General features: G+C 37.3%; 1 protein-coding gene across 15 annotated transcripts; it reads right to left on the reverse strand.

Annotated features, from left to right (window-relative positions):
• Positions 1 to 729: 729 nt before the first annotated feature.
• On the reverse strand, positions 730 to 88095 carry acaca (acetyl-CoA carboxylase alpha). 15 transcript variants are annotated; one of them, XM_048189958.1, is made up of 55 exons: positions 87901 to 88095; positions 85100 to 85355; positions 73144 to 73188; positions 72016 to 72148; positions 69210 to 69348; positions 68803 to 68912; positions 67688 to 67769; positions 67491 to 67589; positions 64102 to 64208; positions 63908 to 64018; positions 61549 to 61758; positions 61253 to 61423; positions 60158 to 60319; positions 57501 to 57664; positions 57125 to 57275; positions 56787 to 56890; positions 53062 to 53289; positions 51478 to 51628; positions 50809 to 50943; positions 50534 to 50680; positions 48437 to 48625; positions 48254 to 48354; positions 46982 to 47070; positions 46346 to 46470; positions 45939 to 46166; positions 43824 to 43913; positions 43607 to 43725; positions 41475 to 41498; positions 40691 to 40792; positions 37567 to 37710; positions 33068 to 33170; positions 32834 to 32941; positions 32667 to 32723; positions 32431 to 32475; positions 31411 to 31452; positions 28180 to 28395; positions 26023 to 26178; positions 25740 to 25943; positions 24032 to 24187; positions 23024 to 23170; positions 22516 to 22785; positions 22313 to 22410; positions 21616 to 21736; positions 20600 to 20710; positions 14152 to 14295; positions 13959 to 14079; positions 13240 to 13336; positions 11746 to 11842; positions 10620 to 10755; positions 10358 to 10535; positions 9895 to 10007; positions 7446 to 7600; positions 7088 to 7258; positions 3833 to 3969; positions 730 to 2058 (listed from the first exon to the last, which is right to left on the reverse strand). In XM_048189958.1, the coding sequence occupies exons 2-55, from the start codon at positions 85324 to 85326 to the stop codon at positions 1932 to 1934; spliced, it is 7197 nt and encodes a 2398-aa protein (XP_048045915.1). In that variant the 5' UTR covers positions 85327 to 85355; positions 87901 to 88095; the 3' UTR covers positions 730 to 1931. The 15 variants fall into 15 exon arrangements, with proteins under 15 accessions (XP_048045915.1, XP_048045914.1, XP_048045916.1 ...); XM_048189957.1 differs by having other exon boundaries at positions 25719 to 25943; XM_048189959.1 differs by lacking the exon at positions 73144 to 73188 and having other exon boundaries at positions 25719 to 25943.
• Positions 88096 to 144179: the final 56084 nt, after the last annotated feature.

Genomic DNA, 144179 nt, shown 5'->3' on the forward strand with positions numbered 1-144179 from the left:
GTATGAGAACAGACTGTGGAACCCACACAGAGGGGACCAGATGAGAGAATGATTGCTGAATTGATAAATCAATGGAAGTGTGTTCCTGGATCCTTCTGTCTGTCATTTGATTTCTCTCAAGACCAAAGAATAGCATGAAGACGAGCGCTGTATTTGTTAAAAACAGTCACCGATCCTTCAGGATTTCATCTGAGGCCACGCTCATTTGCATACTTTTAATGTGTAACTTTCACCCCCTCTGATCCTTAGTATTTAACATCTACACAACTCATTAATAGCTAACATTTTGTTTGTAAAATGAGCAACAATGCCTATTTCCCACATTACATTGTGACAAGTTGGCAAAATAATTTGATTTAAAATGTAACAAACTGGGGAACCCAAACTTTCAGAGTGTTTCAGCGATGAGGGATTCCCAACTCGCATCAAGAAACCACTGGCGTAGTTCAGGGTTCGATGCTTGGCCCTTTTGTTTTCACACACATCACAGACTTGTCGTTCAAGCACATGGACTTCCCTGCTAAGCAAGTGACAAACAGCTCTATTTACCATGCCAGTACAGCTCTCAGCTTGTCTAGTAGGCATCTTGGACTGGATAAAAGCTCCACTTCAACCAGAAACAGTAAATATGTTTGGAAATTACATATTAGTATGTACAATATAACTGAAAATCCTGTTTTCCATGATATGACACTGTGCAATCAATCAAGAAAGAGCCTGTACAGAACGTAAGATAATTTGATTTTATTCAGTTATTTAGAGGCATCACAGTTTGCCATAGTAAACAGTAAATCCTCCATTTTGAACATGGAGACAGCTTCTGATCGCTTCAGTAACATGTTTAACAACACTACAGACACAAGACAATTCACCACCCGTTTGGGTCACAGCATGTCAAACATGACATGTTTTCACCTTTCATTGAGTCGAGCAGTTTGGGCAGCTTGAGGTTTTCCGGTAGCGGCTACAACCATCATGTCAACAATACCCTGAGGATACAACGGAGCATCTTGAGCTCTTGTATAATACTCCATTCACCTCTCTCAAGTATCATTTGCCCCCTCCATTGCTTGCTTTTAGTATATATATCTCTACACTACACGCCTGGTAAGTAATTCCAGAATATGCAAAATCAAATTCAACTAATTTAAACAATTGCTGAATGTTCTAGTTACGCACTTGCCATATAACGTACCAAGTTTTTTGTGTCGTTTAATAAGTTATTAATATATTCTCATGACATTTTATCATCTATACTAAAAAATAAACAGCATAAGTACAATACCAGTGGATTGACATTTTTAAAAAATTATTTTTTGGTTAAACCACAAAGGAATGAAATAAGCACAGTCAAAATGATGCGGTCATATGGCTCAATGGACCATCCTGCATGTGAAGAATAATAATACTGCCCCTACACTGCAATTGATGCGACACAACAGCTACATCACACCCATTATAACTAGCGAAGCAGGAGCGATCTAGTTCACTAATTCTTAGTGTGGACAGGTATTATAACCTGAATCTTGTAGAAGAAAGTATAAAGTTGATTATGAAGTTGCAAACATTCTCTCATACAGTAATTACTGCCTTTTAAACAAAAGGTTCAAGAGAAAAAAATAAAACATCCTCTAACAACAGCTTTGGGAAACTCGTTTCTACAGTTGGTCTCTGTTCATCTAGTCTTAAAGTGCACTTGACTAGACTGCAAAGCTATAAATGACAACACTAGTACAATTTTTTTTTTTTTTTTTTTACTTTAGTGTTTCTAAAGGTGCGCATTTGTGCATTCATAAGCACTGACACAGAATATCTTTGTTGTAACTCCTATTTTCAGACTCATAGCCAACATTGTGAAATCAGTCACAGCACTGCCATGTTGGCTCCTCTTGTTCAAGTATCATCAGGCCTCCGAGATGATTGACAGGGCTCTACGAGGACGCAGGGGCGTCCATGGTGGACAGAATGCGGACCACCTCGGCACGCTGCGTGGGGGAAATGTGCTGGGTCATGTGAACAATTGAGTCCATGGCCACTTCAGGGTTAGCTTGAACCAGGCTAAGAAACATGAAGTTAACAAAAAATGTTAATTTAAAAATACATATATATATATATATATATATATATATATATATATATATATATATATATATATATATATATATATATATATATATATATATATATATATATATATATATATATACACACACACACACAGTTTCTCACAAAAGTGAGTACACCCCTCACATAATTTCAGCAACCATTTTAGTATCTTCAAGGGACATTACTATAGAAATGAACTTAGATTGCGTGCAGTCTGCTGCCTTAAATCACGCTAAATTACTGCCGTTCTCGACAATGTACCTTTGTAAAAGTGGGGATTTAGCACTTGCATGAAGAACAAATACAGACACAGATAGTGGATTTATATCAATTTAACACTCAAACTTTCTTCGATACAAAAACATACCTTGTGTGAGTTCTTGTATTTAATGTTGATAACGAGGAAGAATGCAACTGTACCCAAATATCCACATGACTGCAAACGTGCATTATTATACAACAGGTCAAAAAACAAAACGTACATTTTAAACACAGTACTGTCAGTATTTTCTCTATTTTGTAATGAAAAATATTTCTAACGAAAACCAGAGCAGAACTACAACACACGTCTGTTTCGCGAACAATTCTGCGGCTTTGAACGAATCGTGAGAGTCAATGATTCAATGATTCATTCACAGCCACTTGCTTCGTTACTGAATGAATGACTCGATGACTCACTCATAAAAACAGTGACTTGCTGCCACCTACTGGCAGTTTTAGTTTAATATTTAAAAGTATCACTTCGTTTTACCATCATTGCATATTTCTCTATAAAACATTTTTTATTTAAAACATTATTTATTTTATGATTTGATTATTTTAAGTTATTCATAAACGTAAACATATGCACTGGAAAATCAATTTAGGGGGCAAATATTGTCCCTTAATGGAAAAGGTGTGACTGCAGTCTAAGTGGAAGAGAGGGGGTACGCAGAAGGATGGGAATCCCTTCAGGGGGTACTCCACGCTTAAAAGTTTGAGAACCACTGATTTAGACCAGTGGTTCTCAAACCTGTCCTGGGGACCCCCCACCACTGCACATTTTGCATGTCTCCCTCATCTAACACACCCAATTCAACTCTTGCAGTCTCTACTAATTAGCTGATGACTTGAAACAGGTGTGTTAGATGAGGGTGACATGCAAAATGTGCAGTGGTGGGGGGTCCCCAGGATAGGTTTGAGAACCACTGATTTAGACAATAAATGGCTGTATGTTGAGTTATTTTCAGAGGACAGTAAATCTATACTGCTATACAAGCTGCACATTGTCTAATCTAAAGTATATCCAATTATCATTTCTATAGTATTGTCCCTTGAGAAAATAATAAAATATATATGTATGTATGTATATGTGTATATATGACTTAAAATGATTTAAAATAAGATATAAAACAAGCTTTAAAATTAAAGTATAGTTAGTTAGTATATTTCAAATTTTTATTCACCCCTTGAACAACCAGGATTCCCACAGTCATTTTTTTTTTTATAAATAAAAACACATTTTACTAGTTATGCCAAGCTCTAAAATATTTTGAGTAGAAATTGTGAGTAAAAAAAAAAAAAAAAAAAAAAAATCAAAATTCTTATCCTCCCAATAAACCATTAACAACTGGAAGTCATGTGAATTCATTGGTTAAAAAGAGTGGGAAATCTAAAGAACATTCAGCTTTTAAAACTTCTGGAATCTTGAAATTTACGCTTTTTAAGGCTGGTGTCTGGATGTTACCTGCGGATCTGTTTGAGGATGTGATCTCTGCGGATATATTTGATATTCTCATCGATCACAGATCTGGCTCCCTCTTCCTCTGCCAGCTGCCTCTCCAACCATTCCACAACATCCTCATTACTGTCCCACAGATATGCCTGAGAGAGACAAAAAATAATACAGAATAAAAATAATGAAACAAAAGAAGTTCAAAACACCTTGAGCTTGCCTGAAACATGCCAAACAAACTTTCTGACAATGTTTCTATTTGAAAACCAAATCACAATCCTAATCAACGGCTCTTCATTTAGGCTTAGACCGATAACATCAGGCTGATCTGAAACAAAGCCGGACTTGTGCTTGTGAAGATTTGTCGAGGCGTTAATGGGCTTCCGTGCTTCTAAAAACCGCAAGCACTTGTAGTCGGCAAGAACATTTAATGCCCCATATTAATCATTTTTAATCCGTTTGCTTTTAATTAAGAAACAGCGTGTTGCTCTGCTATCTGCGCGTGGCAGGGTGGAGATTAATTGTAGCTTAAGATAGCTCGCTCAGATTGGGCTAATGTATTAGTGGTCCAGACACCGTCTTCTGCAGATACTTTAACCTGCCCCGGGGGCTTGGCTCTGCTCCAGGACCTGGTGTGGCGACTCTTCCGAGGCATTGTGGAGAGCTCATCCATTCTGATCATTTCTAATAGTCATATATTCCCTAGTCCACACTCCACTTCAGTAAAAGAAAGACCTCCTATAGTTTTTTTTTTTTTTTTTTTTTAAACAATTGCTAGGAGACATTTCTCAATACTTTGGTGACTTTTTCAAAACTCTTCACACAGTTCTTCTTACAAATTTTCAGCTTGGCAGAGCAGTGAATTTCACACCCTAAATGCACTAAAGCTACTAAAACACTTTATACATGTCTCAAACTAACTCTTCGTCCTTAACACTGGCAAAGGTAACTGGACAAACACACTTTGTCACTCATAATAACGCTAACAACAGGTAACATTATACAATGGTTTCTTTTGTAAAAATCTCTTTACAAAACAAGAATAACAGCTCTCTACTGGGTAGAATTCTCTGCAGTATGTGTTACATGGACCATGTTTACATTACAGAACAGTTCAAAATTAAGTTGTCCCCTTTTGGATAGAAGGTAATGAAATAGAAATAAAACTGGTGTTTTTTTAGATTTGGAATATATTTTAAAATGGTATTACTGTAGAAATGTAGCAAATTTTAGTCTTGGTCAGTTTTTTATTATGATTAACAATTCTAACAGTTTTGAAAGAAAAAAAAATGTAGTCACTGGATGCAGTTTGTGGCAAGGCAATAGAAAAATCTATAGTTAAGTCCACAGACTGCTGATGTGCTCACTGTGAGAATAGTTTTGAAAGGGAGACCCACATATTGAGAAATGGGTCCTTACAACTGACTCGTTTGGTCAAATTTTAAGACAAAATCCAATTTAAAGACTTTTTTTTATTTTTTACTCACGTTCAAACAACTACGTAAGAGGATTAGAGCCAAGCAATAATAAAAAAATAAAACCATCTCGAGATTAAACTCGTTAAATTAAATCGTTAAAAAACAAGTCGTTAGATTATGAGAACAAATTCGTTAAATTATGACAAAAAAAGTCGTTACATTTCGAGAAAAAAAGTCGAGATAAAATGTTGAGAATAAAGTCATTAAATTACGAGAAAAAAGTCGTTAGATTATGAGAATAAATTTGTTAAATTACAAAAAAACTTCGTTAAATTTCGAGAAAAAGGTCGAGATAAAATGTTGAGAATAAACTCGTTAAATTACGAGAAAAAAACTCGTTAAATTTCGAGAAAAAAGTCGAGATAAAATGTTGAGAATAAACACATTAAATTACGAGAAAAAAGTCGAGATAAAATGTTGAGAATAAAGTCATTAAATTACAAGAAAAAAGTTGTTAGATTTTGAGAACAAATTCGTTAAATTATGAGAAAAAAAGTCCTTACATTTCGAGAAAAAAAGTAGATATAAAATGTTGAGAATAAAGTCATTAAATTTCGAGAAAAAAGTCGAGATAAAATGTTGAGAATAAAGTCATTAAATTACGAGAAAAAAGTTGTTAGATTATGAGAATAAATTTGTTAAATTACGAGAAAAACCTCGTTAAATTTCGAGAAAAAGGTTGAGATAAAATGTTGAGAATAAACTCATTAAATTATGGGAAAAAACTCGTTAAATTTCAAGAAAAAAGTTGAGATAAAATGTTGAGAATAAACTCGTTAAATTACGAGAAAAAAACTCGTTAAATTTCGAGAAAAAAGTCGAGGTAAAATGTTGAGAATAAAGTCATTAAATTACAAGAATAAATTCGTTAAATTATGAGAAAAAAAGTCGTTAAATTTCGAGAAAAAAAGTCGAGATAAAATGTTGAGAATAAACATTAAATTACGATAAAAAAGTCGTTAAATTTTGAGATCAAATTCGTAATGAATTCGTAATTTAACGACTTTTTTCTCGTAATTTAATGACTTTATTCTCAACATTTTATCTCGACTTTTTTCTGGTAATTTAACGAGTTTTTTTCTCGTAATTTAACGAGTTTATTCTCAACATTTTATTTAGACTTTTTTCTCGAAATTTAACAACTTTAATCTCGAGACGGTTTTATTTTTTATTATTGCTTGGCCCTAATCCTCTTCCATAAACAATAGTACCTGTCAAAAGTTTGGAAACATCACAATTTTTTTGTGTTTGAAAGAAGTCTGTTTTGCCCAAGTCTGCATTTATTTCATCTGTAAAAACAATACTACTGTGAAAAATTATTACAAATTAAGAGAACTTTTTCTATTTTGAATATATTTTAAAATATAATTTCTCCCTGTGATGACCAAGCTGAATTTTCAGCATCATTACTCATCAGTTCTCAGTGTCACATGATCCTTCTAATATGCTGATTTGGTGATCAATAAACATTTCTTATTATCACAAATATTGTAAACATTTGTGCTGCTTTATGTTTTTGAGCATTCTTTGATCAATAGAAAGTTACAGCATTTACTTGCAACTATTAAATATTTATTAATGCATTTATTAAATATAAATCTTTTGTAACATTATAAATGTCTTCACTGTCACTTTTGATTTATTACTGCAGTAAGCGATTTCTGAGAAACGCTGGGGGTGGAGCAATGAAGGGAGGGGTGTGTTTGTTTGGGTGTCAATTTCAAATATCAACAGTGTTTCTCAGAAATTGCTTACTCCACCTTTAATGCAATAGTTTTTTGTAACATACTTTCACAGCTCCCTCTGCCTCCACGAACCAGCGGCGGAGCATTGCCTGAACCTGCCCGTCCGTCAGCTCGCTGTTAGCACACTGGATCTTCCTCTTAACCGTGTCTTCCAGCAATAACCGCCGCAAGCGCCAGTAGAAGAACAGTCGAGATGTCTGCCACTCTAGGATGTCCTAAACACACAATAAAAACACTGTTTCAGAACAGGTCCAGATTCATTTAATTGATTTAGGTCTTATTTTATTTGAGCTTCTGATTCTTCAACTATGGAGAATTATGAATTCAAATCCAAAGGTTTCAACAGAAAATGACAAAAGCGAGAAAATGCAGAGCAGACTAGTATAGAAGTTGAGTACTGACAGTGATGACTCCTTTCTCCTGCATGCGGCCTGGTGTGTCATGAAGGTCGGCGAACTGCACAGCTACTTGATGATATATGGGCAGCAGAAACTCCTCTCTCTCTTTCAGTTTAGCCTCCAGCTCTTTACGCTCAGACAAATTCAACTCCGGGGTGCCTGAAACCACACACAGAATGGACAAATGCAAATTTATGTAGAATGTATAAAACAAATAAGTACCTTAAAAATGGGGACAAAGCAATATATCAGTCAGGCAAATTAATGAGCCGATATTTAGCTGTTTCAGAAGGCAACTGCCCAGATGAAACATTTCTGCTAACCACTTTTGAGGCAACTTTTTTTTTTGGATGTGAGGATATAAGTTCAAAATATCAATTTTATTAGGTTAAGTGCCATTAAAGGTGCAATATGTAATATTTTCTGTCCGCTAGAGGTCGCACGAGGCCTATTCAAAACAAAGGCGCAGCTTGATGACGGCAAGTTTGAGCGCAGAATCTTGGGACATGTGGTCTTCATCTCAACGGCCGGTGGAAAAGAATTGGGATAGGACTCAGGAAGAAATCATGTTCATGGATGTGATTATTAACGTTACTGTAGTGTGAAGCAGAGCAGGACCGAGTGTTGTGGGAGCTGATCGAGGCCGCTGGAGCGATTGCGCAACACACGACTCACGAGCAGCAGAGCTTTTATTATGACACAGTCGCTGGCGCTGCTTCCGCTATTCCGGTCATGAATGTGAGGTAACACAGCTCTGTTTATCATATTAGATACATTTAAGTGTGTTGAAAATGATGTTATAACGTTACTCTGTGCGTTTGCTCGGCGGCTGCTGTGAAACACTTGTTACACACTGCAGTAAGCTAGATCGATTTTAGAATATCATATTAAATGCTGGATGGCTTGTGTTGATAAAGGGCATGCAATTAATTTTGAAAATGCTGTATTACTTTTACTAAAAAATAAAGCTGCTTTATTATGCTATGTTAGCTACTTCACAAAATAGTGTTTTTCTTTAAGACATGGTGAAGCATGGTACTCACAAAAAAAGAAAAGAAAAAAAAGAAAAGAAAATTAGATTTAAACAATAAGACTAAACATGTTGAGCTATATAACAATAATTCGTTTTCTGTCCATAAATATATCAAAACAGTTGTTCCCTTGCCTATTAAAACATGTAAATATTAAAGCGTCTTTGGTGTTTCCATGGTTTCTACAAAATAAAACTGGAAACCAGGGCAGACCGAAGGTTAATGCGGGTATGACGCAATTGACAGGCGACTCCTCACACGTCCCGAAGCCTTGATTAAAATTGCAATTTACTAATAGTTGCAAACATTTGGGATATTTTAAGTACTCAAGTGAACAAATTATATAACACTACATATTGCACCTTTAAAATCACTTTTTATTTAACAATTATTTTTTTTGTGTTATTATTATTATTACTATTATTACATAAACAATTATAATGGATTTATTTTTGACTAGATTTAATTAGATTACCTAAAACAACTAAATTGCTATTTTTTTTTTTTTTGCCTATGTGGCATCAAGAAAAGTTATTTCAGAGGTGGAGTAGAGTTGTTATTGTTAACTAAAACTATTAGTAAAAAACTAAACTAAAATAAAATAAAAATAAAAATATTAGTTGAAAAATTTAAACTTAACAAAAGCTTTCAAATGTTGAAATACTAAAATTCCTAAAACTGAAATAAAAATGAAGCTTAAAAATATATTTAAAATGTATACAGGTACAATCAAAAACTAATAAAATTGACAAAGGCACACAACTAAATACTAAAACGTAAAATAAAAATAAAACTGAAAATATAAAAATAAAAGCCAATTCAAAATACAATCTATAATATTATATAAATAATATTAAAATAACGCTGGGAGTACATTTTGACAAAATTTTTAATTTAGAGTAATATGCACTGATGAATCGTAAAAAAAGAAACATATATTCAGAAAATAAAGAGAGTCTATTTTGATTTTCTGTTGGCTTGAGCGCATGGACACAATTCTGCTGTTTTGGCATCTAAGTGTTGACCCCTTGTTCTATACATGAGAATCAGCAAGAATAATCACAAAGCCGCCCAACCGAAGAACTCTCCAGGATCTCCCATCACCCTGTGGCTCTTTGAGAGAGAATGATCGCGTCAGAGGCAATCATTCAGCGTGGCTGCATGTGACACCGCAGGCTACTCTGGTGGCATGGTCCTCTTTAGTGACTGCTGAGGGGGTAATCGATCGAAAGAGGTACAGAACAGGAGCGGGGCCTGATTGATCTGAGACCCCTGTGATTGACACGTCTCCTCAGGGAGGAGAGAGAGGGTCGACGCAATCAGCAGATTGCAACGATACTGTGCTTTAATACAACACTCATACAAGCCCAATAAAACAAATAAAACTAAATTTCTGAGAAGAGAGAGCACTGAACAACTTACCCAGTCTTTCTGCAAGCCCCATGTACACAGGGTCCACTCGTCTCATGGTCTTCACCAGGTCTTTTTTACGGAACTTTATCTCCACCGTGCCTTCAGGTTCCAGCACACCACCACTGCAGAACACACACATGGATGAATCAGCTCAATCAGGCCATGACAATGTATCTGTTTGAAGTCCTGCTTCCGACAGATTGGCCAAACTGAAAAACGTATCGGCCGATTTTAAAAAATATATATATTGGCCGATATATTGGTGAACCACTAATCATCATTCAGAATGGCGGGCTAGTAAGGTCTATTTCACTTATTATTATTTTTTATTTATTCATTTTTTTTGTGTATTTGTTTTGTTTTTTAATGTTGTGCTTATTGTTATGTTTACATAAAATAAAAAAAAAAAAAGAAAGAATAAGAAAAAGAAAAAGAAAAAAAAAGCCTTTTATTTCCACATCCTAATTCTTACCGGCTGTCCTTGTCCGCATACATCTCCATATGGCGAGGGTTGATGGTGGGGTCTATGACGACCCATGATCCTCCCCGGAGCTCCGCCTGTGGTGGGATGTACACCAGCACTGGCTGTCTGTACTCTCTCAGCCCGTCCACTATATACGCTCCAAACTTTAGCACCTGGTCGTACATGTCTAAAGACAGGAGAGCATGAGGTGTTAGCAGAGACCATCTCAGATCACTAAAGCACATACCAGTTCTCCTCCCATATCACTGACCTTTCATCCCTCCAGAGAAGCCTCTCCAGTTGGCAAACACTATGAGTGGAAGCCCCTCTCTGTTGAAGTCTTTAATGGCCTGTGCAGTCTTAAAAGCAGAGTCAGGGAACCACACTTGCCCTGCTTGCTGGATGATCTATAGGAAACAGCACAAAACACTAGTCATCTTTCTGACAGAAATCATGTGACTGAGGCTATGTTGACACTGCCAATTTGTGTATCCAGTTGGAATCTGAACTAAACTGTCCACACTGTGTATCACAACTATGCAGATCTGATACATGTCCCTTGGCCCTCTTTCGTTTTCTGCAATATCTGCATTGGTTTCTATGGCAATGACATTGCATTGGTACACAGTAAAATCCCCAGAGTTAAATCAACTCTGCTCAGAGCACATATCGTCCCTCTCTAAATAGTGTTAAAGTAACACTGAAGCAGAGTTAAAGTTAATCAGATAACTAAGAAATTACTTAAGTGATGATTGAACATTAATGATGAACACCTGCTCTTAACAAGCAGAATCACTGAAGAAAAGAGAATTGCTTAATTATCTCATTAACTTTAACTCTGCTTCAGTGTTATTTTAACACTATTTAGTACTCTGTACTCTGAACAGAGTTGATTTTACTCTGGGGATTTTGCTGAGTAGGCATACACCAAAAACAACAACCGGAACATTGTCTACTTTACACCATGACAATGTGTAGTTGCCGCACTGAACTACTAAGTCTTCTAAGGAAGTTGGTACGCGTGGGCTTTATTCTGTGCTGTCGTCTCCACCGGTCTCAAAACATATCTATATTTAAAGGCCATTGTAATTTTCAGCTCGACCGGCACTTTGCATCAACACAAGCTTGTTTCTGCAGCTACTTTCAGCATGTTTTCTATAATAATGTCTTACATGTTTACGTTTTATGTGGCGTGAAATCTGATTAGAGCGGTCAGACTAAAACAGATTTCCTGAAATGCGATTTGAATATGATTTCAAACCACATATGAATGTAGCATTTAATGAGATTTTTTTGCCATTCACACTTGCTAAATCCGATGGGATTCCAATCGGATATGCACAAAAAACGTATTTGACTGACAGTCTGACCAAGCTTGAGAGTCTGGAAGTGGTCACCTTGGCTTCGGAGTCCAGATTAGCTGGGTCTGCTGGGATTGACAGCTCCACTGATCGGGTTTCCACTGCAACTACTCCAGTCGGAATCCCGCCCAACCTACAATTAACAAGAGGCTGTGAGGGACAGATAAAAACAAGCACTCACCAATAACAAAAATAAATATTTCATTTTTTCTGAAAATGTTTTTAAAAAGTGTCATCTTGCAGTGTTTATGATGCATATACAGCTGGATCTGGGTAAAGGATAAGAGAAATTAAATCACAATAGTCTTAAAACAAGTTTAGTTCAATTAAAGGTCTAAGTGATGTCACGCGTTTTTAGGCCAAAACATTTTTTGTCACATACAGCAAACATCTCCTCACTATCCGCTAGCTGCCTGTCCCCTGAACACAATGTAAAAAAACGCGGTCTCTTTAGTCGCCACAAGCTCCAAAAACGGCAACAAAAACAAACTGGTGCAGCCTGGACCACGAATCATAATAAACATGCTCCAGCCAATAACCGACAAGAATGATTTTAAATGCGCGTTCATGACTGTTTCAGGAAGCACGGATGGGAGGGGAGGAGGAGGCGGAGGGAGGGTCTAGCTAGCCTCTGTTTTGTTTGATAACACTTCGAACGTCAACAGGAAGTTACTCCGCTCAGGATCGCTTAGAGAACCTTTAATAAATAATAAATTAATAAATATTTATTTAAAATTTAATTTGTCTTACACACAAATGAAAATTTAAACAACTAAAATAAGGCTTTATTCAAAGTATTCAAGCATTTAAAGATTTTTGTTTTATCTGTACATGTAAATTAGAAATGAAGAAAAGATATATGTTTTACTTTTTTTTTTTTGAAATTGACTATAATTTGACATTACATTTCTTCATTTATTTGTAATTACTTCAAATAACATTAAAACTATCAACAATGTATACAATACTGTATAACATTTACATTTAAAATATTGAAATACTTTAAAATAACATTGTAAAAAAACAATAGAGCAAAGGTTATTTTATATATATAAAATCAGGTTTTCTTTCACACAGACAAATACTATAAAAGTAAAAAACAACAACATGTTTGATGTCAATCTGTATTGTGGCAGACAACTAAAGATGAATGGAGTAGAAAACCAATGTAAAACTAATGTTCCCCACAGGAGCTTTCAAAGTGCATTTATCAGAGCAGGACCTTTCAAACTGACAAATGCTGCCCTTTAAGCATTGGGGTCAGAGGTCAACACAAGTTCACTGAGGAATGGAAAGGCTCAGATTGTATGGTTAATCATTAGAAAAATCAGTATTTGCAAATGTATTTCATTGCATGTGGCATTTATTTTTAAGAAAAGTGTGCTTATGATAGTTCTGAGAGCTCTACAGCAGCATCATTTGTTTGCTTCAGATAACAAAATATCAAACCAAGAAGCAATTTTACAAATTTAAGAACTGCATAAGAGTTCAAATACTTTTGGGGCCGTTGTATTGATTATTTGTGCTTACCTAGCCCGTCCAACGATTACACTCTGTGCCCACGGCTGCATGATCTCCAGAAAAGAGCCATGGTCGAAGAACCCGCTCACCCACGCACCCTTAGTGTCTGTATGGAGGAAAAGAGACAGTCAGAGCTGCATTAGCGCCCCATCTTCATCAGAGATATGTTGAGTTTAACTGAGGGGAAGCTGCTGCAGGAAGAGGTTACCATTCAATTACACTGAGACCCGTCTCAGCACTGAGACAAAGATTCTTCTCCCTGCCACCCGCTCTCGATATCTCCCCACCTCACTGTGGTAATTACAGTGATGTGTAATCTGTCTCGCCAATAAAAAACACTCCATATATCCCAGAGTGTCTTATCTCTGAGAGGAGAGACCTAGTGCTGTGCCTCAAACATAAAACCTCAGACCACAGTCATCCATTACTGGATACTTCCCCAAACTAACAACACATCCCTCAACAGAATTAATACACAAAACTCAAGATATCGTAACAGGAAGCATCAAAAAATCCTATGTCATTGGCACAGAAACTGAATGACTTTTCTATGATATAATTTGCTGTTTATTCTGCATATTGGTTGAATCACCTGACTTTCAAAGTAGTTCATCCACATCATTTATGTTGGTAATGTATAACTACACTTGTGGTAACTGGCATCATGGCACAGATGTTGTCAATATAGCTGAACTTGAATTGAACTATGGCTCTAGCATCCAACTCACTCAGACTGGGACGTCCCGCTAGCATCCAGCGTGGGTCATAAGGTGCCTTGGTAGGAACAAACTCCACTAGCCGATCGATGGGATCTTTAGCAGTGAGCATTGGCACATGACTGGACGTATTCTGAAGGAGAACAGCACTGTTAGACTCAAAATTACATTCTCTTGTTTACATGTCACGATGTGTTCTACATACCTTCGGCATGTAGGACAGCCAGTGAAGTAATGTAAACACTCCCTCAAAATCATCACACACAGTGGTGTGTGTGACTCCATTATTGTGCATGATCTGTACTCCACCTAGCTGGTTATTTGAGGTATACACCTCACGACCCAGAACCTGTAGAGAAAGAGCAAATAGGTGAATGAGTTAAAGGTGTCCTAGAATCAAAAATTGAATTTATCTTGGCATAGTTGAATAACAAGAGTTCAGTACATGGAAATGGCATACAGTGAGTCTCAAACACCATTGTTTCCTCCTCCTTATGTAAATCTCATTTGTTTAAAAGACCTCTGAAGAACAGGCGAATCTCAACATAACACCGAGTGTTACGTAACAGTCGGGATCATTAATATGTATGACCCCAATATTTGCATATGCCAGCCCATGTTCAAGGCATTAGACAAGGGCAGGCAGTATTAACGTCTGGATCTGTGCACAGCTGAATCATCAGACTAGGTAAGCAAGCAAGAACAATAGCGAAAAATGGCAGATGGAGTGATAATAACTGACATGATCCATGATTACATGATATTTTTAGTGATATTTGTAAATTGTCTTTCTAAATGTTTCGTTAGCATGTTGCTAATGTACTGTTAAATGTGGTTAAAGTTACCATCGTTTCTTACTGTATTCACGGAGACAAGAGCCGTCGCTATTTTCATTTTTCAACACTTGCAGTCTGTATAATGCATAAACAACTTCATTCTTTATAAATCTCTCCAACAGTGTGTAATGTTAGCTTTAGCCACGGAGCACAGCCTCAAACTCATTCAGAATCAAATGTAAACATCCAAATAAATACTATATTCACATGATCCGACGCATGCATGCAGTATGCATGACGAACATCTTGTAAAGATCCATTTGAGGGTTATATTAGCTGTGTGAACTTTGTAAATGCACTGTATTATAGTCCAGAGCTCGGGGGGCAGGGAGCACGCGATTTAAAGGGGCCGCAGCCTGAATCGGTGCATAGTTAATGATGCCCCAAAATAGGCAGTTAAAAAAATTAATTAAAAAAAAATCTATGGGGTATTTTGAGCTGAAACTTCACAGACACATTCAGGGGACACCTTAGACTTATATTACATCTTGTAAAAACTGGTTCTAGAGCACCTTTAATGGTTGGCTGCCATGCAAATTACAGGAGTCAGGCTACCCAAGTTTAGCAGTCCACTTGGAAAAGTCATCAAATGACTTCTTCTGAAGAGAAACTAGCTGCTGGATTGTGAAAAGCAGGGGTTCTCACTATCCAAATGTTACCCTGCGATTAATGACTCATTCATGGAAACGATTCATGCCGAATGAGAGGTACGTGAGCAGTTTCAGTTTCACTTTAAATAGGCCTAAGTTTGTAATAGACTTGGCATTTAAAATTAATGTTTGTAATGAATTGAAATATAATTTATTTTTTATTACATACATATATTGTTCTTTTTTTCTCTGTGCTGATTAGGCCTACCATTAAATGTATAGAATGTAGTGTGAGGGGAAATCAAATACATGTTTACAGTTTTAGAGTTTGTTAATGTTTTGTTTTATTAACCAGTATTTTGACGTTATTATTATGTTACGGTATATTATTTCTGTATCTAATAATAAAATGCGACTTATACAGCAATGCAGCTTAACTGTGTTTTTTTCTTTCAACAATGCAAGTTTGACCTTGTTTCGACTTACAGGTGCGTCTTATTTTTATTTTTATTTATTTTTTGAAAAAATACTGCAAATAGGCCTAATAAAATCGAGCTGTAGCCTATTTACAATGGTACATTTACAATGGGGACCGTTTGCACAAATGAAACAAGCATATTATTGTTCAATACTCTCGCCCACATTAACTTTGGGTTAACTGTTATAATTATGAGGGGGTCCTTCTACCCTATAAAGGCACCAATGTATTCACGGCAAAGTTCTTTTTCGGTTTTGATTTGGGGTAAAACGAAGTTCGAAATACTAGAGCAGCCATATACTGTTATCGAACATCTGACACCGCCCACACTGCCAAGAGCGCCGTTTAGATGAATATGTAAATATATGTTGTGCGCTTTCCTCTAAATAACAAAATAAGCACACAACAAAACTGTGAAAACAGCTAGCATTTTTTTTTTAAATAAAGCATAAGAAAAGCATCTGATCATTGCAATGTGGATATGTTTGCACGAGCTCTGCAATTCGGCACTCTTGTAAATTCACATCACGTTTATATAAGTCCACGTGAAAGAAGGTGGAGCCTCCGTGCACACCTACCTATTAAGTAATCTTTTCTGGAAAGTTCACTTTGGCAAGCAGTTTCAAACTCCCAAATCAAACTCCAAATGAAGTTCGTTTTTTTGTTCTAAATGACGTCACATCAGTTTGTTCTTTGATTTCGCTTGAAGTATATTGGGGCCTTAAGGGGTTCCTGACTCCAAAAAGTTTGAAAACCCCTTGTGTAAAGTAAAGGTGCGGTCACATTAGCAAAACGTAGGTGAAATTTGTGGGCAAAAAAGTAGCAATAGTGGTTAATAGTGTAGCGATATATGAAACACAGCTAAACAAAAGTCACTTTCAAACCAGATACTCGATAGTTTTCAGGCTGTTAGTGCAAAGATATCGCCAAGATATCCTCAAGAACCTCATATTATGCTTTAGTTGCAGAGTTTTGTCTGTGAAAGTCAGTACATGAGTTAAGGCCCCAATATACTATTGACAAAGTTCTTCTACATTTATTTACTCAGGGATAAAGAGAAATTCGAAGTAGCTGTGCATGTTTGTCCTGTTTGTGGACATTTCACCACCAGCAATGTTGCAGGGAATCTGGAATGAGTGAATAGATGAACCTGAAACGATTTCGGTCAAAGAAAATCCTAGAGCACACAATCATCATGAGCCTATTAAACACATATTACAGTCATCATGGACCAATGGCAGTTTGAAGATGATTAACAGTCGGCGTAAACTTTTCCAGAAAGTCTGCACTGATGAGCTGTTTCAAACCACTGAAAAGTACACCTTTGTTTTGGTTAGATTTTGTTTAAAATTACATTACAACCATGCTTTATTCATTTTGTTTGAGTCAGTGTTGTCTGTAGAACTCATAGAGACTGATATGCCATTATGTGAATTATCAATCACTTTGGTTGCACACCAGTCTAATATTGTGGAAATATCGATTTCATTTTAACCTCTGCCCTTAAATATCACATTAAAAAAATATGAATTGTGGAACTGTCTCTATGGATTTAAGAGTCAAACTATCTCTACCCCAGTGTCAAATTGCCCTCAAGTCAAGCATTGCAATGATGCTCAATTCTAAGTCCAAATAACTTCAACTTTGACCCTTTCTGGCCTTTCAAACAATTCCTGACATGGTATAATGGATGGTGACACCTTGAAAATAGACTGTTGTGAGACTGTTTGGGTGATTCTTGACCAGAATAAACTACAATACTTTATGTTGATAATCAAAAAAGTGATGTCACCAATTCTTCTTACATGAGGAAGTAACATCATAGAACTAGGAAGCAAGACGTGTGTATCGTGTGTTATGGCAGTGTCAGTACTAGCGGAGGTCTTGGGGCTGCGGATCAATACCATCACACAGGCAGTCAGTCCAGTGCTGCAGGCTGAGGAGAGACTGCTTTCCACTCAATGCTGTCAGTGACTTAGGAAGAATGACGGTGTCACTGAATGGTCAGCGGAGTAGAGTAAGGGGTTATTTATGCCTCTAGGACTGCATCAATACTCAGATTTCTTCTTCCTTTCACCATTCACACAATGCTTTCTGTAGCGGTAATGCAATTTTTTGTGGTGTCATATGTAGTGTAAACACTGTGAAGCATTTCTATTCGTTTTGAGCTCTTTGACAACTTCTGGTTCAACAAATGGCATAAGTTTGACTACCTGTTGGGCTGAGCAATGGCATGTGGCAGGGGTGTCCAATCCTGCTCCTGGGGGGGCCACTGCCCTGCTGAGTTTAGCTCCAATTCAACACTCCAGAACCAGCTAATCAATATATTCAGGATTACTAGAAACTTCCAGGTAAGCGTGTTGGGGCAAGTTGGAGCTAAACTCTGCAGGATGTTGACACTCCAAGTGCAAGATTGGACATCCCTAGAATATAGGGAAAAAGTGTCGGAAAACTTTTTCCAAAAAGGTCATTATTTGCAATTGTGTGTTAGGTGCCGCTAGTGGTGCAGAAACTCACTACTCGGCTTGCCTCGCAAGAAAACTGAACACAATACTTCAAAGGTAAATTATTTGATTTTCAATAAAGCAAATTCCCAACCGGATATTTTCTGACCCCTTCCAAAGCCAATGTCAACATAACACTCAAATTCACATTTTGTGCCTATAATCCATACCAGATTCCTGATCTTGAAGTCTTGGTCTTGGGACCTCTTAAGACCACATAGATGGTCTTGGGTCACGCTCTGGATCTCATCACTCTTGGGTGGCTTTCACACTGGCCACGTTTGCTGGGGTCTGAATCCCAAAGCAATTGTTCCCAGTGCCCCTCGCAGTGTTGGTCTGGTTTCAGACTCACTTGATTCTATCGATCTCCCAGTGCATTACCGTTTATCTTGATCACAAACATGCACTGCAAGCATGATATTTTTATTTAAATTAATATTTTTATTTAAAATATTCGGTAACCTCAGTGCACTCCCCAGTCTGTTGGGCTGAACAATGGCATGTGGCAGGGGTTTCACAAGTTTTGAACTCAACTGCCTGTGTGAAAGACCCCTTGGTCTGCATCAATATCTCCACTTACGGTTTACAGTGTGTTTCTAACATACTGTACCACAAGTGATAATTACCTCGACCATTGCTGTCACTGTCATAATTTCTGAAAATTTACAAGAACTTCATGAATCTGAAAGGCTACATAGCCATTAAAATGGACAGCCTGGTCCTTGGAACAAATTCTTCAACTTTACTTCTTTGTTAGGGTCAGTCTTGGTTTGGATCTTGATTCAATGAGGTATATTTATGTCTAGATCCAGATCTTTTTGTCTGGGTCTTGACTTTAACTCCAGATAGCATTTATGTGTTTTATGTTGTATTATGCTTCCCTTTTGTTTCATTGGTTTCACAGTGATAGAATCACTGAGGTTGGACCATCCACACAAAAACAACTCTGAGACTGAAGTCTTCATAACAATCAGAATCATTTACAGACCTGACATACCCAAGACCTGTGATGCTCATTGACAGTATTTGTAAACGAGCAGATCATGGTTCTGATCTAATTAACACAGTAATAGGATTGTAAAGGACATTCTCAGATGGGGATAGATGGGGTGTTCCTGCGGTTCCAGAGAGTACAACCGGACACTGGATTTGATAAGTCAAGGCATTTCTGTCCAAACTAGTGGAAGGATACAGACATTCACAAACTGCTAATGGAAATTATTCTGAATAAAAGTGGTTTCTTAGTTCCAAACCCTAATCTGGACGGCTGCAGAGAGTGATGGAGAAAGGCAGAGCGAGACGGGGATATCCGCAGCAGTAGAAGTGCTCAATTCTGTTCTCAGAGGAATGATATGGGTGTGCCTCCCCAGTCTCAGCCCCAGGCATCAGCCTATTTCTATGCAAATAACAACTTCACGCTTCTCTTTCTATTATTCCTGCAGGAGCTGCAGCATCATGACGGGAGGCAGAGAGAGAGAGACATGCGGGGGGATGGCAATCACTGAGGGGTGAATTATACACCTAGAGAAACGCACATATACACGTTTGTTTTTCTATCATGGCAGGTGGCTTTCTATTGTCTTCATACTGAGATATCAGTTTTTATACTGTCCCTCAGTTCTTGATTTAATTTCTGTTCCCAATAAATCACGTGATGCTTTTGCTTCCTTTTTTAAAATTGAAATGACCAGTACACACTTTGTACATATAAATTTTCTCCTTTTGTGTTTTATGGAACAAAGTTGTGGGTTTTGAATGACATGAGGGGTGAATAAAAGATGAAAGAATTTTCATTTTTGGGTGAACTGTTTCTTTAACAAACGCTTGAATGCACAGCCAACCACAACCAATCCCTGTCACCAGTAAAATAAGAAACTGGCTGATTCATAAAAGTCATATTGTAATGCAGTCGTGGTAATTGCACGAATTAGGGATTCATTTATTTGGGTCATAGTTGAGCGCACACAAGGCTTTTAGAGTTTACGCTAACCTGTCACAATTCCTGCCTTGGCCCAATCAAATTACTTCACACAATTAAAAGAGAGGCCAATTAATGTGCCCTTACCAGCAGAGTGAATAGATAATTTATGCGCAAATGCCATCTTTCATAGCAGCAACTAAACAGAGAAGACCTTTGAGAATATACAAAGTAGACTAGGCAAAAAAAACTGCTTTGAGGAGGCACAAGTTGGCATGTGGTGGATGGATTCTATTTCTAAACCAGAAAACAAGTGCAGCTGCTGACCTTATTAAGAGCTCCAGCTCCAGTCAGGATGATGTGAGAGTTCTCCACCTGTATGGTTCTTTGGCCCAGTCTCACCAGGTACGCTCCGATCCCAATGGCCCTGCATGTCACCTGAGGACCACCGAAGACACAGAGGCTCAGAAACACTATATCATATACAGTACCGTTCAAAGGTTTGGGGTTGGTAAGTTTTTGAAATAAGTCTCTTATGCTCATCAAGCCTGCAGTTATTTGATCAAAAAACAATTATTTAAATATTATTTAAAAATATCTATTTTTATTTTAACATATGCCAGTGAGGGCAAAACTAAATTTTCACCAGCCATTACTCCAGTCTTTAGTGTTACATGATCTTTCAGAAATGTTGAAAACAGCTGTGCTGCTTAATATTTTTGTGGAAACAGTGTTACATATTGTGGCGAGCAGGGCGGGTGAGAGCCGTGAGGGAACGGCGCGAGGCCGGTGACGCGAGAGTTAACGAGCTCCACCTGTGAGGCGCACCGGTCTTTAGTCTCTAACGGAGGAGCTCCGGGAGCATAAAAGGAGGAGCGATGACAGTGAAGGACGAGAGAGGACCAGGCCTGGATATTATTTTATGTTTTATTATGTTTGTGTGGACGTCTGCCGGCATTACTTTCGTTTTGTATATGTTTATTTTGGAATTAAAGTTGTGTTGAACGTTCGCCGGTTCCCGCCTTCTTCTTCCTTATCTATGAACTTTGTTACACATATTTTTCAAGATACTTAGATAAATAGAGAGTTCAAAAGAAATCTTTTGTAACATTGTAAATGTCTTTACTGTAACTTTTGATCAATTTAATTCAACCTTGCAGGATAAAATTATTTCAATTTATTTTAAAAAAAATCTTACTGACCCCAAACTTTTGAACAGTATTGCTTTACTAAACATATTGCTTATAAGCTTTTATGAAAATTCAAAAGGTTGAACTTTTCCCAAATGTTTTGCCAAATATTTGCCATGGTTTGTAACAAGTGTGTGTGTTCTGTCAGCATACCAGGTTCATGGTGATAATATCCTCATACGCCAGCGATGATTCACCTGCGATCATGCCAGAACCTCTCAAGTTCTCCACACCCAAACCCTCCTCTTTACCAATGATATCAGTGATCTTATACCTGCAAAGACACACAGATTCCATTAGAGGAGATAGATATAATCATAATCAATGACAGAAAAAAAAAATCTCTTAAAAATTAATGTTCTATGTGCAAATGTAAACATCCTGTTACTTTCAGAACTCAAAACTTCCTCCCAGTCCAACCATTTATTGAAACTAAACTGCAAAAACAGCATGTTCTTATATCAGATATAAAAGCATTAAAAATTCCTATCCTGTGTTCAGCAGCTGAGCTTGCCAGTAATGATGAAATAATGGTGAAGAAGTAAGACAGAAACTTATTTCTAAACAATGGAAAGAATATTTTTACAATTTATCTATAACTACTATACAATCCTTCCAAAGGATGAGACACAGGGTGTAAACTGGTAATGTGAAACCATTTTTTGGTGCAAAACACCTTTTTGTGCAGAAGAAATTACAATTTATTATTATTTATTTATTTATTTTTCAAAAATAGAAACCTAAAATGCTAAAAATAAATAAATAAATAAATAAATAAATAAATGTCACCCCCTTACAGCGTCCTAATTTTGAAGCTAAAGATCTGTGTATGGGACAATAAGTAACTCACCTGGATTCTCCCTCGTCTTCCACATGTTCACAGTGGACTGAGTTCAGAGCAGACACCTTCTTATAGTCCTGAGGTGTGAGGTACAGGTACTTAAAGCCCTATAAATCAACAGAACAACACACCAGTGATTATGACACACATCCAGAAGAAGATAATCACTACATTAATGATTACTGATCCCTTCCCCTGGAGCCACTCCAAACCTTGTATGGGTCCGCCGGATCCTGCCAGGCCACATGGAACATGTGTCTGATCTCCTCTGCCAGGCCGATCCGGGCTCCGCTGTTGGCAGCAATATATATTCGCGGAATGCCGCTTTCCCGTGCCATTTCTGAAGCCTGCAGAAACAGAACATCCTCCTGCGGCCCAAAGGAGCCAATCTTATGTGTGATGTCATTGCTGATCACGATAATCTCACGGCCGGCTGGGTACTCGGGGGTTCGGAGAGTCATCCGCCATGCTACCATGCCAATCTAGTGAACCACGGACAATTGAAGAATCATTAGTGTTAAGAATTTTTTTTTTTTTATCCACAATAAAGGTGTGATAAAATAAATAATTTTAAATAAATGCTTGTAGAGCCTCACAAACCAATATTTAAGAAGCAAAGGGGCCCCCTACAGTGTGCAAAGTGTATAGCATGTGATGGTTTGTTGAAAATGAGCAAAGCCAACCTAAGCTAGCAGTGTCATTAACATGGTGCAATCTAACCTCATTTCCTCCAGGTAGGCGGTTCATCTGCACCAGCTGACCCTGAGAATCCAGAACCAGCTCAGTGAAAGTGAGCAGTTCTGATGGAAGAGGACACTTGGGTAAGCTGGCGTGTGCATCCATGGACTGCCATAACTTCCTTAGAGACTAGAGAAAAATGGATGGCATAAACTAATCACTAAGAAATATTTATAGTAAGACATTATGAAATTGCAAGAAATATTTATATTTATATATTTCCAGCACTCGTTTTAAAATAATATTAAATAATTAAACTTCAAATTAATAATACTTAATACTAAAAAAAAATTACAGGTGCAAATGTAATTTGCAAATTTTGGAATTTATTCATAAACAATTCATAATCATTATTAACTTTGTTTATTCAAATATACACTACCATTCAAAAGTTTGGTGTAAGTAAGATTTTCTCTTTTGCTGCATTTATCATTCAATTATTTTTTTTTTTACATTAAATTTTAATACAGTTTAAAATGTAATTTATTCGTGTGATATTGTGTGAATTTTCAGCAGCCATTACTCCAGCCTTCATTGTCACATGATCTTACCGAAACCATTCTAATATGCTGATTTTATGCTTAAGAAACATTTCTTATTTTTATCAATGTTGAAAACAGTTGTGCTGTTTAATATTTTTGTGCAAACATAATTGTTTCAGGATTCTTAGATAAACAGAAAGTTGTTAGAACAACATTTATTTGAAATAGAAATCTTTTCTAACAACAATAAATGCCTTTACCGTCACATCTGAACTGAATATATAACAAACTTTAGTTTCAAATCCGCTAAATATATACATATATGGGATTTAGCAGATTTGAAACTAAAGTTTTTGTGTGTGTATATTATATATAAACTATATACAAACTGAGATGCATCAAGTATTTAGTAATTGCATTGTGATGCCCTGAATTAAATTCAAATCAAATCTTGAGCTGCTTAAATATTTGCCATCAATGGACTACTGTTTCAGATTGTGGATGATACCTGACGGAACATCTCTGGGAAGTCGTAGACGTAGGTGGTGCCGAGGCTCTGGGCCTGGAAGCGTTTGGACTGCAGGAGGTCTTTAGTGACGTAGGGTGTGTTGATGAGCATGCCGTGAAGAGGACCCTGCTTGTCTCCATAAGCCTGGAACATGATCTGAGGAGACAGATAGAGGGCAAGAGAGAGTCAGCCAGTCAGGCAGAGTTAAATACAAAAAAACATAAAAATAATTTAAATATATCCCCGCATATAGACAAACAGATAACAGCTGCCCAATGATACAAACAAATAAGACTGACATTCGATGTAACAATGACAAAAGGTGATCTGCAAACATTTTAAAAACTATCAATTCTATTTAATTCCATAAAAAAGCATTTTTATATTCAGACTGAAAAGTCAGCACATCACTGACCAATGAAACTAAACGGTGAACTAGCACAATGACAAATCACTGTACATCAATATTTTAATTATATTAGTGTATATTATATTAGTTTTAACAGATATTAGTATGCCTATTGCAAACTGCTGCCTCACTACAACAGCAGACTGAACAGTGTCAGTCAAATGTTTGAACACACGTGAATTTTTCTCATAAATAAAATAATAAATATACATAACATAAATATCAAAATATTATTGCAAAATATAATTATTTTTAATATTATAAAAAATATACAATACTGTTCGAAAGTTTGGGGTCAGTGTGTTTTTTTTGATAAATTAATACTTTTATTCAGTAACGATGGATTAAATTGATTAAAAGTGACAGACCTTTATAACATTACAAATGGTTTATATTTCAAATAAATGCTGTTCTTTTTAACTTTCTATTAAATCAAAGAATCATGAAAAAATAAATGTATCATGTTTCCACAAAAATATCAAGCAGCACAACTGTTTTCAACATGAATAATAATTAGAAATGTTTCTTGAGCACCAAATCAGCATATCAGATTGATTTAAAGACAGATGTACTGGCTGCTGAAGATTTTTGCTATCAAAGTATTCAATTATGTATTAAAAAAAGAAAACAGTTATTGTAATAATATTTCAAAATACTACTCTTTTTACTGTATTAATGATCAAATAAATGAGGCTTCTTTTGATAAAATCTTAACGCATAGAAACTTTTGAATAGTAGTGTAATTTTTATTATATTTATCATAAATGATAAATATAATGAAACGTTTTTATCTATTCTTAAATGCTTAAAATTAGCTTTGCAGACAAATATTATATATATATATATATATATATATATATATATATATATATATATATATATATATATATATATATATATATATATATATATATATATATATATAACACAATACATATATATGTGTATTGTGTCTACATATGAATAATGAACTGTGTCGAATCTGAAGAAAAGGTAAAACATATCAAACATTTTTCAACATTCACTACAAAATTCCCATTTTTGTAATATTTCATAGCTTTGATTTTACTATTATTCTATAATGTAAAAAACAAAAAACCCCAAAAAACAGTCATAATAAAGAATGATTAGGTGTGTCCAAACTTTTGACTGATATTGTAGTGTATTTACCATCGACAGAAAATTACCAGTGACTAACAAACAATGAAGGATGGCATAAAAGTGTAGTTCAGTTTGAGATGTCTGTGTTTGTGTTAATGAGAGACACGTGAGCCCCACCTGTCGATCTTTGTGCCCCACCTGTCCTGTACGGGAGTCTGTGACCTCCTTGTACAGGCTGATGTCCAGGTAGTAGCCACTCTCATTGGTCAGGAAGAGGCGGATGGGGATCTGCTTGCCAGTGGGCGTCAGTCGGATGTTGATCTTCAGCTCGGCTTGGAGCACACGGAGTTTCCACAGACGGCTGCCGTAGCGCATGACCATAGAGCGTACGGATTCCTCAATCTGATGAGAACACAAAGGCTCAAAACACATGCAAATATGTACTTTCCTAAAACAAAATTCCATTGATACTTATTAAAACCTTAGAAGGGTCCATGATGACGGTTGGGACAAAGTTGAGGAAGATGTGGTTGCAGTCTGTGCGCACTGTGGTGTTGTTGAAGGCCACCTCCAGCTCATCCATGGCCTCCAGCAGCAAACGTTCTGCCTCGTTGTGCAGGTACTCAAACGATGCTTCCTACACAGCAGAGAACCACATAGGAGGGCTTTTCACACTTGAAAAAGTGAACCCTGGGTCATTCTAAACCCCAGGTAAATGGAATCCTGGGTTATCTTGCGTCACGTTTCACACTGTTCATAATTTACCTGGGGTTAACAACTAATCCTTGGTATTCATAAAGCCCTATTCGGACGGGATTAGTTTTACATGGGGAGGTGGGGGTAAAGTAATTATTACCAGAGCTTCTCTGTGATTTTAGTCCCGTCCGAATGTGCCATCTCGGTAATCATCACGGACAACGTCAGTAAAGATTACGGCGACTTTTCCCTTCTGTAAAAATGTCCAGAAAAATTACCTCAGGTAATACTAATCCCGTCCGAATAGACCCGCTGTAAATATGTGTGGTAAAATTCCATAATTTCCTGTTTAAAAGTAGTTTTCTGCGCATTTTTCAAGCATGGAAGCACTTGAAGAAACATTCATTTGTGTTCTAGGTGGTGGGACAAGTCTGTTGCAAACCTCAAGTATTTTCCACATACCATTCAGAGCAAAACGAAGATCGAAGCAATTGTCAGAGGGACAAAACTAATTTTATCTTTAGCTAAGTGCCTATTACCATCATAATCCAATCAGAATTTAATTAATAAGTCATTTGACCGGACCTAACTGTTATATATAGTTTATATATTTAGATTATATGTGTTTGCGCACATGGTATGAGAAAGCAACGTATACCCACATGACGACAGGTAGGTGACGGCAGTGCATAAATCGAGTTACCCCTCCCACTTCTGCTAGTTTTACTGAGATGTCTTGTACCGTGCGAATTGGCCAATTAATATTACAGACGTCCTGAGGTAAAATTGCATTACTCCACATCCCCATGTAAAACTAATCCCGTCCGAATAGGGCTTAAGATGGCGTTTCACACCTTTACCCTCGGTTTCGCAGACAAGGCTTAAGCCTAGTCTCAGACTAAAATGTATGTTTGAGCTGTTTTAACTGAAAGCAACGTCCACTGACATATCTTAAAATATGTCAGTGCCATGTTTACTGTTTTTTCTAAGGCACGTTTATTAAAACAGACTTAAATGTCCTAATTGAACTAAGGCCTAATCCAGGCTTAATTTAAGATCTGTCTGTGAAACCGGGCCTTAGATTCCTAAACCCTGGGCTAACGTTTTTGTAAAATTTAGCATATTTGCCATGTTAGTGTCATTGATTGGATGACTGCAGCTCTAGCATTGCACATCCTTAATTATATATTGCTGACTGTACTATCAAGTTTATACTGAATGGACTTGGACTGTAGCCATGCTTCCACTGTAGGAACTTTCCCCAGGAATAGGGGCTCTGATACTCAGTGTGTTTTGACCGCATGAACCAGGGTCTAAATGAAGTTTCAGGTAAAAATTTCCCCCTCAAAAAGTCCCTAATTGCGAGGTAGTACTTTTTAAAAATTAAGGAACTTTCAGGGTTGGGATTTGGGACCTGAACATGAACATGCAGCATTTTATTTCAACCACCATTTTTAAAAGTCTGTTGCAGTGCATGCAGTAAGAGTAGCAACAGGAAGGGGAAAAGTTTCTGGGACAAATTATTCTGGATAATTTCTATAATAATCACCATTTGACATTTTTCTGAAACAGCCTACTGTTTATACAATGTGTGTCCGTGACTGTCCAAAGCATGTGAATATGAGGCACATGATTGGCTAAGCATCTAGCCATAACATTCTTGCACTGCTGAGTTTCACAATGTACATGTTTGGCACTGCAATGCATGGTTAAAATCGCAAAAGTTGTGCTAACCCTGCTCCGGAGGAGGGTTTCATAACCCCGGGTTAAACTAGTTGCTAACCCCGCTTCGAAATTACAAGTGAGATATGTTCCTTTACCCGGGGTTAAAAGCAGGGTTTAGAATGACAATAACCTAGGTTTAAAACAGTGTGAAAAGCCAAAGTGTCACACACCTAACCAGATTTCTTAACACAATCATTGACCACAGTGATGCTCCTACCTTGGTGACCAAGTCCGAGTGGCGGATGATGGCCCGTACAAAGAAGCGGTAATCAGTGACTTCGGTGCCCACCTCCACGCGGGCGGCTCCCAAGTACAGGTGCATCTTATGGTTGGCGCAGGGAATGGCCGTCAGTGCAAAGTTACGCATGCGGTTGAGCTCCAGCTGGAAAGCCAATGCAGGCTCCAAGTGCCTGTAGATACGGTCCTCCTCAAACTGAAAAAAGGGATTGACAAAATTGGTAAAAACTTTGGTTTCAGACAATCAATCAATCAATCAATCAATCAATCAATCAATCAATCAATAAATAAATAAATAAATAAATAAATAAATAAATAAATAATAATAATTTTTAATATATACAGTGCCCTCCACAATTATTGGCACCCTTAGTAAATATCAGCAAAGGTGGATGTGAAAATAAATCTGCATTGTTTATCCTTTTGATCTTTCATTCAAAAAATTCACAAAATTCTGACCTTTCACTGAAGGAAAACAGTTGAAAGTGGGGGGAAACTCACATTATGAAATAAATGTTTTTCTCCAATACATGTTGGCCACAATTATTGGCACCCCTAGAAATTCTTATGAGTAAAATATCTCTGAAATATATTCCCATTCATATTTAAATTTTTTTAGCACACCAGGGTAACTAGGAGCATGAAATTGTCCAGCCATGACTTCCTGTTCCACAGGAATATAAACATGAGGAAACACAAATGCTAAATTCCCGTAATCATTTATCACAATGAGTAAAACCAAAGAATATAGTTCTGATCTGCAGCAAAAGATTGGTGGGCTTCAAAAATAGAAAGTGGCTGTAAGAAAATACCTAAAACATTGAAAATCCCCATTTCCACTATCAGGAAAATTAAGAAGTTCCAATCAACTAAACATGTTACAAATCTGCCTGGAAGAGGACGTGTGTCTAAATCGTCCTAATGTGAAGTGAGGAGGAAAGTTTGAGTGGACAAAGACTCTCCAAGGATCACAGCTGGAGAACTACAGAGATTAGTTGAGTCTTGAGTCTCAGAAAGCCTAAAACGAATTATCAAACAGCACCTACATCCCCACAAGATGTTTGGGAGGGTTTCAAGAAAAATCCTCTGCTCTCATCCAGAAACAATCTCCAGCATATTCAGTTGTCAGACAAGACTGGAACTTCAAACGGGACTGGCTTCTATGGTCAGATGAAACTTAAAAAAAAAAAAGAGCTTTTTGGCAGCAAACCCACCAGATGGGTTTGGTGCACACATGGATAAAAAGTACCCCATGCCCACGGTTAAATATACTGCTGGATCTTTAACATTGTGGGCCTATTTTTCTGCTGGAGGTCCTGGACATCTTGTTCAGATACATGGCATCATGGATTCTATCAAATACCAACAGATAAAAAAAATCAAAACCTGACCGCTTCTGCTAGAAATCCAATAATGGGCAGTGGTTGGATCTTCCATCAGGACAATGATCCAAAACAAACATCAAATCCAACATAAAAATGGGTCACTGAGCTCAAAATGAAGCTTCTGCCATGGCCATCTCAGTCCTCTGACCTGAACCCTAAAGAAAATGAGTGGAGTGAACTGAAGAGAAGAAGCACCATCATGGAGCTGGGAATCTGAAGGATCTGGAGAGATTGTGCATGAAGGAATGGTCTCTGATCTCTTGTCAGGTGTTCTCCAAACTCATCAGGCATTATAGGTGAAGACTCAGAGCTGTTATCTTGGCAAAAGGAGATTGCAAAAAGTTTTGAATAAAAGGGTGCCAATAATTGTGGCCAACGTGTTTTGGAGAAAAACATTTATTTCATAATGTAAGTTTCCCCCCACTTTCAATTATTTTCCTTAAATGAAAGGTTATAATTTTGTGAATTTTTTTTAATGAAAGATCAAAAGGATAAACAATGCAGATTTATTTTCACAGCTGCTTTTGCTCATAATTACTAAGGGTTTTAATTAAGGGTGCCAATAATTGTGGAGGGCACTGTATGTGTATATATATACACACATATAAACAGACTCAAATTTCCAAACCTCTGTAGATTTTTCAGGCCATATTTAACATAAATGGTTCATACAGCATTATTTTCAGCATTGAATATGGCATACAGTACTGTAAATATTCTTATTTTCTCTGTTTTTATTTTGTTTTTATACTATATTGATGGTTTGATGTTGCATGATCACCAAACAAGAAAGTTCAATCTGAATTTGGTGATCGTTTTCTCCTTTATCTGCTGCTGGTTTGAGTGGCACACGCATATGCATAATGAAAATGTGCGCCTTGAACTTATTCAGTTGTGTTCGACAGTCACTAAAGGATCACTAAACTTTTGCCATGAAAACACTCTGCTTGTATGATACATTTATTTTTTAGAAAACTGACTAGGGGCAAAGTCTGGAAACACAAATATTTTTCCATTTTTCTTTTTTCCATACTTATCCAGACATGTAAATTCCTCAAATGAAATTCTATATTTTTCCAAACTGCGCAAGGAACACTGTGAGAGTGACAAAAGGCTGTAAAGGAACTTTTACTTTTATTTTTATATCATGAAAATAATAGAAGTTCCCCTGTGAATATTAACACAAATAATCCACAAAAATTATTAGTGAATGAGACCTATTATCTCACAATTCCATATGTAGCTGCTAGTATAGTGAAAATTAAAAGCAAAAACATTAAACAAAGTGAACTAAACAATGTTCCATCAAATGAAAGTCAAATGCAAGTGTGATGTGAGATATATATAATGAGATTTAATAAAATTGAAAAAAAAAAAAAAAAAAAAAAAAAAAAATGAATGGAATGAAATTGCTTGTTTTAAATTTAGACAAAGTGAGTCTACAGGAGCAGAAAGTGCCCATGAGCTATAATTGCAAGCTAGATTTAGTAAATGTAGGTAATCACAGCCGCTAATGGATGTCATCCCTCTCAAATGAGACAAATAATTAAAAAGTTCATTAATGTAATGAGCTTTGCTGGAACCATTTTAGCAAACTATCAGGGCTGAAGGAAGCCAGAGAAACGCCATTGATCATGATTGAGTTACTTGCACAGCAAAGACAAGAAACAGGAATATAACAGCCTTTTCTTTTCCTTCTCCTCATTTCCCCTTTGTATTTTCCCTCCTAAACATAAAGCCGCTGATGAATTTAATGAACGCTTGCATTTAAAAGTGTTACAGTCTTTTGTGCCTGTCATTGATAAGTCTTGTGTAAAACAACTCACCTTGTCTCGTGCCCGGAAAGTGAAAAATTTGGGGAATTCTCTCTGTGAAATAAAACATTAAACACTTACAGTGAGATAACACTGGTTTAACATGTCACCACCACACTAGAAGATCAGACCAATATTAATGATTATAACACAAGTGTATTCACTATAGGCCATTTACAGAACAAAAACTGCCACAATTTGCACATTTCAAAGACTTAACAGTGTAAGCAACTTAATTAAGAGACCATTTATAATGGCTCTGTTCCAAAACCTATTGTAAGTGTCAAAATGTTAATTATTAAAATAATCATTATTTCTAATAACATTGCTTATAAAATTTAATTCATAAAAAAGTTCATTTATGTTCAAATAATAGTGACTTAAAAAGCCACTTTTTGCCATTTTGATTCAATGATTCACTCCAAATAATGTCTTCATCACCATATCCAATCCAATGCCCGTTAGGGGCTCAAACATTGATATGAGATTATTTGTGATTAATTTGATTTATTAATCAGTATCATGCAATTAACTAATCTTTGAATCATCATTTAAATCAAATGACAGCCCAAATTTTTATACTTAACTGTATTGGGTCATTAGCTTAGCAACATGCTAACATCCAAGACAGTGAACATAACCAAGAAATGTTGATCAAAATACTGTACATCTCATTCAATACTAAGAAATACTGATAGTCTAATTAAAAATGAACTGTGTGCACCACATATTTTACTTTTAGTAGGGCTATATGAGTTCTGAATCATTAGCTTAGCAGCACGTTAACATCTCTACTAGAATCAACTGTTAGCTAAAGCCAAATCACTCATGCGATTTAGATAAGTAGTACTACTGGTGTGTGACTTGCATGAGTGAAAGTTGTTGTTGCATTTCAGTTCAGTCACTTGTGAGGTTCCATTTTGGTTTAGATGTTACCTAAGAAGGTAGCTGCCTATTTAGAGAGTAGACAGCAAAGCAGCTGAAAAGGTTGTGGAACAGAGCCAATGTCTCACACATTCCACAACTACTTACATGGAACCTCTGGTCCACCTCACAGTTGACTTGCTTCCTGAAATCCTGTTAATAACGGCGTCAAGAGCACAGGGAAAAAGACACACACACACATGCAGTGGGTGTACCATACTTGAGATCAGTTACTATGAATTACATTTATTCAAATTAACATTTAACCGATTACAGATTTAGTTCAAATTTGATTGAGGAGTGAGAGAGCGGAAACATGCTCAAATGTCATTTTGAAAGCATACCTTCTGAGCAACCAAGAAAGTAAGTCTTCGGATGCCATGCTCAAATAGCAAAGATTTCTGTAGTAGAAATGAAATGAATGAAAATTATTTTCTTGAGAGCAGAGACAAATATTTTAATTTTAACTCTGCTTTAAGACAATCAACTCATAAAGAACAGAACATTTTACCTTAGACTGGGTAAACTCACGGAACATGGCAGCCAGCCCATCGTCATCAATGTCGCTGTCCGTTTTTATTGCCACGTTAAGGATATGAATTGGCTCATCTTGAATGCTCTACAATAAAACAAACAAAACTAGATATAGAAAATGTTGATTTTACAACATTACAACAATCTAATATATTGAAAAAATTGTTTCTTTTAATTTTTTTTTGTTCCCCCCACAGTTTCAGAGATTCACCTTGTTGTCCTCCTCTCCATAAAGCACAGGGTTGCCCCCCTCAGGAAAGGTTGGTGTAGAGGGGGGTGAGTCAGAGAAACAGCTCAACACATCCTTAATGTTCCTATCATAACAGTCACATTAGACACTGAAGCACCAAATTTAGGTAAATTGAGAAAACTTCTTTAAAAAGACAACATGAAATGGCATTCATAATATGTAATATGTGGTGTCTGTCATGAGTTAGTAAGCAGTAGTAAAGCACACAAGACAGAAGTAGCAATCTTAATCCATCTTTTTTACTCTTCACTTCCATTCTCACACACATTATGCCATTACACAACACTTCAAAATAGTAGTCACAATTCAATTCTATTTATGTACATAACATTACAGGTTTAAAGGGTTAGTTCACCCCAAAATGAAAATAATGTCATTTATTACTCACCCTCATGCCGTACCACAACCGTAAGTCCTTCGTTAATCTTCGGAACACAAATTAAGATATTTTAGTTGAAATCCAATGGCTCAGTGAGGCCTCCATAGCCAGCAATGACATTTCCTCACTCAAGATCCATAAAGGTACTAAAAACATATTTAAATCAGTTCATGTGAGTACAGTGGTTCAATATTAATATTATAAAGTGACGAGAATATTTTTGGTGCACCAAAAAAAATAAATAAATAAATAACGACTTATAGTGATGGCCGATTTCAAAACACTGCTTCAGAAGCTTTGGAGCGTTATGAATCAGCGTGTCGAATCAGCAGTTCGGAGCGCCAAAGTCACGTGATTTCAGCAGTTTGGCGGTTTGACACGCGATCTGAATCATGATTCGACACAGAAGAATCATAACGCTCCGAAGCTTCATGAAGCAGTGTTTTGAAATCGGCCATCACTAAATAAGTCATTATTTTGTTTTTTTGGCACACCAAAAATATTCTCGTCACTTTATAATATTAATACTGAACCACTGTACTCACATGAACTGATTTAAATATGTTTTTAGTACCTTTATGGATCTTGAGAGAGGAAATGTCATTGCTGGCTATGAAGGCCTCATGGAGCCATCGGATTTCAACAAAAATATCTTAACTTGCGTTCCGAAGATTAACGAAGGTTTTACGGGTGTGGAACGGCATGAGGGTAAGTAATTAATGGCATAATATTCATTTTTGGGTGAACTAACCCTTTAAATGTATTTCAACAGAGTATCAACAGTTTGACAATGTTGGGGATCTTGATTTTGATTAGATGGGTTTGCAATAGGATACTTAAAAAAAAAAAAAAAAAAAAAAGATTTATGTTAATACTAAAAAATAAGAAAGTATCGTAAATAATCCAGCAGAAGTAATGTGGTTGATGTTCCAACATAGGTGGCATTACAGCACTTCAGAACAGAAATTAAGATATTTGTAATGAAATCTGAGCCATTTCTCTCCCTCCATTGACAGTCCACGCAACCACCATTTTGACGCCTCATAGTGTTCATAGAGAGATCGTAATGAATTAAGAGGTTTAGTTAAAATTTTCTGAAGAGACACAATTGCTTATTATGATGAACAGACTGAATTTAAGCTTTTATTCACATATAAACATTCATCAACTCACACATTAGTTGTGGTAAACGGAAGCTCAAGCATGCTTGCTTGACTTTCGAGAACCAATGAGGTTCATTCTCTTGTGTTACGCAGGATCAATTGAGCTTCTGTTTATGTTCGCTAATCACTGTTTATATATGAATAAAAGCCTAAATTCAATCTGTTCATCATTTTAAATAATCAAGTCTCTTCAGAAAATTTGGACTAAACCACACAATTCATATGGATTAGTTTTACGATCTTCTTTACAAACTTTTTGTTTCAAAGTGGTAGTTGCAAAGCTATCAATGGAGGGACAAAAATCACTCAGATTTCATTAAAGGTGCCCTCGAATGAAAAATTGAATTTATCTTGGCATAGTTGAATAACAAGAGTTCAGTACATGGAAATGACATACAGTGAGTCTCAAACTCCATTGTTTCCTCCTTCTTATATAAATCTCATTTGTTTAAAAGACCTCAGAAGAACAGGCGAATCTCAACATAACACCGACTGTTACTTAACAGTCGGGGTGTACGCCCCCAATATTTGCATATGCCAGCCCACGTTTCCAACATTATAAAAGGCATTAGACAAGGGCAGCCAGTATTAACGTCTGGATGTGCACAACCAAATCATCAGACTAGGTAAGCAAGCAAGAACAATAGCGAAAAATGGCAGATGGAGCAATAATAACTGACATGATCCATGATAACATGATATTTTTAGTGGTATTTGTAAACTGTCTTTCTAAATGTTTCATTAGCATGTTGCTAATGTACTGTTAAATGTGGTTAAAGTTACCATCGGTTATTACTGTATTCACAGAGACAAGAGAGCCGTCGCTATTTTAATTTTTAAACGCTTGCAGTCTGTATAATTCATAAACACAACTTCATTCTTTATAAATCTCTCCAACAGTGTAGCATTACCCGTTAGCCACGGAGCACTATCAAACTCATTCAAAATCAGAAGTAAACAATATAACAGTATACAATACTCACATAATCCAACGCATGCATCCCGCATGCATGACGAACACTTTGTAAAGATCCATTTTGAGGGTTATATTAGCTGTGTAAACTTTGTTAAGGCACTGTTTAAAGGGATAGTTCACCCAAAAATGAAAATTTGATGTTTATCTGCTTACCCCCAGCGCATCCAAGGTGTAGGTGACTTTGTTTCTTCAGTAGAACACAAATGATGATTTTTAACTCCAACCATTGCCGTCTGTCAGTCAAATAATGCGAGTGGATGGGAACTTCTACTATAAGAGTAAATAAAATTTGCTTAGACAAGTCCAAATTAAACCCTGCGGCTCGTGACGACACATTGATGTCCTAAGACACGAAATGATCGGTTTGTACGATAAACCGAACAGTATTTATATAAGTTTTTAACTCTAATACACCACTATGTCCAACCGCGTGCAGCACTTGTTAGTAAGGTCTGATCGCGCTCTGACAGCGGCAGTGATGTCTCGCTCTCATTGAAGTATATCCGCGAGACATCACTGCCGCTGTCAGAGCGCGATCAGACCAAACGAATCGAGTGATGAATGCAGTTGGACATAGTGGTGTATTAGAGGTAAAAAAATAATATAAATACTGTTCGATTTCTCGCACAAACCGATCGTTTCGTGTCTTAGGACATCAATGTGTCGTCATGAGCCGCAGGGTTTAATTTGGACTTGTCTATGCAAGTTTTATTTACTCTTATAGTAGAAGTTCCCATCCACTCGCATTATTTGACTGACAGACGGCAACGGTTGGAGTTAAAAATCATCATGTGTGTTCTACTGAAGAAACAAAGTCACCTACACCTTGGATGCGCTGGGGGTAAGCAGATAAACATCAAATTTTCATTTTTGGGTGAACTATCCCTTAAAGGCAAGCGCGAGCTCTGTGGGCGGAGAGCACGGGATTTAAAGGGGCCGCAGCATAAAATCGGCGCGTTTATAATGATGCCCTAAAATAGGCAGTTAAAAAAATTAATTAAAAAAAAATCTATGGGGTATTTTGAGCTGAAACTTCACAGACACATTCAGGGGGACACCTTAGACTTATATTACATCTTTTAAAAACATAATCTAAGGCACCTTTAAAAATATCTTCATTTGTGTTCTGAAGATGAATGAAAGCTTTATGGGGTTGGAACAACGTGAGGGTGAGTAAATTTTCATTTCTGGGTAAACTATCCCTTTAAGACTGGTTGCCACCCGTCATAAACTGCAAACAAATAAAAAGACGCAGTATGTAGCTTCTACTGCCACAGAAAATCATATTGGATGAGATGGAGTTTTTTGGATTAAAAGAAGTTCTTTTTGTACTTTTCTGTACAGTTTTGGTTACAAACTCTTTTCCTTTCTCCCTATACTCGGATTTTGGGTATGATTCCTTAACAAAAGAAAAAAAAGAAAAAAAAAGAAACCCCAAAATAAAAATAAAGATACATTTGAATGAATACATTCTTTTGAATTAAATTGACTAACAGATATCACGATAATAACCTTATCATTAATTATTTTGGCCAAGAAAGGTATGTAGTAAAAATCTGAGCCCTAATTTGAAATGTTACTGGTGAATATCACTGAAAACATTTTCTGTTACTGATAACAAAAATACCATATTTTCAGGTCTCCTTGTCACCCTTGATATATTTATTTCCTGAATGAAAGTGGCCAATAATAAGTGGCTAACAAAATAAAGAGAACAGTATTTGGCTTGTCATGTGATCTCAGTATGTTATGTATAACATGAGTGGGTGCCACTTTTAATATAATTTTCAAAATTTCTTGTTTATTTATTGGTTAAACTTTTATACATTATGATGAATTGTGCAGAGCAAGATCAGGGGCATTTAATAAGCAAATAAACAGGGTCAATTTAAATTTCATGTTGCCTTTACTAAACAGTTACATACTGTAGACACACACTAACCTGGTGAACTCCTGGAAGGAGCGGAAGGAAACCATGGCGCCCATACGCTGACAGGGTGGAGTGAAGGAGGTGTCCAGGAGTACATCACTAACACTGGCCACATGGACCATGCCATAGTGGTTCAGGTTAGAGGAGAAAGACATTCTGAGAGCACAACACACGCACAAACAAAAAGACCTGTCATTAACCCAGCTGCATACACATAACCTCTCAAAAATGTGGTAGATCACCCCAGGAGACCAAATCATCACCATCACACATCAGTCTAGATCAGAGGAGTGAATAGGAATCAGCATCGCCTCCTCACAAGCTGAATGTGTAAAAGCTGAACATTATAATAAGGGCCAGTTGTCAGGAGGCAATTAGACCAGATGTTAAAGGAAAAAACATGTATGACTGAAACTTCACTGAATGGGTGAATTCATGCATTCTCATTTTTTTATTTGAATTCATAGTGGATGTACAGGTTAGTTAAGAATATTCCAGGTTAAATACAATCTATATATGGCCTGCTGTTAATTTCCATAATTGTGGGCCATCCCTCCATTTTGTTACACATTTACAATAGAAGTCTATAGGGCTTGTTGACCAAGCACAGCTTTTCAAACTGGGGTCTGCGAAAAACGTACAAAATGTACAAATTGTTTAGGGTTGTGAAATGTAACATTTATACTATAATATAGTAATGAAATATGTTTAATATGACTATTTTTAATACTCACCACATTTGATAATATTACTATTTTATTTTATGTTGCCTTCAGAAATCATAAATTATGAGATTAACTGTGATCATTTTATTGACAGAACTACTTTTTAAGTATAGAGCCTCACACATAACACGTGAAAAGAAAAAGAGAAAAAAAAAAAACACTGTGTTAACTAAATTAAAATGAGAGAACAAATTAAGTCATGGCCATGATATAACTAAAAGGAACAAATTAATAACATTTGGCCATGAATTAATAAGCCATGGGAATGAATAATGATATAGGCCTCCATATTTAACAGATACACTGTAAACTTGATAAAAACATTATTTTTCAGTTAATATTTTAGCAGTTTGCTTTAGTGCAATAGAAAATATAATTACATCACACATGGTATAATTAAAACCATTAATGGGTTTTATACTGTACGTGAAAAATACAGTTTCCTTTATATTTTTGGGCAAGCTGTCCTTGGCTAGTCAAAAAACACTGGACAAGAGGGTTTAAAAGCAGAAATGTAAAAATGTATTTTTTGTTAAAGTGCCCCTATTATGGATTTTTGAATGTAGCTCTATGTGATTGTAAACAGTCTGCAAAGTTATAAAGCTGAAAGTGCATCATAATTAAAGTTATCGTCTCTCAAAAGAAAGAGTCAACTCTGAACCACTTAAATGACTCATCTGAAATTGGATTCCCATTTCCGGGAAGTTCACACGTCACAAGTTAACACATTTGCCTATGTTGTGCGTGGACATCCGACAAAAACTTAAACCCCTCTCAAACGCTGTAGCTCATTCGTGTGAATAACATATTGACAAGACACTGTGCTCTGCGCTGTGAAAGTAAATTCAGTTTAATTAAAGGGTTAAAGGGTGGGTGTAATGCTATTTCAAGCATTCTGACTTATTTACACTGTTAAAGAGTTGCATTGAATGAATGAATGAATGAATGAATGAGGCATTTATATAGCGCTTTCATATGTACTACTGTACACCCAAAGCGCTTTACAATCATATCAGGGGTCTCTCCTCATCCACCACCAGTGTGCAGCATCCACTTGGATGATGCGACGGCAGCCACAGTACAACGGCGCCAGTGCGCTCACCACACACCAGCTGAAGGTGGAGAGGAGAGAGAGTGAAAGAGCCAATTCAATGGATGGGGATTATTAGGAGGCCGTGATTGGTAAGGGCCTATGGAGGGAATTTGGCCAGGACACCGGGGTTACACCCCTACTCTTTACGAGAAGTGCCATGGGATTTTTAATGACCACAGAGAGTCAGGACCTCGGTTTAACGTCTCATACGAAGGACGGATGAGATAAAGCATTCTCATGCTTTAGATGACCAAAGTTTTAAAACATGAGCTGGACGTACGACGAAGCATTTCTGTGTGAAATATACTGCTTCCGGTTGTGGACGTTTAGCCAATTTTTTTTCGAGTATGGCCTGTATCACGTCTTAAATGGTGGAATTCCTTGTATAGGCACTTCTCCCTGATAAGAGTGCACACACACCACCCAGAGCGAGAGCAAGAGCACGCCCATTAGGGGTGTAAATCGGACAGTTCATAACGATTCGATACGATATTTTCCGATACCTCAAAAAGTTCTGCGATATGATTACGATACAATTCAGCGGTATATCGATCAATATTTTGATATTATGATATTATGTGGCTATTTTACACAGTTAAATTAACTCACAACTGCCACCAAAATATATAATAAACATTTATTTCAAAATGTCACATCACAGCCCCAGAGCACACCTGATGAGTCGTTTGAGAATCATTGAAAAATGTGGTGATGTGCAGTGTATATGATGAGGAATTTAAAGTGTTTTTAAATTAAAGTGTTTTACATGCATCAAAGGTCAAAACCTTTGATGCATGTAAACCTGTTGTAGGAGACCTCTAAAACAGAACTAAGAACCTTTCAAATAGCATAATAGGGGCATTTTAAAGAGCTTACATAAATTATTCTGCAAAAACATTTTATATTTAAGCTGTAAAGTTGTCTACATTGTTTAAACATTACTTTGTGGTTCTGTACACTTTGCCTAGACTTCCATTGCAAGTGCACTAATAATGCATTTTTCCAGTTTTTACAACTTGAGGGAACTGATGACATGCCGTACTGTTAGTGCTATTGACTTAAAGTTGTATTTAGCCCAGAATTTTCCTTTAATAAGACCCCTAAATCAGCATCTACCAGAAACTCTGTCATAATTTACTAAACTTCAGTATGTGACAAGTGTCCTCTTCAATGTTAGTATGGACAGCAATCCCTTACTTAAAAATTATTAAAAGAATTCACACCCAGATTTCTTGTAATAAAAAAAAAGGTGTATAGATTACTTTTTCCCCAATTAAGCCCTCTCTGTGATTAAACACTGTAGTCTGTCCTGCACTACCTGGCCTCACTCTCAGCAGAGTCACTAGAAGCCCCTGAGGCGGCACTAGCGTTAGCTGTGAAATCTGGAAGTATGTAGTCCTGTAGTGGGGCAGACATTTTCCTGGGAGGACAACGATGACAGTCACATTTTGACACATGAACGCACACATAAACACACAGAGCAAGAACGTACCCCAACAAACAATCACATCACACACACATATACACAATAGATTTAATCGCCACTATTATGCAGTTAATTCAAACTCAGTATGAGGTCTAAACAATTTACTTTTCACTTAACATATCACAGGAGTATCCCTACTGGCATGCGCTCGCACAAACAATGATGCTGAAGGTAATTTCAGACACACATCTGTGTTGAGTGTAGTGCAATAAGCCATGCAAATTAGTTTGTATTTACTGAGATCAACAGAATAAAAGTGCCAAGAGGGCTGTTTTCATTAAAACACAAACTTACACGCATAATAACTGCAATCGGTTGATTCAATGTATTGAGAGAGACACAGAAGCTTTGATCATTAGATCCATTTTGCAGGATTTGAATGCTATTCATTTCAGGTTGTTAATTTTTATATCTTATAATATTAATTCAAAAACATACTTTTATATGTGATTACACTTGTTTTATGTTTGGAATAGCAGACTTGTATAGAGCTACTGCATGTGCTCAATGTATACTGACTACTACATTTAAAATGTATGTGTTTGACCATGCTGCTTTTCTACTCTATTTTCCAAGTCTACACTTTGGTTTAGGGAAGAAAGAATATGTACTATACCTGTTTAGAGTGGGGATGTTCCCTCTGCAATCAAACAACATTGATTACTGATTGGTTAGTGTCAGGCATCAATAGGAGGGGTCAGTCAGAGATCAGAAGTGTGTGGCCTTTTCACATAACTGACAGCTTCTGAGAAGTGGCTCAAAGACAATTCTGTTTCGTTTACACAAAGTTTAATTGAATTATACAAGTGTCTCAAATGAGTCTTCAGTAATTATGTGGTCACTGCATAAATGCATAACTGACTAATTTAGTTCATTTAAATAAATTGTAAATCTAATTGAATTGATCAAAGAACACATCCAGGTCACATTTCACCTCAAAATCAAATGGAAGTACTAATAAATTACATTTATTGAAAGAAAATATAGCCTGTTTTAGGAGCTTTACCTTTTGCATTGACATTTTTTTCTTAATTTTTTAAAATCTGCTTCATTAAGCACATTTCCCCCTTTTCTCATTACTGTACTGTTTAAATGAACTGTATTATATGCTGTTATTAAAAGAATACTCTATTATAGTATCAATGTGAATCACCACTAAGGAAAATGTGAATTACTAATAAGGTCAGATGTAAAATTAATTATGTAATAAGAATTCAAGAAAAAAAAAAAAATCAACACTTATTTAGCAAAGGATGCACTGAAATTTTGGCCGAAACAGCTACTTTCAGTTTCGGGACGAAATGGTTTTTGATGGCCGAATCAGAGGATGAAACAGTCGTTTAATTAGCGAACACATCTTGACTGTGTTCAGCATTTATTTTGCGCACACAATGTGGATAAGCTACAAGAGTTAAACATGTCAGGTGTGTGGACGTTAGTTCTGGATTGACAATATTAATTTCTTGATTTTAATCGATAATGATATGGTTTCTTAAATCTAAAATCTTTTAGTCTGTGCTGTTTTCTGTTGATGTACAGTGTAAACAAAACTTCATTTCAACATTTGTAGTGTGCCTGTCATCCAATAATCGCAAAAACCTTTGCGCTTTGCTACTTTTAATATGAAACAGTCTCAACTTTAAGATTCTGTTGAATTTTAAACATCCTCATAATCCTCAGTGCTAAACTGTTTTTTTTTTTTTTTTTTTTATTTCCGTTTTATTTTTGTAATTTAATAACAAAAAAAATCATATTTAGACTGTTTAATGTTCATTGGGCATAACACCAAAATAAATATCAGCTTATCGGCCAGAATTTTAATATCACTGCATCCCTATGTGAAACATAATTTATTTGTTTTTTTGTTTTGTTTTTTCTTTTCATTTTAGGGGTTTAAATTGAGATTAAATTTGTAGGATTCATCCACAACACTTGTAATCTAAACCAAGCCACACACTTCACAAATAACCGCCCCTCCATCACATGCAAAAATTCAGCTCTTAAAACACTGCAGTAAATGCAGCTAAAATCTCCTTTATGTACTTTAACACAGTACAAGGCATAAGCCATTCATTGTACACAAATCACATGCAAAGCAGCAATGACAGTTTGGGGGTCCTAAAAAATAGGACTAAACGCACATAACAACTAAACAAGCAAAAGAAACACAAAAATGCTTAACATGCATCCGAGGAGGCTGCACTGAATAAGTTCACAAGCATAAATCAGCAGAGAATAAAAAAGAAAGTGCAGGAAAAGCAAGCTGTTAGACAGCCAATCAGCACATTCGCTGAGCATGTCCTATTGGTCGCATTCTTTGGTTTGCAATAGATCGTGTCACCTGAAACACACGGATGTGGCCAGCACAGATGAGAGGCACTTTAAAAGACTAACTTTTTTTGGCCCTGTGATTCAGACCCCGTGTCACTAAATAATGCTTTTTTACTCTTACTTCATACAAACCTCCTGATCACAGCAGACAATAAATCAGTGGCATAGACTGTGCACAGGTAGAGCATTTTAAAGGGTGAAAAGGGAAGTGGATTGTGGTACAGTGGAGGAGAATCTGTCTCGCAAACAACCAGTAGTTTTAATGTACGCAGAGATGCTGATGAATATAGAATTCAAACACATTTTGCCCCATTTGCCCCCATCTTTCTTTGTGTTTTGACTTGCTCCTCCACAGTCCAAGCAAGGGGGTGACTGGGAGAGGTGGGGAAAGCAGGGCTGTGGTACATCTTGAGGTACCTGTTTGGGTGGGATGTGGGCAGCATGAACTGGAACTCCACAATGCAGGTGTTGTCCTTCAGCTGACGGTGCTGGACGCTGTTGAGTTCATAAGCGATGTAAGCTCTACGAACATACACCTAAGGAAAGAGAGCAGGAACCATGTTCGACATCTTATAAAGACAAAAATAAACAGTCAGTTTCTTGGATATATAAATGTAAAACGACACAGTCTTACCTCTAGAGCAGCCATCCGTACCACTTGATTACTGTGGTAAAAGAAATTTGGCAGTACGTCAAAGATGGAGGTCTCTGACAGGATCAGTTTCTAGAGAAAATCAAAAAAGGTATCAATAATTTGACAATACACAATGTTCTACAGCAAAATATTACAACTTAAAAGGTAAAGTGTGCAATTTCTGTGCCAGAAGAGGCATCAAATGAAACTGCAAATATACACTACCATTCAAAACATTAAGACAGGATTTTTTAATGTTATCTAATGAAGTCTCTTCTGCTCACCAAGGCTGCATTTAGTTGTTCAAAAATACTGTAAAAACAGTAATATTGTAAAATATTGTTACAATTTAAAATAACTATTTTAATATAACTAACTATTAACCATTTTAAAATGTAGTTTTTTTTTTTTTCTGTGATGTTTTCAACAGCCTTTTTTCTTTCAGGATTCCTTTCTGAATAGAAAGTCCAAGTGAACAGCATTTTATTTTAACAATGTAAAATACTTTCTGCTTTGATCAATTTAATGCATCCTTGCTGAATAAAAATATTAATTTCTTTAAAAAAAAAAATCTTTGAGCTGTAGCGTAACTAGCTAAATGAATTGAACACTGAACAGTGAAGTCAATATTTAATGTAAAATTAATTATCAATTATTACCTTTAGTATTATTACTAAACTAGTATATTATATTACAAAACAATATGATTAAGTGTGAAGTATGTTTAGATTGCTGTGTTAATTAATTTGGCACTGCTGAACTGTCTAAGATATGTCTAATCAATTGAGAAATATTCTACATTTCAGGGAATAAATAAATAGATTACACTAATTATGTAATTATTTAAATTTTGTGTCAAAAATCCACTTCCTATCAGTGTCCTTCTAATTACTATTCAACATCCTGTGAGCATGGCCAATTAAATTCAAATTCCTCATAATGAACTAAAAGGGATCCATTTCCATTTTCAAATTTCAGAATTTCCCTTAATCTTAAAGGTGCCGTAGAACGTCTTTTCAAAAGATGTGATATAAGTCTAGGGTGTCCCCTGAATGTGTCTGTGAAGTTTCAGCTCAAAATACCCCACAGATTTTTTTTAAAATAATTTTTTTAACTGCCTATTTTGGGGCATCATTAACTATGCACCGATTCAGCGTGCGGCCCCTTTAAATCTCGCGCTCCCTGCCCTCCCGAGCTCTCGACTATAAGTGCAGTTATACAGTGCATAAACAAAGTTCACACAGCTAATATAACCCTCATGTTAAATGGATCTTTACAAGATGTTCGTCATTCATGCTGCATGCATGCATCGATTCCTGTGAGTATAGTATTTATTTGGATGTTTACATTTGATTCTGAATGAGTTTGAGGCTATATGCTCTGTGGCTAACGGGCTAATGCTACACTGTTGGAGAGATTTACAAAGAATGAAGTTGTGTTTATGAATTACACAGACTGCAAGTGTTTAAAAATGAAAATAGCGATGGCTCGTCTCCACAAATACAGTAAGAAATGATGGTAACTTTAACCGCATTTAACAGTACATTAGCAACATGCTAACGAAACATTTAGAAAGACAATTTACAAATACACAAATTTACAATTTACAAATTTACAATTTACAAATATCACTAAAAATATCATGTAATCATGGATCATGTCAGTTATTATTGCTCCATCTGCCATTTTTCGCTATTGTTCTTGCTTGCTTACCTAGTCTGATGATTCAGCTGTGCACAGATCCAGACGTTAATACTGCCTGCCCTTGTCTAATGCCTTGAACATGGGCAGGCATATGCAAATACTGGGGGCGTACATATTAATGATCCAGACTGTTACGTAACAGTCAGTGTTATGTTGAGATTCGCCTGTTTTCCGGAGGTCTTTTAAACAAATGAGATTTATACAAGGAGGAGGAAGCAATGGAGTTTGAAACTCAACGTATGTCTTTTCCATGTACTGAACTCTTGTTATTCAACTATGCCGAAGTAAATTCAGTTTTTGATTCTAGGGCACCTTTAAACATTTGACAATCATAAGTGGCAAAAAACTTTTCATTCAGCAGATGGCATTACAGATCTGTCAACTCAATCACAGACATCCAGCTTGTCCTACCTGCAGGTTCTCAATGCAGAACTGATGCCCGTACATGTCAATGGCGGACAGGAAGATGGATTCCACCTGATTGTGTCGCAGCTCGTACGAGGGAAGGTGAGAAGCGATGAGAACCTGCCGTGCCCGCAGTGCCACCTTGGCATTAGTGGTCTTGCTGAGCTGTGTGAGTTCTGTGAGGATGGCCATGAGCTCGTCCGTCAGAGTGGGGTCTCGTCCACACAGCTGATCCTACAGAGAGAAGTTAGGGACAAACATTTTAATCATGAGTGGACTGGAGTCACAGATAAAATATAAATGTTTTATTATATCTCAACTGTTATTACATCTCACAATACACTGATTAAAAACAACCAAACAATCATTCACCTTAAACTTTCTGTGTTTTAAAATTCTGACCGTGTACTTACAATCAACATGGTGACCAGAGAGTTCTTCTTTGTTACTTTTGCATGAGAGAATATGTAGTTGAGCACATTGGACATGTCCACTTTGTTTTCCTCTCGTAGTGCAAATACACACTTGTCATAGTGACCTGAAAGAAATACACACATATACACAAACAAATAGTAAATTAATACAAATTAATTACAATTAGATATTAATTTAACAGTAAATTTAATGGAAAGAATAGAAAAAGTGAATATTTGTTAAATAGCAAACATTTTATAATTCTAATATTATGTATTAAATTGTTGTCTCATTATTCACATCTTTTGTTTCTATTTTCTATAATTATTTATTAAAAACTATAATATTGTCATTTAGGTGATTTACTACACAAGCATGAATCATAATGTTACACTGCCATCCAGTGGTCACATAATTAAATAAGGCAACATCCAGTGATAGCATTTATGGCAATATAGGCCTGGTTTCTCAGACAGGGCTTAGATTAAGTTAGGCGTGGGCTTTTCTAAACATGCCTTAGAAAAATATTACTGGTGTGCATCTTGAGACAAAACAACGGCACGGACATATTTTAAGAAGTTGCTTTCAGTTAAAACAACTGAAACATGCATTTTTAGCCTGGAATGCAGTCTTACCATGCTGAAACTGAACTTCCACTCTTAAATACTGCCTGAGGAGGTCCATCACCACTGCCTTCATATGACCTCTGATGCCACTGCGATACCTGGGTACACAAAAGACACGAAGGCCAGTTAACCTGTGTTTGCGATTGTGTTTACATCACTGATCTATATAAATGACTGGATTGCTCGTTGTGTTCTAAACTGCCAGCAGCCAAAACCTTGACCTAAAAATCACCAGATTTGCAGCGTATCAGTGGGACAGGATTAGTTTTTAGGATATATGTAAATTAATTGTTACTTCTGACGTTATCTGTAATGATATTTATAGCCTTTTTGGGCTGGAATCGTTAAGATAGGCATATCTACTGGACAATGCAGACAAAGGTAACTGAACGAATACAAAACAGATTTATGTACGTAATCATGCAGGAAATATTAAGCATGAACGTGTATCTGGGATTAGCAGAAATTGATTTGAATATACAATAAATAATACAATACATAGAAGCCACTATTACTATATTGCATTATGTACTAAGCTTGGAAATGAAGCTTCGTGTCTTTAAATAGCTTCTTTGAATAAGTTGTGAAGCATATATATCATTTCCTGAATTCTATTTGCTGACCAACATCCACTTCAGACTCCTGGAGATCTTGGAAACCATTAAAAAGCCACAGGTCAGCTCAAATTCTTTGGCGTTTTACTAGCATGACAGTTATGAATTAACTGTTATTTGTATAAATTGTTGAGCTAATTCATTTTAATCAATGTTTAAGTCATTATCTTTACTGCTTCTAAATACATGCTGTTAATGAAAAGATACTGTACGAATAAAAACAATATAACAAAACGCAACTAATTACATAACCACATGGCGAATTAAGTTGTATGTGCATACCTTACAAAGCATAAATCTGTATTTAGATTTTTGGCATTTGTAAATACAACTGTTGAGGTGTCTCATCTGTCAACTGATCTGATATTTCCTACTGTAATGAAGATGAATGTAACTTTTAATAATCAGAGGAAATTCCAGAATTTAAACAAATAAATAACCATTTAAATGTTTAGGAGAATGTACAGGGAGACTTCAGATATAAAAACGCTAACTTGTTAGATGATGTTTTCGAAATAAAACCAGATGATTTACAATTAATTCAATAAAATGTGAGAATACTATGGGATACTAATATGGTATATTAGTCATAACGTCATGAGCAATCCAGTCATTTATATAGATCAGTAGTTTAAGTACACAGAGGTTGTTCGAATGAAGGACTAACTTCTGAACCAGCTGTACAATGCTCTGAGTGTTCATGAAGAAGACCTCTCTCTCTGACTTCCTGTTCAGTGTGGCAGCATGACTGTCCAGTATATTGGCAATCTGAGATGAAAATTTGACAATTTATAAACAATGTTCAAAGTTTTATAGCTTAGACATGAACTCAAAGAACCACAAGCAGCACCTGCTGGCTGGGAAACTGGCAGAGGACAGAGGTGATGTTGCTGGCATACTGAGCCATTTCTTTCTTGATGGCCTTCTCTACGGCAGGAGGGATACGGCCTGAAACACTCGTCATGATGTCCTGAAGCTCCAGCAGGGGCAAAGAGGGGTCTCTCAGAGTCTTCATCAGACGCTCCACCCATTCTTTCAGCTAAAACACACACATACAAATCTTATAATACCAAACCAAATTGCTCACTATTCACTCAAAAGTTAGCTCTGAGAAATAGTCTACAATCATTTGTTTATAGTTATTACGGTATGATATTTTATAGGGCTGCCCACTAATAGTCAACTAATTGTTAGTCGACTAGAAAAGACCAAAATTGTATTCTTCGGTTAGTCACAGAAAAAAAAATAAAAAAAATAAAAAATTTGGCGAAGTCATGGAGTCCGTGAGGGACAGATTGTTAAAGGCGAGTCCTTGTGGTAATTACAATAAGTCAGGCAGGAAATCCAAACGTTCGCCTATCATCGATATGCAAATATGGCTTATTATTTGAAACATGCAAGTAGAAACATTACATGGCTGCTCTTTCTAACGTTTAACTAGATATATGTGTGCTATTATTAGGTGCATATCTAAATGTTTGTGCAAAGTGTGGAAGCTAAAGTATTAGCGCTTTTGTGTATTTGCACTTTTCAATACTGAGCGATGGTGAGGCAGCATCATCAACTTCATCTTCACAGTCAACAAGGACTCAGAAAACACTATTAATAAATAATTAAAATGTCTCCTTGCTATTTTTTCCAAACACATTCATAATCATCACTTTTATTGGTGCTTTGCGGCAAGCTTTATTGGCTATATTACACCTATATTACACCATTATGGTTTAGTATTCTCCCCAGTATATATTTAAGTAATTAAATATAAATGTGCCATTAGTCGACTAATGGCTTAGATGAATGACTAATAGTCGACTAAAAAAATTTTTTTTATAAATATTATAATAATGACATTCTTAAATCATATATTTTGAAGATATTAGTGGTAATAATAATAAAATAGCTGCTTACCAATATTATAGTTGCTTTTCCACTTCAATTGTTTTTTTTTACTATAGATTTTTGTTTTTATGTTTGTATATTTTTATATATTTACTTACTATATATTTTATCATGCATTAGTATATCAGCAACAAAAACTCCATTTTAAGCAGTGGCTCTCAACAAGGGGGCCTCAAGATGACAATGATTTAAAATAAGACAAAATAAGCATTCAAATAAAAAGCTAAAACAACACAGTGCTAATGCAACTCAACCAGGCCTCACACCCCCTTTTTTGTATATGCCGTGAGCGAGAATTATTTAAAGGTGCCCTAGAATTAAAAATTGAATTTATCTTGGCATAGTTAAATAACAAGAGTTCAGTACATGGAAATGACATACAGTGAGTCTCAAACTCCATTGTTTCCTCCTTCTTATATAAATCTCATTTGTTTAAAATACCTCAGACGAACAGGCGAATCTCAACATAACACCGACTGTTACGTAACAGTCTGGGTGCACGCCCCCAATATTTGCATATGCCAGCCCATGGTCGAGGCATTACACAAGGGCAGCGTATTAACGTCTGGATCTGTGCACAGCAGAATCATCAGACTAGGTAAGCAAGCAAGAACAACAGCGAAAAATGGCAGATGGAGCAATAATAACTGACATGATCCATGATATCATGATATTTTTAGTGATATTTGTAAACTGTCTTTCTAAATGTTTCGTTAACATGTTGCTAATGTACTGTTAAATGTGGTTAACGTTACCATTGTTTCTTATTGTATTCACGGAGACAACTTCATTCTTTATAAATCTCTCCAACAGTGTAGCATTAGCCGTTAGCCACGGAGCACAGCCTCAAACTCATTCAGAATCAAATGTAAACATTCAAATAAATACAATACTCACATAATTCGACGCATGCTTGCAGATGCAGAAACTAGTAGCATAAGGCCTTAGAATATTGTTGTGGACAATGGGGGCCTTGGAGCCAAAAGGTTTGAGAACTACTGATATGAAGTCCAATAAAGTGATTGAAGAGCTACATGCGTTTTCTCACCCTGACACTGAAGAAGGGCTCTGGCAGACAGTAGCCGTTCATGATGTGCACTAGGTGATCCAGAGTGCTGTGGAAGACTCTGTGAAGCTTCTCTCCCCGGAGACCCACGGACTGAACAATGGGTAATGTTCCTGTATACAGCTCCGCCTGAAACAGACACACACATTGGAAACACTAAACAACTCAAACGCTCTATAATTTCTGAAAGGGAACCTAACTAAGATGAGCCCACAGACACACATCATACATTTACCACATGTAACACATGGATATACCTGCTGTACTCTGCTGGGATCATCCAGCTGCAGTTTGGCGATGATACAGCCCGGCTCCAGCACTGCACCAGCTCTCTTCACATAGTGAATACAGCCAGACTCAGAGGCGGTAAGGGTCATAACCATCTTCATCACCTAAAAAGACAGATTCAACAGGTCTGCTCAGTCTTATTGGTAGCACTTTACAATAAGGTTCATTAATTAACATTAATTAACTACATTAGTTAACATGAACTAAAAATGAACTGCACTTATACAGCATTTATTAATCTTTGTTAATTTCAACATTTATTAATAGATGATTAAAATCTTGTTAACATTAGTTAATGCACTGTGAACTAACATGAACAAACAATGAACAACTGTATTTTCATTAACTAACGTTAACGAAGATTAGTAAATACAGTAACAAATGTATTGTTCATAATTAGTTCATTTTAGTTAATACATTAACTAATGTTTAACTAATGAACCTTATTGTAAAATGTTACTTGTCTAATTAAAATGTCGTATTTACTCGCTACTTAACATATAATGTCTTAACATTACAAATGTGGCAAAATACAGTAACATTCTTTGTACCCTGGGAAAGTTTTGTTTTTTCCCAAATGGAAAAAATCTGTGCACCCTGACATCTGAAATTCATGGCCATTCATAGCTCTTACACACCTCTATCTCTGCATAACACTGTCCAGCAAACACGTGTCCACCGTCCTCCACAGTATACTGGATGAGTTTCCCAGCAGATGGTGATCGCAGGAGTGAAGGATCATTCTCCTTTTCAAACACGCACGTCTTGTTACCGATAATGATGCGATACCTAAAGAATATAATAAAACACATGCTCAAATGTTTCCCTACAAACATACAATTTCTTTTTTTTTTTCATTATAAAAGAAGAGCACATACAATGGTCAAGATAGGCAATATAGAGTATCATTATAATGTATGTCATTTATCTTCGATAAAAAAAAATTCTCCAAATGTTTAGAATTTTCACCTTTTTTAACAGCAACTACATTCAATATAACATGGGAAGCCAACAAACATCTATTTTCGTTATAAACGAATTACTTCACTACAGTATCTTAAATTAAACAATAATAATATAATGGAATAATTATGCAAAAAGTTACAATTTATTAGGACTAGGAAAAATAATGTTTCTGTCTTTTTTTTTTTTTTTTGTTTAACACATTGGGAAAAAAATTTAAAAAACAATTAATACAGCATCCATTTTACAAGTTGAACTGACATATTTACAGAGAAACATCACCAAACACACTATATAAAAAGCCACAGTTAAATGTAAAAATTGTTATAAAATTTTTAATGTTCTGTAATGTTAATAAACTGATCATTTGCAGTTTGGGCCTTGCTTTCAGTTATACTCATTTTATCCCTAGGAATGAAAATAAATAAATAAATAAATAGATTGTAATATACTATTTTTATGTTGTTTCCACATTAATGTGGAGATTCAATATAATGTGATATGTATGATTATTCATTATGTTAGGTGTAATTAAAGAAACCTATGCAATTAATAAAGTTTTTTTTTTATTAAAGGACAGCCCTAACATACAAGTACATATATACATGCACAAGAACAAAAGCAGCATTGTTATTGTGGTTAAAATCATTTAGGGCTGTCAAACTATTAATCGCGATTAATCGTATACAAAATAAAAGTTTGCATAATATATGTGGGTGTACTGTGTGTAATTATTATGTATATATAAATGCACACAAATTAATGTATATATTTAAGAGAAATATGTTATTTATGTATAAAATATTTGTATTTATATATAATATAAATTATATACAAATATAAATAAATACATATACTTGTAAATATTTCTCAAATATATACATGAATGTGTTTGTATTTATATATACATAATAATTACACACAGTACACCCACATATATTAGGCAAACTCAAACTTTTATTTTGTATGCGATTAATCGCGATTAATCGTTTGACAGCCCTAAAATCATTAATAAAAAAGGGCTAAATAAATGACATCTCAACATACCACACTGATTTGTTGAAAACATTAGATGCCATTTCATGTGTCTAGTGAAATCAATGAATTTTACTAAAGTACAAACCAACATTTAAATGTATTTCTGCACTTTAAGTGATGAATCTACACATTGTTCAAATGTGACCAAATTGAGCACCATGAACACACATGAACAGTTCTCCTAACAGTTCTCCATCCTGTATTTACACTCAAAATCCTACCTGTCCACCTCCTCCTTCATGTAGGTGGTGTAGCTGCTTCCGTCGTATGAAAGCAGCAGACCTCCATCGCTCAACCGATGGACATCCACCTCTGCCAAAGATTCATTCATGATGACTACATAAGAGTTAGGTGACAGCCTGGTCACCTTTAGAACATATTTGGTTCCCTCATAGATCAGCTCAACATCCACCGTGTTCAACAGGGTGTGTGCAGGTAAAACCTGCCCTCTACAGACATACAGGAGAAGAGAGCAAAAAGGTGAGAACATCCTATGACTGCAATAACAACTATAGACTCATTAGGGCTGGGTTGATAGCCTTGAACAATCAATTTTAATTGATCTTCATTTTGATGAACCGATACGCATTCCTAAATTTCAAAATTGTCCGTTTTCGGTTTATGCCTTAACAAATTTTCACTAAACATTATTTGTAGCGTTCCTATAATCCAATGACAATAAGCTTTATGATTTTTTGTTACTTTTAATAGCAAACAAAGTGTCAGCTTTCAAATTCTGTAAATTCTATCATGGAATTCAAATAATAAATGCCATTTTGGCGCTCTATAATGTGGAGTGAAAGATCGCTGCACATAGCACACGCAAACTGATCATCTTTAGTACTAGTTATAGCATGAAATAAACATGAATTAACATCAGAAGTTATGTTGATAGTCCAACTTGCTGAAATGTATGACATCTCCTGTAATCGCTCAATCAGTGTTTCTACCACAGAAAGACATCAATAAACAGCTTGCAAAGAATGTCATGTAAGGTTACATTCACCTCAAGAACGCCATTCAAAAATAACTCTAGAGAGGAGAATTTTGCTAAATGTATATATTATTGCATATTCATTATATTTTTACTTAAAGGATTAGTTCACTTTCAAATAAAATGTTCCTGATAATTTACTCACCCCCATGTCATCCAAGATGTTCATGTCTTTCTTTCTTCAGTCAAAAAGAAATGAAGGTTTTTGATGTAAACATTCCAGGATTATTCTCCATATAGTGGACTTCAATGGTCTCCAAACAGTTAAAGGTCAAAATGACACTTTCAGTGCAGCTTCAAAGGGCTTTAAACGATGCCAGACGAGGAATAAGGGTCTTATCTAGTGAAACAATTGGTCAACGATCAGGGGGGGTTTGTAATGTTATGACAACGGGCGGTGCACATGCATGCGCCGAACGCGTCTTTCCCATGGTCTTTCCGCGCTCATGGGCAAAGGAGTTTCTCTGAAAGGCTCGCGCGAGACTGAATGGAACGCGGGAAATGAAGTATACCCGGGCCTTAACCGCTCTAAATTGTAATGGACTGGAGCTCACGTTCACATCGGGAACACGGGAGCACCGCGATGCGACCGCAAAAGGCACTTTCACTTTCACAATCAAAGTGCACGCCACTGATAAGCATTGTAAATTAAGTATTACAATATCACTTTCGTTTCTATTTGAGATATCTCTTTTATAGATGCCATCAATGCTTTTGCCTTTCAAGATGTAATTACCGAAATCAAAACAGTCTATAAACTATAAATCCTCACGAAAACTTCAGTCAAGCCAGCTCGCGCATCAACCTGAGAGATCAGCCTCCTTACCTTAAAGTGTCAAATTTCTCGGTTTCTGAATGGACGGTTTGGCTTGATTGACAAACGCTAACGTTCGGGCATGATTTATATACCATCGACCTGTCCTAAAACGTTAGCACGCTTTGATCGATGGTTTGGAGATCGCGTGTTTCTCCGTTCGAGAGCGCATTTCCTGTTCACATCCGCGACAAAACAGCTGATTATTTACGAACGGAAGCTCACAGAAACGTGAAAAGGGTCTCATTTGAAAGAAAATATCCTAAGCTAAAAGATGATATAGTGACTAATTGAAGCAGCCCTTATCAAAAGTGCGGTGGTCGACTTCCATCTTTTCAAAACTGCGGGGGTCCTGACCCCCCCTGTCCCCCGTGCCAAAGGCGCCCCTGGCTTTATATAAACAAATGATCGCCTTCCAAGTGCTTCCGCCAAAACCGCACTTTCATATTCTTCAAAAAGCTTACACTGTATGTCCTATGCCTTCCCTATTCTACTTACGGAACAAACGCAGCGCCAGTTCCATTTTTTTCCGTAAGTAGAATAGGGAAGGCATAGGAAGTACAGCATAAGCTTTTTGAAGAATACAGAAGTGTGGTTTTCGCGGAAGCACTTGGAAGGTGATCATTTGTTTATATAAAACATATACATTTACATTTTTTTCGAAAATGACCAATCGTTTCGATAGATAAGACCCTTATTCCTCGTCTGTTATCGGTTAAAGCCCTTTGAAGCTGCACTGAAACTGTAATTTTGACCCTCAACCATTTGAAGGCCATTGAAGTCCACTATAAGGAAAATAATCCTGGAATGTTTTTTATTCAAAAACCTTAATTTCTTTTCGACTGAAGAAAGAAGGACATGGACATCTTGGATGACATGGGGGTGAGTAAATTATAAAAAAAAAAAAAATATTATTTGAAAGTGAACTAATCCTTTAAATCGTTAGCAGTGGAGTAAAGTATTTGAGTAAATGTAACATTTTGGCTACTTTGCGGTTTTACTGAGTATCAAAGATATTGGCAACTTTTACTCTCTACTCTCTACATTTGTGATGAGTAATGCAATTATTTGTTACATTTTGCTTGGCGCCTAGATTTTTCTGCAGCAGTTTATTTCTGCAACAAGTGATATCACCATCTAGAGGGCATTAAAAGGTAATATATTTTGTTCGTTTTGCCCTTACTAACCCAAACTTCTCAACATGGCTACTTTACATGAATGTGAGTGCATTAACAGACAGTTGTGAATTGCAGATGTCGCACATATGAGATGAGGGGCCCTATTTTTAGTGACCTAAGCCAGGGGTAGGCAAGTTCGTGGCATAGGACATGAAAATTATAACTGTGTCGGGCTGAAACTAGCAAAACACACTTGTGTCACGCCTAGCGCCACATTACATCAGGTGTACGATAAGGCCCGAGGACATGACTGCAGCCGGTGATGAGGCCGAAACCAACACGTCCAGTGCTTGGACGTGCTTGACTTTTCCTTTTCTATTTAATTTTACTTAACTTTATTTAATTTATCAATCATATTTAAGAAAACTTTTTGAAGGATATTGGTTTACTTATGCCCTTTTTAAGCAACTGAGCTTAGCTGAGACTAGTATTTGTAGACGTTTAAGAGACTGTTGTAGCATGACTTATTGCAATTTTAAGGTGTTCCGTTTTATTTTTATCTTAGAAAATAAACATGATTCCTCTCCTCACAAATCAACCGTTTCATTCCGTTTTCTTAGACATTGGGGACTAGTGCATTTTTGAGCCTACATTCAGTAAAATACTGTTCAAATCAGATACTCTAGGATATTTACTCAAGTGCTATTGGAATTGGAGTCATTTTTCGCCTTAAGGTATATGTACTTTTACTTAAGTATGGTTATCAGGTACTCTTTACACCTCTGGCTATAAATTATGTCTCATTAATGTTGTTTACTCATTTGACATGTACTGTACCTGATATACAGGTATATCCAAATGAATCAGAATCAAATCAAGAGCTTGTGAATCAGAATTAAATTGTAAATCTGTGTCAATACTGAGCCCTGATACTCATATTTGGACTAGTCATACAAACAATAAAACAAGTGTATAATAACAAAGCATGCTCTCAAGATGGTATGTAAAATAGTTTGTTACCTCTCCAGTGAGTGCAGGAAGTTGGACACACTGTTCCTGAGGTTGACATCAGCCACATGCAGTGCTCCACTCACTACTCCCAGCATAGTGTCAGGACGCTCTGCCTACACCCACAGTTACAGACATTCAAACTGACAACCTTCTCCATTTGTCATTTAAATGATGTGACTGAATGGTAACTAGTGGACTCAAATTAAAGCAGCATATTTGAGCATCAAACAGGAAATGTCACAATGTCTTGCAGTCACAGGTGATTGTTTGACTGAAAATGTCTGGAAGCAATTACAGGCATGTTCATGAACGTTGTGATGTGAAATGAAGACAGCTGATTCATGCACCTGCATCTTCTCTGAGATCAGTCTGTCCAGCCAACCCGTGTCGATGCTGTTGTGCTGGAAGCTTTCCGTTTCTAGCAGCTTTATGAGATACTCCACTGTAGTCCTGAAGTCTCCTCTGATAGACAGCTCCTTGAGGGCCACCACCATGTTCCTAACATGACCCATACAGCTTAATCAATACATCATTATCTTTTTTCTTATCAAATATAAGTAAACTGTTTGTTTTTATTTGTTTTGGCAACTTCTACAAATAATAGACAACAGGACACACACTTGATGGATAAGCATAAGTGAACAGACCTGCATAATCTTTACATAATTATATTTTTATTCATGTTATAGTTCATATGAATTTTCAGCAACAGGAAATACTCACGAGATGGCTTCCTCTCGGTTCTCTCCCCAGGAGAAGCAGTGACCAAATTGCGAATCTGCAAACTCGTGCAGACCTCCAGCAGCCGCCACACTAAAGTAGCCCCACACGTTCTTGTTACTGCGGAAATTTAATTCCTGGACAGTTCCTGAGCTGGGCTTAAAACCCTGACATACAAAACACCAGAGACAAAGCTTCATCAAAGGAAATGTACATGGTAATTACTTTATAAAAGTGTCTTATGTTTTACCAAGGCTACATTTATTTGATCAAAAAAAAAAAAAAAAAAAAAACAGTTAAATTGTTCTAATATATATATTTTTATTTTAATACATTTTTTAATTGTATTTTTTAATTGTTAAGTGTAATTTATTTTCATAATTATTCCAGTCTTCAGCATCACATGACATTTCATCATTCTAATATGCCAGTTTGGTGCTTAAGTAACATTTGTGTCTGCTTAAAGGATTAGTCCACTTTTAAATAAACTTTTCCTGATAATTTACTCACCCCCATGTCATTCAAGATGTCCATGTCTTTCTTTCTTCAGTCGAAAAGAAATTAAGGTTTTTGTTGAAAACATTCCAGGATTTTTCTCCATATAGTGGATTTCAACAGCTACCAACAGGTTGAAGGTCCGTTTTTTTCCTATTCTACTTACGGAAAAAAAAACGAAACTGGCACTGTGTTCATTCCGTAAGTGGAATAGGGAAAGCGTAGGACATTCAGCGTAAGCGTTTTGAAGAATGCGGAAACGGGAAATACGTTCAAGGCGATATTTTGTGTTTATAAAGCAAAACCGGTTGTATTTTTTCCGAAAATGGCCGATCGTTTTGCTAGATAAGACCCTTATTCCTCATCTGGGATCGTTTAAAGCCTTCTGAAGCTGCACTGAAACTGCAATTTGAACCTTCAACCTATTGGAAGCTGTTGAAATCCACTATATGGAGAAAAATCCTGGAATGTTTTCCTCAAAAACCTTCATTTCTTTTCGACTGACGAAAGAAAGACATGAACATCTTGGATGACATGGGGGTGAGAAAATTATCAGGAAAAGTTTATTTAAAAGTGGACTAATCCTTTAATAGTTTAGAGGAAACAGTAGTTCTATTAATCAGAAAATGTACCTTTACTGTTACTTTTGATCAATTTTATATTTCCTTGCTAAATAATAAATAAAATAAAATAATTTCTTTCAAAAAAAAAAAATCATACTGACTCCACACTTTTTTATGTTATGTCATGCAAATAATTTTAAAATCCTTGACGTGATTAACGCAAATAAAATACTGAAGCATGTGAAACTGGGTCATTAAAGGTCCCGTTCTTCGTGATCCCATGTTTCAAACTTTAGTTAGTGTGTAATGTTGTTGTTAGAGTATAAATAAAATCTGTAAAATTTTAAAGCTTAAAATTTCAATGCCAAGCGAGATATTTTATTTAACAGAAGTTGCCTACATCGAACGGCCAGTTTGGACTACATCCCTCTACTTCCTTCTTTAATGACGTCACTAAAACAGTTTTTTGACTAACCTCCGCCCACAGGAATACACAAAAAAGGGGACGTGGTCTTGTTGCGCTCCCACGGAGAAGAGCAAGAGTTGCGTTTGTAGAGTGTGTTTGTCGCCATGTCGTCGAAACGCTGTTATTTTCATCCCGCAGTCCAATCACCTTTGTTTGGCCTTCCCAGGGACGCTGTACTTAGAGCTCAATGGTTACAATTTATGTTTAACTCGGTTCCCGAAAATTATAATTGTGGTATCCTTACTGCAATAGTTAATGTTGGACTGCAGTGCACATAATGGCCACAAGAGGGGACAATGTTTATGTATATTGCCGTTTTCCGTATGAGGTACTCTTCTGAGTGAGTGCTAACGTTGTACATTTTCTGTCGCTGCTTGTGGAGATTAAAGAGTTCAGTCTCTCGGGAATTACTGTCTTTTGTGTTCATTCGGCACGACACCACAATAATCCACATGTAAAACTATGTGCAGCACACGTTATGGTAAGAGGCGTGACCTTTCCGGGCAAGGAGCGCTCTCTATGGCTCTGGGTACGCTAAGCTGCTGTCGAATCACAACACAGGAACCGCTGGCACTATCAGAACTCGTTACGTATTTCTGAAGGAGGGACTTCATAGAACAAGGAAGTCATCAGCCCGTTTTTATGACAGTGGAAACAGCGGTATACAGATAAGTAAATTATGTGAAAAATACTTTGTTTTTTTACACGCGAAACATGAACACATGTTATATTGCACACTATAAACACAATAAAAGTTTCAAAAAACCACGAAAAACGGGACCTTTAACGTAATTTACGTCATGCAGTTAGATGATCTTCAAAGTCTAGAGCATCTACAATTAGGCAGAAATTTCTATTTAAACCATTTAACTCATTTTCACTTCTGTTTGTGATCAGATCATTTTAAGCCGCTAAACTCCGGGAAAGTTTTCAGTCCAGTAATCCAGTAAGCAAATTCATTCAAACAGTGCTTATGTAAAGAAAACCAGGATGATCAGAGATGGCAGTGAGAATCACGTCATGTTTTCAGTAAATTATTAATTCCAGCTTGACACTTCCTTTGCATGTGAAATCAACATCAGAGCTTATTAAATTTGCACATGATGACCCTTTAAGTATCAGTCAGGTTCACACACCTCATCTGGGTTCTCGCTGGTAATCCGAGCTGCAATGACATGTCCTCGTGGAGAGGGGGCGGTAGAGAGTCCTTCAAAGTCAATGGGGGAGTCTCCCCACGGCTGCAACCCGTACATCACTCTGATGTCTTTAATGCGGTGAAGTGGGATGCCCATAGCGATCTGAATTACAGAACAAATGTGTCACACAATGACCAAAAATAGCTTTCAAAATGAAAATGAAGAGGGAGAAAAAGCATTATTCAATTTCACTGTAAAAATTAACTTAATATCTATGATATTCTGGTCCATTGATATGAGTAAAATACGTAGAATAAGATGCACAAGTTCCTAGATTCCTTCAAATATGCACTAATCCCTCTAATTTCTATACACCCCGTATGCAATTAATGAGTGCCTCCCCACTGCGTTTCACTCCCCGTTGCACTTTTCAGTCTCTCCTCCATCAATTCCCCTCATTCATCTGCAGCATTCTTTGTGTGTTACATAAGCGTATTGACCCCCCTCTCCCACTGAACCAAAAGCACACTGGCCTCAGCCGAGTGACCTAAATAACAACGACAGTTGTCACATGACCAGGGTCTGGCGCAGGGACTATATTACATTGTTCACTAGATGCTGCCAAACTAGTGATTGTGGATTTGCATGAGCCTTATGCTATGTGGCAAAGGTAAGTGAAAAGCTTGCAGTCTTCCACTCAACATTTATTAAAGCAATATTTGAGGTTAAATACATCCAGATCATCAGCAGGCTTCAGATGCTACCGATAGAGTTAACCACATAAAATAATAAACATATAAAATAAAAAACAAAGGAAAACTGACTGTACAGTAATGTATTTGCAGTACAACAAGGCAATTGTACGAAAGGATTTAAAATACATATTTCCTTTGTTTTTACAAAATGAAGGGCAAGCCAGTTTTCCAATGGAACATGGAGCATAAGTATTATTATTATTAATAATAATAATAATAATAATAGTAGAGCATAAGTATTTAACCTTAAATAAATATACATTATATATACAGTATATATACTATATTTTATTTTTACACCTGGAATATTCCTTTAAAACGCACAAATTCACATACAGACCTGCAATTGGGCCGCAGGCAGGTTAACATCAGCCACCATCTCAGTACAAGGATGTTCCACTTGAAGACGAGGGTTGAGCTCCAGGAAGTAAAAGCTGCTGTCCTGACTGTAGAGATACTCCACTGTACCTGCACTCACATAGCCCACCATCTTCGCCAACTTCACTGCACACTAAAACAGATACAGAGTTCATCATGTTTCTCCATTTAAGTAACCTAGTGTTTCATGACGGCAGATACTTCATTCACTCCTTTAGGGAAATCTGATGCGAATCTGATGCCTCATGATAGTCATACCTTCTCCATATCCTCAAACACATCAGAGGTGGCAATAGTAGCCGGAGCCTCTTCTATGATCTTCTGGTGTCTGCGCTGGACAGAGCAGTCTCGGCCGAACAGAGAGATGGCATTACCGTACTGATCAGCCAAGATCTGCACCTCCAGGTGACGAGCATGTTTGGCCAATTGCATGACAAAAATGGGGGAACCTGGAACCTCAGCTTGAACCTGAATAAAACCAAAACACAGTACTAAAGTTACAGTTCTGAAATAATACTCAAGAAAATCTCAACTGCATGATTGTTATATCGTAAAAAAAATAATAATAATGAGTAAACTATATTATCACCTAGCGATATATTAAATGTATTGGCAACACTTTACAATAAGGTTCATTAGTTAACATTAGTTAACACAAACTAACAATGAACTGCACTTCTACAGCATTAAAGGGTTAGTTCACCCAAAAATGAAAATGATGTCATTAATGACTCACCCTCATGTCGTTCCAAACCTGTAAGACCTCCTTTCATCTTCGGAACACAGTTTAAGATATTTTAGATTTAGTCCGAGAGCTTTCTGTCCCTCCATTGAAAATGTATGTACGGTATACTGTTTATGTCCAGAAAGGTAATAAAATCATCAAAGAAGTCCATGTGACATCAGTGGGTTAGTTAGAAGTTTTTGAAGCATCTAAAGTACATTTTGGTCTAAAAATAACAAAAACTACGACTTTATTCAGCATTGTCTTCTCTTCTGGGTCTGTTGTATATCCGCTTTCACTCCACAGTGACGCTGCTTCTTCTTCTTCTTTCCTGTTTTACGGCGGATGGCATCCAGCTTATTGGTGCATTACCACCCCCTTCTGCTCCGGACAGTGACGCTGTATTCAAGCTATTCTACATTGTTTGTATTTTGGTATTGCTATATTTTTTAAAATGGTGCGTAGGTGTGCATGTTGCGGATGTCCTAATCGCGTCACTGTGGAGTGAAAGCGGATATACAACAGACCCGGAAGAGAAGACAATGCTGAATAAAGTTGTAGTTTTTGTTATTTTTGGACCAAAATGTATTTTAGATGCTTCAAAAACTTCTAACTAACCCACTGATGTCACATGGACTACTTTGATGACGTTTTTATTACGTTTCTGGACATGGACAGTATACCGTACATACATTTTCAATGGAGGGACTGAAAGCTCTCGGACTAAATCTAAAATATCTTAAACTGTGTTCTGAAGATGAACGGAGGTCTTACGGGTTTGGAACGACATGAGGGTGAGTCATTAATGACATAATTTTCATTTTTGGGTGAACTAACAGTTTAACATTTGTTAATATTAATTTCAACATTTACTAATACATTATTAAAATCAAGAGTTGTATTTGTTAACATTAGTTAATGAACTGTGAATTAACATGAATAAACTATAAACAGCTGGATTTTTATTAACTAAAGTTAAAGATTAACAAATACTGTAACAAATGTATCGCTCATGGTAAGTTAATGTTGGTTAATACATTACAATAAGGTTCATTTGTTAACATTAGTTAAAGTGTTACCAATATATTAGATGTATAGTGCATCCTATTTTACCTCCTTACATACTGCATAATCATGTAAAGCAAAATATACTATGTAGCAAATCTTGGCTATGTTCTTGTTTATTTAGTTGAAAACGTAAACAGCTCTATATATAAAGTTGGATATCTAACTGGATATCTACAATTGCATACAGTGGTATGTATTATATCCACCTGTTAACATATGTATCATTCACTTCCAGTTATTTTTGCTGTACAAAAACTGTTTGTTATGCTTTATATTGCAAACTAGTATTTGTTATCATGGTATTTTATCTTATCATAATCGTAAACACACTGGTTTGTAGTGCAAACGGTTTTACCTTTTACTGCACTTTGTTATTCTTCTAGTTATTTACCTATAGTGGCCAGTGATCCTGAAGTCTCGCACAAAGAAAATAGCTTCGGCATTGCAAAATAAGATGGACAGCAAATGTCAACTATTTGACATTTATTTTGCTGCATAATGTAACTGTATTATTACCCAGCTCTTTATATATAGTTGGATATGCATGTCCAGCTTTATTTGCAAATATACAGTATACTTGCATAAGCCGATATAGTATATTATATTGCATCTAAAATGCTTGATCGTTTGTTTCGTCGCAAAATGTAAACTATACTGTCACCCAGCTCATATCTGCTAAATGCGACAATACGATGTAAAGATAAAATATTCTAAACATCAACATCATGATTTTCTCTAAAGCTGCTTTAAAACAGTGAGGATTGTGAAAAGCACTATACAAAGATATTTGAATTGACTTGATTTGACAGGATTAACAACTCTGACCTGTCTAAAGAGGTTGGGGAAGTCTTCCGCACCGTTGACCTTCCGGATACCTTTTCCTCCTCCGCCCTCAGACGCCTTCACCATCAAAGGATACCCCACTTGTTCAGCCGCCTATCAATAAAAACATGCTCTGTCACTGACAAAACTAAACTATGAACATGTCACACTGTAGATGATTTAAGTGTATAGCATACCTTCAGTCCAGCCTCCACATCATGTACACAGCCCTGCTCGTACAGATCAGAGGGGACATTAACAATTCCTTTCTTCTGGTCATTCTCTGTCCACTCTACAGTCAGCCCTGTACAAACACAGCATCACGGTGGTCAAACTCCAAAAAAAAAAAAAAAAGGCATGTGGGATCCTCACAAGTACTCTTTGTTTTAGCCTTCTGGTGCTCTTTGGTCATTTTTGAACGAAAAATTGTACGTTTATTTTTTTGAATGGTACGAAACTTAAATAAAGGATTAAAAGTAAAGGATTTATGTGATAACCAGTGTTGGGCACGTTACTTTAAAAAAGTAATTAGTTATAGTTACTAGTTACTTCTCACAAATAGTAACGGAGTTAGTAACTGAGTTACATCATTATAAAAGTAACTAATTACCAGGGAAAGTAACTATTGCGTTACTTTAAAAAAAATTTTAAATGTCAAATAACTTGAATGCCCCCAATATTAAATATAAGTCTAAGAATAAATAATTCTTGATCCGACTCGTGACTCATGATCCACTCTTGCTTATGACATTTTTCTGTACTGTCATTAAAGAAAATGTAGTTTCATATATATGTTTAAATAGTCCTATGTTATGTTTTAAATTCATTTAATTATGAAAAGTGAACACCATGAGTAAGATGCATCATAAGATAATATATCGGGAGTCATGGAGTGGGTCAGACATGATTTTGACCACTTCATTAAGTTTTGTTTTATAGAAAGCCTCTCTTTAAAGTGAATTTCGTTTTGTAAAAATTGTATCTTAATTTTAATAACCAATTGCCTGGATTTAATAAATAAGAAGCAAATATAGCAGGTAATATAATCATGGATGCACGGGCACGATTACTGGCACGTGAACTGGAGCGCGACTTATAGGCTAAATGAACCGAAACTCAGCGGCTGCTTGCCTCACAGACATGAGAAATATATCTATAGAAAGCTTGAAATATCTACTTTAAAACGAAATAATTAAAAATGAAAAGAGTCTACTCTGATTATGTAATGAATAATCCGAATGAAATGTGCATTTTCTCTCTAGGCGCATCCAGTATATGCGGAGATGATGAGAGTCAGCAAATGTCAACTTCATCTTTGCAGCTGACACTGATTCAGAAAACATTACTTTATTAATAAACAATTAAAAGGTCTCCTTGCTGTTTTTTGTCATATTTATAATCATTACTTTTGCCAGTTCTTTATGGCAAGCGTTATGCGTGCGCTTGAGTGCATAGCCTATATTACATAAACGCTCATTATTAGTTTATTCTCTCCAGTATTTAAGAAATTAAATTAATATAAATGTGATTAGTCAACTAATGGCTTAAATGAACAACTACTAGTCGACAAGAAAAACTTATTTCACATATTTTCGATCCAGCATGTCATGTTTATCGCAGTAGATAGGACCTTCGAACCGGAAAGACACAGCTTACATTTTACTAAAAGGTTTTTGTCTTTATGCTCAACTAAAGTAAAATAATAAGGATATTTCCACTTTGAGAAACTCGTCTTGCTCTCGCCTTGACTCGCCATGACTGCCGCACATACTCGAATAAACGGAAACACGCCCACAGTGCGTCTTCGTGTTTACAGTGGTTGGCATCCACCAATCCTACAATGCGTCGCTGCTGTAAACAGGTTAGGCTGTAGGCTACACTTCAGCCAAAATTAATTAATTTAAAAAAGTAACGTACAACACACCATATGGTAATGGTAACGGAGTTAATTTATTTGAAAAGTAATGCGTTACAGTATTAGTTACTGTCAAAGGTAACTGTGTTACAGTAACGCGTTACTGCCCAACACTGGTGATAACACACAAAAAGAAAATCATGGACATGATTCGAAAAGGTTAAATGGTTCTGAAAAAAAGTCACACTTGTACTCTTTCGCACTGGAAATGAATGGGAAACGAATTTCATCTAGTGGGAGCGTTTGGTACTGCGCCCCAACAAAATCTTACTGAAAGCTTATTTTTTGAGATAACCTCAAAGTTCAAATACAACTTGTTTAAATTTATACTTTGATTTTCTCACAGTTTTAGAGTAAAACATGTATTGGAAAATATGTATTTCATATAAAAACTGAAAACAGTATTTTTGTGTATTTTTCATAATAAACTTCTAACTTTAAGTTCACTTTTTTACCTTTTTCACTTCAGCAATAATCTGTCAATTGTCTTCTTTAAGAAGAGACCAAACTTAAACCTGTGCCTTTTTTTGACTGCCACACAAGGAGCACCAGAGGCTTAAACACCAACCTAGGGATATGTTATATGTATATATATTGCATGTACTGTAAGTAATTATCTCAGTGTGGTTGCTTCTCATTCTGTGTTTGACAGAGACAGTACAAGTGCAGGCAGGTAGGTGACAAAGCGGTGGATCAGTTCCACACAACCAGTCAGACTTTTGTAAAGTTTCACAAGCCTTCATTACATTAAAAAATGTTTTATTTCGAAAAGGACATTGTTGAAAGGAACGACAACTATGCAGTAATTATCTTAAACAAACCTCGGAGTCTGAATATCTTTCAAAGACTTGAACCTTGAAAAAGAGGGCTAGGTATAAATAGATTTCCCAATTTGATTAGATACAGATTTATTTGTACGCATTTCAGTTTTAATTAAATTTTGTTTAAATACAAACAACATTTTCTCTCAGCTAATGCTGTAAAGTACACAGAAACCTTCTGACTTGTTAACATTACAAATGTATTAATTAAAAATTAACAATTAATTTAATTTAATTTAATAGGTATAATAATCAATCCAACCACAAACTGCTCTGAGGATACAAACTGGAGTAAAATTTAAATTTAATTTTCTATGTAAAATTTATAACTCAATATGTAATAAAAATAAGTTAAGGGCTGTGACACACCAAGTTGACATTAAAGAACTAGCAGCGACAAAATCAGGTAAGATGATGAAAAATTAGAACAGCCTTCTGTCTGTACTATCTTGACTTCTTTACTCATGCTCGCTAAACTGAACAGCCAATCAGAGTGATCTCTCTCACTGACAGCCCAACGCTAATTCAACATGCTGAATCAGGCAAACTTTTGCCCACATGAGCCTGACTAGAGCCAATGTGTGGAACACACCGCAAAAACTACGAAGTTGGCCCATGGCCGACCGTCGACTTGGAGTGAAACAAATCAAAAAGGGCCCAGCTGTCTGGGAACAACAAAATTGTTTCTTGGTGGATTGAAAACACTTCTGCACTCCCACCAACAGAATAACAGCCAGTCAATAAGTTTGGAGCTGGTGATTTCATTCCGATCTTACCGGTTTTGTGTGCATATACACATCAGACAGTTATTGAACAGTTCATTGGTGTGCCGTCTGAGACTCAAACTAACCTGATCCACTCCAAGGTAACGTGGGGATTCCAGCTGTCTGGGCCACAATAGAAGAGGCGATCTTATCCCCGAGAGCCCACATAGCCTGACTAGGTGGACCTAAAGAAATATACAAACCGTTAGAGAAAGAGCAGCACTTTCACTGTACGTTAATAATTTAATAAATGTGGTGCTGTACAATAATAGCTCAGTCTCACCCATGAAGGCGATGCCATTCTTGTGCAGCAATTCAGGGAGTTTGGGGTTCTCAGAGGCATGACCCCAACCGGCCCACACGGCCTAAAGACAGTAGGTGAAAAAGTGAGAAGTACCACCCAATAAAGGGTCAAGCTAATCATGAGAAATAATAGTGATGTTCGTCTTACAACAGGGATTCCCAATTTTTTTTGTAAGCCTTTTAACAAAAAAAAATTCAACACATTCGCATGTTCATGCTTCTCTGGTATCGGCTAGTCACATGACATGTAGTCAAACAAATATTCAAAGATTTCATAACGTTTATAAGTTCATATCGTTGCTGCTGAAACATCAAGGCGAAGAGAATGCTTGTATATCAACATTCTTTAGGGTTTTTATATTATTACTATTTTTGCCTAATTACAAAAAATGAAGACAGTATTGTGCAGTAATATCTGTATACAGTAATACTGTAATAATACAACTGTCCTTTAAAAAAAAATATTATTTGATAATTATTATGATATTTGAATAGATTAATATTTGATAATTATAATAATACTTTTATTTTATTCTAAGTTACAATACTATTATGTCTTAAATTCTTTACTTTTGAACGTTAGGTGTTAAAAAGCCTGATTTACACTTTTATGATATTAATGATTAGCTTTTCATAAACTCACAAACCACCATTTGGGAAACCCTGTCTCAGAATTTGATATTTTGGTATGTAATTTAATGGCATCAATATATATAGTTCACCCAAAAATGAGAATTCTGTCATCATTTAAACCCATAAGACCTCAGTTAAACTTTTAAACACAACATATTTTTTAATGTCCTCCCCATTGAAAGTCCAGGTAACCAAAACTTAGATAATCCAAAAAGGAGATAAAATGAATCCATATGAATTGAACTGTTCAGTCCAATTCACTTCAGTCCAGGAATGATCCCTTTATATGAATAACAGATTTAATGTAGGCTGTTTTAGGCCTAAGTAATGGCACATAAAAGTGATACTGCATACTCATTTAGATGACAAAATTGTCATTTTTGGGAGTGCTATCCCTAGAGTGTTTAAATGCTCTATGGAGCCACTTTATTTGGTGATCACCATCCATCAAAGCCCACACACCTGAACAGGAATTCGTTTGGCTATGTCCAAAATGAGTTCCACATTAGCATAGTTGTTGTTGTTTGTCCCTCCTGGGACAGGAACATAGTGATCTGCCATCTTGATGTACTCTGTAGACATAGTTATTTATATGCATTTAATTGGGTACATTTGAGTTTACAGGCCTTCCTGTAACTTCCTCCTCAATGAACTCTTTCTATGCAAATTAGGCCAGGACTGTGCTGACAAAGCCAACTGACATAAACAATTAAAAAATTAACAATGAATTAAACAATGAAGAAAAAGACCAATGTAATCTTGTCTAAATACATTTGACAGTCCATGTTAGTGCCAGGAGTGGGAGGAGTCCTTCAGCTATTTTTCAACTCTTACGGCGTAACAGTTAAGCCAAGCTCTTTAAAACATACCTGCATTGGCCTTGAGGTCCTCTGGGGTGACCATGACGACAAAACGTAGGGCTCGTTCATTCCGAAACATTTCATAAGCCCAGCGACGGATGGAGCGCATACACTTCACTGCAGCAATGCCATTGTTGGCAATGAGCACCTGACGGAACAAAATATGTTACTCAGCGGTTTTGCCTGGCCTGGGTTATCATAGTTAACTAAAAATAAAACCATAAAAAACACTGTTATTGAAATAATAACCAGTATTAAATGTTAACTGAGTGTTAACACTTTACAATAAGGTTAAATTAATAAAAAATTAAAAATAAAACAAGAACTTCTAAAGCATTTATTAACCTTAAAGGATTAGTTCACTTTCAAATGAAAATCAGCCCAAGCTTTACTCAGCCTTAAACCATCCTAGGTGAGGTGTATATGACTTTCTTATTTAAAAGGTGCCCAAGAATGCTTTTTCACAAGATGTAATATAAGTCTAAGGTGTCCCCTGAATGTGTCTGAAGTTTCAGCTCAAAATACCCCATAGATTTTTTTTAAATAAATTTTTTTAACTGCCTATTTTGGGGCATCATTAACTATGCACAGATTTTTTTCAGCGCGCCGAAACATTTAGATAGACAATTTACAAATATCACTAAAAATATCATGCTATCATGGATCATGTCAGTTATTATTGCTCCATCTGCCATTTTCGCTGTTGTTCTTGCTTAACCTAGTCTGTTGATTCACCTGTGCAGATCCAGACGTTACTGGCTGCCCTTGTCTAATGCCTTTCATAATGTTGGGAACATGGGCTGGCATATGCAAATATTGGGGCGTACACCCCGACTGTTACGTAACAGTCAGTGTTATGTTGAGATCCATGTGTTTTCCGGAAGTCTTTTAAACAAATGAAATTTACATAAGAAAGAGAAAGCAATGGAGTTTGAAACTCAATGTATGTCTTTTCCATGTACTGAACTCTTGTTATTCAACTATGCCAAGATAAATTCAAATTTTGAATCTAGGGCACCTTTAATAAATATCCTGATGCATCCAAGCTTTATAATTGCAGTGAACAGGGGTCACAAGTATGAGCTCAAGAAAGTGCTTCCATCCACATCCATCCATCATAAAAGTGTACTCCACACAGGTCCGGGGGGTTAATAAAGGCCTTCTGAAGTAAAGCAATGCGTTTGTGTAAAAAAAAATATCCATATTTAACAAGTTATGAAGTAAAATATCTAGCTTCCGCCAGACCGCCTTCCATATTCAACATACAAAGAAAGTGTAAAACTCTCGCAGTTCAAAAAGCTTACACAACGTCCTACGCCTTTCCCTATTCAACTTACGAAAAAAGTGTAACTGATGTGTTTACACTTTCTTCGTATCTTGAATACTGAAGGCGGTCTGGCGGAAGCTAGACATTTTACTTATTTAACTTAAATTTAACTTGTTACACAAATGCATCGCTTCACTTCAGAAGGCCCCCCCGGAGCCGTGTGAAGTACATGTTTATGATGGATGGATGTGGATGGAAGCACTTTCTTCAGCTCATACTCATGACCCCTGTTCACTGCCATTATAAAGCTTGGATGCGTCAGGATATTTATTAAAATATCTCAGATTGTGTTCATCAGAAAGAAGAAAGTCAAATACAACTAGGATGGCTTGAGGGTGAGTAAAGCTTGGGCTAATTTTCATTTGAAAGTGAACTAATCCTTTAATGATAATTTCAACATTTCTTAATACATTATTAAAATCAAAAGTTGCATCTGCTAATATTATTTAACAGACCTCAGCTAAAATGAACTAACAATGAATATCTGTAATTTTTATTTACTAACATTAACAAAATTAATAAGCACTGTTAAAAAGTTAGTTCATGTTAGTTAATGTATTAATGGGACTTTGTAAAATGTTACCAAAAACGTATTGACTGCAAGCCTTAGTGCTCAATTCTGATTTATTGCGCAGATCAGATCAAATTTTTTGTTTGGCTGTTCATGTTTAAATGTGGCCAATATCATTTTCTAGTGCAAACGGATCATGGTTCTGAAATGATTCGTATGCGCAAAAGAACAACAACAAAGATGGGGCACAGCACGGAATTACACTGAAATAAACACAGAGGTTACTGAAGTCAGTGTTTACGCATTCATTCATAAGGTGATATCCCTTCACTGACTTACTTCACTGCCGTCTTCCATAATCACTGAGTGACCAAAGAATTACCGATATGTAAAAGCTTTAGAGTGACTCCCATCAGCACAAAATTGTGACGAATGTTGATATAGAGCGACGTAAATTTTGAATAAATTCCAATGTGACTTTTGAGACTGAGGTCTCATTGCAAAACATCAGACCTGTATCTGATTTAGGACCGCATATGGAAGATTACGTAGATGTGGTTTACATGTGGTTTGTGCTGTTAACACCACTATGAAAAAAAAAAAAAAAAAAAAAAAAAAAAAAAAAACAGATCCGAGTCACATTTGAGCAAAAAAAAAAAAAATTGGGTCAGTTTTGCCTGCAGTCTGAATGTAACCTTTATTTTAGCTACTTGTAAGGAAACACACATACATACATATATATATATATATATATATATATATATATATATATATATATATATATATATATATAATAATAATAATAATAATAATAATAATAATAATAATTAAAACAACAAAATTACTAAAACTTTAACTAAAATGAAAATGAAAACAGTATATATAAAAATAATTCTAAATATTAATAAAAATGATACTACAATAACACTGGACCATGCTCATATAGCAGCATAGCAGACAGCAGTCTTGGATCTTACCTTCTCTATGACTTTGTTGCCACCAAAGCGGGTGACAAATTCAGCGGGGGAAGCGACAGTAAAGTCTCTCTGCAGGTCCATGCGTCTGCGATCCCTGCCCTGCTTCACAAGGTGAAGTCCTGACATGCTAGGCCTTGAGAAACACACACAACACCATCATAATTCACAATGTGGCAGAATATAACGAGACTAACACTATAGCTATAAACACACTAGGAAATGATAGCATTGACTATTTTGAATCTTTTCCAAATACGGAGCACCACACATGAGGAAAAAAAAAAATATTGTGGCCATGACTTAATTAAATTAAAACAATGGAACAAATGAGTCCAAGATTTTTTTTTTTTTTTTTTTTTTAAATAAGGAAACATTAAATTGTGGCAGCAAATTCTTAATTTGTGGCCACATATCCATTTTTTTCCTGCATGTCATGTGTGGGGCAGGGTAAATAAGAACTTCTACAGTACAAATCAAAATCTTTAGCTATGTATAGAATGCATTACTAGCACACTTCATACTGAACAGTATATACTGTACAGCAGTGTTTATCAACTGGTGGGTTGTTTAAAGAAAAGTGTGTAGTTAAAGAAATGCATGACTTTCTGATGCATGACTTTTATTTTGAAACATGTGCTTGAAATGTTGACTCTTATGTCAGATGTCATGAAACGCCCCCCCCCCCCCCCTCCCCACTTTTTTAAGCCTGGTTGTTCACATCTCAGATTTGAAAAATAATGAAGAAATGGGAGTGTAAAGCTGTGGAAAAGTGGGAGTGTAGAGGGTAGGAAGAGAGGAAACAACAACCAATAATACATAGACCTGCAACACACTCATTATAAAAGACAAATTTTAAAATATGAGAGGAGAAAAAAAAAAAATAAATAAATGACAAAAATATCATCATTACAGACTACAAGCAACTATTATGAACAAATCAAATACATTCTGATAAATTATTCTTAGAAATATCAACAAATCAGCATTATAATTTAGCAGAGTTACTGCCCTATATGAAAAATATAGAAGAAGGCCTATAATAATATTTTTATTACGTTTACGACCAATACAATCTCTGAACAAATTATACACATCAGTTTAACACAGAAAGAATAAAGGCATAGTTACTTTTTTGGGCATTCTTCTTTGACTTTTCGGTCTACATCACTGTCTCTGTGTATTAGAATGATTCATTGTGTCATTGCACATATATATTTCATTTGTAGAAGACATGATGAAATATGTGCACATACACGGTGCTGGTTCTTGTTTGCAGCAGGAGAGTATGTGAAATATGTACATAAAAACTTGAAACACACAAGCTCCAGGGCGGATATGAACTCTGAGCCGCGAGTGTTGTTAAACTCATTGCGGCGTTCCGTGCGGAAACCACTCTCATGCTCTCTCCGCATGTTCTTACCAGTGGCGTGCAGGCAAAGTCCTCACTTTTTTTTAATAAATCAAATGTAAATTCATGTCCCAGTTATACCTACACTTTTTTACTATTCTATTTTTTCTTTCTTTTTTTACTTTCTATTTTTACATTAACAATGCAATTAATGTTCTATTTATTTAAACCAAGTATAAATCTCATCAAGTTAGCGTTTTAAGCATTTTTACATTTGTTCCAAAATAATAACTAAAAGGCAGTAACAATTTATATATTTCATTTGTGAACCGACGTTCAGATGTTCTTTTTAATAGCCAACTTGTTTTTAGATCATCAGTCATCAAGGTCAGTAAACATTGGTCACAGATATGAAGATGTACCTTTAAAGGTGCCGTAGAACGTGTTTTCAAAAGATGTAATATAAGTCTAAGGTGTCCCCTGAATGTGTCTGTGAAGTTTCTGCTCAAAATACCACATAGATTTTTTTTTTAAATTCATTTTTTAACTGCCTATTATGGGGCATCATTAAATATGCGCCGATTCAGGCTGCAGCCCCTTTAAATTCTCGTGCTCCCCAGAGCTTGCGACTGCCTTAAACAGCATAAACAAAGTTCACACAGCTAATATAACCCTCAAATGGATCTTTACAAAGTGTTCATCATGCATGTCTAATCGCGTAAGTGTATTGGTATTTATTTGGATGTTTACATTTGATTCTGAATGAGTTTGATAGTATGCTCCGTGGCTAAAGCGAAGATTACACACTGTTGGAGAGATTTATAAAGAATGAAGTTGTGTTTATGCATTATACAGACTGCAAGTGTTTAAAAAATGAAAATAACGACAGTCTTGTCTCCGTGAATACAGTAAGAAACGATGGCAACTTTAACCACATTTAACAGTACATTAGCAACATGCTAACGAAACATTTAGAAAGACAATTTACAAATATCACTAAAAATATCATGATATCATGGATCATGTCAGTTATTATCGCTCCATCTGCCATTTTTTGCTATTGTTCTTGCTTGCTTACCTAGTCTGATGATTCAGCTGTGCAAAGATCCAGACGTTAATACTGCCTGCCCTTGTGTAATGCCTTGAACATGGACTGGCATATGCAAATATTGGGGTCGTACATATTAATGATCCCGACTGTTACGTAACAGTCGGTGTTATGTTGAGATTCGCCTGTTCTTCGGAGGTCTTTTAAACAAATGAGATTTATATAAGAAGGAGGAAACAATGGTGTTTGAGACTCACTGTATGTCATTTCCATGTACTGAACTCTTGTTATTCAACTATGCCATGATAAATTCAATTTTTAATTCTAGGGCACCTTTAATTTCATTAAGCTGATTGCCCACTAAAACCCCCACAGTCATCATGTTTTCAGGCCATTTCAAGTTGGATTTTGACGTGACAAAGCGGTGATATCAAAGTGGGTGAGATGTTACTTTTTAATTAGTCTTCACATCAACGGCATCATTTCGTTCATTTAGACTGATTCACGAATGTGCACAAAAACAAGAGGCAGGATTTATCGCACAATCCATTTGTATCCAGTAATAACCAATCATATCCAATCACAGTGTGATGGAGGCATTGCCTCCTCTCACATGACTTTCCTCCATTCATTCTCAATTACACCCTCAGCAAACCCACTGCATGCTTTAGGTGGTCTGTTAAAAGTCATTGGGCTCAGGAGGCAAGAGAGACAAGGAGCTCCCGCTGTATTTGGACAGTGTTATTTTCGAATAAAAGTTGTATAAATCACTTGTTTATGTCACATTTTGTAATATTTGTGCTTTTTTATTTTTGTAATATGGATTATTTTCTCATCTAATTGTTTTGCCTCCTCGGAGGAAACGCCCCCTTACCTATTAAATATTGTTACAGTCATATTTTCCACGCATTGATAGTCAAACTCAAGCTCTGACCGCATAGTGGGAAAAATGCAAACACTTTTGTGCTACTGTACTGAGGAAACATACACTTAAGTTACAACACATGTATCCAAACGCAAAGCTGAACAGGCAGGTCTTGTGTGACATTTGAATTCTCCACTGTAATGCAATCTCTTGCATAATAAAGCACAGTGATTGGATTAAAACAGTTCATTCTCATGAATAAATGCAGAGATAAGCTCAGAAACTGATTTTGTAGACTCCAATTACCACTCATATACCTCACTTTTTTTTTTTTTTTTTTGATTTTTGCTTTTACAATAAGGAAATATTTTTTTCGCAAAAGCTTACAAAGCAGCCTGATTTTAAACTTTGAATTGATTTTACAAAAAAGACAAGTCAACACTTTGTAATAAAATAAGAACCAATAAACAAATTACAAGCAGTAGCACAAATAAAAACTATTTGGTTGTTAAGTCTGACGTCAGGCGGCAGCGCTTCCAGGTCCAAACGCTCTATCTCATACCACAAGAAAACAACAAACACACATGATGAGGTCTAATTCTACCAAAAAATTGATAATCATAACATTTATCTCCATACCAAAATCCCAGATGGCCAGACAGCGATTTATCTTATAAATTGTTAATATATTAATGTCTGTGACGCTGTGAGCACGGAGACTGTTGTGTAGACTGTAAGTATTTTAAATGTTTAACCTTTTTAAAATGTTAAATGTTTAATATGAATAAACTGCGCTCATAAACGGCCGTCGAGATGGCATTCTCAAGTGAAACGAGCTGAGGCTTGGGCACAGAAATGGCGTTCCTTACGTCACGACTTAAGCGGATAGAATAAACATACAAAAGAAATAAACAGTGCTTTAAGTTTTTCGGGTAGGCATAAGGGTAGTATTCAGGTAGAGGAATACTACAGAAATTGAATAAAGTATCAATTTAAAGAATAAATTAATGTTAATGTTAAAATAACACTGAATAGTCTTCATTTTAAAAATTAAATACAAAAACCATTAGAAAAGTTATTCAGTCAAGAGCAGTGAGTGATTTTCTCTGTCTTTTGTTTGTTGTTTTATCAACACTAATGACACAGACACATATTAGGCTGCTGTCTCTTTAAAACTGAATGCACTGATCCATTATACTGTTACACACGCATTTTATGTTCATAACCAACTGTATTTATGTGAATACTCGCCCAGACGAGCAATTCGTTCATAAATTTGTGTGTATTTGACCATTTACTTTATTAGCCACGCAAAGAACTAAACTTGGTCTTCATGAGCAGTTTATGAGGCTGTGCACACTTTTGATAAAATATGTGCAATACCCATAATCCCGTGCAGAAATTCAGGCCCTGAGTACCAATAAATTACATAACTGGTACACTGTGTTAATGGGGAAGGATTTGCATAAAGGTATGATGTTCATTCTATTCATCAGGATCAGTGTCCTTATGTTTTATCAAAGCGATAATTCATCCAAAAATCGTGTCATCATTTACTCACCGTCAAGTTGTTCCAAACTTGTATAAATTTCTTTGTTCTGCTGAACATAAAAGAAGATATTTTGAAGAATATGGTTAACCAAACAGATGATAGGCCCCACTGACTTCCATAGTATTGACAAAAAAATACTATGGAAGTCAATGGTGCCCCACAACTGTTTGGTTACAAACATATCAAAATATCTTTTGTGTTCAGCAGAACAGAGAAATTCATACAGGTTTGGAACAACTTGAGTGAATAAATGATGACAAAATTTTCTTTTTGGCATGAACTATCCCTTTAAGAGTGCATGTTAGTATTGTGTATTTACCATGGTACCTGTAGTTTTCTTAACCTTAAATACCACTTTATTTTCATTTTGTGCTATTTTCTATATATTTTTGATGACTGTGGTTTCTACTAACTTACTAACTTTATTGTATTTTTAAAAACTAGTCAAGTATAGTGAGGTACTTTTGTGTCCCAACCATTTTTGAGACATAAATTTGCCTGGCAGCTTAATGACCATTGGCAAATGTGAGTCCCAAGGCCAAATCAGTAGAGAATCACTGTATAGTATGTGAAAAAGTATGCATTATGCATATCACTCAGCAATATGCTACATGCTGCATATCAAACAGTAGCATGCTATGTGCATGTTAGATGTAGCCAAGGGAATCCCATTTTCTATTTAGATAATAACAAATAGTAAGTTTATATAAAAAAAAAAAAAAAAAAACATATAATATGTTGTTTTTTTTTGTTGTTGTTTTTTTAATGTCTTAACTGTTGACAATCTGATTCTTGAGTCAAGAAAGCAGATATTACTTCTGTGTCTGGTTCTTCTAGAAATGGATACAGAATCTCACATAATACGCTTTGATTGGCAAATGTAGGATATCATTCAGTTATTCAAGACAGAGAAAATGCATATTTTACATACATACTGCAGAAATAGAATGAGTAGTATAGAAGTATGCTGTCCCTAACATAGTCTTCATGTTGCAAGCACTGGCTCATATAAAGTGCTCCTTTAAGGGGGAAGGACTGGAATGTCCCCCCTCCTCTCAGTCTCCTCAATTTTCCTTCTCTTCCCATGTACTTCCTTTTTTGCTTGCCCACCACAGCCCCGCCCCTTGACCAATAGCAGAGCGATATGGGGAGGAGGGGCATATTGCCCCACTCAGGCAGTTTCAGCACCGCAACCCCTGTCCTATAACACTCCTCTGAACATTGAGGCATGACGTATTATATATATTTAATCACCAAATCAGAAAACAAAAAATACAATATGAGGAGTAGTATGTGTTAATTATTTCACTAAATAAATGATGTTCACAAGGTTGCATACAAACAGCAGATTTGAAAGTACTTGTCTGCATGTGGTCTGGTCAGGTGGCCACAGGCTCCCCAAAATAATAATTTAACTTGTTTATTGAGAGTAAAACTGCCCACTTTAGCAGTTTTACTCTCGATAGACAAGTTAAATTATTTTTCATCGTAGCTATAAAACACAAATAGTGATGAATAGAAAGTGACATGAGTTTAGACCTAAGTGGTAATTTAAAAGACCTATGTCTTTGTAGTCTCTAGTAATTTTTTTCAATCTGTTACCTGTCAACATGTAATTCAAGTATTTTATGAGAGTGATAACAGCGTGTAATCAAATATTTATATGTTAGATGTTTCTTACATTTACATGATAAAGAAATGACAGTAACAGGTTATTGTGTCCAGAGTGAATGTGTTTGTTCCTGCTGAACATTCTTCTTATCTGTTAAAGGTGCCCTAGAATCCTTTTCACAAGATGTAATATAAAGGCCTGTTCACACCGGGACGAATATCGCGCGCGATTTTCGCCGACGTTTAACGCCTCCTGACTAAACAACGGGCGCCAATGTGAGTGTGCACACCGACGCGAAAAACGCGAGCCGTAAAAGCGTCATTTTTAAAAAAACGCCTCGGGTTCGTTTTTTTGGTTTGACGCGCCGCGTTAAAAACTGGCCGACCAATGAGATTGGTGCTTTTGTTCACGTGCCTGGAGCTGCTGAAGTTACAGTAAAACACGACTTGGTGGCGCTCAAGCACAAAACGGTCTTGCCGAGCACACAAGACGACGAAGAGAAAGTAAGTAGACGAGGAAGACCCCTACAAACTATCCCTGCATCTCAAACAGCTCCCTAGCTTCCTAGGTCGTGTATCAGTATACCATGTAAATGAATGTGGCCGACTCCCTGATCAGTGCCCTGACTAGTGAAGTAGAGAGCTGATTGAGATGCACACTATGGGTGCTCTGCCACAGATGTGTATTATTTCTGTATTTTTACTTTTTTTTTTCTTTTACATTCAAGAAATATAGTTGAGAATGTCTGTTTCATAAATATGTTTATTTACACTACCGTTCACTTGCACTACTGTCATTGTGACATATTTGCACTACCGTTTCTGACTAATATATATATATATATATTATATAAATAAATATAATGTAGGCCTATGCCATTTTATATATGCATTTTTTTTTATCTTCTTTAACTTTATTAATATCATATGTTTATTTGCACTACCGTTAAGCACAAGCGCCACATACTGTCAGGGAATGAATTTGCACTTTAACTCGGCGCATCGCCGGTGAAAATCGCTTGGGTGTGAACACAAAAAACGTCTCGAAAAACGCTGACGATAAACGCGTGCGATATTCGTCCCGGTGTGTACGGGCCTTAAGTCTAAGGTGTCCCCTGAATGTGTCTGTGAAGTTTCAGCTCAAAATACCACATAGATTTTTTATTATACAATTTTTTTACTGCCTATTTTGGGGCATAATTAGAAATGCGCCGATTCAGTGCACGTCCCCTTTAAATGCTCGTGCTCCCCGCCCCCAAGCTCGCAACTCTATAATAAATTGCATAAACAAAGTTCACACAGCCAATATAACCCTCAAAATGGATCTTTACAAAGTGTTCGTTATGCTGCATATCAGATCATGTAAGTATGGTATTTATTTGGATGTTTACATTTGATTCTGAATGAGTTTGACAGTGTTCCGTGGCTAAAAGGGGTTAAAGCTAACGTTACACACTGTTGGAGAGATTTATAAAGAATGAAGTTGTGTTTATGAATTATACAGACTGCAAGTGTTTAATAATGAAAATAACGACATGGCTTTGGTCTCCGTGAATACAGCAAGAAACAATGGTAACTTTAACCACATTTAACAGCACATTAGCAACATGCTAATGAAACATTTAGAAAGACAATTAACCCTCTGGAGTCTGAGGCTGATTTGGGGCCTGGAGAAGTTTTGACATGCCCTGACATTTGTGCTTTTTTCAGTTGTTCATAAACATATAAATGACAAAAGTGTCATTACACTGTACTCAGCACAAACTAGGCTACAATAATATGTGAGGAACATGTATGTACATGTTTGTGTTTTTGAAGGAATACTGTTTATGCGTGGTTACTGAAAAAACAAAAAACTTAAGTCACTGAAATAAGGCCAAAAAAAGTATAGTAAATCTGTGTTTACAATACTTTAGGGTATTGGAGGTTGTAAACTAGAGTTTTTGCTTCAAAATTATGTAAAAATTATGCTGCCTACTCCTTCATATAAAACAATATATTGATTTAGTTTTTGTAAGACACTTTTTGCCAAGAAACACAGTATGCATGGAGGCGTGAATCACCACTGAAAAATGGGCCATTCTCACCTGAGAAGACAAAAGAATTGGATAGTAATGAGCTGAAATGACTTGCATATTAATGAGGCATTTCAGTCAGGTAGGCTGTGAAAAAAAACCTTCTGTGATGTCTCAAGCTCATCATGATATATGAAACATACAGAAAAATATTATTACAATATAAAGTAATGGTTTTATATTATACTTTAAAATATAATGTATTTCTGTGATGCAAAGAGTCTGAATATAGGCTTTTAGTTTAAAAGCATGCACATTTGAGAAATATTGGATTCTCATATGCTTATGTCAATTTTCTATACAGAGAAGTTATATTTATTTAATATTCATTGTCATTACTATGAGCGCTGGTGTTTTCAATTCATCCTTGAAGTCGGAGGGCGCTCTCTGTGCATTTTTAGTCCACAAATTCATCTAAAAGAAGAAGAGGCTATTCCATGAATGGAGTTTCCAATTCATACTGCAGCCGGAGGGCGCTAAAGAAACAAAAACTCATCTAAAATTCATCTATAGAAGAAAAGAAAACAGGAACTAACTGCATGTCTTCTAGAGCTCTCTAACCATGACTTTTACATCCAGATAAACACTTTTCAAGACAATAAATACACGATTGAGACGATGAATGCATGTATTGACTGAATTTGCGTCTGAATAGCGCTCCCTCCGTGGGCGTGGCCGCATTAGCGGATAATGAGCTGAATCACGGACTTCTGACATGGCTCTCTTTTCATACAGATTACATAAACACAGAAGGTTTGTTTTCGATTTGACTTACATGATTTAAAACCTGACATCTTAACGTTTTTTTAGACATAAGTTTAATTTTTCTGTGATTAGTATTCACTAAGTTACAGTTCATTTTCTGAGAACTATCAGATTGGACTTCGTTCAGAGGGAGAGGAGAAATCACGCATCATGTTAGTTTTCTTTATTTTACAAAAAGCACAACATTGTGTTTTTACTCTGAGTGTATACAAATAAAAAGATATTCTATAGTTTCAATTGATATATTACTTATGTCTCTATGACAAAAAATGACTGAGTATTTTGTCTGTTTTGCTGCAATGTGAAAAAAAACCTGCAAAACGCGCCGGCACGTTTTCAGACCTCAGAGTGTTAACAAATATCACTAAAAATATCATGATATCATGGATCATGTCAGTTATTATTGCTCCATCTGCCATTTTTCGCTAATGTCCTTGCGTGCTTGCTTACCTGCATAAAGTCTGATGATTCAGCTGCACACAGCTCCAGACGTTAATACTGGCTTGTCTAATGCCTTGAACATGGGCTGGCATATGCAAAAGTTGGGGGCGTACATATTAATGATCCCGATTGAATTAAACTTACGTAAGAAGGAGGAAACAATGGTGTTTGAGACTCACTGTATGTCATTTCCATGTACAGAACTCATGTACAGAATTAATTATTTAACTATGCCGAGGTAAATTCAATTTTAAATTCTAGGGCACCTTTAACACAAGTTTGTGTTTTTCTTTATAATTTTTATTATTATTATCTTTTTTTTTTTTGTTAATGTACAGATTTAAATTGTCCTTTTGCTTTAGATTTTTTGCATATATTGTACTGTAGCATAGATAATATAGATCTATGCACTATATATGTTTTCATAGTATTCAGCTGGCACGTTTACTTGAAGGACAGCATTGGGCAGGATATTGAATAGTTTGTTTTTTCAATAAAATAAAAAAAAAATAAGAAAATTGGGTTTTTTATCCGATTAATCAAATAAATAATCTGCCAACTAATTGATTATCAAAATAATCGTTAGTTGCAGCCCTAGTTTGTATTTGTAGTCCTTGTGTTTCTCTTCGCGAGACACTTTTGTGTAATGAATTCATCAAGCTCACCATCGCATGGAGAAAAAGATAGTACTCTTGAAAAACTAACACCAAGTATATAGGGCTAGTTCATAACATTCAATTATGTTATTGAACTTTAATACATAAAGTGATAAATCCTTTCCATTCAACTTTTGCCCCTCAACAGTAGAATAACTAAAAACAAATAAAGAAATAGTTTAGCTTTTAACACCTTTTACATGACACTGTTTCTTTTCATGGCCATAGGATGGAATCACTCATTTAAAAAAAAAGGACATATGTGACTTTGCGATGGGACAGCATAACTACACCAATCAGCCGAGCGATCTCGTTGCACAGCATCTGGAATGCTGTTTTAGTCATTCTGTAATGCTTGTGCAAAGTCTGTCATTAAAGTGGTTCTGTATAATTTCCTCCCAGAAGCCCTTCGCACAATTGCGTTCACAAACACCAGGCATCTGAATGCAAGATAGCATGATATGACAGCGTTTATTGTTTCATCTACGTGCTCTGAGGTGCAAATAATTTATTAGTCTATATACGGAAATTATTATATAAATATAGCTGCAAGCAGCAATTACGGGGCAAAGCACAAAAGTGGCACAACAAGCCAGCCAACACGGCCGTGAGCATCAGACTAACTGCAACAGTGAGCAATTAAAGACCTATTAAGATCATTTTAGGCAAAAGAGCTGAAAAATGATCAAAAATGAGGATTTACTGGTTCGTCACTTGGTTCATCGACCAATAGGTGGCGCTGTGTCCAAATTGTTGTGGTATGGTCAGAGTGAGGTGACAATGACACTTGCAAAGTTTGGTGTCAATATGTCAAAGCATTGCAGAGATACAGCTTCAAGAGTCGTTTTTGCATTATTCGTCAAATTCTTTGCTCCGGTATATGAAAACTGTTTGACGTATCAACTTGAAATCCATAACTTTTTGTCGGCTTGGTCTGAAGATGATACGGTTCAGTTTTGGTGAAAATTAGAGCAAAGTTTGAAAGTTAAAGAAAAACAATATGTCGGACAGGAAGTTCAGCTGGCTATGGCAAATTTGATATCTATGTTCTTAGAATGACCCAAGGAATCTACTGATATCAGTTCCATTACAATCGGTTAATATAGTCAAAAGTTATTAACATTTTTGTAAATTCTTTTATAACTTTCAACCACAAGGTGGCACTGCACCGAAACTTCTCAGGCTCCTTCAGGGCATTGTCCTGATGACCCATACCGAGATTCATAACGATATGTTAATTTTAGCAAACATTTCAAAATGGCCGACAGTCAAAATGTCCGATATGGGAAAATTGTATATCATTCAACTCAGAATGATGCCCTGAATCTAACGAGACCAAATGGTGAATCGTCTATGATTTTTGGACAAACCCATCAGAAGTAATGAGCAAAAATAGCCATTTTTCATATCTCCGCACCAGTAGGTGGTGCTGTGCTGAAACACTGCATGATGCCTCAGGTCATGCTTGTGATAACATGTACCAAGTTTGGTCTGAATACGATAAAGCATTGCAGAGATACAGCCTTGCTTCCATTTTCACAAGCACTATGTACAATTCGTTCGCGTGTTTTTCAAAAACGGTTTGAGGAATCGACTTGAGTAACGGCCTAGGAGGAGTCTGAAAAAGTAGGTTTTTCAGAAAATTCAAAATGGCGGAAAAATTTTCATGACGGAAAATGACGTATATGTTCGTATATGATCGTGCATATATATAGTGCATTTGATTCGTCTTGACCCAAGAAATCAGAGGAAAAAAGAATTCTGTTTCTAGCCCATATGGTTCAAAAGTTATTACCATAAACATGAGCGCAACTTTGGACAGCTGGTGGCGCTAGAGGGATTGAGTTAGAGACTCCAAATTTGCTATGGACACAGCTCAGACGGTCCTCTAACTGTGTGCCAAAGTTCACAACTTTTTACCATACGGTTCTATGGGCTGCCATAGACTTACAGAGCGGAAGAAGAAGAATAATCGAAAATAAAAATAAAAAACGCCAACAGATACAATAGGTGCCTCCGCACCTTCGGTGCTTGGCCAGTAATAAGAGTACAGAACGGCAACGATTACAATAGGTGCCTACGCACCTTCGGTGCTTGGCCCCTAATAATCGAATCCCGGACACTTGAGATTTAGAAATCCTGGCCACATTTTTTTAGGTCCAAAAAGAGGTTGTATGGTCACCCTAAAGAAGACATACGCAAGTTTCTCATTGTGTGTTGGGGAGGTGGCGCTATGAAGTGTGGGTACCGACCGGCAGAAACATAAATCGGCGCCTACGCTCCAAACTATTTCTGAAGCATCACCACTTGGACACACACAACACACACTCAACACCACTCATTATGACATGTCTGTGTGAGACCCCAGTGAGCATTGAGATGCAAAATGCTTCCAAAAGCTGGCAGTGTAACCAAAGTTAACCAAACACACAGAGAGGTGCTTGTGCACATTTTCGCACAGCAGAGAGATGAACCCAGATGAACCTTGATGAACCTAGTATACTCAAGCCACCATTTTGCACAATGCTGCTGCATACTTTCCTCAGTCATACTTATACATGGACTATCAAATGTAATCACTTATTTAGACAATCAGCACTAGTCTTATCAAAACTCAAGCACCCTGATATCAAGTACCAGACACAGCAAGCGTGATACAGCTTGGTGAAAGTGGACATCTATGTCACAATAACTGCAAACAAAGAGCACAAAGCGCCTCTGACCTCATATTGAGCAAGGCTCCGTCCAGGCTGTCAAAACCCATCTCATAAGTGCTGTCTGAACTGACAGAGGAGGGGGAAAGGGAGCGTGGATTCTCCTCCAACTGCAGGTCCAGCTTCCCTGCCGTCTCATCCTCAGAATTGTCCTCGGACACAGAGCCCACAATGAAGTGAGAGTGCAGTGCAGCCACAGCTGGAAGCTTATTCTCAGTGGAGTCCTGCTCTGCCATTGGTGGGCCACGCTGACAGGCTGCAAGCACTATGGGAGGAAAGAGAAGATCCATTTGCATTCAAGTCTTTAAAACCACGCAAAAGTTACTACAACAAAAAGATGATTTCTTAATTACATATTTTACTTAATTATACATATTTTTTCTCAATGAACATATGACATAAAAACAAGGATAAGGTACTTAGTACTTAGTCACAATGTAACGAAAGTAGCAACCAGTATTGGATGTAACTCTTTACAGAGTAATTAATTGCTGTAATTTAATTACTTTACCTTGAAAAAATAAAGTAAGGGATTACTCTGTAATTTAATTAGTTACTTCTTATGTACATGCATTACATACGGTATATACTATAGAACAATTTTATATAAAACAGTAGTGGATTTAACATCAAAAGTTTATTTATTTATTTATTTTTTTAGTTTTTTATGTAACCTTCTCCCTTTAAATACTTTGGTCAGTTCAAGAATAATTTATGCAAGCATTATATTATTTTTAAAAGAATTAAAAGAGCAGTTTCTTGTCTATCCCTGTATTGTTCAACTGGTCGACTTTGATATGGGATTTATGTAGAAAGAAATTAGTAATAAGTAATGAAATACTTTTTAGAGAGAGTAATTAGTACAGTAATCTAATTACACTGCTGTAGATGTAATTATTAGGAGCTAGTAATTAATTACTTTTTAAGACTAGCTTGCCCAACACTGGTAGCAACAGATATTTTCTTTTTTTAAGAAAACTAAATGGAGAAGTCCTGCATACATCACCAGAAAGAAGTCTGTCATTTCGCCGGATTAAAAATTACGAGCTCAGAAATGTTCTTAAAATTAAACAATGCATAGATGAGTCTTTCATGATAAGATGTATTTAGAAAAAAGATTTTCACATTCAGATTTCCATTTTATGCCAATTTAATAAAAGCAAACTCACTGTGACAGGTCTTGCTACACAAATATGTGTATCACATGTTAAGATCATGATTTGATATGAATTGGAAATGAATAATTACCATATTCATATACCATGGTATTTTTTTTTGTCATTGAGATGTCATTGTGATTTATTAAATAGATATGACTGACAAACAGGTGACTTTGTGTATTTTCTTGATTCAACAGCGTACATTCTAGAAATGCATGTTGGAACTTGCTTTATATTCATGAAATGTGTGTAAAGCAACAGTCGCTATCAAAGTCATGCCTTACTAGAAAAGAGACAAGTGCAGTAACATAAGATAGTACTATAAATAATACCATGGTTCTAGACAGTATTATTTTAGTTTTATTTATACACTATTATAGTATTTATTAATAATTTGAATTAAATTGTTTTTATGTTTTCAGTTTTTATTTTAATTTTTGTTTCAGTTTTTGTAATTCTGTTAAGTGATTTTGTCTTTTTTTTATTAGTTTTTGTTTTTTAATATTTAGGTAACATTTTACAATAAGGTCCTATTAGTTAACATTAGTGAATGCATGAACGAACATTAACTAGCAACCAGCAATACATTTGTTACAGTATTTTTAGTCTTTGTTGGTTAATAAACTAACAACTGTTTATTGTAAGTTCATATTAGCTCAGGTCCATTAAACAATCTTAACACTTTTCATTTTAATAATGTATTAGTAAATGTTGAAATTAATTGTAAAAGACTAAAATATGCTTTATAAGTATTTTTTAACTAATGTAATTTACCATGTGAACTTTTTTATTTCAGTTATTTGTCAAGGAAACATTTTTAAGATTTATTTAATATTTATATTTTACCTTTGTATCAATTAACGGAAATGTTAAGAGTTTTAGTCAACAATACCAGCACTTGACACATGACTGTACTACAAATACCATGATATTTACATGGTAGGTTGCTAAAACGATGTAACGTACTTCCTCCACGCATAATGGTATTTTTAGTACTTTGTAAGTGATGCTCTATGGACATAGCACCATAGTATTATGTTTTTGGCCATGCACTATGTCTTTGAAATACTATGGCTATCAAAACACCATAGTGTCATCAGCTCCCATCAATGTATCACAAGTACAAGACTCTGTAACAATAGCGTTATTGTACGTTAGCCATTTTACGTTTGACTCCGTTTGAACCCGTCTGACAACTGTAACGTGTACCTACATTTAACAACTTACCTGCAGGACTGACACATGTAAAAAATATAAATGCAGCTCATCCAGCCTGATGAACCTGATGAACGAGTCTCAGAACATCCCGGACCCTCAACCATGTGTAACACTCGTTTTTAATCATCTAACGCTTACATTAGAGCTCATTTGTACTCAGTCCATAACCAACTGCCTTCAATTAGCATAATATTCATAATTTCATCATCTTTCAACTTATATCGAGAAACAGTACAACCCGTTCAACCTAGCACACATGCTAAGTTAACTCATCATACCATCACAAACCCTCCCACCATATGATCCGCGAAGGTTCGCCAGCCAAAGTCGCTGTTGATGTTTTATAAATCCATCCAGTATGTAACTGTTACAGTGTCATGTGCAGAGCTTGTTAGTAGGCACTCGCTCCCAGTAATAAGCTTATGTACTCACCGTGCGAAAAGAGTCTGCAAGCAATTCTGATGCGTGTAAACGGGCGTTATAAAATCGATTGAGTGAATTCCCTCCTAATTGAAGGCCATCTCCTCTCCGGTGATGGCTAATAGGCTATATAGCAGCATAATGGCACTGGCTGTGTAGCTCCAGCCTCTTTGACAGCAGCATCACGGTGGTGTGATGCGAGGGGGGGTTACTTCTGGACGTCGTCCTTTGACCTTACCGATGCAACCACTCACGCTGCACCAGTGGGCCAATCGTATTACGCGCTTTGGTCGGGGCGGGTTTACGCATGCAAATAAATGGGAAGGTGTGCCCAATGATTTGGTACTTCGTTAGACAGACACACGTGTTTTCTGCCATAGCATGTTCTGAAAGCTACCTTTGTTGCAATGAATTAAAACAGCAAATAAAAACGTGATGTGGAGCGTTAATGTTAGAACTAGAAAAGTAAAGTTCTTCAAAAATTTACATTTTGGCTTTAGAATGTCTGAAAGATGAAAAAATAGCCATAAAATCTAAAGCATATTTAGGCCTAATTTTTTTTACACTTGAATGTTGATTTGCTAGAATGTGGCCAGAAGGATTTCTAGATGGTTTGTAGGCAGTTGCTAGATGGGGCATAGGCAGATCAGCTCCCTAGTTCAGTATTCAGTGCACTAAAACTCTTGCATCACCCTGTCCCTTGGTAACTAATTTATGATTCTTACATTTTGTTCATTGTGATAATCTTCACAAGTAAACATAACTTGTGAATTTAGAAGCCTAAATACAATCACTAGAAGTAAAAAGCTAAATGTAAGCTATAACATGAAATAAAACATGAAATGTTGTAGAATAAAATGTGAAAATATTTCCTGCATTTAAAGGATTAGTCCACTTTCAAATAAAATGTTCCTTATTCAACTTATGGAACGAACGCGGCGCCAGTTTTTTTTTCCCCGTAAGTAGAATAGGGAAGGCGTGGGACAGTGGTTCTCAAACTTTTTTTCCTAGTGGGCCGCACAATGGTCCAAGTGCAAGTCTCACGGGCCGCATATAATTTACATATGACGTCACCAATGCAAACCAATCAGATTTAATATTATGGTATTAGCAGATAATACTATTATGCCTAGATGCTGCACACAATAAATAACAAATAAAAACTAACTTACTGACATTAGCTTTACAATAATAATCAGTAATGCTCAATGAACACAAACTGTATATACAATCACTTTAAGTTGCTATTTAATTCTGTATGACTTTGTGACTCTCTTCAACAGCATCGCAATTGTCACCAAACAATCACATAAACGCCTTATTAAGCAAATGTTACTCTGCTCTTTTTACAAACAACACTGAGCGCATTGTAATTACAATCTCTGACGATATCAAGCATTCTGTCATGTCGCAATCCCTCGCGCAGCATCGGATCCGCGAGCGCAGAGTTGGGCTCGTTCCAGCCGCGGGTGAGCTGATGCGGTTATTTTTTACTTATTTAAAATACATCAAACAAACACATCGAATTCACAGTTCAGTCTTTTGAAATTGTAGGTTTTGCTTGTCAAGTACTTTACTACAGAGCAAACAGGAAGGCTGCCCATCTCGCTCATTAACAACTGATTCTTCCATTCTTCTTTTTACTGCTGATGCTGCGACTCTTCTTGTTTGCATGTGTTCCTTCATTGTATGTTCCACATTTTAGTTTTTCTCCTTTAATGACAAATTTGAGCATTTTGAGGCTTAAATTTACAAAATTAATGGCTACTGTTTGAATTCTTCCTAAGCGCGCACTTGTGTTTGTTTCAACTGAGTGATTGCGTCATTACATTGCCTGATGTCTGAAAATAATAAATGCTCACCAAAATTATTTTATATGACAAATAAAGCATTATAGCTCATTTATATTTATTTAATTCACTAATTTTATCGCGGGCCGCATTTACATTCGTGACGGGCCGCAGGTTGAGAACCACTGCTCCACACCATTCAAAGCGAAATTGACGCGCGTCCGAGGCGAAATCCGCTTCTTGTGGGAGGGGCAAGTGCTAGGCGGTTGTCTGTTTGCAAGATGGCTGATGTTGATCGTGAGTTCATCGAGAGAGCTACCGCTTTGTATTCGCGGGTCGATAAACGTGTACGTGACTCAAAAGTGAAATGTGTATTTACAACTTACCAGGTTGCCCAATCTCCTCACCGACACTCTTCCAAGCGAGGTCCTTTTTATTCCTGTCTCTATAGAAGTATGAACTTGTGTCATAAATCTCTGGGTGACTGATAATATCAGTCGTTCCTCCATTTTGAATGAGTGACTCCGTGCGGGCCTGCCGCCACAGCAGCAAGCAGGCTCCTGATTGGTTAACGCGGCGCGAATTTACGCCAAAGTTCAAATTTTTCAACTCGGGCGTCAGACGCGAATTTGCGTCAAACATCACTAGACGCGCGAATGAGGCGAATTTATGGCAAGCCAAAGTGCTCGCAAACACCTGGTCGGACGTCTGATTGCACACTGACGCGTCAAAAGCGCGCGTTTTGACATCAAAACGCGCGTTCTCGACGTGTGATTTGCTATTAAAACGCGCGTTTTTGACGTGCGCTTTGGAGTGACCAAAAAAACGCGCGCTTTTGACGTGCGTTTATCATAACAAAAATGGGCGTTGAATACGTGCGTTTTGAGTCAGACAAAACGCTCGTTATGAACTTTAAACAGGTAAACCAAACAGGCACTGCAAACGTGTGTTTGAAGTGTCCATCAGGCGAAGAGAACGCGCTCTTTCCTTAGTGTTCTCAAAAGTGCATGTCGAAAGCGTGTGCTCACTCTTTAGGGCTTTGAGTCTGTTATGTTTTTGTCCGCTATAGGTTTAGGACAGCATTATCATTAAACTCAACCAAAACAACATGGAATTATCGAGGATAAATTTGGCAGATGATTATAATGGTTGAGTTATAATACAGTATAATTAATATGAAATATGCATATGAAAACGTAAAACTATTATTTAAAATAGCCGTGGGGGGATGACAGTGGATATACCTTCGATCAAGGCCAAAACTTTGTAAGTTTGTAAGGAAATACTACACCACATGTACAGTGCCGCGTTAAGCCTTCGCGGGGCCCTGGGCTAACGATCGCAAAGGCCCCCCTCCCCCTCGACATCCATAATCGCGCGTCTTATGCGAATGAGTCCGAAGATTTTAATATGAATAAGATATTATCAATTTAAAACATGCAGACAAAAATGGTAAAAAAAACTTTTCTATGATTGACAACAACTGTAGTCTACTACAGTAGGCTCATGTGCGCTCCTCCATCATTATGACTTTGCATTGCTGATCTAAAAATGTAAAAAATAAAATTAAAATTAAAAAAGGCTTTTTTAACAAGTCCAAGTTTAAATTCGACCGATTCGACTCTGGCTTTGGAATTTCAGAATGGTCATATCATCATTTCAGATGCGATGTGTCTGAAGATTATTCTAGTTGATTAATTATTGTCACAGACTTTTTTTAATGCACGTTTTATACCTAATAAATGTACTGTTAGTTTCTTCTCTAAATATGTTTCCATCACATTTTATGTGCATTTTATTTCGTTGAATAAAACGTATCCACCCCAACGAGTGTACAAGTTACATTTATTCACATCTTGTGCAGTATCTTAAAATGTGCAGATGTAGCGGTTTTTTTATTTTATTTTTTATTTCTGAAAACCAATATGACTCATTTAAAATTCTGTACTACTTACATTACTGCATGCATAAGTTTCAGAAACCCACTTTAAAAATGACGGTCATGCAATAGATCATCGTTAAGACATTGTATGGACCCTTTCTTTGTCAATTTATTCAGCTTCTTAATGATTTTAGTAGTGACATTTAACATAGATAGGCTTTAGCAAGTTATTGACAACATTATTTCTATTATGCTTCATTTTTATGAACATGCACACGGCTTCTGTGTCGCGCACAGACGCGCGTGCGAGCCTTTAAAAGTATGTGGCTGCGGAAAGATGCGTTCGGCGTGTACACTGCGCACTATCTAGTGGACTTTTGTTTTCAATCACTCAATTCACTTTCGCATGGGCTGTTGTAGAGTACACACACGGTCCGTGCCATCACGAAAATTGGGCTGCACGCGGACGGGTGCGAACTCTCCTGATGACGAAAATTACGCGATGCGAACGCCCGAAGTATACCTTGGTGTTAAGCCTGTAATAGCGGGGCACCAATCCACCCAGGCCCATATGCACGTGCATACCCAGACGCCACGACACTGTCCTGGTTGTATTCCTGCGTGCGTGTCCGCTGCGCCCGTGACTCTTGATTCAGGTGTGTGACGACGATTCGTTTTAAAACGCGAAAGAGGATTGTCTCGGCCCCAATTTTATTATTTAGCATTACTTACATTCTAGAAAATAACTCGCACCTGATTATGCCACATGCACCAAGTCAGAATTAAGTTTTTGAGAGAAAAATATTATCATTGGTGTTTCAGTCGCATTTTATTATAGGCCTATTCAAAAATAATGCAGCTAAAATACCGGTAAACAGGCCTGGCGCTACGGATACAACAATAATGCTATATTGTCATAGACCTATTTATCAAAATAAAACTGATGAATGAAAGTGGAGACAATATAGCCTACCTCAAAAAAGGTCTACATTACTTTTCCAACATTTGTGTCATTATTCTTAAAAGTAGCATAATGTAAATTATGTTTGCATCTGTAGGTTTATTGGCCTTGATGAGTCTGAGACTCCCGGTCAGAGATTGTGTCTTAGACGGCATTAAATAATTCGTGAATATTTGGAAATATTCTTGGCTTAAACAGCTGGAAAAATTCTGTATAGGTATACTGCAGTTCTGTGGATGTTTTGCCAAGGAAAGGTTATTAGCCTATAGTTAACTAAAAAACTATTCAATACATTTATGCTAATCGAAATAAGCCTGAAATATAAGAAAATATAGCCTAAATATTAGTTGAAAATTATATTTTCAATATAATTTCCTTTCCACAACGACCTTCAACCGACACGATCCTTTCATTATCCGACAAGATTATGTTAAATTAGTATTAAACGAAATTAGAATGAGGAAAAAAAAAAATCCCAGGGCTTTAGTTTTAGCCTAGGCTATATAGGAGAAACAACAAAAACATGAGGATTCATTGCATCATGCAGCGCTTCTGTGAACGGAGAAAAACAAGATGAAATCTTATAAAGGAATAAATAGCCTATAGCTAGGCATACATGAAATATATAAAATCTAAATAATTAACATATTAAGAAAATGAAAGAAAAAAACTGCGACAAGTAGACCATCTAGTATATGATGAGTTTCGATTCATTTTTGAGAAGTTCGCGGAAAGGAATTGCTTGTCTTTATTTTTCAAGCAATGTTTTATTGTGTGAGTACAAATAATAGTTACAATAATAGTTATACCTACACAGATTCGAATGGTGTTACTCTTATGACCATAAATGTCTGAGTATTTTAAGTTGTTTACGCTTTTATAAGAAAATTCAAGTGAACGCGCCGGCGCCATTTCAGTTTTAGTAGCTATAACTTGACATCGCAGCTTGTTTATTGTCAAAATAAAATACAGTCAACCAAATACAGAAAAAGTTCCACTGCTCATTTTAAATAGTCTGTGTACAATCAGGGCAAACATTCTTAACTCTACGTCATTCTTAAGTTATACCTTAAGCTGTACCTTAATGTTAATATGTGTTTCCCGAAACGTTCTTATACTTTCTGTAAGTCATACTTTCGTAAGGTTGGTCTGGACCACTCTTAACTATACTTTATCACTGCTGACAGTCTATACGAATATAATTCTGAAGTTGTAATGCACCATAGTGTTCGATTAGGATTATTGCAAAGAATAAAATGCAAAGATTCACTTCAAATGTGCTTTAGCGCTGATCCAGAGACAGACGCGCTCAGTCATATATCACAACTATATTTAGTGTTTTCAACCCCACATCAGGTTTATTTTAGGTTTCAGTCATTTAAATACACATATGAATGAGGTAGGCCCACTAGGCTATATAAAAATACATTTATAGTTTGTTAAATTCAAATTCAATACACTGATGTCTATAGAAGCTGCAATAATAACCCTTTCAATTATATAATTTGACGAAGTGTTTTATTAATATCAGATACACATTGTGTATGTAACATTAAAGTTTACTCTATTCTTCTCCCAGTTCACCAGCCACATACTTTAATGTATTTCGGGGAAAATTAAGTAGCCTAAATCCGACAGCTCCGAATTGCGGTGCAAGCTCATCGCGCGACAACAATTCACTTCCACATATTTTACAATCAGAATATATCATAAAATGCATGTGTAGTTAAAAAGTCTGTGAATATTTTGAATAACAAAGGAAAAACGATCTTAACGAGCTACATACATATCTGCCAGCTGCATGACGTGTCTATAAGGAATTAATACATACAATTATGTTCTAAATAACTGTGGCCTTAAACTCGCGCTACGAAGACTAAAGGTAGACCTTAACTGAAGATGTACCGTTTCTAAGCGTGTTCCCCGAACTATGAAATATGTGGAAGTGAATGTGTTTCGTTGCGCAATGAGTTTAGGCTACATGGCAGTTAGAGCTAGCCTGGTAATACCAGACTCTGCTACTTCACTTTGCTTCGTAGACAGAGTCTGGAATGGCATAATAGAGAAGTGTTTTCTCTCTCGCTAGAGGACGCTTGTCTGAAGTTTAAAATCATTGGTTACCCGTAAGCCAATCAGATACGTTTTGTTATGACGTATGTTATCCGCCTGTACAGCCGCATCGAAGCAGACATCATGCATCGAACTCAAATCTATGATTGAACTTCCACTGTAAACATGTTGTAAACACATGATGATGTGAGCGAAATACCGGAGTGAACATGGCTGTAAACGACTTTTGCAGATTATGCGAAGTTAATGCATCCCGAAGTTTGCATCCCGTGTCTCGTTTCCCATTTCCGCGGTCGTTTCGGTTTTCGATTTCTCTAACCTACAATGTAAAACTCGGCGCTTAGCATCTACGTCACGGCTCTCAGCCCGCCCTCTGTTCGTTGATTGGCCCGGCTGTTTCCAGACCGGTGGCAAACACAAAGCTCTGACGCTGTATCAGACTGAGTACAGAAGCAAAATGAAATTGAGCGGAAGTAGGAAGTCTGACGTAGTCAGGCTAAGTTAGAGCTGTCGGATTTACGAAATCTTCGCCGAAATACATAAAAGTATGTGGCCGGTGAACTGGGAGAAGGGTAGACTAAACTTTATTGTTTCTTACACGATATGAATAAAACACTTCGTCAAATTATAATTGAAAGGGTTATTGTTGCATGGAATTTAACAAACTATAAATGTCTTTTTTATAGCCTACTTAATTCAAATGTGTATTTAAATGTCTGAAACCTAAAATAAAGCACGTTGAGGTTAAAAACACCGAATAGTTGTGATAACCTTACATGACAAGCGCGGAGCACATGTCTGTCTCTGGTTCAGTGCCAAAGCACATTTGAATTTAGCAGTGAAGTTTTTGCATTTTATTCTTTGCCATAATCCTAATCTAACACTGGGTGTATTACAACTTCAGAATTATATTCGTATAGACTGTCAACAGTGATAAGGTATAGCTAAGAGTGTTTCAGACAAACCTTACGAAAGTATGACTTACAGAAGGTATACTTAACTAAGAACGTTTCGGGACACACAAATTAACGTTAAGGTACTTAAGGTATAATTTAAGAACGACGTAGAGAGGTAAATTTCGGGAAACCCAGCCCAGAGCATTTAAACAATAAATAGGATATAGGCTATAGCATCCAAATAGTGCATATGGAAACATTTGGATTTATGCCAAATGGGTTTCTATTTCAGTTTAGCTTTAAATTAATTTGTTTTGGGTTGACGGTTATATGTTATATTTTTCATTGTTCTGTTTTTCTGAATACCATTAAATTTAAAAGATTTGTAGCGCAAGGGGAACTAAAAAAGCGTAGTGGTGGGATTAAATACCCCTATGCCAACCTGAAGCCGGGCTAGCCGGTAAAAACGAAATTTTACAAAAAATATGCTAAACATGTATTTTAGGCTATTTCCACAACAAATCCTTTACATTGTTCTATACAAAATATAAGTATTAAATAAACATAAATTATATTGGCATTCATTACCTACAAACAATATTTTAAAGCCTAAACTACTAAATTTTGTTATACATTCAATTTAATTTTACTGCACAAAGGTAGAGTTTAAAAAAATAATAGTGTTCAAAAGATTACATGTATTGGAAAAAATATTAAAAAGAAAATGTTAGCCACATATTGCCAATCTAGACAAATACAGCCAAAAAATAGCCTAAAGTTTGTCGATATTCTTATTGAATATTCATGAATATTAGCAGGTTATTTAGAATGATTAGAAAAAAATTCATTAGGGATTGACTTGATATAGGCCTATGTATTGTTCATGCATAACATTTATTAAATAGGCCTATATCGGCCTATAGCCTATATATTTTTTTAAATCCCTCATTTGGGGCTGAGCCCCCCTAATATTGAAATAACCCTGCTCCAAACATGTTTTTGCGCATGCGAGTGCTGTTTTGGGACATGAAAGCATTGTTTAACAACATAATAGGCGTAAATATATTTTAATGTCCAAGTGCTAATAAACAATTGGATTTGTGCCGAATGAGAACCCAACAGTTTCAATTTAAATAATTTTTTTAGGCTTTTCAATAAATTTTGTTTGTAATGAATGCCATAATTTGTTTAGGATTATTTTATACTTTTTATAAAAATGTTCAGTCTTGTTTTGTATTGAATACCATTATGGATTTGTTGTGGAAATAGCCTAAAATACATGTTTAAAGCTTAATGCTTGTATAATGTGTGACATAAAAGACCAAACTCAGTAAACACCATACTAAACCATACTATGTACAGCAAAGCAGATGAGCCCAGAATATGAACGCAGTTCCTTTAATTAGCCTACATTAAGTGTTTTTCTCTTATAGAAAACCGTTATAAAGAAAAAGCTCAAGGTCGCTTAATGTAGCCTACTAAGTGATAGGCTATTAAAAGATCAAATTCTACACGAATACTTTTTCCTGTGTAGTACCTATGCTTTCTTAGTAGGCTACAACGTTTAATATATAGGCTAGGCCTACACATTTTTCTGGACATCGCTCATTGTTTCTACCTCAATACATTGTTTAAATTAATGTTAGCTAACTACATATAGCCTATGTAGGTTATATATGTCTGAAATTAGGCCATAACTTGTACAGTCACCTTTGATAACAGATTACTCCAAATTGTAATGTTAAAGCATTTCCTATAAAGCGGCTTTAAAACTATAGGCCTAAGTATTGTGAAAAGCGCTAAACAAATAAATGTAAGTTGAACTGATATAGGCTATATGAGCTCTATAGATCAGATAAAGGTATACAGGTATTTTTCGTACACGTCACGTACAAAATATGTTGTTTTAACGACGTAACATCTCGTTTTACGACATAATTGAGTGGAAAAATATTACGCCAGGCAATACCCCAGCTAACACACGACGTAACAGTTACGTAATGTATTCGTACTTTTTGGTAATTTTATGACTTACTAACTGACAACGTAACTACGACGTCGCATGCCAGTAATTTCATTACCTTCAGATTACCATCTCACAACGTCGTGAGAACGACCCCCTAACGTTATAAGATTACCAAGGACGTTCCAGATACGTACTCTTTTCGTAATATATTGGTAATTCCATGACTTACTAGTAACGTAACTACAACGTTGTATGCCCGTAATATTATTACCATCAAATTACCATATCACAACGTTGTCAGTACGATCTCCTAACGTTATAAGAAAACCAAGAACGTTCCAGATACGTACTCTATTCGTAATATAATGGTCATTCCATGACTTACAGCAACGTCATGTGCTGGTAATTTCATTACCATCATTTACGCGTTCTTTATATGTTATTATTACCAGAATTTGCCATTTAAAATGTGTAATTAAATGTCAGACACAAGACTGAAATGTCCCCTAAGAAGTTTTTTTTTTTTTCTTTTCACCAAGTCACAATATGGATGATTGCTTTTTATATATAGTGACGTGACATACAGCGCGCGCCTCCACAAATGGAGTGCGCGCCGCGCGCACAGTATGTTGACAAGAGAGTAAAGTTAATTTTTCTGAGAGAAGAATTTATTTTTCCGAGGTGACAACGAATAAATGGCTTTTATAAAAATGTATAAAGTTAACTTTGGAAAGACGCAAAACCTTTTTTTATTGTTATGTTTACGTTAGTGCTGGTGGCGTTAGAGTTGCCATGGCAACCGGGAAAACATTCAAGCTGCTGGAGAGGACGGCGTCGACGTTTCTCCGTGTTTCTCGTCAGTTTTATAGCAATAAAGTTCAACAACTGCGTCAGATTGGTTAAGTAACATTACCCACAGTCTACCTTAAGTACTTTATGTTAATATTTTTACCTCTGTGATTGAACGTCTGAAATATATGTTGGCAAAATGGTACGCTAGCATAGCATATGTTTTTAATGATACTGAGTGCAAAACGTCTTGAATGTTTTTATTTTATGTTTCGCTGTAGGCGATATGTTTTTATTTATAGTTTGGGTGTATTTCATTATTTTTATTTGGATTTTTGTTCATGTTCTGCATGTTTTTCAAAATAAATGAATTGAATTCATTTTGAGCTCTACATTCATTGTTCACAGCTGTTGGAATAGCCTTTAAATTAGTTTGGGCAAATGAGGACATAAATTAGGTTAAACTACTGCATGTCCGCCCATAGAAAAATAAATAAATATAAAAATTACTAACTGATTACCAATACACAACCAATGATACACAACGTTGCCACGAAGTCGCAGTTACTAACTGGCAACGTCACAAAGTTACGTTGTGGCAATGTATCTGGGAATTTCACTTTTCCGGTTGAGACAACGTAACTTACGTCGCCACGACGAAAGTTTGGTCACCAAATTACGTTGAAGTTACGTAACAGTCACGTATTTTGGTTACGCCACCGTAATATATAGCCAAGATGATCATACATGTGGTGTAGTATTTTATTGGCTCCTTACAAACTTACAAAGTTTTGGCCTTGATCGAAGGAATATCCACTGTCATCCCCCCACGGTTATTTTAAATAATACGTTTTCATATGCATATTTCATATTAATTATACTGTATTATAACTCAACCATTATAATCATCTGCCAAATTTATCCTCGATAATTCCATGTTGTTTTGGTTGAGTTTAATGATAATGCTGTCCTAAACCTATAGCGGACAAAAACATAACAGACTCAAAGCCCTAAAGAGTGAGCACACGCTTTCGACATGCACTTTTGAGAACACTAAGGAAAGAGCGCGTTCTCTTCGCCTGATGGACACTTCAAACACACGTTTGCACTGCCTGTTTGGTTTACCTGTTTAAAGTTCATAACGAGCGTTTTGTCTGACTCAAAACGCACGTATTCAACGCCCATTTTTGTTATGATAAACGCACGTCAAAAGCGCGCGTTTTTTGGTCACTCCAAAGCGCACGTCAAAAACGCGCGTTTTAATAGCAAATCACACGTCGAGAACGCGCGTTTTGGTACACAACGCGCGTTTTCCATGATACCAAAGCGCGCGTTAAGAACGCGCGTTTTTAACGCAAATCACACGTCGAGGACAAAACGCGCGCTTTTGACGCGTCAGTGTGCAATCAGACGTCCGACCAGGCGTAATTCGCGTCTTCCGCGCCGCGCTAAACGCCTCATTCGCGCCGCGAGACCTCCAGACGCGCGTAAACGCGTCTTTACATTGACTTAACATTGAAATCATTCGCGCCAGACGCTCTATTCGCGTTTGGTGTGAACACAGCATTACTGCGGTGAAGTGTCGCGTTGTGTCAAAAGTATACACTCACTGGATGTCATGGCAACTGAATCACGGAGGAAAACTTTAAATATCTCGCCTTCGCTTTAATTTCGGACCATCTCCAAAAAGACATAAAACACTAAACAAATGATTTTGACATGCGTTTATCAAAGTAGGAAGTAGGTAACCCCCCAACCCCCTCCCAATATTTCAACATGAAAATCACAGCAGATCAAATGACAAATATGTAGAATTCATTTATTTTGTAACAATACTTTTGTTTCTATTCAAATATGAGTTTGTCATAATAAATTAGACAAAAAGAGTTTTTTACTCCCCCTCCATCGATTGGTAACGCCCAACCAATGCGTGTCGCTCTTTCACCAGAGAACAACGCGAGTAGTGCTGTACTGAATCTGATTGAATGAGAGAGCGCGGGTAGCGCCAAAAATGAAGAGAACCACTGCCCAGCCAACTATATTAAACCGCTGGTCCATTAAAAAGAATAAAGCATGTACTGAGAAGGAGGTATGAGAATGTTGTGTAATACACTCAGCTAGCTAATCCATTGCAATGTAGCCATAACTATCAGTGTAACTGTAACCAGTTACCAAAACAGCCGTGTGTTTTGTTAGTTCATTTTTCAATACTGTCTGTAATGATCAAAGACAAAAGTATTCACATTGGTGTTTGTTTTCTTCCTAAATTAATCTGACTTTTGAATGAATTGGCTGAATGAACGATTTAAGTGACTCACTCAATAAAACAGCGAATTGCTGCCGCCTACTGGCGGTTTCAATATTTAACAATTTCTTTCTTTTTAGAATCACTCAGTTATGTTAGAATTTGATGAATAATTATACATAAATTCCATAAAGTTATGAAGGATAGATAGATAGATAGATAGATAGATAGATAGATAGATAGATAGATAGATAGATAGATAGATAGATAGATAGATAGATAGATAGATAGATAGATAGATAGATAGATAGATAATCCAATAACTCTACACATAAAACAGATTATTATTTTTTAATAATAAAAAACAAAACAGGCAGCATTCGTTCAACCGCCCCCCTCCCCCCCCCAATGTTGAAACCAAATCTACGCCCTTGTACAGTTGTATTTTTTTCGAAAATGACAGATCATTTCGCTAGATAAGACCCTTATTTCTCGTCTGGTATTGTTTAGAGCCATTTGAAGCTGGACTGAAACTAATTTTGACCTTCAACCGTCTGGAGGCCATTGAAGTCCACTATAAGGAGAATAATCCTGGAATGTGTTCATCAAAAACCTTAATTTCTTTCCAACTGAAGAAAGAAAGACATGGACATCTTGAATGACATGGGGGTGAGTAAATTATCTGGAAAATTTTATTTAAAAGTGGACTAATCCTTTAACCAAAATCTGTTCAAAAAACTCATTGACTATAGGACGCTGGAACCTGAAGTGCTAAAATGCTAACTTGTTTTAGGTTTTTGGCCTAAAAGTACATCATCCCAGCAGCACTATAAAAACGAGCGAGCATCAACTTATGATGGGTGGGCCAGGCCTATCCAGGCCTTAGTTCACCAATACAGGGTTATTTCACCCAAAAATGACATATGATGTAAACATGGAAGCCTTCACTGCGTTCACTACGTCAACTGCATAGGAGACTGACATGGGAGAGAAGAAATTGTTGAACAAAGACGTTATTTTTGGTTTGTTTTTGTACACAAAAAGTATTCCCGTCGCTTCATAACATTAAGGTTAAACAACTGTAGTCACGTGGACTATTTTAACAATGTCTTCAATACCTTTCTGGACCTTGAAAGTGGTAGTTAAAGGGATAGTTTACCCAAAATGTCTTTGTTCTGCTGTACACAAAAGAAGATATTTGGAAGAATGTTTGTACCAAGCAGATCTCGCCTCCCATTGACTACCATCGTATTTTTTTTTCCTACTATGGTAGTCAATGTGAGATATATTTTCAAGATGATAACCGGATGCCACTCACTGAATTAAACATGCAATGTGATGAAGTAACATTAATAATATAGTAAATGTAGCATACTATTGCTTAAAACTGCATTGCTAGAACTGCCCTGCCCTGCAGATTTGCCTTATACAACATTAGGAAGATCAGGCCCTTCCTATTGGAGCATGCTACACAACTCCTTGCACAAGCTCTTGTTCTATTCAGACTGGACTATTGTTATACTGTCTTGGCAGGCACTGTCAAACCTCTGCAACTGATCTATTATGCGGCAGAGAGAGTGGACTTTAATGAGCCAAAGAGAGCACATGTCATCCCTCTCTTCTTCATTTTTTTTTGCACTGGTTGCCAATAGCCGTTTGCATCAAATTAAAGGCACTGGTGTTTGCCTACAGAATAACCACCAGCTCTGCACCCCCATTCCTAAACTCACTACTTCAGAGTGACTTATTATGTGCCCTCCAGGAGCTTGCATTCTGCAAGTGAAGGGTGCCTTGTGGTGCCATCCCAAAGAGGCACAAAACGACTTTCACTGACCTTTAAATGGACTGTTCCCTGCTGGTGGAATGACCTGCCTTTAGTCATTTTCAAGAAACGGCTAAAGTTACATCTTTTTCATCAAAACTCGACCTACTAACATTTACTATTCTATTCTATAGAATAATAGTAATAAATAAAAAAACCTTGCTACATGTGCTGTGCTAGGCTAGATTAAATGGGATTTGTCACAGCACTTACATTTTGTTGCCCTATTGTTGGTTTGATTGCTTCTATTGTTCTCCACATTTGTAAGTTGCTTTGGATAAAAGCATCTGCTGAATGATTAAATGTAAATGTTAAATGTTTCTTGTGCAATAGTTAGATAAATTTAGACTCTGAACATTCCATGTGAAACTTCAGTTTTGGAAAAATCTTAATCCATGTTTATACAATAACACCATTTGTCAACCCAACATAACAAATCCCTCGGATTTTATTGGCATCCAGCAGTTGATAGTCATTGTTGTACTTTAGAACATGCTTCTGATTTGTAAGCATATCTGCTGATTTGGTCAAAGTATTTCAAAAGGTGCAACCTTGACCTGTTCGGCCTAAGTGCAATCTAGACACAGAAGATTGATATTGGGCAAATCATTTCACTGGAAATGGGTATGAGTTTACATTGTACAACATATCCCACGTGAAAAAAAGAATACTTGAATGCACTAAAAAATACTTAAATACAAGCAAGTACATTTGTAGTGCATTCTTATTTTTTGTGCTAAATATAATTGTAAAAGTTATACACTTTAAATACACTAATTAAAAGAATATTTCTGCTTCAGTAGTACTTCAGTGTACATAAAAAGTATACTAAATAGCACTAATACTTGAATTGATTTTTAGTGCATTGAAATAATGTATACCACAAAAATATACATAAGATGAATGGGACACCCCACGGTATCGTGGACTTAACGGACACACGCACGCGGCAGCCATTGTAAGTCCACAATACCGAAAGTGTGCAATTTGGGATTTAGCCGTAGTACCGCTTCAAAGTGGGTGGGATTATAGACTGATCATTTTAGTTGCGCCACCTTTACTGCTGTGGATCCGCACCTGAGGTGGTACTATTTAAGTAAGCTGTAACGTGAGTCGTATAAAAACAGTTTTGTTTTCCATTTTGATTTCATGGTGATTTTAAGTCAGTGGGTTTTTTGAGTGCATTTTTTTGGGTAAATGCCTATAATAAGGTCTTTTAACACACAAGTTCAAGATATTTTCAAGTTTTAATCTATTCCATTGATTAAATCAGTAATACCCCCCTTGTGATTTTATGAAAGCTTTTATTGAAAAAGGCGGTTGCTAACAATTGGCTAAATGGGACTACAGAGTTGGTCGTCATCACACCGAATAGGTAAACTGATCTACTCATTTAGTCTGCTTTTATAGCTTCATTGTGTTTTATAATTGCACTCTAGCAAACTATTCAAACTCAAACCTTCAGGGAAAATGTTTTTAAATAAATGAAAAGGGTGTGACAGAGTCATGCGAACATGGTGTAGTTTTTACAGCCTAGGTTTAGCTTTTTACTTCTGCCAAATCTATAGGCTTGAAAATTATCGTGATAAACAAAACGTGTAAGGATCATAAACTTTTGTTGGTTATGAAGCTTATTTTCTGCAACAATCCAAAAGCCAATGCTGATGCCATGTTGGCCTACAAAAAGTGTTATCACTGCAGCACTTTTAAATTACATTAAACACTGACAAAACAGAGAGTTAACACATTTGTCAATTGGTATCTACTTCTCTTTATTCTCAAACAAATGATCTTTGATGCTAATCACACTGTCTTAAAAAAGGCTGTTTTAAAAAGTTTCTGTTATTTTTGTCATGCATTATGTTGTGTAAAATAAGATTGAATCTGCCCAGTACTGTTCATAAGACGAGAAATATCATAGATTTGCCTACAAGAATACATTTTATCATTGGTCCGTTAGATGTTTCCAATTTAGGTCATTTTACATTTACACAGAATAATTGTTGACTAATCTAAAACTGGCTGATATTTCATCAATGTTCCTGATCTATTTGCTTTGAATTACTAAAGCCTGAGATGTAGCAACATGTACTTTGATGACAGAATGTACCTTTATCCTTATTTGAGCACGTGTAAATGTAGTGAAACTTTAATATTTGCCAAATGGCAAAATAATGGAAGTATAAGGTCCTGTTTCAAGGCCATTTTAGATATTTCATTTCAAAGACATGAGAATGCCACTGAGCTAGACAAAACCTAATTTAGCACTGCCATCTGCTGGCATTGTCTTCACACTACAAGTGACATTGAGTAATTCACATGAACTGGTTTCTCTCATGGTAGCTTACTTGCCTACATATAAAAGCTTGTTAAAAGCCAAAAGAAAGCTAGTTATATTATTTGCCTGTACATAGTCATTCAAAATCTGACAATGAAAAGAGATATAACTAAAGTAATATTCAATAATATTATATGTTGAGCATGAGCACTAATAGTAGCACTAGTAATACTAGGGGTTGCTAATACAATGCTACCAGATATGTACAATAATTCATGTTCAATTAAAGTACACTGAGTTTAATTTACCAACATTGAAGTCATGTTAAACATGATAGTTTCATCCTTAAAGGTGCCCTAGATTATGTTTTTAAAAGATGTAATATAAGTCTAAGGTGTCCCCTGAATGTGTCTGTGAAGTTTCAGCTCAAAATACCCCATAGATTTTTTTTAATTAATTTTTTTAACTGCCTATTTTGGGGCATTATTATAAACGCGCCGATTTTATACTGCGGCCCCTTTAAATCCCGTGCTCTCCGCCCACAGAGCTCGCGCTTGCCTTAAACAGTGCCTTAACAAAGTTTACACAGCTAATATAACCCTCAAAATGGATCTTTACAAAGTGTTCGTCATGCATGCGGCATGCATGTGTCAGATTATGTGAGTATTGTATACTGTTATATTGTTTACTTCTGATTTTGAATGAGTTTGATAGTGCTCCGTGGCTAACAGGTAATGCTACACTGTTGGAGAAATTTATAAAGAATGAAGTTGTGTTTATGCATTATACAGACTGCAAGTGTTTAAAAATGAAAATAGCGACGGCTCTCTTGTCTCCGTGAATACAGTAATAACCGATGGTAACTTTAACCACATTTAACAGTACATTAGCAACATGCTAATGAAACATTTAGAAAGAGAGTTTACAAATATCACTAAAAATATCATGTTATCATGGATCATGTCAGTTATTATTGCTCCATCTGCCATTTTTCGCTATTGTTCTTGCTTGCTTACCTAGTCTGATGATTTGGTTGTGCACATCCAGACGTTAATACTGGCTGCCCTTGTCTAATGCCTTTTATAATGTTGGAAACATGGGCTGGCATATGCAAATATTGGGGGCGGACACCCCAACTGTTACGTAACAGTCGGTGTTATGTTGAGATTCGCCTGTTCTTTGGAGGTCTTTTAAGCAAATGAGATTTATATAAGAAGGAGGAAACAATGGAGTTTGAGACTCACTGTATGTCATTTCCATGTACTGAACTCTTGTTATTTAACTATGCCAAGATAAATTCAATTTTTCATTCGAGGGCACCTTTAAAATCTATTATATTATTAGTCCTGCCATTCTTGACACATAAAGTGATACATAAATCCACTATTATTGTTTGTGCGCCCCTGGTCTGGTAGAAGTTTTGTTAAGTGTGTCAGAGGTTCTGGGTTCTAATCCTCCCTCGTAGTATTTTTTTTCTCTCTGTCATTAAAACCATGGATGTTCATGAACAAATAGACTGTTTCTCAACTGTTGGTTGAGAAAGTGAGAGGACTGTAAAGGATGGAGTCAACTGACTGGTGTGCTGTGATGGTGATGGTTCTAAAACCCAATGGTACTGTTCGAATTTGTTGTATATCTATCTAAGTTAAATTAGAGTGTTTGTCATGAAAGACATATACTTCCATCTGTTGATGACACCTTAGTGAGGGTGCTACAATTTTCTCAAAATTAGATGCTACATCTGGCTTTTGGCAAATCCCTTTGCACAAAGAATCTAAGCCTTTGACTACTTTTATCTCCCCATTTGGACGTTATTGTTTCCAACATCTTCCCTTTGGGATTTCCTAAGTTCCAGAACATTTTCAGTTGAGAATATCTCAAATGATTGCAGGAATCCCTTGGGCATTCTGTCATGCAGATGATATACTTGTGTTTGGGAAAAGCAAGAAGGAAAGACTGTTACTCATTGTGGAAGGGTTTCTCATCCTCCTATAAGGTTGAATTTGTTAGGACAAAATTGTTTGGGAAAATAAAAAGTATGGACTGTCTGACTTATGATGACTTATGAAAATAATGAAAAAAATTGTAAATAAATAAATAAATAAAACTGAAAAAAATGTGAATGAAAAGGTTTTTATATGTGTTTAATGCTTTATGAATTCTTGTAGAAAAATATGTTCACAAGAAAAAGAGGGGGATGTTGTGATAGGAATTGCATGTGTATAGCCATTAGATGGTGGTATGTGAATGTGAGAGACTGTGGTAGAAGAAGAGAGAGTAAAAGACATCTGACTGCAATGCCCTTTTGTTTGTCTCTTTTTGTTTTAGTGGAATATGCTAAATCTGAGCAATGGTTTCTACAGTGACCTCAGTTTAAAAAACATATTAGCATTGTTACTAAAACAGCATATTATTACCTCAGAAACATATCCAATGTACGTGACATTCTCTCCCCTTGAAAGGCGCTATATATATATATATATATATATATATATATATATATATATATATATATATATATATATATATATATATATATATATATATATATATATCCCCTCTCATCTGCTTGATCCTATCCCCTCTCATCTGCTTGGTCCTATCCCCTCTCATCTCCTTCAAGCAATTTCTTCTTCAGTTGTACCTGAACCCAGGTATCATTAACACCTCTCTTCACACTCGTACCTTTCACACAGCATTTAAGCAGGCTCGGATAAACCTACTCTAAATCCAGCCCTTTTATAAATCTACAGACAGGTATTCTTTTGTAGTTCTTGAACAAGTTGTGTTCAACCAACACCTTGTATACTTTCAGTCTCCTAATTGCATGTTCAACATGTATCCTTACATTTGCAATCCTGTGGCTGCATGTGACTTTTTCTTTTGTCAGCTGTGTTTTGTTGGTGAAATGATGAATTATCAAGTTGACTTGTCTTTCATACAACAAGTCTCTTATCAAAAAATCCCTGTCCACCATCACTTCATCTCCCAGTTTAAGGTACAACCCGAATTCCAGAAATGTCGGGACGTTTTTGAAATTCGAATAAAATGAAAAGAAAAAGACTTTCAAATCAAGTGCGTAAAAAGATTGTGGAATACTTCAAATACAATGTTCCTCAACATCAAATTGCAAAGGCTTTGCAAATCTCATCATCTACAGTGCATAACATCATCAAAAGATTCAGAGAAACTGGAGAAATCTCTGTGCGTAAGGGACAAGGCCAAAGACATTTATTGGATGCCCGTGGTCTTCGGGCCCTCTGACAACACTGCATCACTCATCGGCATGATTGTATCAATGACATTACTAAATGGGCCCAGGAATACTTCCAGAAACCACTGTCGGTAAAAACAATCCACCGTGCCATCTGCTGATGCCAACTAAAGCTCTATCATGCAAAAACGAAGCCATTTGTGAACATGGTCCAGAAGTGCCGTCGTGTCCTATGGGCCAAGGCTAATTTTAAATGGACTGTTTCAAAGTGGAAAAGTGTTCTATGGTCAGACGAGTTTAAATTTGACATTTTTGTTTGAAATCACGGACGCCGTTGTCCTCTGGGCTAAAGAGAAGGGAGACCTTCCAGCGTGTTATCAGCGTTCAGTTCAAAAGCCAGCATCTTTGATGGTATGGGGGTGCATAAGTGCATAAGGTATGGGCAGCTTGCATTTTTTGGAAGGCACTATAAATGCTGAAAGGTATATAAAGGTTTTAGAGCAACATATGCTCCCCTCATGATGACATCTATTTCAGGGAAGGCCTTGTGTATTTTAGAAGGACAATGCCAAACCACATACTGCAGCTATTACAACAGCATGGCTTCATCATAGAAGAGTCCGGGTGCTGAATTGGCCTGCCTGCAGTCCAGATCTTTCACCTACAGAGAAAAATATGTCAAAGACGACCACAAACTCTTCAGCAGCTGGAAACCGATATCAGGCAAGAGATTTTCAGAATTTGGGTTGTATTCAAGAATGCCAGTCACATGTGATACAGTAAATTTGTCACTACAGCGGCCCCCTTATGCTGCTGATATAAACATTACTAGACCACAATGTACAATAGCCACTTAGTATTTGATAGTGTTGTGAGCATAGTAGTAGCTGTACAATTCAGACCTTGAGTCTAGGTTCCTTGGTTTTTGGATGTCACTTTTACTGCAGTCTAAGGGACCGGTAATATTGAGATAATATTGCTTAAATGCCTCTGATGTTGTGGCCCTTATTGTTGGTATCAGATCCCTCAAGACTACAGCCATGGTGTCAGTCCTAAAAGAAATTATCCTGCTCCGTTGTCTCACTGATATACAAAATTGAATGGCTAGGTCTTCTTTTAATTTCAGCTTTATTAGTTTGAGCAAGATTTGCTTTTCAACTTCAGTCTGTTAAGCCACACTCCCATGGGGATGCAGAATAGCTACAAGAGTATGGAATGTGTGGAGTGTGAGCCTGGTGTACAGATTTGAGTTAGTCATTAATCGGAGTAGGAGGCTTGAATGTATTGACTGGTTTACATAAGTTACACTGTGTTGTCTCTTGATATAACAATGCTCCTCAAAGATTTGGTCTTCCAATTGTGTTCCAACAGAAGCAATTTTTTAGATAAACAGCTGTGTTCATCAACATTTGATGGCTTGGGGCTGGGGGCAGATATAAGACTCTCTTCTCCGGGCCTCCCTTTATCCATTCCAGTGTGCTCTTGGTAAACACCAGCTCTTAAAACAGACAAGGCATTCTCTGTATCATCTAACATTAGCTGTGTCATTATATAGAACAGGTTGATTTTTCTATTTTTGAAAAAAAAAAAAAAAGGTGATTTTTAAATTAGATTTTTAGAAAATGTTGAAAATTGTATACAATAAAACAGGCAATCAATAAATTAATACATTTTGGGATAAAATCATGCAGAATTTTAGTTCCCTTTCACAACTCGCGCTGTGTCAAAGGCGACACTTTGGGGAATGCCTTCAGCGTGACTGCGTCTGAAGCCATGTGCAACTTAGTCCAATCTTGATTGGTGCAACATCATCCCATGACGTGCCGGCGAAAAGTGGAAGCTATAAAGGAGCCGGTCTCACAGCTGTTTGTCAGCTTTCTGATCTTCAGCAAGCGTTCTGTGTCTTTGCCAGTCCTATTTGGTGTTGTCTGTTCCACATATATCAATATGAGGAATTAGTGGAGGTTTTGTCTCGAGCTGTGTCTAAACTGAACATCGACTGGCCAGATGAGAGACAAGAGGCTCATAGAAAGAGTAAACTTGATGAGCACTTCTTACAGTCTGCACAAGCACAACCTCCACGTCGGGGCTTACCATTCTTCCAGGATCTGCACACTGAGGTGTCTAGATCTTGGAAAAAGCTATTTTAAGCCAGGCTTTCGAGCCCCACGGTGCACTATTATTCATCTGTCGTTGAGTTAAAAGAGAATGGTTACGGTGTTATGCCAAAAATAGAGGAGATGCTAGCAGCCTATTTATCACCTGATGCTGCGTCTTCTCTTAAAGCCCTGACACTGCCTTCCAAACCATGTCGCACCACATCATCACTGGTTGGGAAAGCATTTATGACAGCAGGTCAAGCCGGCACCTGCCTACACACTATGGCCATATTGCAGGCTTATCAGGCTGACCTGCAAGGGTACTTAGATGGGGCTGAAGCGCTGAGCTCTGAAGATATTAGAGAGCTCCACAGAGCCACTGATTTATCTCTCTGCACCTCCAAAGAGAAGGCCCGTGCCATTGGCCACTCTATGGCAGCCCTGGAGGCGACGGAGAGGCATTTATGGCTCAACCTGTCAGTTACAGCAATGTACACCAATGTTGCAACATCACCAAAAAGACCAGGGAGCGATAACAGGGCATCAAGGAGGAAAGTTCCTCTCCTTGATGCCCCGTTATCGCCCCCCTGTTCTCTTTGGTGATGCTGTAACATTGGTTGTTGAGAGATTTCAGGAGGCAAAGAAACAGGCTGCAGCCTTTCCGAAATTTATTCCTTGCCATCATAAGTCCCAGGGGGCTGCTGCTAAGGCATAGCCCCAGCCATCAACATCAAGCTTTTCATATAGGCAGACACAAAAACAGAGTGTTGCTAATTTAGTGCCCCCACAACGATCTTGGGGGTCGAAGCAGCACTCGCAACTGAAGCCCCTGAGAGATAAGACAGATCTGAGGAATATCATTATCTCAAAACAGGCTTCGGATAAGAGGTCCTGACGGTCAGGTCAGACCTCTGAGGGTGCCCCCTCCCGGAGAGAAGCAAATTACACCCACTCCTCCGCGGAGCCCTCAGTAAATCTATTTGTTAACCCAGCTGCCTTCCTTTTTATCGGGACTCAATAGCGATGCGGGCACAGTTGTCTCCCACATGCATCGAGTCGATTCTGGTCATGGTATCCAGAATAAAGCTAGGCCAATAAATCACTGTAAACAGTTCCAGATACTGTTAGGGCTCATGGCGGCAGCGTCCAATGAAATACCTTTTGGCCTGTTACACATGAGACAGTTACAGTGGTGGCTCAGCACCAAGGGGTTTTCCCCAAGGGCAACCCATTTCGCACAATCAAGGTCACGCGCAGATGCCTTCAGGCCTTGATTGTGTGGAAGAAGCCTTGGTTTCTGCTCCAGGGCCCTGTGCTAGGGGTATCTTGTCATCGGAAGACCCTATTGCCAGACAGGGTGAGGAGTGGTCATGGAAAGCTGCTCAACCCAGGGTCTGTGGGAGGAGCATCATCTCCAGATACATATAAATTGTGAACATTTAAAGGGCACCTATTATGCCCCTTTTTACAAGATGTAATATTGGTCTTGGGTGTCCCCAGAATGTATTTGTGAAGTTTCAGCACAAAATACCCCACAGTTAATTTATTATAACCATTTGAAAATGTCATTTTTGGGGCCTGTTTTAAAAGAGCTGTTTTGGTGTGTACAACCTTAAATATAAATGAGCTGCATATCCCCGCCCTGCCTTTGGATGAGGGCGTAACTTGCATACCTATGGCAATAAACAGTCGTTAGAAGCAGAATGGCTGAGAGTGAGAGACCCGCTGTTTTGAATGGCATTCAGCCGTACATGTTTGAACCGGAATCAGACCCAGATGTTGAAGAGACTCCGGCAGAAGAAACACAATTGAGAATGGAGCCGGACGTCTCTGAATGGTTATTTGATACATTTATGTACTTATAGAGTTTTAATCGCGTCCCCTTTGCAATTATGGATGTGCAACACACACACACACACATACTGTGATAACGTTCGCGCAATTTTTTGAAACTACAAACACATACTGTGATCACGTTTGCTAAGTAAACATACACAGTTTTTAATACAATATCTTTAAAAATATATATATATACGTGTGGATACACACTATACAAACAAGGTTTAAATTATATACACAGACATTCTACGACGACGACAACAACTTTAGAGGCATTTGTTATTGAATTGGCTGACATCGACTGAAATGACTATTTGCTCAAAAAACATTAAATACACTTACTTCTTCTGGAGGTGACGTTGGATCGCGAACAGTAGGCAACGATCCACACTTAAGGATTAACTTTGAAGCAAGACCTGCTTTAAATTGACCCTCGTTCTCAAAACAGTCAGTCAAAAAATTATTTGTGCAAACATAAACGTATTTTGGAATTTTGAGTGGCGCCTTTCCTTCGTAAATAAAATCCATCCACTGCGTTTTCAGTGGCTCTGATGTCAGAAGTAAGTGAAAACTACTATGTTCATTATTACATCCCACAACAGAACACTTATGTTTCTTAGGAGACATTACCGGCTGTCGTTGAAACAATGGAAGATGGTTGACCGATCACCGAGGGCGGGGTCTATGCCAAAACCAGATTGTCAATCATTGACCAGATTGTCCACGTGGGTGGGGCTTAGCGCAATTCTACGTCACAGTGAGAGCAATCTTAGAACAGGGCGTTCTGAGACAGTGCTTATGAATTATTGAGATTGTAAAAAAACCACTGGGTGGATTTTTCTCATTCTAGGGTGGTTTTGCTCACACACTGCCAACACACATTTATGGTCAAACACCATGTAAAAGTGAATTTTGCATAATAGGTGCCCTTTAAGATCTCATACTGCTGCAGCTGGTAAAATGAACAAAATATTTAGTTAATATTTAAGGGTACACTTGGGTAAACTCGACGGCTATGCAACCGACACTTTGACACTTCAAAAAGTTAATAAAGAGATCATAAAACTAATCCATATAAAATGAGTGGTTTAGTCCAAATTTTCTGAAGAGACACGATCGCTTTATATGATGAACAGATTGAATTTAGGGTTTTATTCATGGAAGTGATTCCAATTGGAATTCGACTAATTTAAAGGGTCTTCCTGCATGGTAAGGGGCCTCAACTTCCTCTTCTCTGTTCTTCACTGCAGGCTTCAGACTCACAGTGTTTCAAGCAAAGAGACAGAGGTTGAAGGTTCAACAGCTGTAATAAGGGTGGAGGTGGCACTAATTTACTTATGTGGTCGCCGAACCATCTCCCTGCTTTAACATTTATGATTTTGCACGGCGCCTCTCTGGCAGACATCTGCAGAGCTGGGGCTGGGCAACACCTAACACATTCACGAGATTCTACAATCTCAGAGTGGAGCCGGTTTATTCCTGTGTATTGGGTACAAACAGGCAATGTGCGGGAAGGCTCGCTCGGTTTCTCGCTCGCAGCGCCATTCCCCTCTAACGGGGATACGGGGAGCATACTTGCTCTTCAGGTGAGTTCACCACTTGGAGAACCCTGATTGAAGTTCCTCCAGCATCCTTCGGCATTTAGACACGCTGGAGGTGTTGGACGCCAGGCCCAGTATTTGTGTGCATGCCCGGACAGTCAGCTCTTGTACTGGGCTAGATGCCCATATGCTGTTATTCCCCCTTGGTAATCCCATACAGTATGTGTATTGTCCACTATACAATTTCCCTGTCTGTAAACCCGTGTCTTTCCCTGGGTAATTATGCTCTGCCCTATCTCTGCATCGGTAGTATCCCTGGTTAGGTAGGACCTATCACAGAGATCTTCCATATGTAGCACATCCCCATGGGTCAGTCTATATGTGTAGCCACCACACGTTACCTCTCTTTTGACAGGGTGTGGTCTCCATATCGTCCTTCTCCATTGGATTTGCACACTTCCCCAGTGTTAACAACACTGGTCATGGTTGAAAAATCATGGGAATTGAGATCCAAAGCTCTCTTCCCCATGAAATGTCACAATATAGGAACAGCAGCTATGACCATCCCCATAGTAAGTCCTGTCCCTTCCATCCCTTTTGGTATGGAAAACTACCCCTCTGGCTTACTTAGGGCGCTGGGTAGGTTATTACATTGACAGTTGCTAAAAGGGCACATGGCAGCTTGCCAGTATCTGCGTCTCCAACACTCAGTGGCTGTGGCTCTTTCCTTAGGGACCCCATGACGTCAGTCCGACGCAATGTCGAACATGACTGACTGAATGGCAATGTCTAGATTACTAATGTATCCCATGTTAACTGAAGGGGGGAATGGAGACCTTACTTACCTCCTGCCACAGGCCTGAACCACCACTTAATGGCTGGGATCCTGTCTCGGCTCCTCAGCAAATCATGAATGAAGAGAGTAATGCCGGTTGTATTTATCCCCTTATGTCCGGGTAGGTGTGGCTCGGCATGCAAATCTCACTGGCCAATGTCTATTGGCTTGTTTAGTTACCACTTGGAGGTGATTGGGCTCCCAGGGGAGACCCCATGACGTCAGTCCAACATAACCTCCATTCCCTCCTTCAGGGAACAGGGGTTACAAGACAGCTGCATTCTAACAGTCAGTATCCTTACAAATGCTTTGAACAACTCAGAATGTCAGTGGAGAAAGGCATATAGTTCATCATAACATTGTAGTGTACATCATACACCCGCCATAATGCTAAATCTACACGATTTTTCATATCAACATAAATATATACCTGGATAATCTGGCTTCTCTCGAGACTGTTAATGATAATGTTGAAGGGTCATGAAACCCCCCTGTTTTAGTCTGGTCGTTCACACCTCTGAGCTGGAAAAAGCCTGTGAAAATGGGCGTGTAAAGCTCTGGAAAAGTGGGAGTGTAGAGGGGGGGAAGAGGGGAGAGAACAACCAATGAAACAGAGACATAGAACACACTCATTATACAGAATAATGAATATGAACACAGAGAAAAATGACAACAAACTCCCAAGCACAAGGGAGAAATGTGAAAGAATATTTAAAAGGGCTAATAATACTTTGATTACGTTTACGAGCACTACAGTCTCATGATAAACGACAGTTTAACACAGAAAGAACATAGAGAATGGACAAAATTAAAAAGTCTTTTGTTCATCAGAATAATCGTGTCATCGCGTTCAGATACACCACTGTATCGTTGTCCAGTTTGCACATATATTTCATTTGAAGAAGATTTGATGAAATATGTGTGCATACACCGTGCTGGTTCATGTTTGGTGCAGGAGACTTCAGTTCTGACCGCATCACGTTCAAAATACAAACAACACTCATGTGCTTGCTGTGCTGAGGGAAACATACGGCTCGCGAATCCGAACGCAGAGGTGAATGAACAGCACTTTTGTGACATTTGAATTATCTGCTGTAACGCGATCTCATGTGAACATATTTTCCATTTATGCTGGTAGATTACAGCAAAACAGTCCACATGCACCCAAACTTCTGCTCTGGTCGCATCGCAGGAAAATGCATTTTTGTGTTGTAGCACTGAGAAAACGAGCACCAACGATATGTCTCTGAATGACAAGAGACCGAGGCAAGAGAAGTGACACTTCCTCATGCATAATACCGCAATTATAATCTTATGCATACTACAGCGCAGTGATTGGATTGAATGACGTTTTTCTCATGAATAAATACAGAAACTGTTGACAGAAATCGCTCTGAAAAATGCAAAAATAACTCATTTCAAATTAACAAGTAAACAAGCAGGTGAGTAATATTGAATGAGCAGGATGGTAGTATTGAATAAGTATACTGACAGTTCTTTGTGGAGCTGAGCAGTCGAGCACACGTTTCGGTGAGTATAATGGAGTGGGGTGGAGTCCCAGACAAGCAGGAAGACATAGCTGTAGCTGGAGACACAGAGGATCGGGAGAGACGCAGGAACAATGGAGCATGGAGGTAAGTAGATCAGGTAAGTGAGTCCTTCTCGAAGTTGAGACCATGGACCACGATGTTGCGGTGGCTGGGTCTAAGATGTTATCTCTGGGAGTCCATGACCGTTCCTCTGGTCCATAGCCCTCCCAATCCACTCGAGACGGCCACCACGGCGCCGGGAGTCCAAGATCTCACTCACCATGTACCGCACCATCTTCCAGGATGAGTGGAAGGGGAGGTTCCTCTGTCGGGCTGGGCTCTGTGGAGGGAACAGACGCAGGTGAGTGGCAGGGTTTAAGGAGTGACACATGGAACGTGGGCTGGTAGGTGACGGGGTTGATTTGCCGTGTGATGGTGATGGGGCCATTGTATCTGGGACTTTTTGCAGGGCAGGCGCAGCTTGATGTCCCGTGTCGATAGCCAAACCTTCTGTCCGGGCTGATAGGTTGGTGTCTCGGCTCTTCGGGCGTCAGCCTGGATCCGTGGCTGCACACTGCCCGTTGCAGGTGGTGGTGTGCAAGTCCCAGACCCTCTCACTCTCTCGAAACCTGTGGTCGAAGGAGGGGACGTCGGATGGTTCTCCAGACCACGAGAACAGTGGAGGCTGGTAACCGAGTATGCACTGGAAGAGAGTCAGTCCAGTGGCAGCTTGGCAGAGGGAGTTCTGCGTGTACTCGGCCCAACCTAGGAATTGGTTCCAAGAGTTCTGGTGGCTGTGGCAGAATGTTCTCAGAAAGTGCCCAATCTCCTGAATCTTCCTCTCAGCTTGCCCGTTTGACTGTGGGTGGTATCCTGAAGACAGGCTGACAGTCACACCTAGGAGCTTGAAGAAGGCCTTCCATACCTGGTAGATGAATTGCGGGCCTCTGTCCGACACAATGTCCTCTGGGATACCGTAGTATCGGAATACATAATTGAAGAGGAGTTCTGCTGTTGTCATGGCAGTAGGTAAGCCCTTTAAAGGAATCAAATGACATGATTTAGAGAATCGGTCAACAATGACTAGGATACATGTATTACCTTCCGATGGAGGTAGGTCGGTGGCGAAGTCTACTCCTAGATGTGACCAAGGATGCTGTAAGGAGACCTGCAGGGCCAGCCTGGAACGGATCCGGTGCACTCATATTCAAATGGTAACTTGGTCTGGTCTTCTGTTACGAAACACAGACTCACAGCAACGTACAAGTGAACATGAGGCTTTATTAGAGTAAAGAGTATAATGGAGTTGGATGGAGTCTGGGATGAGAAGACACAGACGAGCAGGAAGACGCTGGAGACACAGAGGATCGGGAGAGACGCAGGAACGATGGAGCATGGAGGTAAGTAGATCAGGTTAAGTGAATCCTTTTCAAAGTTGAGACCAGACAAAGTGTTGTGGTGAAGTGTGTACTTATATACTACTTGTGATGATGAGGTTATGACAATCAGGTGTGGGTGATTAGATTTCTTGTGATTGTGACCTCTGTGATTTGGTAGTGATGGAGCCTGGTCGATCTCTGACAGCCACAGGTTTGAGACTGAAAAAGTCATATTGAGACTTTTTTCACTGCAGTTTTAAGCAGAAAATATTCAGCAATGGTGTTGACATATGAATTTGAACATGGTTTGTCTTTAAGCATATTAAATACGCCACATAGACATATAAACAACATTAAAAACTTAATTTTCACCACAGGGGGTATTTAATACAGGCCTTTTTTTCTGTCCAATTTTTGTTTTTAGATATAACTAATTAATTAAATTCAATTCAATTCACATTTATTTGTATAGCGCTTTTCACGATACATATCATTTCAAAGCAGCTTTACAGAGAATGCATGTCAACATTACAATTTAAAGAATGCAGTTAGCAAATAATGTAATAATTTAGGCAATTAATTTACAATCACTGTTAGCAGTTTAACTGAACGTAGAAGCAATGAGTTCCTGAAAAATGAATTACATTAACAATAATTAGGATATAGAAATTGTGTAATGTGCATGTTGATCCAGATGATTGCGTCTTCTGAAGTCCTCACAGGAGTTGGCACCGTCTCTTCATAGGTGTCATCTGAGGTCTTCTTAAGAGGCTGGATCCAAACTGACTGTCCAAACAAGGTGACTGTCCTCTCTAGTCACCTCGGGATGACTCCCGAGGCAAAACAGAAAAGCAAATGGAGGATAATTAGCATAGCTGCTGTTCATAACATTAAGCAAAGATAGTCACATGCAATTGATCTGACATACGATGCATTATGTGAATGCTTGGCTAAAGAGATGCGTCTTTAATCTAGATTTAAACTGGGTGAGCGAGTCTGAGCCCCGAACATTATCAGGAAGGCTATTCCAGAGTTTCGGAGCCAAATGTGCAAACGCTCTCCCTCCTTTAGTGGACTTAGCTATCCTAGGTACAACCAGAAGTCCAGAGTTTTGTGATCTTAAAGAGCGTGAAGGATTGTAGGGCGATAGAAGATCAGTTAAGTACACAGGAGCTAAACCATTTAGAGCCTTATAGGTCATTAGCAATACTTTATAATCGATACAGAACTTAATGGGTAACCAGTGTAGAGATGATAAAATTGGTGATATATGATCATATTTTCTTGACCTGGTAAGAACTCTTATAGCTTATTTATTGAGGAAGCAGGACAACCAGCTAATAATGCATTACAGTAATCTAGTCGAGACATCATGAAAGCATGAACTAACTTTTCTGCATCAGAAATAGATAACATATTCCGTATCTAAGCAATGTTTCTGAGGTGGAAGAAAGCTGTTTTTGTAACATGTGAAATATGATTTTCAAAGGACAAGTTGCTGTCTAATATAACACCCAGGTCTTTAACTGTCAAGGATGGAGTAACAGTACATCCTTCTAAATGCAGATTGTAGTCTGAGAGATTCTGTGTACAGTTTTTTGGCCCAATAAGTAATATTTCAGTCTTATCTGAATTTAATAGAAGAAAATTACTAGTCATCCAGTGTTTTACTTCTTTAATACATTCTGTCAGATTGGATAATTTAGAGATTTCATCTGGTTGTGTTGAAATATATAACTGAGTATCATCGGCATAGCAGTGGAAACTAATTCCATGTTTTCTTATAATATTGCCGAGTGGCAGCATGTATATTGAAAATAGCAGAGGGCCTAACACAGATCCTTGCGTCACTCCATAGTTTACTATCGTGATCTTAGATTTTTCCCCGTTTATATAAACAAAATTGTGTCGGTCTGATAGGTAAGACCTAAACCACCGTAATGCCTGTCCCTGAATACCAGTGTAATTTTGTAGTCGATCTAGGAGTATTTTATGATCTATAGTGTCAAACGCAGCACTGAGATCAAGTAACACTAGTATTGAGACACAGCCTTGGTCAGAAGCTAGAAGTAAGTCGTTTGTAATTTTAACGAGCGCAGTTTCTGTGCTATGATGAGATCTGAATCCTGACTGAAATTTTTCATAGATAGTGTTTTTTTGCAAGAAGGAGCATAATTGGACCGACACTACTTTTTCTAGTATTTTAGACATAAATGGAAGATTTGAGATGGGTCTGTAATTTGCTAATACGTTTGGATCTAATTGTGGTTTCTTAATGAGAGGCTTAATAACTGCTAGCTTGAACGGTCGTGGGACGTGACCTAGAGATAAAGACGAGTTGATAATATTGAGAAGAGGCTCTTCTGCTACAGATAACAATTCTTTCAGTAGTTTAGTGGGTATTGGATCTAATAAACATGTTGTTGGTTTAGACGCAGAGATAAGTTTATTTAGCTCTTCCTGTCCTATAGTTGTAAAGCACTGCAACTGTTCTTGAGGGGCGATAATTGAGGCTGAATCATAAAAATCTGTCAAAGGTTGTACATTTACAATTGTATTTCTGATACTTTCGATTTTCTCAGTAAAGAAATTCATAAAGTCATCACTACTAAATTGTAATGAAATGTTTTGTTCTGGTGATGTCTGTTTATTTGTTAATCTAGCTACTGTACTAAACAAGAACCGTGGATTGTTTTGGTTAATTTCTATGAGTTTGCGGAGATGCTCAGCCCTGGCTGCTATTAGAGTCTTTCTATAACGGGACCAGCTGTCTTTCCACGCAATTCTGAAGACCTCTAAACGAGTTTGTCTCCATTTGTGTTCTAGATTACGAGTTTCTTTTTTGATAGCGCGAGTAATACTGTTGTACCAAGGTACAGTATTTTTCTCTCTAACCTTTTTTAATCTCATCGGTGCAACGGTATCTAATGTACTAGTGAAAATGGTGCACATGCTGCTAGTCATTTTCTCGAGATCATTTGTGTGTTTAGGTACGATGAGCAGCTGAGACAGATCAGGCAGGTTATTTGTGAATTTATCTATAGTTGTCGGGAGAATTGTTCTGCCTAGTCGATATTGCGGCGCAATTTGACAAATATCATCAGTATGCAGTACGCATGTTACAAGGTAGTGATCAGAGACGTCATCACTTTGCGGTAGAATTTCTATATCGGTTGGATTGATTCCATGTGATATAATTAAATCTAGTGTATGATTAAAATGGTGAGTGGGTCCAGTGACGTTTTGTTTGACCCCAAATGAGTTTAGTAAATCAGTAAACGCAGCCCCTAACGTATCATTTGTATTGTCAACATGAATGTTAAAATCTCCAACAATCAGCGCTTTATCGACGTTGACCAATAGGTCTGAGAGAAAGTCTGAAAACTCTTTTAGGAAATCAGCATAAGGCCCTGGAGGTCTATAAACGATAGCTAAAGCAAAAGATAGTAGCGACTTTTTACTTATATCTGAGAGTGTAATTTAGCATAATTTAATTAAACCTATAGTTTGTTTTCTGAGTAACATTAAGGTTATTTCTATAGATTGTTGCAACACCACCGCCACGGCCAATCAGACGGCATTTATTTTTATAACAGTAGCCAGGTGGACAAGACTCATTAAGACCGAAATAATCATTTGGTTTAAGCCATGTTTCAGTAAGGCAAATTAAATCAAGACTATTATCTGTGAGCATTTCATTTATAATAACCACCTTAGGTGTCAGTGATCTAATGTTTAGTAGCCCTAGCCTTAGAATTTGTTTTTGTTCAGTTAATTTCTGGTTTGATCACGATCAGATTTTTTCTAGATCCTTTATTTTTATTGTTAGACCTCACTATTCGGGGAATAGACACAGTTTCTATAGACTGTACTACACTCACATTTCTATCAATTAAATGGGCAGAACACAGACTGTGATTTGAGGTTTGACTTACTATTAATCCAATTAATCCATATTTGTATTTGATATTGTTCGTGCTTTAACTGAATTACATTTTTTCCTGTATTGTCTGAAACTGACATTTTCCTGTACTGTCTGAAACTGACTATCTTACTGAGAAACTTTTTTCCTGAAAAACATAAACACACATATCATCAGTTTAAATTTGTGAAGTCAGCAGCAACATGAGTCCACATCACAGTCAGATTTGCCACTGTATGTTCAAAGCAGTTTTCAGTTCGAAGCACATGATTACAGCTTTTGCCGTTTTTTTTTCTTTCTTTTTTTTTCTAGATGTACTTCAGCACTGGATTTTTTTTTTCCAGTAGAGGCCAGCAGAGACCACTGTTCATACAGGAAATGCTAATTCTCATTCAACACATGGCATTGCTAAGTTTTATTTAATCAGTATTTTTTCTATCACTATCTGTTTAGATTTTGGCCCCATTAACAGACATTTTTCTATATTGATAGCTAATTACCAAAATGAACAAGACCTATGAGAGATGCACACTATCCTTTATTAATATTATGAAATTTCAAGTGATTAGAGCTTGTAGGGTTTATTTAAATGATTTTTTTTAAATGATTATTTAAATAGTTAATCCAAAAATTTAAAGTGTCAAAAGTTACTCACCCCCATGTTATTCCACACCTTTATGACTTTATTTTTTAGGATATTTGAAGAATATCTTAGTGTTTTTTGTCCAAACAATAAAAACCAGTCGGGTCCAATGTTGTTTTTTTACACACAACTTATTTTCATAATGGCTATGTACACACTGTAAAGTTTAAAAAGTAACACCTTTAAAAAGTTTTAAAACATTTAACATCTGTGATGTTCCAGGTCAAAAATGACCAGCCTTCTAAAAATTGCTTGTAAGTCGCTCGTTATGCTATATTTTCACCAAATATTGAATTGAGTCTTTTTGTCAATTTGTTTTCTTTCAATTAGGACAGGTTTTGTATTTCTCTTTAGAACTGATTGATCATAGACCTCATTGATTTGAGCTTATGCACCTTAGTTTTTGAGTGAAAAAAAAAAAAAAACATTTTTTGTAGATAATTTTGTCAATATTCAACAAAATATGGAAAAAAATATATTGCACTGTTTTTCACACTAATGTGCTTTAACATTTAACCAGGAAGTTTGTTTTGGAATGCTTTTATTTTGTACAAAATGGAACAAAGTCACACTTGTGGTGTTCCAGGTCAAAAATTACCGACCTACAAAAAATAGCTTATAAATTTCACGTTATGCTATATTATCACCAAATATTGGATTTAATCTTTTTGTCAACTGTTTTTTTTTTTTTTGTTCTATTAGGACAGGATATGAGCCTCTTTGATCTGAGGTTCATCTCTGTGAAAAAGAAAGCCTGCAATACTCAAAATAGTTTGTACATGAATGTATATATGTGTGTGTGTGTGTGTGTGTGTGTGTGTGTGTGTGTGTGTGCGCGTGCGTGTGTGTGCACGGTAACAAGAGTGTGCATGTATCTATGTATCCTGTCCTAATTGAAAGAAAACAAGTAGACAAAAAGATTGAATCCAATATTTGGTGATAATATAGCATCACAAGAGATTTTTAAGCTATATTTTTGTAGACCATTCATTTTTGACCAGAAAATCCAAAAAGAAAATCGTCTCTGTGTGTATACGGAACACAACCCACTACCGAAATTGGGTTTGGAATGACATGAGGGTGAGTAAATGATGACAGAATTTTCATTTTTTTGGTGAACTATCCCTTTAAGTATAGAACATTGAATGAAACATGGCAACATTGCGTATTACACATCGTTTTCCCTCAAAGCAGATGCCACAGACACCAATGAAAAGAATCTGTGTTGATGTCTTCACCCATCACACAGTGGAACATATTGCTTACTAGTGGCACAATGAGGCTGGGTGACTTTAGTTACACGTTCCTGTGGACTGGCAGACTGTAACAATGACTACGGAGGCCCTGGTCCCTACATCTCTGTGATAAGGCCACGATCTGGTTTCACTCCATCCTGCTGGTGCTGATTGACATCTTTGAATGCAGCTTTTGATGCAAGGCTCCAGTTTAATTAAAGCATTTACCCAGAGATCTGCAGAGAGGTCTGCTGATAAATACTGAATGGAGTTCATCCACTGGTGTCCACAGCATGATGGGAACAGACTAGTACTTTGTGGCTGGATACAATTAGGCAGAATTCTGAGTTTTGCAGTGTTTTCAGATATTTTTAATGGGTCTGGGTGAGGAAAGTAGTTTTGGATCAGAAAGGCCCAGGCCTTTCTGCCACAGCAAGCTCTGCCAATACAGTTGAGCCTCTGTGGCCCTGAGTAACGGGCAGTGTGAGATTTCACACGGTAGAAACATGGCACTGACTCTCTAGTGTCAGGGTGGCAGTGTTAGAGCGAGGCGGGATCAGCTCTCCATCCACTGGGGCTGATATCAGGGTGTCAGGCTACCTGTGTGGGCTTGCAGGAGTGTGATAAAGTCACTGGCAATCCATCCGCCCGCTGGTGCGACCCCTGAACCCCATAGCCGTCTTTGAGCTTGAATGCTCACGGTTCCCTGTAGCTTTGAAGCGAGGCACTCTTGCAGTGCGCTTGTGTCCTGATGTGTCGGTGATGAAATCGATGGAGAAAGGGAAAGCTTAATGTAGACTTTGCTATCTGCATTCCATAGTGACTGCTGCCCAACAACAATGTGCACTGATAGTTTCTATGGCATCTGAGAGAGGGGGCTGAGGGGTGGACAGGCAGAAAGAGGTAACAGATACCCTTCTGTCACCTGTTCCTTACACCACCACTGACAACAAGGACCCCCATTCACAACCCACCCTCCTATTCTTCCCTCCAACTATGAATAAGTAATCATTCCATCCAAGAGGCGGGCAGGGAACTTGGACCGGACCATTTCATGTGGCAGGCGCGGGTAAAGCGATCCCCCCATCATAGGCAACCAGAGCCGGAGAGGGCCTCTTCTTCAGCCAGTCTGTAACCCAACCTGTGGCTTTCGCTCTCTCTGTTTACCTGCTGCATCAGGCCGGTCCTTTATTCCAGTGAGTGGCAGCTCAGAGGGGCTCACTTTCACCTCTGTACTATGGCACATTGTAATATTTAATGGCAAACAAGCTTGAGGGGGAGCATGGGTAACTGGACCCTGCGTTTTCCACCAAGAAGTGGAGGCTAAAAAGGCAGTTTGATCTTGGCTATTGTAGCATAACATACATCGAAGCGCAACATTTGTTTTGGTGGTTTGTCATGAAATAAATAGTTTCTAAATGTTACACAGAGAACAGGTCTTAGGTTTAACTCATTTGAAGTGCTTGTGCTACACTTTCAGATATAAGAAAAAAAAAAAATCCCTATTATCTCTTGCTCTTGTCATCTATGTTGATTTTCTAACAGAACACATTTTCTAACATATTGGTTAATGTTGATAGTGCATTGATTGTCAGACACTTTAATATTCACACATAGAAATGATGCATTAGGACTTGCGTTTACAGACTTACTAAACTTTGGGATCCAACAAAATATCACCAATCCCACTTATAGCACATACTTGAAGATTTTTTTTGAGTCCGATTTGCACCCCCCAATTATTCGAGGCTTGTCGCAACTGAACTTTTGTCAGAGAAGTCCTAAATTATGTGGTGTCATTACGATTATTTAACTGCTCCTGATCGCATCGGAGCCTCCACGATCCCAAATCGTAAATATCAGTCATGTTTGTAGAGTATTGAGAAAGAAGATCACCCATATTCTTTTTTCTCCTTTGTTTTTCACTGCAAAACATAACTCGTGCCAGGAGAGCCAGATGACAACATCGACTCTCCTCCTTTCGTTTTTCTTCTCAAGTCACGTTTTATCTCGTGAGTTTCTGTGTGTTCTCATGTCACTGTGAAATTGTTCCTAAAATTGACAGGTGTCTGGTCTTGCGGTCCGGCCGAATCATCTAGTGTGTGTGCTCAGAGGATTGTAATGCTAAAAATCAGTTGAAACTGTCATTATGTCTGTGGTCTTCCACGGTTTTAAAACTGGTTAAGATTTGAAAATCTAGTGTGTTCCAGGCCTTAACCATACACTAGACCAGGGGTTCTCAACTCTGGCTCCAGGTCCACTTTCCTGCAGAGTTTAGCTCCAACCTTGATCAAACTCGTCTGCCTATAACTTTCTAGTAATCCTGAATACATTGATTAGCTTGTTCAAGTGTGTTTGATCAGGCTTGAGGCAAAACTCTGCAGAACCCCTGACTTCATTTTATCACATGGAACTGATGTTACTGATATAGATATTTTATCTCAAAGCAATGATGTTACAGATCACTGACCCATCTCGTGCTCACTGCGAGTAGCTGAGATTACCCATATTGCACCGCATTCGTTGACTAGGTATAACTATTGTTTTATCCACTAAAGACAGTATCTATGATGAAACACTCAAACATTTCTTATGGAGCGGCATGGATGACATCCTTGGCCAGATGCTGCTGTTAGGGGAGGATCACCATCCTTTCACAGAGTTTGTGGATACAACATTATGGGTGTGCGGATCCTCCCTTACACTGGGAGTCGTCAAGGACTAACACATCATCTCCGACTCCCCGGAGGAGTCCTTTGATTATGAAACCACAACTGGACCCTGGTGAATTAGCAAACTACAGACCCATCTCAAATCTTCCATTTATGTTTAAAATTGCTCTGGCTCTGCTCTACAGTTAAAGACCTGGGTGTTATATTAAACAGCAAATTGTCTTTTGACAATCATATTTCCCATGTTACAGAAACCACGTTCTTCCACTGTAGAAACATTGCCAAGTTACAAAACATGTTACCTGTTTCAGATAAGAAAAACTAGTTCATGCATTCATGACTTCACGATTGGATTCACGAGTTCACACTTACATATAATCAGATAGAATAAATAGAATGCGTATTGGGCGTGCTGTCCGAGGAGAGGGCTCTGAGCTAAGTATTTTGCCTGAACCCAGAGTACTCCCAGCCATATTTCTGGTTAGGAAAGTAACCAGGCAAGTGTGAGGAGACGGGGTGGTGGAGGGATGCTGAAACCTGTTGAGAAACATAGGTGAGTCAACTGCGTATATAAATAAAATATATAGATCTCCACTCATGCTGATTGGGTAGACATGTTGATTGTTGATTACTGACTGCTGATTAGAGTGATGTGATGACTAGTTAGATCATTTGAATGTGTTCCTCCTGAACTTTGTTAATAAAACATAATTTATTGCCATGCATTACAAGATGGTTGCCCCGCATCCTCAATATCCTTCAATATCCTTCAATATCAAAAGTAGCAGTCAGTATCTGGTGCTGCTTTAAGTACTACAGTTCATCTCATCCTCATGGACTGCACCAGATTTGCCAGTTCTTGCTGTGAGGTGTTACCCCACTTTCCCACCAAGGCAAGTTCTCGATCACATCTGGGGGAATTTTATTTTGTTTGTTATTATAATATTTACTTTGTAAATTTATTTGTTGATTTATAACATGCTGATTGTATGTTCTCCCCTGTCTTGTTTAAGCTCACCGTTTGTCATAAATACCTGTCTGTTGTCTCAGTTAGAAGGTCAGTTTGTTCTGTTCAGTTCTCCTTAGTTTCTCTTTATATTGAGTTAAAGTTTTGTTGACCTCAGTTATTCTAGTCTCGCTGTATTATTTGTCAGATCAAGTTGATTTATTTTTGTATTCTTTATTTGTGACTTTTTCTTATTTTTGGGGTAAAATAAAACCCCTTTTTTTGATGGAAATCCTGTGTCCTTCTGCCTTTCTATCTGGCTTTCTCACAATTCCCATCCCTGGGTAACTATAGATTGCGCCAGCTCCAGTTTTAAAGGATTAGTTCACTTTAAAATGAAAATTAGCCCAACCTTTGCTCACCCTCAAGCCATCCTAGGTGTATATGACTTTCTTCTTTCTGATGAACATAATTGCAGAAATATTAATAAATCCTGATGCATCCGAGCTTTATAATGGCAGTGATAGGGTTCAGTGAGTATGAGCTGAACAAAGTGCTTCCATCCACATCCATCCATCATAAATATGTGCTCCACACAGCTCCAGAGTATTAATAAAGGCCTTCTGAAGCGAAATGATGTGTTTGTGTAAAATAAATATCCATATTTAACAAGTTATGAAGACAAATATCGAGCTTCCGCCAGACCGCCTTCCATACACAAGTTACGAAGAAAGTGTAAGCTGGCGTCGCATCAATTACACTTTTTCCGTAAGTTTTATGGTGCGTTTACACCGGACGCGAATGAAGCGGTAAGCGCCAGTGATTTACATGTTAAGTCAATGCAAAGACGCGAATTGACATCCTGCGGCGCGATTTGCGCGAATGAAGCGGTGCGAATTGAGCAAGTGGAAAAATCTGAACTTTGGCGAATTTCCGCACCGCGTTAACCAATCAGGAGCTTGCTCTAGTAGTGACGTGACGTAGTGAGCTGAGGCAGAAATTCGAAACAACAATGGAGGACAAAATCATTGTCGCTATACATTTTTCATACATTTATAGAAACAGAAATAAAAAGGATCGTGTTTGAAAGAAAGTGAGTGAGGAGGTCGGACAATCTGATAAGTTGTAAAAAACGGTCTTTACTCAATTTGAGCTATATATATATATATATATATATATATATATATATATATATATATATATATATATATACATATTAAGACTACAAGCCAACTAAAGACGACCAATTGAGCTTATTCGCTGTAATTTACAATTATTTCCCCACTGACAAGTTGTGTTTATACAGAGGAAGTGTGCAGAAAGCAGTGGGAGAGTCTGGGACACATAAAGGAGCGGGAGAGCCCCTCTCATGACGCAAATTCGCGTCTGTTGTTAAGGGAATTTTCATGCGCGAATGAAGCAAATGTCACGCGCGAATGAAGCGAGTAAACTCAAAATGTTCAAGCGTCCAACTACGCGCGAATAGCGCAATTTATTCGCACAAGTCGCGTCTGGTGTGAACGCAGCATAATAGGAAAGGTGCATGACTTTGTGAACTGCAAGACGTTTACACTTTCTGCGTACGTTGAACGTACATTGGAGCCATGTGGAGCACATATTTATGATGGATGGATGTAGATGGAAGCACTTTGTTCAGCTCAGGGTGAGTAAAGGGCAGCTGAGGGTGAGTAAAGGTTGGGCTAATTTTCATTTCAAAGTGACCTAATCCTTTAAATCCAGCATTTGCTATGATTTCAGGTGATGCAGACAATTGCACAGACTTCAGATAATGCCAACTTTAGATGAACATACAGAACTATCAAATGAGTATGAGTAAAAGTTGTAAAAGCTGCATTGAAACAATAATTATTGTGAAAAGCACTATACAAATAATCTTGAATTGACTATTATTCACTGCAGTTTCCAGCTAAAATGAACACTAGTGCAAGTAAAAGACCAACAACTTATTCCTTTTTACACAAATTATGATTACACCACAAGGTAACTAGCAGGGTTGAGGACCAGAGTGGAGCAGGTGGAATCAGAGGACAATGGATTATGGCTACTATTGCCATGATGAAGGAGAAGGATGGTTGTAATTGTCTTCCAGGGGTGCGTTTCCCGAAAGCATCGTTGGTGAACTATGGTCGTAAGTCCCATTGAACTCTATTGGTAACGACGGAACTTACGACCATAGTTCGCTTTGGGAAACGCACCCCAGGCTGAGATGAGGGGATGAGGGGATGAGGAGCTGACTCTGTGAAGGTGGCCTCTGCAGCTGAAATGAGGGAGTGAGGAACAGCCTCCAAGACCAAGATGAGGGAGCGAGGAGCAGCCTCCATGGCCAACGCAGGGGAGGGTTCACAAAGATCAGACCTTGGACTAGCCAGACTACCTGACTTGGGACCACTGAACTTAAGACTCTAGGACAACCAGACTTGGGACCTGTGCTGGTGAGGCAGGAGCTCTCATTTTCCCCTTTCTGGGGAAAGCTGCATCCCTCTCTGAGGACTCGCTCGCTAACTCTGGGACTGTGGCAATCAAGTTTGACATGACAAAGTGTTCTATGACAGGAGTGGACTCTGTAGCTTCAGGGACGACTGGTGAGAAAACCGGTGATGTTGGGAAGAAGGGAATGTATTCTGGGCTAAATAGAGTGCTCAGTGGAGAGTGGTAAGACTGCAATGACCTGGGTCCAGTGGGCTAGGAATCTTTCTCAACTCATGAAGAAGGCACTATCCAATAGCATGGCTTAGGAGATGTAATGGGCTAACAACTCTGAAGCATTTCCCAAAGGTATCCAACAGATCTTCAGTGCCCCATCAGCCTAGGTAGTGCAAACTACACAGCTCCAAAAACTCCTTCACATACCACTCCAAAAGACAATCTTCCTGGTTCAGAGACACCAGCTGGTCCTAGGGCAGGGGTCATCAACTATATTTGTCCAAGGGCCAGAATTTTTCTCTGCAGACACTGTAAGGGCCAGATACTCGTAATATAAAATAAAATTCGAATTGTATCCTAATATGTTATTATTTGATATACTAATTCTAATTCCAAATTTATGTTATTTTTTACATATTACCTGTACTGCAGCAAGCCACCAGGGGGCGATAGCGATATTTTAGGCTTCATATTTGTGAGGCTGTCAAGCTGTCCATCACTGTCACGCAATTGTGCGCAAATCCCAGGCAAGGAAAATTTTGACATTTGTGAAAAAATGAGCACGTGAAACAATAAAAGATGTTCAATGAGAGCAATGCGTTTATCGTCATTCTTGACTGAAGGCAGGCTATGGCACAAGCTACTTTTCAGAAGGCTTTTTTTTTTTTCGTTAGATTTAAAAATAAATAAATATGGAACGGACCCGAATATTCGTTCGGTGGGTATATTTGGTCAATTTGAAAATTTGTCGTTCGAATATTCATTTTTGTTTTATTTTTGCACACCTGGGATCCCCCGCGAAACGGTTCTCATTCCCCCTTGAATAAGGCCGGCGACACACTGGCTGCGTGAGTGTCTCAGCTGCGTGGAGCCACGCGGAAAACGTGTGCATGCTAGAAATAGAACTGACTCGTGTTCCAGCAACGGGAGTGTTCTCTGGCTAGAGCGCAGAACAGCAGAGTTTGTATGGACCGAAGTGCATGTCTGAGCTTGTGTTTTGTTGCTTTGACATTGTGGAAAATAGAATAATAGAAACAAAATGTATTAGCATTTTTACCCGTTATTATCAGTCTAAATTAATCTTGTTTTTAATTTAACTTAATTTCGTTTTTCTTTATTTAAATTTCGTTTTTTCTTTATTTAAATTTTGTTTTTTCTTTATTTAAATTTCGTTTTTCTTTATTTAAATCTACCCTTACTGTGCCAATTTGTTAGTCAGAAAAATATTAGACTACCTTAAAAGTATTGCTTAATTTAACAGACCTGTGTGTGTGCATTTTATATAACTAGTGCAGTGTCCGTTCTCAGAGCATAAGCCCTGCCCGCATGAGGTGCGCCGCTTCCCGCTCGCGCTGTTCTGACTGTAGTTTACTAAAAGTTTATTAATTCTGAATGTGTCGCGTCTCGCGTGTCCATCTATATTGCACCAAATGCGACACTGCACTCCCTTTTGAAGTCGATTGGATGAACGGTTCTCGAAATAATAAAAATGCAAACGGACATACAGACACAGATTCCTGCCTTTATTAGAGAGAAAAATATGTTCAGCCCCTCTCTCCGAAGCTTCAAATAGTCGATGTTCATTTCTACCGAAGCTTCGAAGCTCAAAAAATGGTATTCGGACCAGCCCTAAACTTTTTCCTCTTACAAGGCTATTCCTGAATTCAGTATTATTCTGGGGGCCGGATGGAAATCTCTGGCGGGCCGGAATTGGCCCGCGGGCCGCCAGTTGACGTTGCATGTCCTAGGGGATGAAGAGTAATTCCCGCTGAGTTCATGGTGTGGTCTGGACTTCTGTCACAGGATTCAGATTGAAGAGTGACAGGAATGCATGGGCGTAATTCCTGTAAGTTTACAGATGCTGACAGACTCCCAGATACAGAGGGAGAAGACACTGGTACAACAGACTGGTAATGGAGATCAGCACTGCCGATGAAGTTGGAAAACAGACGATGGATAATCAACACTGAAATCTGGAATCACTTGATAAAGTAGATGAAAATACCATGTAAATAAGTGCAAGATGTGCAGTGCCAATCTGCCAACATTATAATGAGAACACATAATGAAAACATAACATTGTTACGCATCCTCAACGGGAGTAACAATTTCTGGCTAGCACATAACTTAGTTCAAGTCCACTTGCTTTTGTGTCCTTTTTGTATTACATTTATGTTGTGTATCTAGTATATCTGATTAATGTCATATAGGATGTGTCATATTGAATGTGCTTGAATTTAGTTTTGTTCATTCACTCTTCAGCTTCACCTCATGCAGCTGTTTTTTTTTTTTTTTTTTTAGATGTTTCTTTTTCAAATACAGTGATTTATGCCTATTACTTATAATCTAGCAGTATTATTTTTCTAGTCATGTATTCATATTTTGAGGGGCATATTTTCATGTCATATTTTTTTGTCAACATTAATTTTCATAACAGTGTTTTCATTAAAGTATTTTCATTATCGCCATAATGTCAGTGCCAACTTGAAAAGTTTTTTTCATCTCGGTACAGGCCAATTATTTAAAAGACACTGCATGCCTTCTGGGTCACATTTTAGTACTGCATCCACACTCTTTGCTATTTCCATTGTCTAGGTGAAAACCGGGACTGACACTCACCCAACAGTGTATTCAAAACAGGAAAGTAGCTGTTGGGCCCATTTCTTTTTCATGCTTTGTGTGATATTTGTTTGGTATTGTCTTTGTCCAAGGGAACAACACAGGAATCCAATGTAGCAATTCTTTTCACAGTTCGCTTATGTGAGGGATTGCGTTCATCTTCACTGACTGGAATGTCAAGTGAATTACAGAATGCTTCAATCTCAATCTATAATTCTTCCCACTTTTCAGTGGTCCCCATACCTCAAGGCCCTTTATTGTAGATTCCATGCCTGGTGAGTGCCTGGTTGTAAGAAAAGGGCATAAAGACTCTTGAGGGTGTGAAAAAAAATAGTTGCTGTACGATTTACCTTGCAGGCATCCACCAAAACTAAATTCAGCTTGTGGGCCATACAGTCCATGTACATCACAGATGGATGCATTTTCTGCTGAACTCCGTTTACATGACCGGTCATGACAGCTGCTCCATCATAACTCTGTGCAACAATTGGTAAAGTGTAAATTCCAGTAGCATCAGCTCTTTCAGAAGTCAACAAATCCTAGAAATATTTCCTTTATCTCCAGCTTCTTTGTGTACCTTACACACTGTAAGGTAAGGCTCTAAATCACTCAAATATTTTGACAGTTTGACAATCTCTATTCAGTATTTGCAAAATATTAGTTGTTTTTATGCCTTTTGCAAGACATTGCACCATTTCATGCTTTTTATCTTCAGAAAGAGCTTTCTTCCTCTCCATATTGCACAAGAACTGTGACTTTCTTAATAATGTGGAACAACCTCTTTAAGTAGGTTTTCCATTTACCTAAGAAGAGCTGTCGAACTATTTAACAAATCTGTCTGATATTGACACCAGTTATCTAAAAAGATACAATAAAACAAACAAACAAACAAACAAACACTTTCTTTGAAAAACTAATAATTAAACGTTTATTGTACTAAAATCATACTGATATGTCACTTGCATAGTAATTTGGAACACAGTGTAGTTAAGCATTAAAGTGCCTCTATTATGGATTTTTGAAAATTACCTTTCATGCAGTGTGTAATGTAGCTGTATGTGAATGTAAACAGTCTGCAAAGTTGTAAAGCTGAAAGTGCATCATAAATAAAGTTATTGTCTCTCAAATGAAAGAGTCTACTCTGAAACAGTTAAACGAGTTGTTTGTAATTTGAATCCCATTTCCACAAAGTTCACATGTCACAAGTTAACATATATGCATAATGCTGCCTATGTTCTGCATGGACATCCCATGAAAACTTGAAACCCCCTCAAACGCTGTAGCTCGTTTGTGTGCATAACATGTCGACAAGACATTAAAGTACATTCGGTTTATTTTGACTTCCAAAGTATAAGGCTTTGAAGAATCAGTAGTTAAAGATGGGACAGTACCCACTTTATTTGGACCAACATGCTCTTCAGAATTAGTCTGGCTATCACCAGACCAAGCTCAATTTAAAATTGAACATTGGTCTGGGGAGTTTGCTATGTATTTCCTACTGCACAAGAGGTGTGATCAACGAGCATTAGTCACGCAATTGGATAGTCCTTCAACCAATCAGATCAACGATCCGGGTGACGTACTTTGCAGAGCGATGCGAAAACTCCAGGCAGGTTTACTGTGTCTCAATCAGCTCCCTAGTTCAGTAGTCAGGGCACTGATCAGGGAATCAGCCACATTCACTTGCATGATATACTGATTCACGACCTAGGGAACTAGGGAGCTGATTGAGATGCAGGGTTAGTTTGTATTGGTTTGTAGCATTGATCCGCGGTTTGCAGAAGCAGCAATGGCATCGAGCGATTTTTGCATGTTGTGCAAAAAAACATGAAAGTGATCGGTATTTACACCCACTCGAGCAATTTGTTTGCTAACTAAAGAAGTCATTCAGCATCGTCAAGAGTTTAAAAGGCAACTCTGATACTGTTCTGGTTCAGTGTAAATGAACGCGGAATATAACTGCCCTAAACTATTTTGGTTGTCATTGTCATGACAACCAAAAAGAATTCCAGTCAGCTCAGGCGGCGCGAGATTCAAGAAGCAGGGAGACGAAACATATAGAGCAAATAATAAAAATATTGCCTACCATCAAGGGGCATTGAAGTAAAAGAGTCCTGTACTCACACCGTGAAGCAAACCACTAAAATAACAGCAGAGAATCATTGTGTGTCATTAATCGTTGTTTGTAATCTTCCTATGAAGAGACTGTCGGATCAACGCTCTGCTACATTTCTCTCAGATAAGGTAAATGCTTAACACAATCGGCGTCACTGTGATTGTGCATTGTTATTTTGGAGTGAGACGGGTAGATCAGATTGTTCAGAAAGCTGCTTGTTGTCGCTTCTATATCGTCATCGTGTTATACCCGCCAATAGCGAGCAAGGTGGATAAGCCAGTCTGTGATTGGTTCCCGCAAAAGTGTAACAGCGCAGCAGAAATGAATGCACGGGTTTCCAGACCGAGTTGCCGAGCGAAATCAAATCGCCGGCAGATCAGGCTGGGTTTACCCAGACTACCTCAGAATCACAACCTGTAAGTATGATTAATTATTCATGTATATATTTTATACCGAGTGTTCAGAATACAAAGTTTGTGGGTCATGGGTAATTTAATATAAATGAAAAAAAAGAAATGTACTTTAATGTTTGTTTTTACTGAAAGTATGTACAGCATTACTAGCATTGTTTTACTAGCAAATATACCATTTTTATATTAGGGGTCCCTGAGTCAGAAAAAAATGGCTACATCTGCAAAAGATTTGATAAATATTTTTTTATTCATCATCCACACTCATGTGCCATAAGCTTGCTTGTGTATAAACCTTACAGTGGACTAGTTGTTCTACTGCAAACATTTCAAAAGATGAATGATCTAATTTAAAGTGTATGAACAGTAAATTAATGTCTGTGCAATATAAAAGTTTGCTACGGTGCTGCAGCAACATAAAACTGATTGTGCGATTCCATCACGTAATCACTCAACACTCATGACTCTTGACATACTTTAATACAATGGAGGGGTTGGCAAATGAATAAAATGACATGTGAATGAGTCAATGCATTAAACAGAACACACCCTGTACACTTGCTGCATGTGATTTTATATTCTATAAATAGTATGAATAAGTATATTAAAGCGATAGTTCACCAAAAAAATGAAAATTCTGTCATTAATTACTCACCCTCATGTCATTCCAACCCTGTTCAAATTTTCTGAAGAGACTCCATCACTTTATATGATGAACAGATGAATTTAGGCTTATATTCACATATAAACATTCTTTAGCACACATCGTTTAATTTATATTTTAACTAGATTTGTGAAAATAAAAACTGAAAATAAGAAAAAGATACCTTTGCAAAACAGTTATTTTGGGTATATTTTTATTGCTTTTTACTTATATAAAAAAAGCCATTTAAAAATAAATAAATTTTTTCCCACTTTAACAAGTCTCAGAACGTCGCTGATGAGCCATTTGAAATTAATTCAGTAATAGCTATTCAGGCAATGGTATACCGGTAATTTATATTGTATAGAGATGTGATAAAAAATTGTGGCAGTGCAGTATCTCAAACAATCAGAATACAATGGCTGCCACAGTTTCCCTGGATCCACTTACAACCTCTACACACAGTACACTTTCAGCTTCACACTGATAAATACTGCAGCCAGCAATGTTCAGCATCAATAATTCACTGTCTTTCCAGCTGCTAGTCTTGCAGGCCAAAATTACCCATGTAGTGGAATACTCTGTTAGCCATATTTGTGATAAGAAAAAAAAGAAGGAAAAGAAGAAAAAAGATTTCATATTTAACATGTGTCATTGTGCATGTACTACTGTATAGGAAAACAGGCAGGTATGTTGTAAGAAAGCTTACACTGACCTAGATGTGCAAGTATATCACTGTGCTATTTCTATTGTTTGTAGTTTTTCCAACCATAAAGCTCTTAAATAGACTAAGAAGTCATGAGTCTTGTAGAGGTCATGAAGTCATGTGGAGGACTCCTGCTTCTCTCTTGCTGTTTTTCTCAACTTCAACTGTATTGCCAAGTTGAGCATTCAAGCACTGCCAAGAGAAGTTTTCTGCTGACTGTGAGAGGAACTTGTACTTGACCTCTTCGCCACATTTCCAAGCCAGTGAAGATGCTTTATGATTGCTCATGCCCGATCAGTGAAGAGGAAAATCCACATTGCGAAGATCAACAGAGTCCAGAGGCTTTTAGATCAATTCTTTCCCCTGGAGAACTGCTGACTTTTTCCATGTTACAGCAGAAAACATGTCTCTCGTTGATGATTTCATTATTGGGGAAAGTGAGAATTCACTTTCAAAGCATGTGCACTAGGAAGGCAAAATGTTTCAGTTTACTGAGTGATTTTCTACACTACTGGTGGCTTGACATTAAGAAGTTTGTGTCACTGTCAATGTACTAAATGTTACCTCAAGGGTGATCAGCCTTTTCACATATAAAATAGTTTAAAAGATGTTATTCAAATTTGAAACACGTTGAGTATTCCAGTATTCTTTTGGAATAAACTGTTTACCTTGTAGGAAAACATGGATTGTTCCTTCAGTGGTTGTGGCATTAATATTTTCCTTTATCCTGGCTTATTAGACTGGGTGAAAAATAACTGATCTGCTGAAGTACAGCTTGTTTGAAGTGACAGAAGGACCTAAGGGAAAACACCCTCATCTTCTACTTCACTGGATCTAGGGCAGGACACTCAGGTTGCATCTCATTTACATTTGGCAGCTCACCCCAATCTTAAAGTTGCCCACAACCCTGCTTGAAATGAGATATAAAAGGAATTACCATAATTTACCATGTTTTCATCAGGCCTCAGTGTACCACCAAGAGTGACCATCAATAATGGGAAGAGTGGGGTAAGATTAGGCCATTTTTACTTGTATTATCAGCTATATAAAGAAAAATAGATGAATAGCTTAATAGCAACCCTATAACTACATCAGTTAACCTTAACTAACAATGAAACATGCCTATAAAGCAATAATTAAATTCGGTTTATGTTCATTTCAACATTTATCAATACATTATTAAAATCAAATGGTGTATTTGTTTATTTTATTTAATGCACCTTAGCTAATATTAAAAATGAACAGTTGTATTTTTGTCAACTAACATTAACAAAGATTAATAAACTGGAACATTCATTGCTTATTGTTAATGTTATTTAATGCATTAACTAACATTAACTACTGGGACCGTATTGTAAAGTGTTACAGTTTTTTCCCTTTATGTATGTACAGTAAGTATGTACTGTATGCATGTATTGCATATATGTAATATATGTATTGCTTGCTTGCTTCAGGTTAGGGCTAAGATGAGTTATTGCTGACCAATTATATTTTTGCAGTAAAACACTGGATACAATTCCACACAAAAAATAAGAAATCAATAAATAAATGATCTATAATGTATTGAATTAATTAATTAATTAATGCAACAAGGATCTCCTTATTTCCTTTTTATTTTATTTATTTACTTTTAAAACAAATTGCATGTTTGAGGATTTTCATTGCATAAAAAGTATGAATTTTTGTTTTTATTAACCAACATATAGTAAATATCAAAAGTCTTTGCTAGAAATCATGCATAAAGCATGAATGCATAGATATATACCACAAATATACCTTCTAACTTGCATGGTCATCAAAAACCACCCTGAACTAGCATCGATTCATGTTGGTCTAGACTGTAGTAGGGAATAATGAATGAACAACTAAACTGTTGAGTCAGACAAACACTGACATTAAAGGTCCCGTTTTTCGTGGTTTTTTGAAGCTTTGATTGTGTTTATAGTGTGCAATATAACATGTGTTCATGTTTCGCGTGTAAAAAAACACAGTATTTTTCACATAATTTACTTATCTGTATACCGCTGTTTCCACTGTCATAAAAACGGGCTGATGACTTCCTTGTTCTATGAAGTCCCTCCTTCAGAAATACGTAACGAGTTCTGATTGTGCCAGCGGTTCCTGTGTTGTGATTCGACAGCAGCTTAGCGTACCCAGAGCCATAGAGAGAGCGCACCTTGCCCGGAAAGGTCACGCCTCTTACCATAACGTGTGCTGCACATAGTTTTACATGTGGATTATTGTGGTGTCGTGCCGAATGAACACAAAAGACAATAATTCCCGAGAGACTGAACTCTTTAATCTCCACAAGCAGCGACAGAAAATGTACAACGTTAGCACTCACTCAGAAGAGTACCTCATACGGAAAACAGCCATATACATAAGCATAGTCCCCTCTTGTGGCCATTATGTGCACTGCAGTCCAACATTAACTATTGCAGTAAGGATACCACAATTATAATTTTCGGGAACCGAGTTAAACATAAATTGTAACCATTGAGCTCTAAGTACAGCGTCCCTGGGAAGGCCAAACAAAGGTGATTGGACTGCGGGATGAAAATAACAGCGTTTTGACGACATGGCGACAAACACACTCTACAAACGCAACTCTTGCTCTTCTCCGTGGGAGCGCAACAAGACCACGTCCCCTTTTTTGTGTATTCCTGTGGGCGGAGGTTAGTCAAAAAACTGTTTTAGTGACGTCATTAAAGAAGGAAGTAGAGGGATGTAGTCCAAACTGGCCGTTCGATGTAGGCAACTTCTGTTAAATAAAATATCTCGCTTGGCATTGAACTTCGAGCTTTAAAATTTTACAGATTTTATTTACACTCTAACAACAACATTACACACTAACTAAAGTTTGAAACATGGGATCACGAAGAACGGGACCTTTAAGCCAACAAGGCCAAGATGGCTGCGGTCTTATAAGAAACAAACAACAAGAACAGAGCACTTGGCTGCAAAGCATTATAGTCAACAGTAGGATTGTAAAAGTAAGTTAGAGGGTTAAAAAAACTTGTATTGTCTGACATTTCAGCTCAGTCCCTCCTAGCATGTGGTCTCACATGCTTTCAAGGATCATTGCCAGCAGTGAGGACTGCCTTTTGCCCATATGTAAGCTGTCAAATTGAATTGCATGCTGCTTTCTGGTAGAATCTGGATGATATAATCCCTTGGGCTACTGGCATCTTCTTTAGGTGAATGGATCGCTCATACCAGACACTTCCAGCCCCCAGTGCCCCAAAGATGGTAGTGCTTCTGTCAGGAAACTGCTGGCCTTTAATGGCCCACTGTTTGACTGCTTGAATGATGGGGATTTCTGTCTGACTGCCCATACTGGAACTGTCTTTGCACTAGGTGGCACTGAGACCTACTGATTTCATATATGCCACTTACACCCTTATGATTTTCATATACAGCAGTAATGACATTGATCTGATGGCATGCATATATGATGCTATTTATGATATATGTGACCAGTCACGGAAAGTAGGGACACAAGTTCTGGGGCATTTTGAGTTATTTACAGATTCTGAAAGTGTAGTCTCCAAGCTTTCCAACGATGTGTAACACATGGAAATCTGATAATATTTGGAGAAGTTGTGGCCATTTGAAGGTAGGCACTCAAAAAAGCTCAAAGGGCAGAAAAATAACTTCTAGTTTTGCAGTTCTCGCCTGTTCTCACCTGCTGGGAGTGACAAAAGGGCTCATTTACATCTCATTTAGATAAGCCATACCCCCTGTAAAGCTGCATGGTTGCATAGCAACGACAGACGCAACGGGAAAAATCGGACCGCATACTATTAATTATAAAGGATGTCAGTTATTATGTCAGTAATTTATCTTTTTTGACATTAGGACTTTTTGAACAGGATTCTGTGATAACCATATAGTCCTGGTTTAGACCTCAGTTAGTGGTTAGACCTGGTTTGAGTCAAATGATTAAAAAAATCCTGTACATTAAACTCTTCAATAAATACTTTTACTTTTGACTTATAACGCACATTTTACGGCTACGGATACTTTATACTTTTACTTACGTAGGAATTTAATCTGATACATTTACTATTACATTAGTAAATCCTTAAGAAGTAGTAACTGGCTAAAATTTTTAGCATCACATTCAATTCAAGAAAAGTAAGGTTTACATGAGCTAAGTCATTCACACCAGTCAATTCAAGCAGTTGAAGCGTTATTCAAATTAATAGCAGATGCTAACATTACCATCTAAAAGCCCATTATAGTAATGGGAGTTTTTGGCAAGTGATACGATGCTAACAATTACAATTAAAATGAAACTCCTGAGCTAGCTAGCAAAAGACACATGAGATAACGTGTAGCCTACGTGTTCTTAGAACGAACACAAAACGACAAACTGATGTTTATGGAAACTCACCCCATAAGAAACAGAAAAGATCTCATTGCCTCCAATAAAATAAGTTGTTCGGGCACACTTTCTCTTTGTCGGGGTCTTCTTTGTGGATGAAACCATCTCCGAAGTTTGCACTACTATGCGTCTGTTTGACTCTAAATGTCCAATAATTTGCATGTCCTGCCACTCTTTTTTCCGCAGCTAAAGAAGCCGTATGTTGTACTTCAAAACATTTTCGGTGTAACGGCCACGGTTCAGCTCGTCTGCGATATTCTTTGCGGCGTCCATTAAATTTTGATATCAGCTAGAGCCGGCCAGAGCGCTGCATAAATAAGTAGCCACGCTTCCCTTGGAGGGCGGCGGCAATAACAAAAGAAACAAAAGCCGGCCTATTCCAGTATGGAAGTACAAACAGAAAATGACACGCCCCTACTGCGAGATAGAATCCCAGAAAAACAAGCCGATTTCAACCTCAAAATGTACGCTTTAAAATAAACCAATACTGCTACCTAAAACACGGAGATGCTTCTTTGTGATCTCAACTAACAGATTCTGCAAAAAAACGAAAATCACAAATTTTGAAAAAAAAAAAAAAAAACGCTTCTTTCTCAGTTTGCTCAGTAGTAGTGCTGCCGACTTGTGTCCCTGGTTTCCGTGACGGTCACATATGCAACCTGTAACATCTACTTGCTATTGATGATGCTGCATGGATTAGATATTTTTGTGTGAAGTGTTTGTCAGTGATGTTTCAACTTATTGTGTAATGAACAGGAATGCAGTGTCTTTCTGTGACATGAAAATTTCAGGGGTGTCCAATCCTGCTTCTGGGAACTCACTTGCCTGGAAGTTTCTAGTGATCTTAAAGACCTTGATTAGCTGGGTTAGGTGTGCTTAATTAGGGCTGGAGCCATACTCTGTTGGAAGGTGGCCCTCCAGGAACACTTCTGGTCACCCCTGCCCTGTACTATTTGTTTTGGGCAGAACAATATTGACTAGACCAATTTGGTGAGTAGGGTACAAGGGGACGGTGCAATAACTTCTTAGCAGGGAATGAGACAAGGATCAAAATGCAGCAGTTCTTTTAAGATCCATTAAGATGAAGACGACCGCGAGAAGAGCCAAACATAGCTGTTATGACATGTCAGGCAAGCAAAGGCGATAGAAACAGAAATTAAGCTAAACATTACATTAACAGCTAGCATCCCACCACGCATAGACAATCACTGACAAAGAACAACTAAAACACAGGGCAATATGGGATAACACGGAACTAAACAAGAAACAGGTGAACACAATCAAACAAATTTAAACACAGGAAGGAAACACAGGAAAAGAAAACCAAATTAATGGAACTGAAATATCCTTCAACACAAGGGTCCTGGAACTGAGACAGAAGGCAACAAGATATGTCCAACTGCAGAGCTTCAGCACCCATGTGACAGCCATTTCAGGACTGCTGCACCAGGCCAGCAGTCTCAGACCAGAACTTAGGGCAGAGCTGACGATCACCTAACCTATTCCCATCACCAACCCTAACTTCACTACAACTATAAGCTCCACCCTAGTAAATGCCTAACCCTACACCATCTACCCCACCACTGCTCTGCACTGTGACAGGGACTATCTATTTTGCAGTTGCCTGTGGTGGTGCTAGTGCCACAGAAATTACAAACTTTACTTTCGAATATATTTGATTTAGAATATAAAAGTTTGGAAAACGTTAAGTATATGGCATACTGTATGTGACTGAAGGCATATTGTGGTCTTTCTGTATTTAATGCCAGCTAAGATTATGAGGTTTTAACTGCAAATGCAGTCAGTGAAGCTGAAAAATTTCCAGTAATGATTGTGATAGATATTCACAAGTCAAGTTTTTATTTAAATCTGTTTTTAATTAGAATAATAGAATATAGTGGATTGTGTAAACAAGCCAAACCTTGACCTCTTGCATTATGTAACATTTGGCCCTCTAGTTGTTGAAGCATAAAAATAATGACTTGCGGAGAAACATTATTTTGGATATTACATGAGTTGTGCTTTGGCTCGGCTATTCTGCATGTGTGAATCTGATTGTTTGATGTGCACCACTACGCTCATGGTTACAGGTAAACATTTTATCAGTGTGAAAGTCATTAACAACATTAAAACTGTCCCAATCATGAAAGAAAGACGGATATCCAAAAAATGTAATGAGCATGTCGTCGGCGTTGTAAATTACCAATGATTGCTATTCATATCAAATTAGGTAAAACTAAGTAGCTGTTTACGAATTGTAAACAAATTTTGTTATTTGCAAAAAAAACAAAAAAAAAACACACTTACATAGTGTAGCTTTAAGTACAGCCAAAAAAGGAAACTGTCAGCATTTAGAAGGAAACCTAACTGTAAATTTAACAAACCGATTTAGAATCAGACCAAAAGACTTTCTATCCATCAGGCTCCACCAGCATTGGTAAAGCTACTTTGAAACTGCAACAAACAGCCAGAAAAAAAAACTTGATGGATAGCAGCATAAATACATCACGACAAATAGAAAACATGAAATGCCTCAGAGACTTAAGCACAGGAATTTTTTAATTATTTGTTTGTCTGAATGAACAAATTTACGAAAAAATCACATTTCCCAATACGACAGAGAGAGAGGACATTTTAAAAGAGTGTTTTTGATTAACACCTCAGCTTGCTTGCAGCGACGTAGCGTTTTTTCATGTTACCCTGTTAATGCTTGTAAACAAAAAATAGCTTAGTGGAAAACCAAGCTACACTGTTTTGAAACAGTTAAGCTACTGCCATGTTATTAAATTGTAGTTAAATTAGCAGTATTGTTTTTATTTAGTTACTCAGCAAAACTTGCCACAATATAGTTGTTTGTGCTTTTGTTGGAATCCAACATGTGAGGTATCAATGGCTATTGAGGTGGATAGAGATAAAGATCTGGAAACCTCAAAGAAGCATTTCTTTAATGGATTCATTCATTCAAATCCCCTACATTTAGCATGCAAGATCACAACATACACCTGACCATCCATGATCATTTCCTTACATATAATCCCTCTGAATGTTCTGTGGAACAATACCTTTTAAAAATTCATTCAGCTCATATCCAGGGGGTAACATACAGCTGATATTCTTATTGGTGGTAAATGGACTAGAATCTGTGTACTTTGGCTGACAAAAATTAGTCATATTAACAGATCTCTTTACAAGTCTTAGACTGCTAATCTGCCTTCTCATAGATACAATGCAGACAAACAGATGAAGTGATCAAACCAGGGCTAAATCTTTAAAACCCTAAACCCAAGATTATTCCATATGGTCTTGCTGTCTCAAAATGGTGTAATCTCAAAAAAAGTAGATGTATGATATATTGAGGAGCATAATGTATTGTCCAGAATTACTTTTACATGTTAGAAAAGAATTATATCAAATTAGCTTAAGCTATTAATTTTTTGTCATGGAGGAAAAAAAAAAAAAAAACAGAAATATTGCCTTCTTATGTAAACATTACTAAACTGTTATGTGCTGGTGCTGAGAGATGAGGCGAGTACGGAAATCCACAATTATACAGGCTTTAATGTCAACCAAGGAACCGATCAATAGCATCAAACACATATCAAACAATAGAACTGACAAGGAGTGCAGGGAGTGAGTCCAACATAAAGGGAGTGCTGACGAGGAACAACAGGTGCTGGGAATCCAGGGAGATGACGGGAAGACTGATGAGGGAAGTGCAGACAGGTGTGGAGAACAGGAGGATGCTGGGAACTGGAGTCCGGGAAGGCATGAATGTAACATTACCTCCCATTACCTCGTACTCGCGCCTCAGATGGTACATCGGGGAGGGTGGGTGGGCGCCCTGGAGACCTACAGGGAGGTGCGGGGAGTGCAGATGGGTGAGAAGGTCTCCAGGGCGGGTCTTAGGACCTCGGGCAGTCATGGAGCTGAGGGCGGCCATAGTGGGTCAGGGGCCGTGGGTGGCCATGGTGGGTCAGGGGCCGTGGGCGGCCATGGCAGGTCTTGAGCTCCACCCACATGTGTGACGCCCACATGTTCCCCACCCACAGGTACATGCCCCCCCCTCAAAAAAATATTTTGGGAGATTTTGGGGGGGCTCAAAAGGCTCGTGGAGAGATGTGGGCTTGTAGGCTGATGGAGCGGGCTCGGCGAGGCAGGGAGCGGGCTGGAGGAGTACAGGGAGTGAGTCCAAC

Source organism: Megalobrama amblycephala, linkage group LG4 (genome assembly GCF_018812025.1).
Source record: "Megalobrama amblycephala isolate DHTTF-2021 linkage group LG4, ASM1881202v1, whole genome shotgun sequence".
Classification (NCBI taxonomy): Eukaryota; Metazoa; Chordata; class Actinopteri; order Cypriniformes; family Xenocyprididae; genus Megalobrama; species Megalobrama amblycephala.

Excerpts from the sequence above, each read along its gene's own strand:
- acaca (XM_048189957.1), bottom strand. The coding sequence starts at position 85,326 with ATGGCAGAGCAGGACTCCACTGAGAATAAGCTTCCAGCTGTGGCTGCA. Across the intron at positions 48,626-50,533 it reads AGCCCTTCTTCAGTGTCAGG|CTGAAAGAATGGGTGGAGCG; the intron begins GTGAGAAAACGC and ends TGTGTGTTTTAG. Across the intron at positions 2,059-3,832 it reads ATCCTCAAACAGATCCGCAG|CCTGGTTCAAGCTAACCCTG; the intron begins GTAACATCCAGA and ends CATGTTTCTTAG.